Genomic DNA, 126,434 nt, shown 5'->3' on the forward strand with positions numbered 1-126,434 from the left:
ATCTCCACAGCTTGAGATATCAATATACATATCATGGATGCAATCTGTATATGCACGATTTCTCCAACCTGTAAATGTATCACCTAAAACATAATGCATTTCATTTTAATATTATCAATCTTACTAGTAAATAATCTATACAATACAGTATATGGAAAATCTGCCACGTGTGAATGTGACATTCAAGCGTCACTTATTCACGTCGTTGATGGTTCAAGGGACGTATAAAGCATCGACGGTGATGAAAAGTTCTAAATTCTAATATATATATTAGTATATGATCTGGTTAAAACTTATATTTCAATGATAGTCTTTATCATATGACATGGCGCATTCTGATTGTTTCTTTCTTATTTGATCAATTATTTATTTTTATAAATATTTTGATATAATTTTTAAAACACACGTGTATCAAGCGACTTGTAATCCGTTCATTATCACTCTATTGCATGAAATCACCTTACAAGTAGCTTAATTTTCCACATTTTGAAGGGACGTTAGTTATACAAATTAACGGTATTACTCAACCAAGCACTTAAGATTGATAGTAGTTTGATGAAAAAAAAAAAAAACCATGCACGTACGATGTTTCTTGTCAATAATATTTTGGAAATCAAGGACCCTCATTTATTATAAATTGAAGAGTGTATAATAAATTAATTTGAACTTTTAGTTGTGCACTTATATATATATACACCTCAAATTGCAAGTACATAAAATGAATAATGATCCAGGTCCAAGTACGTACATTATCGATTCACTATACTGACAATCCATATTCTCGATCGTCGTTAATTCATGGACATTCAAATGATTACCAACATCATCAACTTATAAATAGATATGTAATTCCTATACAATCTTGACAGTTTGTAGTACTACAGCATGAATAAGTATAATAAGTGAATGCATTTTAAATGCATTCTTATGAATTTATATTTTTTGGCACCTGAATGTTTACTTCACAAAAATAAATAATAATACCGTTTAATTTCAATAAACAGAAAAACGATTGAACTAATTGAAGTTGTCTTTTTATTTTTCCTTTTTTTTTATGAAGCTAAGGAAGTTGAATTTCATGATATGAACAAATTTTAGTTTTATTGCAGTTGATTAAGTTTAATTTTGAGCACTTAACTAGCTTATTTTTTATTTAAAAGAAATTAAGTTTAATTTTGATCAAATTAATCAAGCGTAAGATTTAATGTAGCTAATTAATTATAGTTATTACAATGAATAAAGTTGAATTTTGATAAAATCGACTATGTTGAATTTTAATGAAATTATTTAAGTTGAAAGTCATAATAGAAATACTAAAATAGTAAATTTATGAGAATGTTTTTCTTGGAATAAACTCGAATTTTTGCTTCCCTAAAAAAAATTACACTTCATTTCTCGTGTAGTTGCTAGCGTGTCTATGGAGCTAGCTTATGCTTATATATAGCATTGCAATTAGTAATCGGGAGCTTTAATTTCATAATTTTGGATAGCATGACGCTTATGTTGTTTTATTAGTGGTTGGTCATGATCAACATTTTGAGAGAATGTAAATAGATTTGAGTGAAATCAGTAAAGAGATTTCTACAAATAGATATTTGAGAGAGAGTAATGACAAAAGTTACCACACCAAAAATGCGTCTAATATCTTATATCTTAGATAAAAGATTAATTATATTCACCCTTATTCTAGATATATATATATATCTATATATAATATCAATATCATGATTCTGTACTTTATTCTAATTGAAGCCAAAGGTTGACAGGGTGAATCAATTTCATGCACAAAAATAAAACGTCGCAGCATCATGCATATATTTTAATATATATATATATATATATATATATATATATATTATATAATATATATAGCTATATAGACGACCTGAAAATGATTAGAAATAATTTACAGTGAATTGAGAGACAAGTCGTTTGAATGTGAAGCGTGCTCTACGGAAGGAGACACTGCACAAAAATGTTTCCTTAAACGACGTTAAATCATCACCATAATCACTCTAATTATATCCATCTAAACGAACACCCATGATCAAGCAACAATACAATTGCCCTTTTGACCTATTGTTCATATATACACACACACAATTCCCACGGAATAATTATACGGTCTTGTTTTGTTTGTTTTGTTAAGAGGAAAAATAAAATTGTTTGAACTTTAAAGAGTTGATTTATATCGACCGCATCGAATGCATGTGGGGTAAAGAACAAGGCAAGCTCAGAAAGAACAAGGCAACATGTTTGGTCTTTTATTTGTTCCGAGTCGTGGGTCCCACGCGCTGTCGTTTGATCCGTCCAACAAGAGACTGCCACGTGTCTCGATGGCGTGTATGCATTGGAGAGAAACTTTGTTTGGTGACCCTCGGGCCTACGTAACGACTTACGTGGTCCTTCCCTGCGACACATATTACATTTGGATTCATTTATAAAATAAGTGTCGTATTTCTTTATTTATTTTTGTATCTAATTATTTACTAACAAAAAAAACGTCTGACATGTTGAGATCTAATAAAAACGATAACATTGAATAAACGTTAATATATTAGGATAAGACTACGACTTTATATCGTCATTAATTTCCAAAAATTAAAAGTACCGCCCGCATATATTATATAATATATATGTATATGCATATATATAATATGTGTATCATAGGTTCATAATTACTATTTTAACGGCTTTACGTACTTCTTGCCGCTCTCAATGGGTATTTGTTTATGGCGTCAATCATTTCTTGTTCTCAGGCAAATGATAAGATCATACTAAGCACACTATTTATTTACGTAGAAAAAATAGTGAGAAATCTCCTCCTTCTATAATTTGATAGTCACAACTCACAACAAATATGTAAGTATTAGGGAAGAAATATAAAACGCGTTTAGCTAGTTTCCATCCAATTCATATTAATTAATAATTATTGAAAATCCCGGAACATCATACATATATTTCCACATTAACGTTAACGTTATATATTGCGACAGAAATCAGTGCATCTTTACAAATATATATTCCAAATAAAAGACAGGTCGTAGTCACGGGTAGAGATATCACATAACACAAGTTTTAATCAGAGACTAAAATACGTTTACTATAAGTATATATATGGGGGTCCCATAGAATTATAATATGTGTAATTATTCTCTTGTGAATTTCATGTCCTTTCTCTATTTCACATTGGGCAGTCAAAAGTGTAAGAAAGAAAGCGATCGAAAGTTGAGCTTTTTAGCAAAGCCAAAGCAACATTCCCTTTCGATTGGATTTCTGAACGTGGCTTTCATTCATTGCCTTTAAGATAGGCTCAAAAAAAAGTTAAAGTGCATGGAAATTCTCTAAAGCTTGGCCCAAAAATTGTGTACACACTAATTTAAAATATACAGGGGAGACATTTTATTTTTCCTTTTATCGACATGGGTTGAAAAGAGAGATATGAGAAACATAATAATTTATTTTGTTACATTCGTTTAATTAATATTTATTAATGGTATTAAGGGACATTTCAACTAGCACCGATAATACAATAAAAAAAGGAACACTAATCCACTTATTGTCGAATTTCGTATAATAGTCAGTGATGACTCTCAGACGGGTTTTTTCTTATTTTCGGCCAATCTACTTGACTATTTTGTATACACCAAGTACATTTTTGTTTTCTTTATATATATATATATATATATATATATATATATATATATATATATATATATATATACACATATACATATGTATATATATCTATAACATAGATAATAAAGAGGAACTCTCCCCTAACTTTCATTCTGGGGCCACCACGTGGCGTCTCCAGGAGGCGACACGTGGCGGCCTTTTAGTTTTTTTTTTTTTTTTTTTTGCCCTGTCTTTTAGTTTTTTTTTTCTTTTCTTTGTCTTTGCCGGTTGGGTTTTTTTTTTTTTTTTTCCTTTTCTTTTTTTCTTTTTGCCTTTGCCTTTTTTGGGGGGGGGGGGGTGGTTTCCAATCTATTTTGTAAAAAAAAAATTTATGTATACTGTTTTTTTTTCTCCCTCTCTCATCAATATATTTTGTATAATTTTTTTTATTTTATAATCATAATTACTGATGCTATATTATACTATATCAATAACATACATTATTTTGAGTGTATATTAGTTTTATATTTTCTTTATTAGATTATCTTTCTTTTTCTCTTTGATATTTATTTCTCTTCACCTTATATGTGTCTCCATATTTCATTAGTTCGTTTTTTTTTTTAGTTTTTTCCCAATCTATTTTGTATTTTTTTTATATATATATTGTTTTTTTCCTCTCTCTCTCATCAATATATTTTGTGTAATTTTTTATGTTATTTTATAATCATAATTACTAATGCTATATTATACTACGGCCCCGTTTGACATAGCTTTGTTTTAAAAAAAAAGTGCTTTTATAAAAAACTGTTTTTTTCAAAAAATGACAAAGTGTTTGGTAAACTGTTTATAAAACAGTTGTTTCTGGTAACAAAAACTGATTTAGCGTTTGGTAAAATAAATATATTATAGTAAAAAAAACTAAAATAGTCATGTTCTTAATAATTAAATAATAATTATTGATATGCTTATTTATATACATATATATATATATATAAATAATATTTTTTACGATGATATTACAGTAATTTATATAGCAAACTTAAAAACACTTTTTCTAAAAGTTAAGAATCCTAGCTTTTCTATCTCATGTACAAAATCTAAAAACGTTTTTGAAATCTTTTGTAAAAACAGTTTTGCCAATCACCGGATAAACAGTTTTGTTTTTTCTAAAAACAAAAACAAGGCTTTTTAATCCCAAACAAACGTAGCCTATATCAATAACATACATTATTTTGAATGTATGTTAGTTTTATATTTTCTTTATTAGTTTCTGTTTGATATTTATTTTCCTTCACCTTATATGTAGATATTTTATTGGAAAGCGAACGCAAATCTTATTTACCCATGAAAGTCTAATCAATGTACAAAATAAATTTTTTACATTTTATTATTCGTTTACGATTTTTAAGGGTTTTTTCTTGATTGCCGATTTCTTTGGTGTCCATTGTTTATAAATCTTGATAACACAAATTAACCTCTACAAATTTTACTTGTTATTATCATTATAATATGCTAAAATTATTCGCGCGCGTAGTGCGATGCTAAAAAACTAATAGATATATGTGTGTGTAGGTATTACTATTTGGTTATTTTGTTTTTAGTGGGGGTTGGGTGGAATATCTTTATGAGTGGGGTTTGATAAAAATAACAATCGGGGAACAGCACAAGAGTCTCCGTGATATGATGGAAAAGGAGAAAGGGAAAATGCAACCACACAAAACAAATACAATTTAATGGGATATATGTATATTATATTGTATTTCAATTTACAAGGCAAATACAAAATACATTAAATGCAAAACACATGCCAAAGTCAAGCTCTCCTCTCAAATTGGATCCCACACGCCAACTCATTTTACCTCATTTCATACCCTTCCCAATAATACATAATATTTATAATAGATGGATGACCATATTACATTGGAAAAATGATAGATAAAGTACCATCAATGTATTGCCTACCTTTCCCAATATTTATTTGTGTACTAATTGTTTCCTAAAATTTGTTAAATTGCCAATGAAAGATTTACAAGAGGTTGTTAACAAATCGTCAACGAAAACAAATACAAGAGGTCAATTTTTTTTTTTTTTTTTTTTTTTTCGTGGTTTGGTGGCTTGTAAGCGAAAGATAGATTTATTTGACGGGAAGAGAGGAAGAGAAGAGCAAAAACAAAGAGAGATCCTCGGACCCAACCATATCATCCATTTAAATAAATTATTAAACTATGCTAAAAATTATCATGTTGTCGTTGAAAGATAAAACTATGAGATTAATTCTCTGAAGTTTCTACAATTTTATCAAGAAAAATTAGACGGGCTAGCCAAATTCAAACGTCGAGATTGCATATTAGCCAACATTTACATTTATTTTGAGAAATAGCCAATTTCGCTGACGTGGCGTTTAAACCAATATTTTGCTTCTAGTTTTGCCCTTTTTAATTTAAAAAAAATATTAGGCCTGTACAAAACCGAACCGAAAATCGGATAAAACCGATATCCAAACCGAACCGAAACCGAAATTTGGAGCCACGTCAGCTAACCGAAATTCGGATTCGGATAACCGATCCGGTTTACAAAACTGGACCGGATATCGAATTTGATTTTGGAAAAATCTGGATATCGGATATTTAACCGATTTTTTTTAATTAAAAATAAATATATATTAAAACAAATTTATGTCACTATTATTAACACATGATGGTCAAGTTGTCATGGAAGAACAAACTTCTCATATATCAACTCATACTGCTACTATAACTTGATTATGTGATCTATAAAGGTAACATACAAATTCAATTATTGTATGGTTTATTATGATCATTAGGGTAGTAATTTTAATTTTATATTATGATATTTACATGTGCAGGTAGTTGGAGACGAGTGTCCTTTTGAATTTTATTTTTTTTTACTCAGTTTTAAATTATGTATTGTCATTTTGGAGCTTTATAAGAGTCGTTTGTACTTTTTTTTTTGAATTTTTACAAACCGGATTTGGATTTTAGAAACTGGATATCCATTTTACAAAACTGGATATTAAACTGGATCTGAAATTTTACAAACTGGATAACCGAATTTTAAAAATTGGATACTGGACTGGATACTGGATTTAAGAAACCGGATAACCGAATTTCGGTTTTAGATTAAATTGGACCGGATACTGGACCGAGTTTTTAAAAACCGAAAATTCGGATTCGGATACTAAAACTGTCAAAAACCGAACCGAACCGATCCAGTTTCACCCCTAAAAAATATAATTAAAGAAAATCAAAATTGATTGCCAACATATTTATGATTTGATTGCCAAGATATTCTATTTTGATTGCCCAATATTATTATTACTACAAAAAGAAAAGAGCCCCGTGTATGCAGTCTTGAGCCTCGCCCCGACGAACCTCTCGCGGGCCTCGAGCGGCGGCGACAACCAGACCGTGCTGACGGCGTATAGCCTGTTGTCGGAGATCGCAGTGAAGGCCCTGTTGTCGGAGATCGCAGTGAAGGCGGTGAACTCCGAGGGCAGGAAGTTCGCGGCGGGGAAGAAGTTGGATCCGGGGTCGGAGGTGGTGTACGGGTTGGCGCAGTGCACGCCGGACCTGTCGAAGAATGACTGCCGACAGTGCCTCGTGAATGCGACAAAGGGGATCGAAGGGCGGCAGAGGAAAATCCTCCTTCCCAGCTGATGTCTAATGTACGATGTGGACTTGTTCTTCCCAGCTGATTATTATTATTATTATTATTTTTACATAAAATGGCTACTGGAAGCAATTTCCACAAAAAAAAAAATTATGGCCTAGTCTGCGAGGCTTGGGCTTGTCAAATAAATTGGGCCATAGCTTATTGAAAGCCATATGGGCCGAAAACAAATCCGCTGTTCTGATAATCATTATCAGCTCGATTATTTTAGGGAAATGGCCATAACTAGTAGTGATTTGGAAAGTTTGGACCAAAATATTGTGGTACATGTTTTTGGACAATTATACTACCAATCTGAGGAGAGATAAATCTTTGTTACCCTCTTTGCCCTTTAATTTTTAATTTTGTTCATTTTAATCCAAAACTTGCTCATAAAGCCAAAAAAGCTCTCACCTCTCACAGCTCTCTCTCTCTCTCTCTCTCTCCTCTGTTTTTCTCTCTCGTTCATTTTGACATACAAAAAAAGCTTACCTTTTTATGTTGGTCGTCCTCGCTCACCACCGTCGAGCTCGAGCGCGTGAGCACATGAGGATGAACCTTGTTGAGATTCAGCACATGGCTTTGTTTCTAAATCACGACGTTGTTCATGGCGGCGATCCGGCGATCCGGCGGTGATCCGGCGACCGATCTCGAACCAAGAGCTTCAGCGATTTCAACCAATCGGAGAATCCTTCTCGAGTCTGTGTCGTTCTGGGTTTGTTGGTGCCATTACCCGCCGTCTCTGTGTTGTTTGTTGCTGGGTTTGTTTGTGTGTTGTTCTTCATGTTTTTGGACATTTGAGTTTTTTTTCGCGTTCTTGAATTGTAGATATACATGTCTACAATCTCTGAAATTGTAGATTGTCCCCGTCATACGTCGTTATTGTAATTGTAGATATACATGTCTACAATTGGTGTAATTGTAGATATACATATATACAAATAGTCTCATTGTAGATATTATAAGTCTACAGTTACTACAACTCTAGACGTCGATATCTACAATTGTTGTTAACTGTAGACTTATAAGTCTACAATTTATGACAGTTTTTATTACAATTATACATATCAATCTAAAGTTATTCTGATTTTTGAATTTTCTTATTCAGGTATGAGAATGAACATATTTTTTTGTATAAATGAGAGACAAGCCTCCGACATACAGATCACGTGTCGTCGGTAGACCGAAGAGGAGACGGATACATTCTCAAGGGGAAGAGCCTATTCTTAGGAAGTGTTCGCGATGTGGAGAAGTTGGTCACAATCGGACTACATGCAACATTCCAGTTCCTTTGTCCGAGAGGAATGGATGAATTATTATAGTTGTATGTGTTTTTGGAACTAATTTCAGTTATTATAGTTTAATGACTAATTATATGTCTTTTTAAAACTTGGAGTGTATTTCAATAATGGATGAATGACTAATTATATGTTACAATTTCAGTAATTTATGTCTTTTTTACGTCTTTAATTCCTAAACATAAATGACAATAGTTGAAATCTCATACGTCCCATACAAAAATATAACTAATAGAAACCCGAGCCCGAACGAAATATCAAATCTCGATTAAAATATCAACTCCCAAATCCATTTTCCAAATCAATCATCAAACCAAACTGAGCGATTCATCAACTAAAACACAAAGAACTCCCGAGGCTCAGATTTTCTATCACAAGACACTAAACAACAACACATTTCAGAATTCCCAGCCAAAAGAACCACACGGCCAAAACGTAAAACACGGCCAAAAACAAGCAAACCAAGCTCACGGCCAACCTTAGCTCACGGCCAAAAACACACAAGCAAACCAAGCTCACGGCCAAGACCCAATCCAAAACAACACTCGCCCAAAACCAAGAACAAACCCATAACCGTCCAAAAGAATCATCACCTAAAGCAATTCAAATCTTCAACTAAAATCATCAAAACACGTTTACAACCAAAACCCCCAAATCAAAACCTAACCCTAATCAACATGGATTCCAATCTGAAGAAATCTCATCACCTCTCTATGTTCCTAAAATCCGGCCTCCTCCACAAGCTCTCTCTCCCTCCCGGCGTTTCTCCTAGCTCGCGGCGGCGCACACTTCACGGCGGTCGAGCGCTCGAGGAGACTCGGTGGTCGCGCGCCTGGGCTCGTTCCTTGGCAGCGATCCACGCGAGAGAGCTAAGCAAGGAGAAAATGATCGGAGTGGTCGAGGTGCGCGTCCAAGCTGGGCCTCGGCGGCAGCGGCGTTCTCCCTTCTCTCGGCTGGCACGCGCGCGGTGGAGGATCGGTGGCTGTGAGTCGCGCGACGGAGGAGACTCGGTGGTGGCGCGCGGGAATAGGAAAGGAAGAAGGAAGGCGAGGAAAGGTGGTGGTGATGATTTTGGGTGGCCGGCTTGGAAGAGAGCTTGGATGATGTGGTCTGGAATTTTTTTTTTCCTTGCTCTGTTTGCTCTCCAATGTCGCGCGGGTGAGGAGAGAAGAAGAAGAAGATAACGTGAAGAATGAAGAAGGGCAAATATGTATTTGCTCACTTAAGCAACTACTAAAAGTGTCCAAAACAAGAAACTCAATATTTTGGTCCAAATCATTGAATTTAGTAGTAGATCCGGCCATTTCCCATTATTTTACGTATTGTTTTAGGTTTACCCTCTTCGTTCGTGTTCAAGGTTTATAATATCAATCCCATATAACTCGTATTGATTTTTTGACCATAATTCCTCTGTAGTTTCCGAAGGAAGCCAAAACATAATGATTTTGCTGCGTTACTTTTGGGGAAACAATATACTGGCTACCTATTCATTCTTTTATCCGTTACTTAATTTTAGAGCGTTTTAGCTTTATTCATGTAAGGGTGCGCTTTTTATTTATTTAAGTGTGTTCTAGTTTTAGTTATTTAAGGGTGTCAATAGGAAAGAGTTCTCTAAAGATAATGAAATAGCCAAATTTTACAATAAGTGAAAGTTTTAACTGCTAATAACTTTTATTTTACTCCATCATTTTTACAGAGTAAAATGCTCATATCTCGGTTTAATATGTGTCCAAAAATATGGGACAACGGCTATTTTGTTGAAAGCGTAAAAGTAAAACCCTAGTCATTTTGTTTTCAAATCACTATTTTAAATACATTTTCTTTATTTAAACTCGTTTTTTTTTACTAATTTTTTAACTGCGACATTTCCTAATTGCACTTTGTTAGTACTTGGTGATAAGAATACTATTTAATTATTATTCTCACTAATTATATTTGAATCAATTCTTGGTTAGTTATTATATTTGAGATATCTTACGACTTATTTCAAAAGGCTCGCATAAGTTTTTTTTATCTTTTTTTTTTAGCTGTTAAAAATTTATTTTCCATACAAATTAAATTATAAACAATAAACAAAGTGGAAGAAGTAAAAAAACAGCAAGTAATAGTTTATAAAAACTTATATAAATATTGAGAAAAATGATTATTTACAGTTTAAAAAGAGTAGTTTGAGATAATTAGAGGTTACGAGAGAGGAAGTGTGCCTATGTTTAATTTGAGCCCATTGAATTTTTTGGCCCAAACAAGCCCAGCCCGTAGAAAGGAGGATTATCAGCCCTTATATGTATATACAGTAGTTACGTAGTCGAATTACGAAGCCTTGAAGAACAAGAAGAGCAAGCGCAGCGAAAATTGGGAATATTCGAGACGAAAAGCGGTAACAAGGTATTCGACTTCAATTGTTCTGATAATCAGCTCGATTATTGTTTACGTATTGTTTTAGTATATTGATAACTGCTTATAGGTTTACCCTCTTTCTTCGTGTTCAATGTTCATAATATCTATCGTATTGATTTTTTTGACGTAAGTTTCCAATGAAGAGGGCTCAAGAGACAGAGGAAAAGTCTTTCAAAAAAGCAAGGTATGTAAGTTACAGGGTATAATTGATTTTGGTAATCAATTGCTTAGTAATTAGATTGTGCGTGCTTTAGGATTCAAGGATGTTCAATGAAGGATCTTGGCGTCTCTGAAGCTGTTGGTGCGATTTCCTGTCTCTAATTAATTAATTAATAATCCATTAAACCATAATCGTTTTTTTTTTTGCTTCTGTGGTTGATTTCACTTATTTATTATTTACTTGTTTGTTATGATCAATCGTGGTTAGTGGATGGGAAGGGGGAACTGTTGGCCTCTGAGATTGTGGGTATGTAATTTGAGTTGATATATTGATTCTGATTGGTCAAATTACAAATTATGGTTTTTATTTGCTTCAGATTCTGATGGCTTCATGAGCAGTGACTCGGATAGCGAGTCCCTGAGTGACATTGAAGCACCACTCAGTCCCATACAGTCTCCGAAACGCACAGAGGTTGGACGTGTCTTAGAAAAAATGACAGAAGAGTATCACAAATACAGAGAGACTAACCGTATTTCTCTCACGGATTGGTGGAAACTTCCTGTCTCGGAAGAAGGAGAGACTCAAACGAACTTAGAAAAATACAGACAAGAGCTGTACAAACACACGACTTTTCCTGCCCTGGAAACATACAACGAAGATTGGCGTAAATATGAGGTCATTTTCTTTTTATAGATTTTCTAATTCTAATTTCCACAATTCATTATTGTCTCTTATTTTGGGGTTTTTTTTTTCTTACATTAGGGTTTTTATTTAAGCCGCGAGAGTCCTGTTCATCGTCTAAAGGGCGGCACGATACGTGTTCGGCCCAACAATTTAAAATATTGTGTACCGGCCACAGAGGTTGCAGTTTCCCATTACAACAAACTAAATGTATGTGGAATGCTTTCTTTTATATCATTATTTGTTTAATTATGTTGGATTTGTTACCGAGTATATTACAATGATTTACGTAATTGTCAGAACACTGAGCTGAAGGCCACAAAGCTGTTGAGAGCAAATCAGAGCTATTCATGTTATGTTCGTTGCTATGTAACATTCGAGCTCTCGGATGGAATGGTGTACGAAGCTAAGGTCGACTATGATCACCGCAAAAGCATGGGGGGAAGTAAAGTGCTGCTTATGAGGTTGGCGCATCACTTTCCAGAAAAGAAAGAAGCCTACACTTGTCATGAGTTTAAGTGACATCTGATCAATTATGCTAAGTTAGCTTTGCTATATGACGGGTTCAATGTCCCAGATCGAGACCCAGCCAGCCTATAGAAATTTTATTTTATTTAGCAGTCAAAAACTAATTCACAATGAAATAAAGGATGAGAATAAATGAGCTCGATAATTACCTGCAAGTTACGCCACTGAGTTTTTCCCGCACAATGAACATTTTCAATATTGTTGAACTCTTGGAATCTTTTTTCTAGAAAGTACCTACTAGTTCTGGACTCCTCTAGACTGTGTGCTTATCGTCCTCTTACATGTAAGGGATTGTTTGGTAGTTAACTCAAAAAGTTTTTGTTTTTTATTTTCTAATTTTTGTAGTTGTACTGAAAAATTATTTTGCAGTTGTTTTCAAAAAGCAGTTTGGTACAGTTTTCATTTTTGTTTTTGAGAAAGTGAAAAAAGTGTTTGGTATAGTTTTCATTTTTGTTTTTGAAAGAATGAAAAGAGAAGATGAGGAGAAAGAGGAGAGAAGAAAGAAATTTCCAAAAACACCTTTTATTTGTTTTCATTTTTCTTTACTTTTTTACAAAACTTCAAATTTTTTTTTTTTTCCGAAAACACATTTTCCAATTTTGTTTCCTATTTTCACTTCTTGAAAACTCAAAAACAGTTTTTGAGTTGATAACCAAACATGCCCTAAGCTTCTTCGGTTAGATACTTCACACAAAAATGTTAGTCAATAACATATCAAATCATTAGATGTAAATACTTCAATATCATCATGTCAATTTCTCCCCTCTCTTCGTAAGAAGTGTCTTTTCCAAATGTAAGAAATTCACTACCTCCCGTAAATAAACAATTTTTTATTGTTTAATTAAAATTTTTTTTTTTATTGTTTAATTAAAAAAAAATTATTTTAAAAATACCATGCGATCGTCAATATAAATAATGTTGACCGGAAATAAAACGAGAACCACGCCCAGTTGCAATATATACTCTTATTTTCTGTGATCATATTTGTGGAAAACCAATACGTCGTGCGAGGTCGAAAACATCGTAAAAGACAATCAGTGTGCCGAGACTATCACGAGGTCCGCAGCAGAGCTTGAAAACAACTCATATAACAACAGTATTTAAAAGAACTCGGATTTAAAAAAAAATGATAACTAAAAACTCATTAACATGGTTTGTAGTAACTAATAATTGAATTGATATTTATTTCGTATAGATTATTTGAAATGATTAGGATCAGATTCTTTAATGCTGCATTGTAGGGGTCGATGTGGAAGTCCTTCTCGTAGTTGACGACGGCGAGAGCGCGATGCGCGGTGGCGACGTGGCCATAAGCCTTGGCTCACGTTGGATGGAGCTTCACCGCTTTAAGCGCTCTCAAGAAATACATGGAGGCTCTCTCCGACGCCGAGAATGTGGTAAAGCTCCACCCAATGTGGGCCAAGGCCTACAACCGCGTCGCCGCCGCGCGCCGCGCTCTCGCCGTCGTCAACTACGAGAAGGACCGTCACATCGACCCCTACAGCGCGGCATTAAAGAATCTGATCCTAATCATTTCAAATAATCTATACAAAATAAATATCAATTCAATTATTAGTTACTACAAACCATGTTAATGAGTTTTTAGTTATCATTATTTTTTTTTAAATCCGAGTTTTTTTAAATACTGTTGTTATATGAGTTATTTTCAAGCTCTGCTGCGGACCTCGTGATAGTCTCGGTACACTGATTGCCTTTTACGATGTTTTCGATCTTGCACGACAAATTGGTTTTCCGACAAGAACCAATCTAAGGATCCACTCAATCCTAGTGGTCAATGATGTTTCTAATGACAAATATGACCACAAAAAATAAGACTATATACGCGAACACGACGTGATTCTCATTTCATTTCCGATCAATATTGCTTACACCGCTCAGATTGACGGTTGCACAATATTTTAAATTTTTTTTCTTCAATTAAACATAAAATTGTTTATATACAAGATGTAATTGACTTGCTCCATTTGCAAAACACTAAGATTGAAGAGGAGAAATTGACATGATGATATAGAGGTATTTACATCTAATGATTTGATATGTATATCATCAAATGTTAATTTCTCCTCTCGTCAACATGTGCGTAAGAAGTGTCTTTTACAAATGTAGAAAGTTCATTACATCCTGTAAATACTAAATAAACAATACTTTATTTTTTAAATGAAAAAATATATATTATTTTAAAAATATCATTCGATCGTCAATCTGAGCGGCGTAGTCAATGTTGACCGTAAATAAAACGAGAATCACCCCGTGTTCACATATAACTCTTATATTCTGTGGTCATATTTGTCCTTGAAAACATCATTGACTTCTAGGATTTGGCAGATCCTTAGATTGGTTCCTGTCAGAAAACCAATTTGTCGTGTAAGGTCGAGAACATCGTAAAGGGCAATCGGTGTTCTGAGACTATCACGAGGTCTGCTACAGAGCATGAAAACAACTCATACAACAATTTTTAAAAGATTTCGGATTTTAAAACAATAATGATAAACTAGAAACTCTCTAACAAGGTTTGTAGTTCACTCATATATGAAATCAAGATTGATGTCAATTTTGTATAGATTATTTGGCATGACTGTGATCAGATTCTTTAATGCTGCATTGTAGGGGTCGATGTGGAAGTCCTTCTCGTAGTTAACGACGGCGAGAGCGCGATGCTCGGTGGCGACGTGGCCATAAGCCTTGGCTCACGTTAGATGGAGCTTCACCGCTTTAAGCGCTCTCAAGAAATACATGGAGGCTCTCTCCGACGCCGAGAATGTGGTAAAGCTCCACCCAATGAGGGCCAAGACCTACAACCGCGTCGCCGCCGCGCGCCGCGCTCTCGCCGTCGTCAACTACGAGAAGGACCGTCACATCGACCCCTACAGTGCGGCATTAAAGAATCTGATCCTAATCATTTCAAATAATCTATACAAAATAAATATCAATTCAATTATTAGTTACTACGAACCATGTTAATGAGTTTTTAGTTATCATTATTTTTTTTAAATCCGAGTTCTTTTAAATACTGTTGTTATATGAGTTATTTTCAAGCTCTGCTGCGGACCTCGTGATAGTCTCGGTACACTGATTGCCTTTTACGATGTTTTCGATCTCGCACGACAAATTGGTTTTCCGACAAGAACCAATCTAAGGATCCACTCGATCCTAGTGGTCAATGATGTTTCTAATGACAAATATGACCACAAAAAATAAGACTATATACGCGAACATGACGTGATTCTCGTTTCATTTCCGGTCAAAATATTGCTTACACCGCTCAGATTGACGGTTGCACAATATTTAAAATTGTTTATATACAAGATGTAATGGACTTGCTCCATCTGCAAAACACTAAGATTGAAGAGGAGAAATTGACATATAATGATATAGAGGTATTTACATATAATAATTTGATATGTATTTATTATTATTATTATTATATTTACTAATATTATTTTGAGTATTTTTTGTTTAGTATCTAACTGAAGAGAAGGAGAAGCGAACACTAGTACGAAAGATTCCAGAAATAAAGCGTACGTGTTTCTCTTTCTATAAAAAAGATTGGAGTTCTGCAATATTGGAAATGAACTGCATTCCTTGTGCAGGTGTATGGGAACCATCACTGGCATTATTGATCTCGATCACGTTAGATCGAATTTCATATGTCCACTTCCCTTTTTCAGATCGAAGCGCCCGAGACAACCCGAGATGCCCGATAAGACAATGTTTGAAATATTAAAAAAAACATTTACTCTGAATTTATTGCAGCTACACCTCCCGCCTTGTCAGGTATACTACAAAGAATAGCATGGATAAATAGGACATACCATTCTGGCACAACATGAGGCGGAGTGGACATCGGAGTGCACGTCTGACCGTCACTCCCATTTGACGCCGATCGCTTCTCGTAAAGCCGCCCAATCGCCTCCGTGAAGTGCTCCATCGCCGCCCGCTTCGCCCTTTGCTTTCGCTGCTGCTGCCATTGGAATCAACTTCGATTTCTCTGCAATCACGCGGCATATTTAAACGCGACCATTATATCTATTTCATCTTACAAGCACGGTGTCAAATCTGAAATCCGATCACTCGGCAACAGCCACGCAACAAGACTCGAAAAACTTCAGGATTTAACCAACAATAGCTCTGCCCATACCAAACAGACTCCAATTCATTTTCAAAAATCACAACTCCAACGTCACAACGACACCAATACGTGACCAATAACACCAATGCTTATCAACAAACCATCAATAACAAACACGGGTTTCTAAGGATCCAAACGAAGATTTTCAGAATTCAAAAATTAACCAATCCAACCAAACCATCAATCTGAAAATCATAAAAAATATCAGAAACTCTAATTTGATCAAATACCCAATTTTCATGACGAAATTTGGTCCAAAACTCAAATCAAACACAAATCCAAAAATAAACACATATCCAAGCAATTAAATACCCAATAATCATTAAGCACTCGTCAATTTGAGGAATCAAACTCTCGTTCATGAAAACCCCAAAATTTTCACTTACTCCAGCCAAAAAAAACCATCATCCTCGATTTCAAGGCCATGTAAGCACATATCCATTTTTAATTTCACAATACAACCTCGGAAAAAAAAAAAAAAAAACCACAATTTCCCCAATCCAATTCGGACCTAAAACTCAAAGTAATTAGGGTTCTTGTTTACCTTGATGTAAAGATGATATAACGAGCTTGATTCTCTTTTCTTCAAAGTTGGATCACTCCGAGACCTTGAAAAACAACCAACCCGAGAGAAATGTCAAACCCTAGAATTTGAATTTCTTTCATGGAGTTTGAAGAAGAAGAGAAATAAGAAAGAAATACGGTTCAGAGAAGAAGGAGAAAATGACGGGACTCACCCTCCGCCAATTTCTGTCTCTTTTCCGGCGAGAAAACTCCCACTCTCTCTTGCTGTCTCTCTTTCTTTCTCTCTCCTCCTGATACTTTTGGTCGCACAAAGTGGAGTAAAGAGAGTCTAGGTCTTTTATGAGCAAAGTTTTCATTCTAACTTCATGTTCCAACCATAATTTATAGAGTAATACCGAGAATTTCATCATTTTATTTTTAATTAATTTAGATATATTAAAGGTGTCTCGGAAATAATTCCCACTTTTAAGAATTTATTTATTCAATTAATTTCTGGAATACTACTTCGGAAAATAACTCTCGTTCGAGATGAACTCGAAACTTCACACTCGTTCCGAGATTTCATATAACCTTAAATATATTATATTAATTCCAATACCTTATTTAATAATATCTTAATTCAAATAATTTATTTGCGATAACAAAAGTTCGTTTATTATTTTCAAATTTACAATATGAGTGATGCAAAAGTTTGCTCTTTACAGTTTCAAATGAATTTTCATAGATTATGATAAAATCTGACATTCTCTAATGTTTTCATAAATTTTCACAAAGTTTATGGTAAACGAACCTAACAAAAAAAGTCCAAGGGTAAGTTTATGTGATTAATACATATTATTATTTAAAAAAGTAAGGCACAAAGAATCAAACTTATTTTTGTTGTAAATAAATTGTATGATCAAAGATAAAAAATATGGGGTAATTTAAAGTAAAAAATATGGGGTAAATTATTAATTACCCTACACCTAATTTTTTACTAATGTACATAAATTTTCATTATAAATACATGGGGATGATGAAGGAAAAATCCATCCCCCCAAGTTCCCACAATTTACTCTCTCATTTTACTTTCCATACTCTTCTCTTCCAAATTCTCATCTTATTAGTGTTTAAAGAGTATTCAATTCAAGTTATTCCTTTGGTTTTATAACACGTTATCAGCACGATTACTCTCGTCAAGATCAATTCGGAGGTATAATACTCTAAACACTAAAACTCGTATAACTATTATCCATTGTATAACACCAGATTACTATACACAGGAGGCTCTGCCACCTTATGGTAATATGATGTGATTTACAATATTTTAACTTCGTTAATGTATAACATCATAATACTATATGCGTGGAAGGCTCTGCCTCCTTATAGTGAAGTGATGTGAACTACATCTTACTCGTAATTAATATCGATTTTCTATATACAGGAGACTCGGCCACCTTATAGATAAAATCTTATTAATTGAAAATTTATTTTAACTGCTCTAATTAATATTTTTACTTTGATTAGCTATACCATTTCAATACTCGTACATCTACACATTGTTTACTACACAATGTTATACTTGAATACAATTATTTTCTCACAAAAATAATAAATACCCAACGGTAATATAACGGCTATAAACGGCGTCCGCTTGTGAGAGGAATTGGAGTACATTTGCCTTTATCTACACAAAGCATAGGAACCGCCTAGCGCACAAAAGATTCGAGAAGTTTGTCTTCTGCTCACACAACATGAAGTTGTAGCTCCGAGAAATAATTCGGATTCACGAGAACACGATGACCTCGATGGATCCTTTGGATATCATCGAAAGAGCTTTCAAACGTTCGGGGAATGACAATGAGAGAGACGATGAAATACTTCGCTGGATTGACTCGATTCACTTGGACGAAACCAGAACCTGGATCGAACTATAGCTTGAGAGGCCAGAGAGCGTTGATCCGGAGCAAGTGCTATCGAGGAAGTCCTTCCTCATCTTCAAGCTGTTCGTCAGAGTTCCGGACGGAGCATGCGAGGTGCATGGCATGCGCAAAGGCGCGGGAAGGCGATTTCGATTCGTGTCCGAGGCCTTTTGACGCGGACTCAGTAAACACCGGCGTCAGATATGGCGACGCCAGAAGGTACAAATGAAAAAAAAAAGATGATTGAAAGGAAGATGAAGTCAATGATGAAGACAGTCTAGAATGAGCAGAATACGGCGAAGCATGGTACTAACATCAAAATTTAAGGTTGTGGTGGAAGCTGTGACGGAGTTTGTGTGTCTGCAAACCGCATTTTGGGATGCCAATGAGAGAAAGAAGAGGAAGAAGAAGAAAAGACGATGGCAGCGGCTCTCCCTACTCAGGGGCGGAAGAGCTCCGGCAACGGCGTAGTAATAACTCAGATGACATGCTGCTGGGAACATGCCAAGTGGATTGTTTGGATAGTCTAAAAAGAGAAATTAGGTCTTGGTGATTTTTTTTTCTGAAAATAAAAAAAGTCAAAAATATATATATATATATATATATTCAGTTACTAGCACCACCTTGAGGACAGTGGTCTTTTAGGGGGATGGTATTATTAGGACCGCAAGGGCAGCATGGTATTTTCTTATTACATATTAGTTAAGCCCTTTACTTGGTATAAATAAGAGACGAAGGAAAGAGAATAGGCGTCGAAAAAGAATTGGAAAGACTTGGTTAGGAAAATAGTTTCAATTTAAAGAGCACGGACCTCTCAAATGTCCGATATCTCATTGTAATTCTTTCATTCATATTCGAATCAATATCAACGGGCGTAACAGTTTACTAATTCAAAAATGGTTTTGAGGACTCTCCTCTTTAAGTTCTCTGTTTCTTCCTGAGTTTGTCTTCAGTGCGGTACCGGTCCCGCCTTTCTTCTCTCTGCCGCTTTTTAGTGATCACCTCATCCTTTGCTTTCTGCGCTTCCGCTTCCTTTCTCTTCTTATCATCTTTCGCCTTTTTCTTCTTCATCTGCAATTCCACCAATCACATAACATAAATTTGCCTGCAATCGTGCCGATATTCGATATAGATAAATGGATATATTACCTTTTCGGATTTGATAAGGCGGAGCTGTTGAATCAGCGAACTGACTTTCTTCTCGTGGGGCTCCATAACGACAGCTCGTTTCTTCTCGTATAGGGGCTTCGACCGAGTTTGCGTATCTTTAGGCTTCGATGCAAACGGCAGAGCCGCTTGTAACGACTTGGGTATCACCAACGGGTTGAACTTCTTCGGCTTCCTCTCGATTGGCTGTTGCAACAACAGACAAGAAAGAAAAGTTGTCAAATTAAAAGGCAATCGTCAAAAGGAACAAAGCTCTCGGAATAGAGGATGGATCGATTTACCTTGTAGAGTGAGTCCTTGTTGAATGGGATTGGGATATTGTGTTCTCTTCTCAACTCTCCGACGGTCTTCATTCCTTGCCAGATTTTGTTGCGAGGCTGAAGCGCTGTCGTCAACGGGTTGTAGAACTGAGGGACTTCGACTTGAGTCCAGGAACGCAAGAAAACAATGTCGCTCATCTTTATCTTGTCCTCGAAAGAGCACCTAGCGATTCCTTCCTTTGGAGCCCCTCCTTTTTTCTTCGGCTCGTTGCCAATCTCTTCCTTTGCAGCCTGAACCACCACCGGGTTTTAAATAATAATAAATAAATAAAAACAGTGAAATGTCTGTGTCTTTAGAAATTTTTAAAGAAAATAAAAACAAAAAATTGGCTACTTAAGTCACCTAAACTATAGGAATTGTAAATTAGCCAACCTTTAGTAAATACTTTGTAAATAGCCAACTTGCATACGTGGCAGCCTATTAACTACCTTTTTTTTATATGTTTGGCTGGATTAAATAAGTCTTTTATTAATCTGTTAATAAGTTAACTTGGTTATTTACAAGAAATTAACGAAAGGTGGGCTATATCTAAATTCACTGTAACCGTGTGGCTATATAACTTAATAACCCAAAAAAAAATTTAAGCGATTTTCGGTTTCAAAAACCTTTTGCGACTATTCCTTTTAAATATAAAAAATGGAATCAGCCGTTTCGGTATATAAAAACCAATAAATTGAAAAGAAAAAAAAAAGATAAATATGTAAAATACCGAACTCATTTGTAGTTCCATCAATTATTCGTCTATAAAAAAAAATTAATAACTTCAGCAAAAAAAAACCTTATACCTTGAATTAAGAGAATTCTATAGAAATTAAAATCAATATAACCGCGATTACAAGACCAAGCATATATCACAAAAGAAAAAAGCAACCAAACAGGAAACCGATAATGATCCGACGTACCTTCTTGACCTGTCCCCGAATCCCACTGACGGTTCGAATGGCAGTGCCTTCGAAACGAGCGATTTCGAGATCCGAAGTGAACATGTCTTTGATCAGCGCCGTCTTCTTGAAGATCTTGCAAGGATGACCGACTAGCTTCAGCTTCTTCACGATCCTCGCTGCGTGATTGAACTCCAGAACGACCGCCGTTGCTGAGATCCTAAGCGACGACTAGCAAACCCAACAAGGAAGATGAAGATAAAGATAAAAGTTTGGTCCACGTGCAAATGAAATCAGTGTTTTTAGGCTTTCTTCTTTAAAAAGTGTACCTGGGTGTTTGATAGAGACTGAATCGCAACGACCCCGGTGTTGGGAGGGGCAAGCGGGCCCCAGAACATGGCGAGACAGTGCATGTGTTCGGGCGTGTATTTGAGCATTCGGTGACTTCCGTTCTGATCTTCGATCGCATAAACGGGCATCGTTTGGTATCTCCTCCACCCGATCGAAACGATTATTGGATCTCGAGTCTTCAGAACTTTCTCGTGCCACCTGTGCTGTTTCAGCCTCGTCTGAAAAAGAAAAAGAAAAAGAAAAAAGGACTTAGTATACATGCCCGAAAAGCTTTATGATGAACATCAACACAAGAATGCTAGACAAAATATTCCTGAGCGAAACCATTTTCTTCAAATACATTACAACAAATTATAAGCATATGGCTCATTAAATCAAGAGCTAATAAAGGAAGCTTAGCATATGGCTCATTTATGGTATAAATGAGGCTCTCTGTGTGGAACAAAATCACAGATGATGGGTTTTCATATCAGACACACGCACATCGAAGCAATGTAAAGGAACGATAACAAGCATAAATTAAGCGCAATAATTAAACCTGCATATATCCGACGTTCTCTTCCCCAATGCCAATACCACCAACCAAAATAGGATGGCACGGGTCGAAGTGCTCAACCATCTCAAAAGGAACGTCGTGAATCTCCAAACGGAGGTAAGTACCGGTGCGGAACCCCTCAATGTCTATCCTCGTAGCGTCATCAAGTTCATTGAGTTCAGCTATATTAATTTGTTTCCGGATCTCCATTTCCTCTTTCAACTGAAAAGAAACGCGCAAAAATCGGCTCTCATTTAGTATGCCAACTTTCGTATTCTAGCGGATAGATAGAAAGTCTCAATTCGCACACCAAAACGTTTACCTTGTCAAAATACCCAACTTCTTTAGGTTGATCCCCTGAACCCTTGTTTCCGTCTTCCTTCAATTCTTCATCCGATAATTCAGATCCATCATACGTAATAGATTGAATTAAGGTAACACATAGCAATATCATATGCCATCTAAATAGGTAGGGCATTAATAGAAAAATGCTAGTAAAAGGATATTGTTTATCAAATTTGGCACGGAGGGCAAGTTTTTTCAGTCTTCTTTCTTCAAGTGCTAACTCCTCTTCCTTGCTCTTGACAACCTCATTTGGTTGACTCGCATCATTTGTCACTCCTGTTTCTAAATCTTCAAAGTCGCCATACGCATCGTCATCGGCATCATCATTGTTAGCCTCAGAGGTTTGATTTCTTTCACCCCGTCGAGGAACAAAACGGTGGCGAATTTTCTCAATAATTTCAGGCTGTTCCCAGTCCCCTTCCCTAGAATGATTTGTAAATTTTGAACAGTCCTCAGCATTCAATTTCTCTTCGCCGGACCATTCCTGTGGTGTCTGTAAAAGAAAAGGAAAAAAATTAAAAAACGAGCTATGTTAGGAATGAAGAGGTTGTTAGACAAACGTCGACATAGAATAATACTCAAATGCTCAATAAATAGTTAAAAAAGTTAGAGAAAAAAAAATCAAGATGTTTTTTTCAAAAGAGGAATGGAGGGCGGACCTTGTTTCCTTGACCTTTGGGCCTGAAAAATTCCTCTTCATCACTATCGTCGTCATCCTCGCTGCTATCTTGTTCCTTCACTGAAGTGGTTTGAACCGATGTTGATTTTCCATACACAAGTTGCATGAGGTTGGTAGTTCTTCGGGACATGGTCCTTTCTACCAATGATTCTTTCCATCTTGAACTGTTTCCCATGTCTAAAATCATGAGCAAACATCAAGGAAAGCATTAGAGCAATTAGTTCATTTCCAAAAACCAAACCAACAATTTTTTTTTTATAGAAAGTATTGGACCTACAAAGCATCAATAATGAGGTTATTAATCATTGGCATCACTACAACAATGAGAACACTTACCGTCTATATCATTTTCTGCTTCATCTCCACTAGAAGCATCTGAGTCAGAGGGTGCCTGATCCTCATCACTATCATCTTCGTCCATATCCTATGACCACACCATGGAGAAAAGTTTGCATTAGTAACAGAAAATCCTAACCACTGTGGAATAAGTTGACCTGGAAAGATAATAGAGGGGCATAAAATTAAGTAGGCAAAGTATGAACTTGCAATGAATTACTGTGGACAAGAATGGTTAGCTTAGTGTGAGTTTGAGTTGTGAAGTCTCTATTGTAAATTAATAACATCTGTCTCATTGTGCTCACCTCATTCGCATCCATATCTGATAGATCATCTCCAAATACAACTTTCCTCCTCAGCCTTCCATTATGAAATTCAGCATGTTCTCTCAAGCGATCTTTGAGTTCCGATTGTTGTTCTGGAAGATCTCCAATTTCATCATCAGAATCGTCACTCTCACTCCCCATCGCTGCACCTTTTTCATCACCACCATCTTCATCAGAGGAACTCTCTTCACCATCACTGTCAACTGCCATTTCCAATTCTTCTTTCTTTTTCTCAGCTATGATGGAATCATTTATATCATCAACAGCCGCTGATAATGAATTAGCTTTCGGGCGGTGAAATAGAACAATTCCCTTTTCGAGCTTTTCGTCAACTCCAAATTTTGGGTTTTGAAGTTTCTTTACCATAATCTCACCGACTTCATCGTCTTTCCCTGTTAACATGTCAACTCAAATGCTTAGCATACATCTACTACTAGTAGGAAGGGGGAAAAAAAAAAAAAAAAAAAAGAAGATGACAAGAACAAGTTTTAAATCCCCCATTAGAGATGTTATGGAGGATAAAACAAAATTACGACCTATATGTGTTCTATCTCCATTCTCGTCAACATTCGAAAACCGGACAAAGTGATCGTTTATATTGATATAAACGGCGTCCTTGTCGTAGAGCAGGTCTCCTAGTCCAGACATTGGTGCATAAAACAACCTTTCCTTATCACGCAGGCCTTTCTTTTTGGCAGCCGATGGCAATGGACAAGGATCAGCTAAGCCCGAAACGCCAGCCAGACTATAATCCCCCACACCAGCAATATGAACCTTTTACACAAAATATGTGCTAGTCACTAGAAAACAGTAATTCAAACATATCTACCGTGGTTCGGGTAGATCACCCATTGGTGGATCTTGACAAATTCGGAACTGCTAAATAAATGAAGAACACGAGGGAGGAAATACTGATGTGTGGTGAATCATTAACATTGTTCGATTTGAGTAGACAAATATAGAAGCAAAAATATACTCTTCTATTAAAAAAAAAAAAAAAAAAAAAAAAAATTAAAAGAAGAAACGGAGTTGACCATGAGATGTTAATAAAATAAGGGGCTGGAACGGTTTTATCCTCTTGAGGAAAGAAAAGAAATCATTTAAAAAAAAAACTACCTTATCAGTAATAATGAGCTTGAAGTACATACCTTGGTACCCTTTTTCATGTTACAACCTCGCAAGTAACCATAAAGTATAATGTTCCTGTCACATTTCCCGTTTAGACGGACTTTCTCTGGAGGCGTTGCATCCTCAAAGCGATCGACCATGACATAAGGATGAGAAGCTCTCCAAGATAGAGGATGAAACTTCATAACCGATATAAAACGTGCAAGATTGTGAACTTCACGTTTCGGGTACCTACTCTCCATAGAGGAAAAGAAAATCACTCTATGGACGACAAAGATGCAAATGACAGACAACACAGAACATAGTAAAAAGATACTTACTTTCCACCAATAAGACCAGATAGATAGAACAATTTAGCTCCATCGTATACTTCCGTCCAAAAACGGTGTTTAAGATGCTGCTTTGTCTTCCTTAGATTCTTCGCATCCGTGAAATTATCAAGATGTGTTAGAACGCCCATAACTTTCGGAAAACCGTGAACTTGCAATATGTTGAGGAATTCAAGTGTTCCCTGCAAAGTATGCAAAAAGCTAGACTATATAACAAGCGAAAACACATAATAATAACTAAAATTCAGGCCAAAACAGTCCAGGACGCTCAATAAATCCCAATTAAAGGGTAATATATATCCAAGAACATTCAAAAGCAGAAATTATCCGGCATTGACAATCGTCTGCACTAGCCATTCTATCAAAAGAAAAAATCAACCAAGGATTTGATCGAACAGATATAGTAACAAACAAAGTATAAAACCCGTAAAGCAGAACAATATTAAAAAAAAAAAAAAATTGAAATTTCACCATTTCAAATCCATAACTTCCATCGATAAGAAGCAATGCCAAATCCGCAAACTTTGCGGCATCAATCATGCCATTGATGTCATTTGGGCACTCCACAAACTGAACCCGCCTTTGCTTACCTGGAAAAACAACCACACAGCCAAGCCAAATCATAAATAAAACCAAGTTCAAAAATCTCGCTCAAAGCTAGAGCAACCATTAGAACAGAACCTCTACAGACCTGAAACAATGGTGATCGGGCCGCGGACCTCAGGCAAGTTGTGTTTGGTGTAATGCTTAACGAGTGACTTGATGAGAAGAGACTTCCCAACCTAAAATTCATATAAGATGAAGATGAACAGCTTAAACATCATATTCATATCAATCAAATTCGCAATCGAAAAACAGTTAACACACCTGAGGAGGTCCTTGCACGACAACGACGAACGGAGGAGGTTCGCCGTAAGTCCGGTCAATAGTGGGAACGCGAAGCCTTCGCTGCTCCTTCTCGACGGCGCGTGACTGCAATCGCTTTGTCTTGTTCGTCGAAGTGAAACAGAACGCCTATACACAAAATCTCATGTTACGAAAGCCTTCAAACAAAGAGAATAAAATATATATATATATGTATATAAAGAAAAAAAAAAAAAAAAAAAAAAAAAAAGCGTACCTTGGGGTTTTTTTTCTTGTCGTTCTCGGAAGTCGGTTTCTTCTTCTTAGCGGAAGCGCCGGACTGGCTGGAGCGGTGAGACTTATGAGACTGGTCGGCGTTATCGGCCGCCATATTTGAGGCTGAATGAGAAAATACGAAGAAACCAAAATTTTTAGTTTCGTTTCAGTTCGTATTATTCGTATAAATAAGATGTTTTTCCAATAACGACGGTAAACATAAAAGCAAATCTTTCCCTATTTATATATATATATATGAAAAAAAGGCCTATTCTACTAGCTTTGGATTGGTAGAGTAATTGGGCCATATAATATTGAAAGCCCATAAAATTTATGACTAGTCCATGTTAATCGCGACTCTGTTTCAATCCTCGTCGACGATATGAACACTTGTGTCGTCCTCGCACAGAGCTTCGCTCACTTCATCCCCAAGTGCTGCCACGAGCCGAACTCGCCGCCGCTGGTGACGGCGCTGAGTCGCTCAGCCTCACAGAACGCCGCGTGTTTCCACTTCCCCGGCCACAACAGAGGCCGAGCCGCGCCGTCCTCCCTGAGCCGCCTCATCGGCTCCGAGCCGTTCTCCCACGACCTCCCCGAACTCCCGGAGCTCGACCTCCCACTCGTCCACGCGCAGGAACAAGCCGCGCGTGTCTTCGGCGCCTCCAGAACCTGGTTCCTCGTCGGAGGCTCGACCTCCGGAGTCCACGCCGCCGTGATGGCCACGTGTTCTCCCGGAGACACCCTCATCCTGCCGCGAAACTCCCACTCCTCCGCTTTCTCCGCCATGGTCTTCTCCGGCGCGGCGCCGAGGTACATCGTACCGGATTTCGATCCCCTGTGGGACATCGCCGCCGGAGTCACACCTTCCCAGGTCGAGACGGCGATCTCCGACGCGAAACTCGAAGGCCGCAGAATCGGAGCGGTTCTGGTGACGTCTCCGACGTACCACGGAATCTGCAGCGACGTCCGAGGAATCTCCGATCTCTGTCACTCCCACGGGATTCCACTGATCGTCGACGAGGCTCACGGAGCTCATTTCGGGTTCCACACCCGGTTTCCCAGCTCGGCTCTCCGCGGAGGCGCTGACGTGGCGGTCCAGTCAACGCACAAAGTCCTCTCGTCGCTCACGCAGTCCTCGATGCTCCACGTCATCACCGGAACCGGCCTCGTGGACCCCGCCAGAGTGTCGGCGTGCCTCCACGCGCTCCAGACCACGAGCCCGAGCTTCCTATTGCTCGCCTCGCTGGACGCGGCCGCGCACCAGCTCTCCCGCGACCCCGAACTCCTCTTCGATCCGACGGTCCGGATCGCTTCCGAGGCCGCAGAGAGAATCAGAGGGCTCAGCGACAGGATATCCGTGCTCGACTCCCAGACTTTCCCGGATTTCCCGACGGTGGACCCGTTACGGCTCACGCTCGGCTTCTGGGGCTTGGGAGTGCCGAGCTGGCGAGCGGACGAGATTCTGTGCGAACCGGAGCACGGTATCGTGTGCGAGCTCGTCGGAACGAGGTCGATAACGTTCGCGCTCAACCTCGGGACTTGCCGGGACCACGTCGAGAGGCTCGTCTCAGGCCTAAACAACGTCATCGAATCATCATCATCATCGTTGTTTGAAACGGCGCAGCACGGAGTGTGTATGCCGTTTGACGATTTCGAGACGAGGTTGATCCCGAGAGAGGCGTTTTTCGCGGACAAACGAAGGGTCGAGATCGAGAGTTGCGTGGGAGAGGTGAGCGGAGAGGTTTTGTGCCCGTACCCGCCGGGCATTCCGGTACTCGTTCCGGGGGAGACCATCACAGAGGCGGCTCTCGACTATCTTTTCGATGTTATAAACAAAGGAGCCACAATCACTGGCCCTTCAGACCCCAATCTCTCTTCCATTCTTGTTTGCAACAACTAAAATCATTACAAAAAACACAAACACACTTTCTTACTAAACATTGCCTAGACCTATATATGTATTTATATAAGTATGTTAGTGTTACAATAACCAAAAACCACCCCATTTTTTTTTCTCCGGCCCGGGCTCTCTCTACTATATAGTTCCGATTACACAATAATAAAAAAAATTAAAAAAAAAAATGAATATCGAAACATCCATCGCATTCTCTGGCACCATCTCGTCTCGGGTCACCTCTTCGCCGGTCGCTCATCCGGCTCTGAAATTGTCGACATTGTCGGAGGAGGAGGAGGAACAGGCGTCGCGAGCTGCAATTCTGTCAATTCATCGTCCGGACGAGCCCACGCCAAGGGTCTCACTACACCATCATAACAAAAAAAAAACACTTTTACCAAATCTCACACAAAAAATACTAATAATGAGAATTCCCAAAAGTATAATAATAATAATAATAATAATACCCAAACCGGGGAGGAGATTTGCGGTGGCAGCGTCGCAAGGTGCGAGAGGACGAGGGCGTTTTCGGACGTAGTTGTCCTGAAGCGGCTTCGGGCAGCGGAACGAGAACTGCGACATCGTCATCCCTTCCGTCCTGTACTCCGGGTGATCCGTCAAGTACCTGAAAAAAAAAAAGACACGACAACCGATTCAATTTACAATTTCCAATTGAAATCTCAATCTCAATATCTCAATTTTCAAACTAACTTGTGGATCTCGACCATCGAGCGGAGCCTCTTTCCGGAAGGGGCGACGTAGTAGACGTCGGCGAACTTGGTGCTGCCCTCGCCGCGGATTCGGAGGAGGCGCTGCCAGCCGGGGGGGGCCTGCGCGATGTTGGGCTTGTCGATGGCCCAGAGACGGCTGCCGTCCTGCGAGATGTCGGGGGCGGCCTCGCAGGTGAGGTCCGGCCGCCACGAGCGAGCCGTCTCGCAGAAGAACGGCCGCTCCAATATGCGCTCTCGGATCTCCTCGTACCTCTCTTTGCTCGGGATCAGCCGCCACTTGAAGCACTTTGCGCACTGCACCGTGAACGCCCCCACCGACGGCAACGGCCGACTCGACGCGCTCATCTGGAATCCGGGGATTCTCCGCCGCACCGGCTCGCTCGTCGTCGTCGTCGTCTTGCCCGAGGCCTCTTCGGGATTGTAAATCACCAATTGCTTCGACGAGTTTTCTTCTTCTTCATCTTCTTCTTTTCCTTTTGCTTCTTCTGAGGACGAAGAGGAAGACGAGATTTCCAAGAGCTCTTCTTCGTCTCCAAGCTTTGCGCTTCCTTCTCCGTCTCCGCCTCCGCCCAAGAAGCTCGAATCCGGGAACCCATTCTCCGGCCTCTTGAACTTGAAAGTTATTTTCCGGGGATTCGGCAACATCGCGATAACAGGAAGACAAAACCCTGTTTTTCAACATCACGGAACAAAAGGAACGATCTTCGTCTCAGTAATCAAACAACACACGAAATTTTTAATGCAAAAACCCTTTTGCCTTTTTTTTTTTTTTTTTGGTTTTGTTTTTGCTTGAGTTTTTCCTAACACACCACACGATAATAGAATATGAAAATTCACCAGTGAGCTTTTCATTCGCAGAGCAGATCTCGAATCCGTGAACAGAAACCTAAAATCTATCTACTATATTTTCCACAACAACCCAAATCTGAGAAAGGTAAAAAATGAAGCTCATTTACCAAAAAAAAAAAAAAAAAATTGGTGATATGGAGATTTGTGTGGGAAGCGAAGAGATGTTCGAGTTACCTAAATCAAGAGGAGATCGTGAAGCTTTGGCAATGGAAAGTCGTAAAGTTAGTAACTTTCAATGGGGGTTCTTCGACCTCTTCTTCTTCTCTGTCTAACGCTTGTTTTGTTTTGTTTTCTCTTCTTTTAAGAAAATGAAATTGATAGAATTTAATATTGCTTTTTATTTATTTATTTACATGTACAGAACCAACCAAACATCTTTAAGTTCAACATGTATATACTGCATTTTTTATTTTTTGTTTAAATAAAATAACACCATCAACAAGAGAACTTCATTGGCCTTTATAAATTATAAGCAACAAATATCTTATAGAATTTTTAGACAGCAATATTTATTGGGAATATATAAAACGACTAGTTATGGTTAGAAGAATTAATATCCGAGTATATAGTAAAAAATATATATTGATATCCGGATATTTCCATCAATTTAAGGAGACACTTTATTAATTAATTATATTTTTGAATTACCAGGAGATTTAATTTAGGACCTCATTTTCAGTGTCACAGTCACTAGACCAAACTAGAAATTACTGTGACATTGTTTTCCTTCCGCACTTAATTAAATTTAAAGCAGCAAAAATAATATCTATGTTTTTTAAAAGAAAAAATTGTACAAAATAACCATTTGAAATGTGAAAGAGAAAGGAGTGCGGTTAATAGCAACTTCAATTTCTCTCTCTCTTCCGAAGATATTTCTCTCTCCAGGAAAAAACCAAAGAAACTCAGATCTGGTTTTTACCACCGCTCTTCCTGGGCTCCGGACGTCCGGCGTGGCTCCGACCCGGGGGGAGTGACGCTTGTTACTGCTTCTCATCTGTTGCCTCGTTTTTTAGCGCTTTCCTTTTGGTTCGTTTTGCCCCTCTTCTCCGTTCTCCCGAGCTCGGCGCCGTCTTCTCTGGCGTATCCTTCCTCATCCTGATCGGAGCTCTCCAACGTCGAAGCCGCTTCTCAAGATAGGCACTTGGTGGTGGTGCTAGCTCTGTCAGCAGTGGAATTTTGAGCTTGGAGGGAATGGCTTTTTATGGCGTCAGTGGGTTGAGGGATGTTTTTTTATGTCTTTTTTTATTTACTTTGTTTGTGTTTTTTAGGCGTATGGATTAAACTAGTATTTTCTCTTTTAGATCTAGTTTATTGCCATAGTTTTTTGGTTTGTTTTGGACTCGGATTAGCCGTAGTCTCATCTCCCGTAGTGGATTTCCTGTTAGGTTTTTATCTATGCAGGTTGAAGAGCCACCCTATTCGTGGTTATCGGACCGAGTTTGGTTGAATTTTTCCATCGCCAATCTTTGGGTTTTTTAACGAGCCTCTTGTGTGCTCTATTGGTGCTTGTAATTCTTCCCGTTGTCGGAAGTTTGCACATATCGTACTTTTACCGGAATTTAGTGTTAGATTCACATCGACTTAGGTCTTGGTAATTCATGTACTAAGGTGTTATTCTCCTGTATTGATGGGTTTTTTTACCCAATTTTAATGGAAAATCCGTACTATTTAAAAAAATTATTGATTATCAAAATAATCAAAGTTTCAACTTTTCAACAAAATAGCCAAATTTACGTTTTCAAATTTTTTTTGACAACCAAGATTAAAATTTTTAACGATTATTATAAGCATTTCATCACTTTAAAAAATAATCTTGGGGGTTAAAAAAAAATCAAAATCAAAATACTGCACATTTTTGCTATTTCACTAAATTAAGACAAACTTTTACTATTTTGCAAATTCATAACTTTAAATTGGCTATTCAGTTACATCACCTTTTCTAAATATGGTCAAAATTCCTTTGTTGTCTTTTATATTTTTTTACTTATTATAAAATTAGTAACTAAATAATGAAAACATCACTCTATCATAGACAATTAAATCAGATTGTTCGAAATATTATTATTTAATTATGATTTTAATATCGTATGCAAAAAACGACATAAAACTGGAAGATTCTTCCGCCAAAACATCGAGACCAAATGATCCATCCGCCAAGACTCTTAAAACCGGAGGATCTCTATCCCGAAGGCCCTGAAACCAAAGGATACTTCCGCTGGCTTGTCGAAAACCAGAAGAACTCTCCACCAGGACTCACAAAACCAGATGATTCCTCCGCTAGAACCCACAAAATGAGAGGACTCATCTGTCAGGACTCCCAAAATCAGATGATCCTTTCGCCAAAAGTCCTAAACTAGAGGACCCCTCCGCTAGGACTCCCAAAACCAGAGAATCTATTTGCCAAAGATCACGAAACCAGGGGATCTCTCCACCAGGACTCTCAAAACCGGAGGACCCCCTCTGTCAAAATCCACAAAACTGAATGACCCCTCCGCCATAATCTCCAAAATCGAAGAATCCTTAAGACCAAGTCGGCCCCACATGCCCATGATTTTGCACACTCAAAATCTTATAAATACCCATCGTTTTGAAAACTCTCTTTCTCTCTCATAATCGAGACAAACTATCTCACCTCAAAACACAAAGAAGAATGATCTATCTATTTCATTTCTTTCTATAATTGAAGAAGAAATATAATCAGATAGGATCATAACAAGTATATCATATATTTTAGGATAATATAAAATATTAACTACTTATATAATATATATTAGTTTATATTATTTGCCAAATCATATTTTGCAAATATTTATCCCTAAAATTTATCAACCATCAAGGTTTAAACAAAATTACAAGCCCTAATCTGATGGACTTGGGCGTCCAACACAGTGTCATGGGCTTGATTGGATGAATTTCAACTGCTCTCTCAAACCCACTTAAATTTGAGTGATTTAATTATTACTTAACCTTTAATACTTATTAAACTTTTGTCAAAAATCTTTTTATGAATATGAAACGTGTTGTGTCCTTTTTGTGACGTGATTGTAATAATCTCATAATATTTGTTTAATTTATCGGATCCGATTAGGGGACAATTGACCTAATAACTCAAACTAATAATAAATACGAATAAGAAGCAAACGATCAATTTCTTCTTTTATTCGTTTTATTAAATCTCGTGGGGTATTTGTAATGTATAAACTTTTGTAAACGCTCGACTTGTGAATTTGAATAAAATGGACGAGTTTAATTCAAATTCTTGTTGCATATGAGACGTCCTTAAATTTTAAATATCTTGGAATATGATAATATTTAAGGTCGATGAAATTTCGGAATGAGAATATTCGAGTAATCCAATGTTATTATTCGAAACATACTCGGAGATTTAAAAATCTCGAGAGTAAAAGTAAATTTCGAGATCCCTTAAATATATTCAAGATAACGGGAAATAATAACAATTTTCTCGGTTATTTTTCAAGATTTTTTTTTAATTAATTAAGGACAGGATTGTGAGATTTTATTTTAAAAGGACTTATGTGCAACATTTTGAAGGATGAGATTGAAAGAAAAAGAGAAAAATGGGTCGTTTTAAGAGAATCGTGGCAATATTAGAGTGGGCCACGTGTGCACGTGTGGCGCGAGGAGAGGTTGCCACGTGGGTTTCTTATTCCACTCACCCCTCCCTTGCACGGCCACCTCACCATTCTATCTCTTTTCTTCTTCTCTTCTTCTTCCTGGGTCTCTCGCGCAAGAATCAGACAAAGAAAAAAAAAAGAACCTCGAGCTCAATCTTCACTCGTCACCGAGCCCATCATCACCGCCATCCTTTCTCTCACTCTTCTTCTTCCTTCCTCTTCTTCGCGCGCCACCCTGCACCGAGCCACGTCGCCGCGCGTCCACGCCGAGGAAGAACAACGTCGTCAAGGACCTCCGTGACGCCGGAGCAAGGAAAAGATGCGGGGAAGGAAATAAGAACCCTCCGAGAAAGGTAGAACCTGTGGGTTGAGGTGAGATTTCGTTTCCCTGAATTGGATTTGAAATCTAGGGTTCATAGCTAGTAATTTGGGGGTTTTTGATTTCGGGTTAAATTCAGTGAAATTGCTCGGTTTTAATCGCTGTTTGGACTCGATTGGTGATGATTATAACTTGAATTTGAGCATTGTTATGAATTTCCTTGGTTTGGCTTGGTTTTGGCCGAAAATGGGGTTCTAGGGTTCATGGATCTTGTTGTTGGGTTTTTGTGATTTCTGGAGGTTGTTTAGTGATATTGAGACGTTTATGAACCTGTTAATCGCTTGGGTTTGATCGACATGGCTGTTGGAATTTTGGACGAATTTTCAGTGTTTTTGGGTCTCTTGGCCGTGTGATTTTTCTTGAGGTTTGTTTTGAACTCGGTTTGGTATCGTTAATATGAGGTTGTGGTGATGATTAAGAATTCTGGATATTGGTTTTGAGAGTCGTCTTGATTAAATCCTGTTTTGCCGAGTGTTTTGTTGGTTGTGTGCTTGTTGTGATAATATCTGAGCCTCGGAAGTTTTGTGATCATTTTTGTTGAGTCGTTATGGTTAGTATGGTTTCGGTTGGATTGGGTTCGGGTTTTGAATTGTGATATCGGGATTTGGATTTTGAAACTGATAAGGATTCTGAATTTAAGATGTTAACTCGTCGTTGGGTTCCAGGTTTGAATTACAGATCTTGACGGACGAACGGGAACCAGACGAGTCAAGAGCGACGAGATCAGTTTCTGAAGATATCAAGTGAAAGAGTTATCGAAATAAAGCTCGATTAACTCGTGAGTTTTAAATCGCTTATAGCGTTTAAATACTCTTAGATATGTACTTTCAGTATTTAAATAAATAATTTATAATTATTTATTTAATGATGTTCTTGAATTTAATTTAATTATTCGTTTGGAATTCTCGGTTATTTTGTTTTCGGATTATTGAATTTATTTGAGACTCGTGATTAATTGTTGAATTTTATTTCGTATCCATCTCGGTACGAGAATACGCGAGACTTGAATAAATTTAACTTCCGAAGAACCGGGGAATAATAAATTAAATTCTCGAATTCCGAACCAACTCTTATCCCGACAACGAACCCTATCCTCTTTAAGTAAACTCGAATCCATGAACTAACGGATATTCTACTCCGAATGCTAGTTCTTTCGACATTTCGACAAGAGCCAAGTGCCTCGAAGAACGTGCGAAGCAAGACATCTACGGAAATCGTCGAACCATCTGTCGAACAATTCCAAGTAAGTGTGGAGACATAAGTCAACTACATACCAAGGGAATAACCCTGTTTGTTTGTGCATTTATTTGCTAGTAAACAAGAGTAGGTGAAAGCCCTAAAATGAATAAACATGAAAGTTAAGGCTTCGGCCACTCTTGCTTGAAAATTTAGTTCGGGTACGCCCGTTAGGTTCAAACGCTAACTTGAACCAGCCACGTTTTCTATGTGTATAATTAGACCTCTCTTCTAACTCTAGGAAGTAGGTTAGAATCGAGATGACGGAAGAGCGATAAGACTCTCGAATTCAATCGGGAGTAGAGAGTTCGAAAGTCACACTTCGAGCTTTCAGCTTAAAACACTTAACGAGCTTCAAAAAGAAATAATAATTTCTTTCGAGGTTTATCCCGTTACGCTCTTCCGTATATAAGTTTAACGTGTACGCTGCTAGCCGCAGAGTACCCAAACTTTAATTAAACTCGTGTCGGTGGTACCCACAAGTCAACGACTTGTGTTTGTGGCAGACCTAGGTGGTCTGTATGGCGCTGAGTACTCAAAACTGGGGAGAACCCAACGATAACGGGCAGTCGCCACGAGCGAACCCGATGATAAAAGGGAAGACGCCTCGAGCGAACCCAATGATGACGGGCAGTCGCCACGAGCGAACCCGATGGTAATGGGCAGTCGCCTAGAGTGAACCCATTCAGCAATGAGCAGTCGCCTCGAGTGAACTCATTGTCGTGCCAAGTGGGCACACATGCGCCGACGTCAGATGAAGATGGTACCACTAGTGGATCCCAGACAATCTTAAAACACCCAAGCCGCCGTAAGACTGCTGCTCGAGGTCTGAGGCTGGCTTATTGTCGTTGTGGAGATCGTAGCAGAAGATGATGTACGATCTTGCAGAACGACAAGTGAATAGATAGAGTGTGATGTCACGCGTCAGTCATACTCTAATGTTATGTTCTAGTTATATCTAGCAATCATTCTGCATTCTTGTGTGTTTGTTTGCACGTCACATGGCATTAGTCGTTTTACTTTATAGATAAACTCCCACTTACTGAGTCAATCGACTCATAGTTTTATGACCCTTGGTAATGTAGATAAGGGAAAAGCTGGTAAGCGGGAAACGAGATTGAAGACCGAGACCGAGCGCATATTGCCTTGACCTATGGGCTATGGGGTTTCTTAATCGGGGGTTAGTGTCTTCTGTTAAAACGTTCCGGAACATATTTGTATAGGAGTCGCTATAAGACTCTAAGTTATAAAAGCGAAAAATTTCCCCGAATTTTCGCAAACTATTTTAATATATAAAAGTATTATGATCTATTGTTTAATATGAAAAATATGAGAGTTGATCGGTCGCGGCTCGTGGGCGAGCTGTCGCTCGCGGGTCGTGACAGTATTCCAATATAATTTCACGATCGAACTCTTGATTTCTTGTCGTATATTTACTCGGTATTTATTCATGAAGTGTCCACTATATACCTAGTTCATGAGTATGAAGTCTTTAGGTTCCACTCGTAACAAGAATGGTATATATTACTGTTATACCTAGTTCATGAGTATGAAGTCTTTAGGTTCCACTCGTAACAAGAAGGGTATATATTACTGTTATACCCCTTCAAGCTACATGAGAGCCCTCGTACCATTGGTCATCTAACGAAAGATTATTTTTGTCAGTATCTCATTGCAAAAGTGTGCACGATCAATCAATTCTTGAATCAACTATTAGGTGAACAAACATTTACTCTCTTTCAAGAGAGCTGGATTCCGTATATGTAAACTCATTTCATCACTGATCATATTACAGACTCTCAAAATATAAGTATTTAACCATCATTTATAGGCATGAACGATCGAATAAATGAAAGAACATGGAGATATGACCTTGAAGTGTATGACCACTTCAAAATTTAAATCAACATTCATTGTCACCATCAACTGTAACTCAAACATTTGTTGTAAAGGCTACTTAAACGACGCATATCTAACTAAGATCTAGTTCAGGTCATGCACTTACCGTATGCATAGAATGCTCCCACCAAGTGAACCTACACTTGTGAACCACACATTTCATTTATGATCTAGCCACCCAAGCATAGATTAATCACTAACCAATTTAAGCATTCCGTCCAGACTTGAACATTTCATATTGCAATATAAATATACAAAGTAGTTATTGCGGAAGACTAAAGATTTATATGAACGTTGCGTTACTTGAATTCAATGGCATCAACTATCTCTCTATCCAAATGATAAAAATGTATGCTTATATTATTAATTTAAAAAACAATTATTACATCAATCTCAGTCTTACATAAACAATAAATCCCAACATAAAAAACTTACCTTAAGTCTTGTGTGGAGTGAGGTATTTATAATGATGCCTTGAGGCAAGAGGGGGTGATTGGGCCTTGAAGATACTTGGGCTAAGGAGACAAAAAGATTTGTGGCAATGGACCCCCCTCCCGTGCCTAGTTGTGGCCGTGAACCCTCGTGGATTTCTTGTACCGAAGACTAATTTCAAGGTGTGGACTCATAGTGTTGTAGGTTCCTTGTCTTTGACTCATTGCCTTGGGCTCCATGCATTTCCGAGGGATATTGGCTGTCTTGAGGCGGGCTTGGGTCAGTGTTGTCGTTTTTGCGTCTTAGATTTGACGTATTTTTTAATAGGAGTGTAATTTTCTCACGATGAAAAATGATCTTAAATTTATGAAAGACAAACCACATATAGTCATTTGGATCGAATACACAAAATTTGTCAATCTATTTGGACAAAAATTTAAACATATTAATTCCGTATGTTCCAAGTTTAAACAAGGAAAAATGATATGAAGTAGCCAATTCAAACTATGACTTTTACAAAATAGCCATAGTTTCATTAGGTATAGCAAAATAGCTAATTGAGAGTACTACGACTTTTAATCCTGTCTCGATTAATTTTAATCCAGCCTTCATAAAGCTTACATTCTGTCTTTATAGTTCGTTGAAATTAAATTTAATCCAGCCTAGATTAATCTTACTTGGGCTAGTTTACTTATAGTTGGCAAACTATGGCTATTTTGCAAAAGTTTAAAAGTTCTATTTGACTATATAGCCGCTTGACCCTTTAAACAAATGTATATGTTTTTAGTCCATTTCAATTTATCGAGGTGTTTTTGAATATCGTCGACAATTTTGATTTTTGGAGATCCAAACATATTACTCTACCCGAAAAAAATACTGGATTGCGCATTTGTCCATTCCATTTCTGCCTCAAATGTTCCATTCCGTCCATTTAATTAAATACGTCAAAAATAAGGGAAAGCAAACGATAATAAAGAGTTCGAAGGGGAGCGATCAGAAAGTAGTATAAATTCCAGGGGTGTGATAGCAATACCACCGAAAGAAATAAATAAAGCAGTGTGTCGTGTCGATAGAATCCCAAATCATTCGAGAATTAGGGTTTTAGAGTTCGAGAGCGAGAAAAAGAAAGAATGGCTTCTCGGGCGGTTGTGAGCAGCGGCGGCGGAAAGGGGAAGGGGAACAAAGGGGCAAAGTCGGCGGCGGCGACGGCGACGGGAGATTATTGGACGCCGGTGAAGGATTGGACGACTTGGGCCGTCAAGAAAGCCAAGGTCGCGACTCACTACGGTTTCATTCCTCTCGTCATCATCATCGGAATGAACTCCGATCCCAAGCCTCACCTCTCTCAGCTCCTCAGCCCCGTCTGATTCCGGCGATCTGAACGACTAGTAGTTCTACTGCTCTTTTTTTTTTTTTTTTTTGAATATTGTGTCCTTGCTTATGAATCACAGACATGCTTTCCTTATAATTTTGGAATAAGCTTTCTTGTTTCCTTATATCTCTGTCTGTCTGTCTTGTTGCTGCTGTGAAGCTATCGCATATATAATCAATCAGTGAATTGAATTACACAAAACAGTTGGGGGTTCTTTATCAAATTCGATCATCGAAGCTTTTATGTTGGAATTCTCGGCGTGCTTTTGATCGAGGCTGTTTCGTTTTTGTTAATTTGATTTTGTATGTTTTGTTGGTTATGAATTATAGAGACATCTTCTAATGGCTTTGGAATAAGCATTCCTTACTGTATTGTAATACTCTGATTCCCTAAATCCATGAATTAGTTGGTGATACTGATACATATTTATTTTGGTTATCAATATTACTAAGAGTTCCTTGTAATTTTGCTTATTATTCTCTCTATATTATTTCCTCAGCTAAAAGAGTTAATTGCAAGGATCGAAATACCGTTACCGTTCCGAGAATTAGTTACTATGTTTTTTTTGTATATTTCTTTACTGGTAACCGCCCGTACCGTAAAGGAATACCGGGGGAAGCGAGAAAAAAAAAGGAAACCGGTACCGTTGAACTTACCGTTACCGTAGAGGAATACCGTCAAATACCGGTATTTACCGAGGAGAATTCAGAAAAGAAATATACAAAAAAAACATACAAAGTACGTAGGATAAAACAAGTCACAAAATTTCTTCATAAATCAATAAACAAGTTCATCATAACCTTAATCATCACTAACTAATCACAAAATTATCAAATAATTCGGATTAAATCCAAAAAAATTACAAACATCAACACAAAATTTCTAAAATTAAAAACAAGTCACAAATTTATTCATAAATCAATAAACAAGTTCATTATAACCTTAATCATCACTAACTAATCACAAAATTATCAAATAATTCGGATTAAATCCAAAAAAATTACAAACATCAACACAAAATTTCTAAAATTAAAAACAAGTCACAAAATATCTTCATAAATCAATAAACCACTTCATCATAACCTTAATCATCACTAAATAATCAAAAAATTACCAAATAATTCGGATTAATTACAAAAAATTAGAATCATGAACACAAACCTTAAATCAACCCTACATTTAAGTTCACAACTATCAATTTATACTTAATCTTCAAAAATTATAAAGAAATTTCAAGTTTTAAACTCAAAATCATCAAAAAATAAAATTTGGCCGGGAAGTGGACCGGGAAACAGGTTACCGGCGGGATCTGGGAAGATTTGGCCTTCGTCGCGTCGGGAAATGGGCGGGACGGCGGGATCCGGTCGGAAAGCTGGCAAAAATGGTCTGGGTCGCGACGGTTTTCCCGGAACCACCGGAAAGTTCCGGTTTTGGTGGTTCCGGTGCCGGGGAGCTCCAAAAAGGGGGAACCGGACCGGTTCCCGTCCGGTTCCCCCGGTTTTTAAATCCTTGGTTAATTGGTGGTGAATGGTAATTTGCTGATCTTTCTTCTTCTGATCTGAACTACACAACACAAACAAAAAATCGTTTTAATTATATTATTTTATTTAGTAAAACCAAAATCTCCAACGCAACGCCGTGTCTTTTGCTCAAAACACAGACTCAGTGTTGTCGACAATGGGCCCATGAAAGCCCAATAGACAGCGCGTAGCAAAACAAAGCAAGCAAAGCAGCTAAACAAGTATATTGTTATTAACAAACTATATATATACTTACACATAGACATACATATATACTCTCTCTCCTCCAGGATATTTTCCATTTTCTTATTAAAAAAATAATAATGGTATTAGAGAATATATACACGCGACGACATTAAGAAGAGGAATAAGGAAGGGGTCTCTATATAAAATATATATTCCGCGAGAAAAGCCGTATTTCTTCTTCCCATTCAATTCAGTTCCAAATAAAGTCAGTTTCTTCTCTTGCTCTCTCTCTCTCTCTCTCTTCTCTGACCAGAGATTAGAGAGAGATTTGATTAGATAGCGAAAGAGGAGACGCAAGAAGCTTAGCAGGTAAGTTTTCTCATTGTCATTATCATTATCATAATCATATACTATATATATATATATATATGTATATATGAGATTCCGTGTATCCTTCGCTCTTGGAATTCTCAAAAAACTCGCACCCAAGTTGCATGGCTTCAGGTCCCCCCACAATCTCACGCACATAATTGGCAGTGTTTGGCACAGATTATTTAAGCCGGTTTTTGTTTCTAAGAAAAGTTATGTTATCAAAGATTCACATTCACTCCAAACATAAAAATAAAAACGTCTTCCCTTGAATTTCCAGGTTCGTTCGTAACTAATTGCGTAAATGTCTGATTCAGATTCCTCGAATTGAAATCGAAATCCTCCGAAAGATCTCGCCCGAGCCGTTGGCAGATCTGAAAAGCTGTTCTTTCGCGTTTCAAAACAACAACAATAATAATAATAATAATAAAAAGTGTAGATCCCGATAAGCTTCGACATTGAATTGAACAATCAATTTCATTTGATAATTTTCAGATTATATCTAATAAATGGGCGGGAACGTGGAGTACGACGGCGACAATTGGATGTGGGACGGCGTTTACAACTTCCCTCATCTGTTCGGCGGTCTGATGCTCACGGCGGCGCTGCTGGGACTGTCGACCAGCTACTTCACCAAGTTGCCGTACCTTTGGTCGGATTTGGGGATATTCCACAAGAAGAAGCGCGAGAAGAAGCGCATTAGGGTTTACATGGACGGGTGTTTCGATCTGATGCACTACGGCCACGCCAACGCTCTGAGGCAAGCCAAGGCTCTCGGAGACGAGCTCATCGTCGGAGTCGTCAGCGACGAGGAGATCGTCGCCAACAAAGGACCGCCCGTTCTCTCCATGGAAGAGAGGTCTGTTTATTGCTTCTTCATTACTGAGTGGAAAAGAGTAGTTGAGTTGTGTGTCAGATGTGGGTTTTCGAGTTATGAAAATTCTTTCTTAAAAAAGTTTAAAACTTGTGTATGGAAGAGTGGTCCATTTTCTGCTCAACCCTTCTTCATGGGCATTTATTATCGCGGATGGTCTTTGTTGATTATTCGATTAATACGCTGAAAAAGTAGGCATGGATACATGTTGAGGTAGGGTATGGATTCAATGTCAATTAGAAAGTCTCAATTAATATATATATTTTTTTCTCTTCGTTTATGATTCTTAGGCTGGCGCTAGTTAGCGGGTTGAAATGGGTGGATGAGGTGATAGCGAACGCTCCGTACGAGATAACGGAGCAGTTCATGAACAGGCTGTTCAACGAGCACAAGATTGATTATATCATCCATGGAGACGATCCGTGCTTGCTTCCCGACGGAACCGATGCCTATGCTTTGGCCAAAACGGTCGGTCGTTACAAGCAGATCAAGCGCACCGAAGGGGTCTCCAGTACAGACATTGTAGGTACTATTATTTTTCTTTCACGCCCGTTCTTAAGGAAAGTAGTTTTTTTTTCGAGGCCTTCTTCGTGTGTTTGTTTGTTTCGGGTTATGCCAATTCCTTGTATGATTAATGTGTATATTATAGGAAGAATACTTTCCTCTTCAAAGGACAAGGGTGTTTGCGAAGATCAAAACGGTGCCTCTTTAAATGGAGACCCTCCTAAAGAAAACGAATCAAAGGTTGCTCATTTATCTCAGTTCTTGCCAACATCCCGGCGGATTGTGCAATTTTCTAATGGAAAGGTGATTTTTTTTCCCTTTCCAATTCCATAGATTTTATTGTTCGATGTGACACTGATTCGAAAACACAAAACGACGAATGGATTCATCACTTTCGGGTACATTTTTGGTATGATTATTCAAAAACGAAAAATAATGATGTCTTATCTTACCGGGCTCCGTAGACGACTATTTACTTCGATAAAGACGACAAAAGATTTACTTGGATGTGTCGTTTTATTGTTACCAACAATTAGGTTATATGGCTCATAAGGTCTTTGTTCGATTTAGTTTTTCCATCTTGTTCATTTTTCGATGACTATAATTTCAGGCACCGGGACCAAATGCTCGTGTTGTGTACATCGATGGAGCGTTTGATCTATTTCATGCCGGACATGTTGAGGTAATTTCTGAATTTCAAATAAAAGCATCTATGGCACACTTTTTCTAGTGAAGTGACTTTTTTCTTTAATAGAATGCTAATTCTTTTTTTCCCTCTTCAAATCCCTCCTCTCACTCAGATCCTAAAGAATGCTAGGATGCTCGGAGACTTTTTACTAGTTGGTATCCATGATGATCACACTGTTCGGTATTTACCTCACTTACACTTGCCCTCTTAAGACTTCATTTAACCCTGAGATCCATATCCTTGAAATGTCTAACGACAATGATTATATTCGATTCAGGGAACACAGAGGAAATCATTGCCCAATAATGCATCTACACGAACGCAGCCTTAGTGTGTTGGCTTGTCGCTACGTCGATGAAGTCATTATTGGTGCACCGTGGGAAGTTTCCAAAGATGTGGTGAGTTTCTGTCTGCTTTCTGAAATCATTAGACCTTAATATGATTATTAAAAATCGTTCTCTTAAGATTTTTAGTGTTCTCTTACAGTATACATATCGTTGATCTATAAACTTGGGATGGAATATCTTACAATATCTCCTAGAGAGTATGTGCCCTGCTATTGAAACATCTGAGCTGGGTTTTTTTTTTTTTTTTTTTTTTTTTTTGTCACGATACGGTGATTAACATGGAGTTTGTATGCTCCAATTTCGTCTCTTTCTTTGCCACTCCGTTTCCAGATCACCAGAGATAAATTTATTGTATATAAGTAGCCAAGCGTTTGCATTATTTTGAGTTGCTGTTATTTATTTATTTAATATTATTTTTTATTGGGTGGCAGATAACTACTTTCAATATCTCGGTGGTTGTGCACGGGACGATTTCTGAGTACAACTCTTCGTTGACGGTAAGCTTGGAGATTTTTTTCCCACCAATGATTGTGTCTCTCCTCGTTCTTGATATCATTAAATATTCGGGGATTTACGTTGACGTGCGTGCAGAGTGAGACTGATCCGTATCGTGTTGCCAAGAGCATGGGAGTTTATCAATTGCTTGAAAGCCCAAAAAATACCACAACCACATCAGTAGCCGAGAGGATAATGGCCAACCATGAAGCGTATACGGTATTTATTCCTCTCATTGCTTTGCTTTGTGTTTAGGGTTCATAAGATAAGACCGAGTAATTCATTATGGGTTGTACTTGCAACATGAGATGCTAATGCAATATTTGATGCAGAAACGCAATGCGAAGAAGTCGGAGAGTGAAAAGAAATACTATGCGCAGAAGAAGTATGTGTCCGGAGATTAGAGCCATATAGAGAAGAGCGTTTTTGTTTTGGATTTTGATTCAAGAAGAAGAGGCAATATTATTGAAACAGCCTTGCTTTGATTGTAACTTAGTTAGGGACCCGGACGCAATTCTTAATAATATTCCCAATCTCTTGTGTGTAATTTATATAATATTATATTCTTTTTAAATCAGCCAATTCAATTTTTTGTTTTGTTTTTGTTTTTGTATTTTTTTTACGCAATCGATCTTCAACATGTCTTTTGAAAGGTTGCTGGCGATTATATTGTGCAATACAACTGGTTTTTTTTTTTTTTTTTTTTTTCTTGGTAAATGTTTGTAACTTTGTTTGTACAATGAGCATCTTCTTGCCAGTTGCAACAACCCTAGTACTAAAAAACAGCTAAATAATTCAAACCCACTACGGAATTTCCACACACTGTGATTCTGAATAACATTATTCTATTACAAAGTAGACGAAAGAGTGTAATGCAAAGTTTGTTGACATTCGAGGAATCTCTCATGAGTGAATAATTACAAAGCGCAAAAAAAGGAAAGAAAAGAAAGAAAGAATGAAAAAGGAACATATATTACACTTTGTGGTTATGATATTATGATTACGATTATGATATAAAATTGCTTGTGGCAAATTTGATAGTCATTTGTATAGCTTTATATAAATAATGAGATCAACAAACGAAGAGTAAAAGATGGAACCTTTTCTATTGGACCCAACATTGCTTTACATATATATATGCTTTGTTTTTTGTTTCTTTTTTTTTTCCTTTTTCTTTTTACACAGCACAAGAGACAGACATAGTAGCAAGTAAAAGAAAAGTGTGTATGATAATGAGAGTGAGTTGAGCTAAGCATGTTTTTGTGGGGAGAGCAATAGAATGACGGAAGAGTAACTCAACATAGGATACGTGTTGTCGTCGAGGAAGTGAGCGTACTGTTTAATAGCCGTCTCTCTCTCCGCCACGTCATCGCTCAGAAAATCGTACGGCGTGGCCTTCCCCGTATCCACAAGGGGCTCCCACCTGTGGCCGGCCCGCTCCGGCAGCCGAACAATCACCGCCACGTGGCTCGTGTTGAACGCGATGTACACCTCTCCTTTCACCGAGTCTTTCTGTTATCACGGCACTTGTTAATTTAAAAAAAAAGAAAGAATTATATGATTCGATTTACGTAACAAGTCTTTCTAAGAAGGCAAACAAACCAGAGTGAAGGCAACGAAACGGCTCTTCTGTGACCAGTCTGGTGATCCCGGGGCGTGGCCGTGCCACTGAAGCCTCTCCGCCGTCGGAAAGTCACTCAAACCAAGAGATTCGCATTCCCTGCAATTGTCACGACTTGTTTGGGAATCCAAGACTATGAAAAGCAACACCGTCGCTCCAATCACGACTTACTTGCGGAATCTGGTCACGAGGCAGCAGAATCTGAAATAGTCTGACGACGACTCTTCCTTCTTATCCCACCTGAAGTAATTTATCTGAAAAGCCACAGCGGGTATAGTCAGAGTCGAGATTTCATGGAGCATAGAGAAAATAGCAGGCACGGGATAAATAAATATATATAGAGAGAATTACATGGTTATCGTGGCAATATGTATTGTTGTTTCCTCCTTTTGTGTGGCCGTATTCATCGCCCATGTACATCATTGGTACACCCTGATCGCCAACAAATATAAAGTTACGCGTGAGTACACTTCAGGCACAGAATAATGAAGTACTTCATATTAGGTCTCCACAAGATACTGAATAAACATCTAGAAGCGGCTGATACACCCCATGATATTCGTAAGAATCAGAATAAGAACAAAAGATGATATCAGACATTCGAGAGTTTCGTGCTCTCCAAAATGAAGTTTCCCCTTCGCAAAACGCTTTCAGATTCTTCTCGATATCATTTCCATGGTCCAGAGATTATTTGAACTTACTTGGGAAATCATGAGGCAGAGGAAAAAATTCCTCATTTGTCGTCCCCTTAATCTCTTCACCGATAAGCTCGCAAACTCTCCTTCCTGTAGGTTTGAGATCCATATTAAATTCTGTTTCGATGTGATTTTAGCGCTTAGAAATGAACGCACGTCAACTTCGTTGATTTTTTTCTTTCCGACACGGATAGACGATCGCCTATTTTAGAGACACATCACATGCATGTTTACCTGTCCGCAGTTCCAACTGTTATTATGATTCTCTCCGTCATTGTTGTTTTCTCCATTTGCCGAGTTATGTTTATTGTTATATGTAACCAAATCTGCCAAAGTAAAACCATCATGTGCACAAACAAAATTGACACTACTCCATGGTTTCCTTCCTCCTTCCTGATCAAAAGAGGATAAGCTCAGAAGTAAGGACCACAATATAAAATGCCATACAGTGTAGAATGAAAGTAGTCGAGCAGGGAGTGGAATGTAAAGAAAAGATACGAAAAAGAATTACCTGGTATAAGTTAGGGCTCCCACAAAGGCATTCAGCAAAAGCCCCAGCAAAACCATCCGTACCCTTTATAAATTGGCGCACAGTGTCCCGATACTGCAAATGAATGTGAAAGTCGAATCAAGGGAATGCGAGGGGCTTTTATAGCTAAAATTTTCAGGGAAAATACAATTGTGATTATTGAACCTGTCAAGTTTATATTCTAACTGCTTCAGTTTTTCGTCCATTTTAAGCTGATGAATGCAACAATCAGGTTGTCCAAATAGTGAACCAACCTTTCCATTCCACTCTGACCAAATACCCGAATGAGGAAATGAGCCAACTTGGTATAGCCCTCCTGCGTCCCACGCCTCAGCAATGAGCTATTTGACAGAGGCAAATAGATTTGATTCAGAACTACAAGTTTAAAGTGATATTACTAGAAAGGATGACCTAATCAGGTTTCAGTTGGATCAAATTAAGCATATGTTGTTAACCTCTAAATTCTTCTTAATTTTTTAGAGAAAAAGAGCTCTCAGAGTTTGCCTCTCGCGCAAAGAGAAATACAATTCATATTCTAGGACGTCCAATATGTTATTTTTGTCATTCTAATGACCAATATATAACTCTATTAGTTTATAATAACTTATAGTAACCCAGTCGATAATTCTTATGAGACTGTCGATCATTAATTTACACAAAGAAAAGAACAAAAAAAGAAGTCACGACATTTGTTTCTAGTAATGTGTAGTATCGGGAAAATATCAAGAGAGGGTAAAACAGAAGGGCAAAGCAAGAACCTTCACTCCTCGGAGTATCGGATCATTGCTTATCATATCAACCAAAGGAGGGCTGCTGAGAGGGCTGCCTGTTGTCAGAAAGTCACCTTGAATTTGACTCCCGTAGACATTAGAAGCTTCCCAGAGGCTATATTATAATAATCAAGAAGATGGGGTAAAAAATCGGTATTCAATTCAAGATAAATGAAAATTTTGACGAAATTACCTGCTACTCCTGGTCATGATAGAAGCAAGATCAAAGCGAAACCCATCCACGTGCATTTCTGTAACCCAGTACCTTATACAAAGTTGAAATACAAAGACCTTTAACCCTATGTAACAGGGGAAAAGAATGTGTAGTGCAATTAAATTATGTGTCCAAAAATAGTTGCAGAAGGCATCAATAGAACTCTCTCGGGCAAATTCTAGACGATATATAGGCCACATACAATAAACACAAGGAATCAAGAAAATATTAAATGAGGCACAGGGAATTGCAACTTATCTACCTTAAGCAGTCCAGAATAAATTGACGCACTATGGGGTGGTTGCAGTTGAAAGTGTTACCACATCCAGAGTAGTTATAGAACTCTCCCTAAAGAAAATTTATAAAAAATCTCAAGCACTACTGGGAATAATACGTAGAAGATTCTTCATAATGGATTTAAGTAGAAGATCAAATAAAAGAATTTAACACATTTAACTCATACCTTGGGTGCAACCATGTAATAGGCACTATTGTCAGCACCCCTAAAAGATAAAATTGGACCATTTTCATTCCCTTCTGCTGTGTGATTGAAAACAACATCCATTATCACCTGCATCACCAAAATAAGATTGGAAAGTCTTGAAAGAAACCTTGACGAAAATAAAACGCAAAAAGATATCTCACTAGTTCCCACCTCGATTCCCCGCTTATGTGCTTCTCTAATGAGAAGCTTGAGCTCATTTATTGCATCATGGCCGCAATTTCGAGTACCAGCAGATGAATATCTTATCATTGGTGAAAAGAAATTGACTGTTGAATATCCCCAAAAATTGACTCTGAACATAAAATGTGGCGAAGGTTACTGCAAACTACGTTCATCATGGCCGCAATTTATTTCTTTAACATAAGGCAATTTATTCTGTATTTAGATTAGGAGAGACAAAAATTTTACGTGAGCTAATCAAGTCTTAGAATATCATACTAAAAAAAGTTTCAGCCGCAACTGATCATGAAATGCCGAAACATCATGTGAAGCAATTGTTTCTTTTCAGTTGTATCTAATATTGATAGGGTTTTCTCCACCAAAAAGATATAAGGAAATCAGTTTACTTATAATCACCCATGGCAGAGTTGTAGCTGTAGTACTCAAGCTCATTGAACTCATGACATGGCGTTAGCTCTATACAGTTGATTCCAAGCTCCTACAGAATAAAAGAAGATCTAATGAGGAGATCCTGAAAATTCCATGGAAATAATTTTTACACGAGTTCACATAAGCAATCACATTCCTGAAAGACTTCAAAGTTTGGTCTACAAGATCAGTGAGCTATACCTTTAAATGATCAAGTTTCTCCACAACACCAAGATAGGTACCGGGGAACTCAGTCTGGCTAGATTCATGTTTAGTGAACCCTCGAACATGCATTTCGTATATGATAAGATCATTTTGCAGGTATCTAAGAGGTAAATCTCCTTCCCAATCAAACTGAAAACAAGAAGAAGAAGAAGAATATAATTAATAATTATCAAGTGTTCAGGGTAAGGGTATGTATAACAGGAGAGACTAAATAATTATACAAATGCGAGAAAATTTGAAGACTTTAATCCCAAATATAAGGGGAAAAAACACATTCCAATGTAGAAGTATTACCTCATTACAAAAAGAAGGCACTGCACCAGCCATTTGAGGCCAACAACTACCATCCGATCCCAACGAACCGAACTCTCCTTTTCGTATCACTGCCTACATACCAAATTACGCAAATCACTATTTTTTTTCCTATTTCAAAATTAAGAAAACACTTAGAAACAAACCCGTCGACTAAAGGTAACCAAACTAAAGCTTAAGAAGCAGAAGCAGAAGCAGCAGAGAAATCGCAACAACCTTTGCGTACGGATCCAATACGATGCGAGACGAATCGTAGTAGAGCCCTTCTTCTGGAGAAAATTTACCGTCAAACTTGTAGCCATAAACCATATCTTTGAAATCCCCTTCAACACAAGCATGCCATACACTGCCAGTCTGGTTAGTTTTGGGATCGAGAGCTATCTCTTCGGTCACCCTATTCTGCACCACCAGGAAAATAACTGCTTCAAGCATTTTGAATTGAAAGAAATCGCGAGCAACATTTCAGCTGAGATTGCTTTCGTAATTACTCTAAACAAGTTCGACCGATGCAATATAATCAAACAAAACAAACGCCACAAAGTGAATGCACTCGAGAGAAATTATATCCGCAGAAACGACTGAGAAATCATAATCCTTACAAGAATCCAAGGCTGACCTGTGCTAAATCGGAGAGAGTGATCAGGCAAAGAGTCGCCGAGACGGCGTTGCCGGAATACACCGCAAAATTGACTCCGTCGACGAGGGGCGTAGCGCCGAGAGGCACCGGAGAGCCACGCGAGACCTGGAAAGTGAGATTTTTGGTCGGAGATGGAGCGGATTTGACGACCACGGCGTCGGACGATCCTCTGGCTCCGACGACGACGAATGAAGAGGCGTTCCGCGACGAAGGCACGGCGTTTCTCTTTCGGTGGAGCTTCGGAGGATCGTAGGGAAAGAGTGAGGTGGAAACGGAAATTGACATTGCTAGGGTTCGGTGTTGAAGACGGAGAAGAAGCTCCATAGCTTCGCCAGAATCAGATCAGCGACGATCGTCGACGATATGATACGGACTGTGACTGTGTGTCTCTGAATTAAGCACGTGACCGATATGCTCTATTTTGTTACTGCCACGTGGCTGATGACTCATTTCCACTACTAGTACTACTACTACCCAACAAAAGATAAAATAAAAAAGTACATGCGAGTGCGATATTAAATAAAGAATTGATTAGCATATAATTTTGGATGGATTAAATATAACAAATGAAATTTAGTTTCTATCCGAAGAAAAATATTACTGCGTTCGGCTATAATATCTTTCACGGCTAAAAAATTATTGAGTCTGGCCATTTGTTTATAATTGTAGTTGGACAAATAATATTCACTGTAACAACGACTATAATATGGTATTGGTTCATATTTTCTACATTTCTCTACAGAAATCAAGGGGTTGGGATTGGGAGAAAGTCTAAGACTAATTAAATATGTCCCTTATTGTTAGGTACGAAAATACGCTACGTATATTAATTGTTGTTTGTTTGGGAATGGGCAAGGGTAACAATGTCATTACAGATGCGAACAACTTGTGTGTTGTCAATTATTGAAATAATTAACAGCAATTACAATCTTTGTACGCTTAATTTTTTTTTATTATATAATAAAAAGATGGTGAAAGGATGAGGTGATGAGTCTGGTGACAACTAAGAAAGCAATAAAATAAAAGAAAAGATAAACGAAACCAATCTGTTTATAAAAAGACAATTATCATCTCTCTTTCTCTTTCCCCCAATTTTGTTCTTCTCCTTTTAGACCCTTTTGAAAACATAAGAACTATAAATAAATAAATACAATAACCACGAACGAATAGTAGTATAACATGGTTCACTTTCTCTCTTATAATTGCTCAAAACAAGGGCACTTTTGGGTCATTATTTCCCCTAATGATAAGGGTTTATGACTCTCCCTAAAACACCGAGTTTAGATTTCGTAAATAATTCCAATCGTATTAGCTATTTAATACCATTCATTATGGATGTCCCACATCAACAAGTTTCCTTTCCTCATAAGCACCATTCATTTTTTTTCGTTACGATTAAAATACTCTCAACAATTGAAGATATCTCATCTAATCAAAGCAAAACGTAGGCCTTGCTAAAATTATGAATAAGAAGGTTGAGTGAATTTCAATTCAAGGTTCAATTTTAATTAACGGTGATTATCATATTTTTAATCATTTTTTATCATTTAAAAAATATTATTATTAACTTTGTTTTAATCAAACTTTTACATTTTAATCATTTTATTAATTTCAACAGAAAAAAAAAGAATCACTGACTACAATCACACCTTCATTCACAAGAAAAAGGTGTTTTCTCAAGTCGGCCAAGTTGGAAAAAGTATATACTGTACAACTACGCAAGTAATTACGAACATATATAAATGGTTAAATGCTTATAAGTTACGGCATTGTTTGTACTTTGTAGCAGCGATTAATTATATATGTGTAGGCTTTTCATTCATCAAAAGGTCATAAACCCCCAAATAGGCCCGCACTCATAGAGCTACGATTAACAACCGTCGGATCAAAACCATGTCGTATGGTATACGAAAAAAAAAAAATTTGTCTTCGATCAAAAAAAAAAAAAAAAAAATGTCGTATGGTATATCATCATATAACCAATTATGACACGCAAATGTTCCCTTGAATTCGAACCCACTTTACAGCTTTATTTGGTTGTGTTGCGTTGTACTAGTCTGTCTAATCTATTGCTTTTATTTAATTTTATACCACACACATACTCATGCACATGCCTAGTAGCCATTGGATCATTATTTCTATACATAATTTAATAAAGTAACTTCTCGCGAGATTTTGTCTCGTTCAACGCACTCGGACCATTTACCACTTATTTCCCGCGAGAAACTGATTGGGTCCACATCTGTCATGTCATACTTCCAACCGAATTTTCCAGTTGCCTTGCCAAAGACGCTAACACCCCAACACTTCATCCAAACTACGTGTTTTGCCATTCAACAGGAAAAAAAAAAAAGAAATGAAAAAAAAAAAGATGAGAGGCTCACCTCAAACAGCTTGAGATCGTCAAATCTCTCCATCGTAAAACCACAATAAATTTCATTTTTTAACAAGGAAAAAAAGAGGGTGACAAACAACACGAAACGAAACAAATGAAATTTGAAAAGAAAAATTATAAGATAAATATCAGAGAGGATTTGATATCAGAAGAACAACTGTAATTCGTTCTGTTTTCTCTAAAACGCTCGCTTAAACGCTAATGGAAATCTCTAATCAATCTCCGAGGACAAGAGACATGGAGAGAGAGGGAGATCTCTCCAGGATCTAATCACGATCCTGATGAATCAGGCCTTCCAATCGTTTTTCCAACTCTCTTCTAGATTCCAATTTTTTTTTCTTTCTCATAACAGAGATCGTCGGTCAAACTCAAACCCTAACGATCTTCGCTGCTTTGACCACCGGGTTCTCCCTCGCGATGGTCTCGCGGCCGACGGATTTATAATCGTAGCTGCAATCGTGTCGATCGGAGTACCGGTGCTCGGCGCAGAAAAGCTCGCCGCACCGACACCTGAATCCGGTCAGACCGACCTTTCTCCGGCAGCCGGAGCACCGGTTCACCACGCGCTTCGCCGGAGACGGTTGATCCTCCTCCGATCTGGCTCCGTCGGCCGTCGTCTTCCTGATGTTGTCGACGAGAGAGACGGATCGCTCCGATGCGCGCGACGGAATCGCGATCTTCTCGGCGGAGAATTTCAAGTTGGTGGTGGTGGTTGTGGTTGTGGCGGTGGTTGCGTTGAAGCATTTTTGACACATGTTGTTTGTGGCTGGATTTCCGATGACTCCGCAATTGTTGACGCAGAGCTTTATCTTCTCTGGAACCTTGAACTCCGTCTCTTCCTTCTCCGTCCTCTGAGCCATTGCTTTGATTCCGATTCCGATTCCGATTCCGAATTTACAGAAAATAAATTATATTTTTTTATTCTTCGATGGAAAGAAAATCGAAATCGAAATCGAAATCGAAATCGTGGAGAAAAAGAGAGAGCGGACGAGAGAGAGAAAAGAGAAACGTTTGAGGTTGGGTTTTTTGGTTTGAGAGAGAGAAATGGGGATTTGAAGAGCAACGAGGTCGGTAATGGCGAATATGGGCCTCATAGAGACGCGTATGAGTAAAATACGAAACTACCCTTCGAGAGCTTTCTTTATTTACTTTGCCTTTACTTTATCTGACGTGGTAATGGGTCATTATTGCTGAACAATAATGATAAATGAGAAAGAAATGAATAAAGAATACGGACGAGCTTGTTGAAAAGGTCTCATCTCAGCACGCGACCAAACCAAAACTCAGCCGTCCAACTAATTAAATTCCTTTATTTTGTTATTTTGTTATTTTTTTATTTTTCGGACAATTGCGTTAAAGTCAAAGATCGTGAGGCTTAGTTTTGTTTTCTATACTCTATCCCCCAATTAAATTACCAAAGCTTTAAAAAAAAAAAAAAAGCGAACGAAGAACTATTTATTTTTAAATGGAAATGAAATATAAAAATTGCGAATCAATATTCCAATAACCTAACAAATCAAAAGATGCTTTGGCCATCAACCTTTTATTGGTGGAATCTTATAATCTTTCGGCATATGAAAATATATATATGTAATTTCTGTTTGCGATAGAAATAATTTATTAATGTAAGAAGGGCAAAATGGGAATAGAATTGAAAGTGACAAAATGGGCAGCGCCGCCCAGTCTGACCATGATCGTAGTTGAGGAAGAGGAACACAACCCCACGCGTACCTAAGCGCGTGAGTAAAAGAAGAGAAAGCTCTTCATAACTAGTGGTGAAATTGCTTGTTATTTTCGCGGTTACAGTTTTATATAGGAAATAATAATAATAATAATAATGATTTACACACGTGCACACGCGATTCCCTAAAAGAAAGTCAAACTCCGTGAAGTGGACGATCGGACGATGGATGATGCCTGTTTTTTTCCCCTGTGGGACCCACTTCAACCACTTGTATTCGTAAAATGTTATTCTGTGAAGTGTGAACAACTAATATTTTTGAAGAAAAAAAACTATATAATAATATTCTTTTTTTTTTTTTTTTTTGAGAAACGTGGGCGGTGCCACGGAGATATCATATAAAGCCCTCACGTATGGCGGAGGAAAACCGTGGTTACAAGAAAAAAGATCAAAACACAACCCCGCAACCAACACAGCAAACCAGACACACCTATCCCGACATGCGGGATTGAATCTCTCTGTCATCGGCTCTAATAGCCTCTTCCGAGCATGGAGGGACAAGCCCCATCCATCTCGAGTTCGAACTTTGAGTAACAGCAAAACGGGCTAAATTGTGAGCCGCAACATTACAAATACGAGGAATATGCATAATTTTAAACTCAATCAAATTATTTACCTCCCTCTTGATGTGGTGCAAGATCGTCCCGAGCTCAGTCGTTGGGATCTCTCCCCCGGCCACCGCCTTGACCACCTCCGAGCAATCCGAATGAAGCTCCAATCTCGACCCGCCGATGCTACTAGCCAAAACTACGCCCTGGAGAACCGCAAACGCCTCCGCAAGCTGGGGGGAAAACCCTCTAGCTTGGGAAAACGTTTGCGAGGCTATCACCCTTCCGGTGTGGTCGCGAGCAATGCACCCCACGCCGAATCCTCCCTGGTCCCGATCTAGCGCAGCATCCACAGTCACCGAGATTGTTCCTTGCGTCGGAGGGATCCACCTAGGCTTGGTCGTCCTCTTCTCCTCTTCTCGTGCTGTCGTCTTGTTCGCGTCTCTGAACTCTTCGAGGAAACTCCCACTCCACTGAACAAGCTCTGACTGATTCCAAGCTTTCCTCCCCGAGACGACATTGTTCCTGTGATTCCACAGTTCCCAGATGATAGTGATATAGAATTCAAAATTACTCACCTCGAGAGAGTCCGCCGCTCTGAGAATGTTGGCAAAAGCCTCGCCCTCCCCATGCGTCGGGAGAATCCCGCCGAAACCCGCCTCCTTCCAAACCTTCCTACTCCACTTGCACCCCCAGAGCGCATGGTGAACCGTCTCAGCCATGCCAGTGCAGATAGGGCAGCGGTCGTCAGTGATAACCTTCCTCCTAGCCAAGACGGTGCGAGTCGGGATCCGACCCTTGCAGACTCTCCAAGCAAAGAGCTTCACTTTAGGAGGAACTCTCAGTTTCCAGAATTTCCTCCACCATTCCTCTATCAGTGACTGGTCGGACGAGCTAGCTCCATGGATGGGTTCCATAGCCACCCGATACCCGCTCTTCACCGTATACTCCCCGTCCTCCGTGTAGTGCCAGCGACGACGGTCAGGGATCCCTTCTCCACCGCACGGGATACTCAAAATAGCCCTGGCGTCTTCCTCTCCAAACATAGCCCGAATAAGCGGGTCGTCCCAGTCTCCGTCCAGCCTCATCAGCTCCGCAACTCGCATATCCGGGGGGATCAGAGGGGGGTCAACCCACGAGAAAGATCTCGGTCTCGGAATCCACTTATCGCCCATAACCATGACCGACTCTCCATCCCCAATGTTCCATCTCGTGCCGGCAAGGATGATCTCCCTACCCCAAACAAGGCTGCGCCACATAAAGGAGCTGTTCGACCCACAATGACCACTCAAGATGTCCCCGTGTGGGTAGTAGCTCTCGCTGAAGACCTTGCCTACTAAACTGTCAGGCCGTCTGAGGAATCTCCACACGTTCTTAGCGATCAGAGCTTGATTGAACTTTTCCAAGTCCCTAAAGCCCATGCCACCCTCCAGCTTGTTCCGCACGAGGACCTCCCAAGCAACCCAGTGCGTCTTATTGGCCCCGTTGCAATTCCCCCACCAGAACTTTGCAATGGCCGAATGGATCTCCGAGATCAGTGTCTTCGGAAGCTTGAGGCAAGAGGCCACGTAGCACGGAATAGCCTGAAGGATGGACTTAATAAGCACTTCTCTGCCGGCCTGCGAGAAGAAGAGGCCTTTCCAACCCTTAATCTTCTCCCAGATGCGTTCTCTCACATATTCGAAGAGCTCTTTCTTTTTCCGTCCTGTGAACGCAGGGAGGCCTAAGTAGCGTTTATGACAATCCGTCCTCCGAACTCCAAGGGTCTGGGCAAGGAGTTCCTCATCCTCCTCCGTCCCGACGTCTCTACCAAAACAGACATCAGACTTCTGAAAATTAACCAGCTGGCCCGAGGCCTTAGAATAGACCCTGATGATCTCCGCCACAGCCTCACACTCCTCAGGGCACGCCTTAAAGAACATCAAGCTATCATCCGCAAACAGGAGGTGGGACACTCGAAGGTTTCCGAAGCGGACCCCACTAATAGCTCCCACTCGCTCTCCCTCACAGAAAAGACTCGACAGGCCCTCAGAGCAAAAAAGGAAGAGAAAAGGAGATAGCGGATCACCTTGTCGGAGACCTCTCTGGGGAACCACGTGGCCCCGAGTAGTCCCATTAATGTTGAAGGCAAACCGAACCGAGGAGACACATCTCATCACTTTTTCCACCCACTGGACCGAGTACCCGAGCCTCAGCATCACCGCCTCCAGGTAGGACCACTCAACCCGGTCGTAAGCCTTCGCCATATCAAGCTTAAGGGACGCCCATCTCCCGTTCCCAAACCTACCTCTCTTCATCGTGTGAAGCGCTTCAAAACCCACCATAACGTTGTCAAAGATGAGCCGACCACCCACGAACGCGCTCTGATTCTCTGAAATGGCCACGTGCATAGTGCCTTTTAGACGATTCACAAGGCACTTAGCAACTATCTTATAGACGACGTTACACAAGCTGATGGGCCGAAACTCACTCACTCTCCTAGGTTCCTCAATCTTAGGGATCAGAGTAATGATGGTTTCATTGATGCTCCCCACCTCCCTCCCTTCGTTGAGGATACCAAGACAGGTCTCCGTAACCGACCCCCCAACCACGTCCCAATACTTCTGGAAGAAGATCGCCGGGAATCCATCTTTTCCCGGGGCTTTGATGGGGTCCATCGAGTAGAGCGCACTCCTCACCTCCGCAACATCAAAAGGGCGCTCAAGCTCATGGTTCATCTCTTCCGAGATCCTGGGTTGGATACCCTCAACCACTGCCTCAATATCACGTAGAGACGGACCGGCAGAGGTGAAAATATCCTCGAAGTATCTGGAGATCACTCTCTCAACCTCTGCCCCGCTGCTACGCCAGATCTCACTCTCATCGAACAGGCCCCTAATCGTGTTCCTCTTCCTCCTCGTTGTAGCCTTGCGTCCGATCGTCCATCGTCAATATATGTATGATAGAGATTGGAAATAATATTCAATATATGTATATTTTTCAATCACATTTAATATATGTAGATGATACGCAACACAGCAGCATGATAGAGATTGGAAATTTACATTCTTTCCACCTTTCGAAGAGATGGCAAAAGTTAATTTTGCCTCATGCATATTATAATTTAAAGCCTATATAAAACCCCATTACTATTGATATAAAATTCCTAAGCAACAACTTGTAGTATTCATTCTATGAATCGAGCACTAATAAACACCTTTGATCAACTGTTGTTGAACACGTTGCGTGTGACATAAGGAACCGAAACTGGCTACTGGCTTCGCTATCTTTGTATATTACGTATATATTTCCATGTCTCTTTGTATATTTTTTTCGTATTACATACCTTGATATTACATATAATTTAGCACTAAAAATGAGCATTCATTTAGATGCAACTGCGTCCAAATCTCGCGCTTGGTACTAGTTAAACAACATTCGATCGATACATTAACGAGGCTAACAACTTACTATGTTAGAGGATGTTTAATGACTTGCCTCGATATTGTAACGGTTAATCTAAAATTTATTTAACGATTTTTGTTAGTCAAATACTTGGATGTATAAATTTATGTGATTATTTATTCGACATGTTTCTCTTTTCGTTATATGTATTGCTCTTCACCCTTATAATTTTTTTTTTTTTTTTTTTTTTGTAAATCTTGTGGCTTGTTATCAATTTATATTTATTGAGCATTTTGAGGAAGAGGCTCACGTGTGTTAGCCTTTCTTTGTTCGATAATCTAGTCGGGAATCCACGTCATTCATTAGTATGGTAGATGTTATTATTGAAAAGTCACTATCATGCTTGAAGTTCTGTCTTTTGATGTTCGTATTGTTCGATTCCTATACACAATGGTTTTATTGATTTAAAATACCATAAAAAATGATCAAACATAAAAATATCAAATATAAAAAATTTAATTATTCTTTAATAAATTTTTCGAACGTTTTATATTTTGTTATAATATTAGCCCCAAATGGCTAAAAATGGAAATATAAAGAACTGAAGACTTTTAACAAATTTTTTTTTTTAATAAATATCCAAAATTTGCAGAATACTAACTAATTAGCCAATAACCATTATATTCTTTCATATTTACCCTTATATTGTGTTCATCCATATTATGTAAACATCGTCAATTTCTTATTTAGGTCTTCTTGTTCTCGATTTTTTTTTGTTGATAAATCTTACATTTTAAATCTGTATATATTTGTTGTTTAGTTCAAAGTGTATTCATCATATCAATTTTATATTTACATTGCCGTTTTTAAATTGTATTCGTCTGTGTTAGAGTTTTTTTATTTTATTTTTGCGACTGTTTTTCATTCATACATTCACATACAGTGTCTAGTTTATTACATGAAATATTTAAGCTCAAATAATAATAATAATAAAAAAACTTTAAACTTCAAACTTTTTTTTTTAATAAAACTTTAAACTTCAAACTTTTTTTTTTAATAAAACTTTAAACTTCAAACTTCAAATAATGAAGATTGAACTTATGCACTCACGCATGAGAAGCCATCTAAACAAAAAATGATAATGTCACTCAAATAAAAAGATTGAAATCTATTAATCAATATGTTAAAAGTTGTAGATTCAAGAATATCATATCTATCGTCGTTCCAATGGAGGAACAATTGGAGAATGACTTTTTCTTGCAATTTTTTTTTTATATCAGTGGATTACGAGTGTTATAAATCGTGGATAATTTTTAGTTTTGGTTGGAAAATTATAATTCATTTTAAAGTTATTATATTCCAATGTTATTATGGCAATATATGAGTTTTATATATTATTAGTTTAATTTAGAATAATTTTTTAAACATGGACTATTTTATTTAAGACATTAATTTAGAGTGGCTAGTTAGATAGAGGACCCTAAAAAACATGAAATTTTTGAAGATGTCATGTTTTTGTGTACCATTAAAATGAAATATTTTAAATGGTGGGTGTTAAATATTTTAAGAACTAATTTAAAAAAAAAAAATTCAAATGGTAAATATTTTTTTTTGCTATAAATAATTTTTTTTATTTTTTTTTGTATCGCCAGAGATGACGTAGAAATAAAAATAAATTTTGTCAGTAAACGATTTAATTTTGAATTTTGCAAATTGTGAAAAAGCTACAATTTTTTTTAATATATATATTTATTTTGAAGAGATTACTTTACGGCAGAGTCTATTGTTAGAAGCCCCTTTCTCCTCGCGATTCTTCTTCTTCTTCTCTTCGTCGCGCCTCACTTGTCTCGCCGGAATCCCACGCCAGGTTCGCCTCTCTCTCTCTCTCTCTCTCTCTCTCTCTCTCTCTCTCTCTCTCTCTCTTTGTAGGGAAACTGGGTAACACTAAACAAACACACGAAAAAAACGAAGCAAAATAAAATACAAGGATTATCACTTATGGGAGCCAGGTTTCAGGCGTGAAATCCGATGAGGACGGTTTCGGGGACTGTGATATCGACGAAGCCGATAACTCTGTCTCAAGCCACAGCCTCTCTCTCCAAATTCGTCTCCGCTCACAACGGCGCTTCTCAGGCTATGCAGGCCTATCTCTGCCGAACCCTAGCCTCCTTCAAAGACCTCCAAAAATCCTCGGCCTCCTCTCACAAGAGGAAGCACCGGAGCTCAGAGTTTTCCGACTCCGAGCCGAGCCGAAAGAAGCACCGCCGGTGAAAATGTAAGAGCCTCTCTGACCTAACTACCGATTGGCTTGCCTCTCTATACTTTATTATATTAGTTTTGTGTGTGTGTGTGAGAATCTTTCATATCTTTTGATCATCATGTTTGGAGGAGATTCAATTTCTTTGTTGTCGAGAAGATTTATGAGAATTTTGGTTGACTGAGTAATGTTCAGTTTATATGTTTTGAGGTTGAATTTGTTGTCAAATGGATTATAGTGAACTGAGAAGTCTAAGAACAGTTGTAGTTATGTGTCAGATCAAATCAGATACACGAGAATCTTCTTTTTAAAACATTTGGATCATCCTGTTAGAGAGTCCATTTCTTTATTGTCAAGAAGATTTATGAGAAATTTGGTTAAGAGAGTGTGGTTTAGCTTAGCTTAGTGATGCTCAAATGATGTGTTGAAGTTTAATTTTGTTGTTTTGAGCTTCCATTTGCACTGGGGCAGATTTTGTGAAATAATAACATTTAAGATTGATGTTAATGCTACACTACTAAACAGTGATATGTGATTAATTTGACCTCAATTGGAATTTGGAATGCTGAACTAGTGTTGTTTTTATAGAGATTGGAAATTGAATGCTTTCTTTTCAAAGAGGTGTTAAATCAAAAGGGCATATAGATACTCTTTATTCGTGTATTATTTCCGATTATGGATTTCATATTCCTCTGCAACTATGAACACTATGCAGTGAGTGAATACAAGTTCTTTGATAACACATTACGTGTTGTAGAAGTAACCGAGAGAAAGGCAGTGTGTCCTCTGTAATGAGTTCAGATTGGAAGCAAACCAAGTCTTGAAGCAAAGCATAAATGAAATCTCATAATTGCTGTTGAATTTTGATCAGGCACAGCTGATACGTGGGCTGGGCTCGGAAGTGATGAAGAGTTGGAACAGTCAAAGGTCCAATTGAGGAATCATTTAACCAAAGTTAGTTTAAGGGTTTTTTTTTTTTTTTTATATATTTTTTATTTTATTTTTAATTCTGCTCGTGTAATGTGAGGTATAATATAAATACCTGGAAGAATTTATCAAAATTTGAGCAAAAGAATATATTGATTTCATTTTTGGGAGCTTGGTTCGACTAGAAGAGTACACTATTATGCATCAACAAGATTATCTAATTGGTTCCTAAAAATAAAATTGCACATGCCCAATCAATATCATCTAAAATACACTTACACATCTGGACTCAGATGAGAGTGGCTTCAGAGACTTTCTTGTTCTTTAAGTTGTTCCTGAAATTTAACACGCACACAATTAAAGAGGGACATTTTTTTCATGGAAGAAAATTATTGTCAGTGAGTTCTGACCTCTGTCACAAAGAGGGCATGGAAACCCGGCGGAACTCTCTGCGGAAGATCAACAACCGCGACTGGTTCCGATGACATTGTTTTTGCATCGATCACGTGCACAGCTGATTTTCTACATATCACGGAGAATCTCGTATTTCAGCCCCAAAGATCGAACCTTTTTTTTACTGTTTATGTTATGTGAAATGGCGCTAATGTGAGTCGTACCCGGAATTCTCATCGTGTACAAAGAATATCAGATAGCCATCGTCTTCTTCGGGAGCAAAACCGGGCAGTTTGGGGACAAACACGGCCTCGGAACCATATCTCCCGGGTCCTAGCTCATATACCCCTTCCACATTTCCTCCGGCCTCGATACAGGTTTTTCCGCTCTCTGCTTCGGCGCAAAGATCGAACTTTGCGATCCCCGTGATTTTCCCGATACCCCCCAGAACGGTTCCGTAAACGTAGCGCTGTTTCCTGATTCCCGATTTCAATGATTAAAAAACAATCAATCGCAAGATGACATGAAAAAAGAGTAGGCTGGTTCGAGGTTTGAACCTGCCCGTGTAACTCTCATTCACTCTCGGAAAATCCACGGCCGATTCCGACAGTTTCTTCTGCGTCGCTGATCCGGTTTTCATGTCGAATCTCATTTCGTACCTGATCAACGATGATCCCAAAAGAAACTCTTACCATAGAGATAGAGAAAACGTTAGTCCGAGTAATAGTGTCCCTTACAGCTCAGTTATGAAATGTTCGAGCTTTTCATCGACAACTCCGCTGACTGCGTTCAGGTCGAGATTGTCAACGCGGCAAGTGATAAGGACTATTTCGTCCCCCTCCTCCCACGCGTTGGCTGAGGATAAGAAGCTCACGGAAACAGGGTCATAATCGGAATATGGACAGACTCAGTAAGTTAAGTCAAGTCAACTTAAGTCAACTCACCGTTGTGAAAGATGAAGCAATTCGGAAGCTCGAACCACTTGATGAGAAGCTCGTCCTTTGCGTACCTCGGAAGCACACCAAACCGAGCTTTTTTGGACTCGTCGAAAAAGTATACAAGCTTCTTCTTCATCACCATTTCCTGATATAAAAAAAGAGAGTGTTTATCATGCCAAACCTTATTATTAGATCCAAACAAGCTTTTTTACCTTTGGATTGAAAATCAAAGGAAGGTCCATGAAAACAGCGTAATTCTCGGTGATAGCAAAGTCGTGCATCATAATGGGGTCGGGTATTGTAATAGGCACCGGATCGTTCATGAAACCGTCCTTAGAAACGACTCTGTATGTCAAATACGGAGGCGTTTGTGCATAACCGAACGTGAACATTTCGCCTGCAAAACATCATTACTCAGAAATATCCCTAAAAAAAGCAAAATAAAAACATTACGCTCTCGATTCGCTCACCGGTGATCGGATCAACCTTCGGATGAGCTGTGAAAGCATGTTTCAGTCTCTTGTCGTAATCGAGCAATCCGAGCGTTTGCAAATCTCCATCTTCCAACACTTCGAGTACATCTAAAAGATATAATTGAGCCATTAAATAACCATTCGAGTGTTGAATAATAATCCAACATAGAAAAAAGAAAAAAGAGCGTACAAGGTTTGTCTCCCTCATGAAGTGCTAGCAATTTTCGATCATGATACACAAGTGCTGTATTAGCTGAAAGAGATCAAGTATAACTTTAGATTAAAGAAAAAGATTTAAAAATTAAGAGCTCTTCGTCTAAAGAATTAAGAGTATATATATATAATATACCCGTCCCAAATCCGTAGGAAAGATCCAATATTTTGAGTTTTCCTCTCAAAATGTGCAAGCCGAACATGAGAGCTCCGAACAGTCCTACAAGGTCTCCAATCTGAAAAAATCAAGACTCGAAAGTTCAAATAATCTTTTTCCTTCTGTCTTGGGCTACAAGGTATCACTGAGAGTGGTCGAATTGCGAAACCGTTAAACATGTTCTAGTCCTTTCCCACACAATCTCCGAAAGCAAATAAATAAAATGAAAACAGATTAGAAAAACAAAAACAATGGGAATCGAACCTTGGCGAATTTAGATCCTCCGAAAAACTCTTCCTGTTTAAGATGCGACGTTCTTACGAATCGAGACACATACTTAGCTTTTCCATCTTTGATCTGTACACCATGAACCATACTGCGAAATCCGAATTCACAAGCTCTATAATCAGCTTCAAATATTGCTTGCCATTAAATATATATATAAATATATATATATATATATATATATATATATATATATATATATATATCTGTATACAAATATGAATTAAAGAGTGAATGTTGGAGATCAATAATAGCTCACCCGTCACCATCAAACCTACACAGAAAGAAAATCAAGTATTGAATCAATAACTTGAGATATGTTCCGATCAAACCTAAATCTCTTGAAAAATCGATGAAATAATCCAAAAGAGCAAAAAAAAAAAAAAAAAAAAAAAACACACACCAATGATATCCAGCTCTCGGAGCGAACTTCGGATTCGGCCCAACGCGAACGAATTCTCCGTTTAAGCATCCCTATCAAATCAACAAACTGGTTTTAAACAAAATAAAAAAAAAAAAAGAAAAACAATCGATTCTAATTTTTTTTTTTTTGTAAAATTTTGGACTGACTGACCGGAAGAGATCCGAAGGTGACGTGGACGTCGGAGGTGGGTGGAGTTTCGTCGGAGAGCGGAGAGAAGATTCCAGAGAGGTAGTGTTGGGGCCGAGAAGAGTCGTACATGAGGTTGACGATGGTTGACTCGAGCCAGTCAACGATCTTGGAAGTCATACCTTTGTGTGGCTCAGGATTCACCTCCACTATTCCTTTCCCTGCTCCGCCGCTGCACCTGAGTTTCTCCGCCTCCATTCTCCGCTTTTACCACTTCTTCGCTTATTTTCACTCACTATTTATGAAATGAAGTATATGAAGACACAAATACATACAAATACACGCACTGGAATGGAATATTTGCTTGTTATATTAATAATTGTATTAATACTTGCATGCGACAGAGTCTTTGTATTACAATAATCATATTTTATTAACCAATCCTGATTTGCGTTGACTTTTTGCGGTTATTTTTAAACGATTTTCCGGTTTAATTTTTGGGAAAATATCAACCATATCCTCGTGTTTAATCGAAATGCGAGATTTATCCTCTCTATTTCTAAAAATATCAGACATATCCCTTCAGTTTAATATAAATGACATATACATCCCCTAAAAAATGTTATATTACAAATATTACCATTTTTCGTTGATTTTTTACAAAAAAATAATTTGAACTTCCCAAAATACCCTTAATGAAATAATTTTTTATTTTCTATTCTATATACAAAAAGTTTAAATTAAAAAATTTCTTTATAAAAAAGTTAAGGATTTTTTTTATAAAGAGAGATTTTGATTTTTTTTTAATAAAATAGTAAATAAATATTTATTCTATTAAGGGTATTTTGGGGAGTTCAAATTATTTTTGTGTAAAAAATAAACGAAAAATGTGATATTTGTAATATAACATTTTTTAGGGAAAGTATATGTCATTTATATTAAACTAAAGGGATATGTATGATATTTCTAGAAATAGAGGGGATAAATCTCGCATTTCAATTAAACACGAGAGATAGTCTTGATATTTTCCCTTAATTTTTAATAAGTTTTTTTCCCAATTTTAAATGGAAAGAAAAAAAAAACAAAAAAAGAACAGGAAAAAGACTCTTTTCCTCAAAAAGGACATTTTTTTTACAAGTCATTTCAATAAAAACTATTTTCAATTGTCAATCAAACTCTTGAGTGATTGAAAAAGAAAATTAAAAACAAAATGAATTTAAATGAAATAAAACAGGTTGGAGAAAAAAAAAGAGATTGTTATATTAATAAAGTCCAAATAATATTAAAGGCAGTAACTAAAGTATTAAACAGATTGACAATAGCAAATTAGTATATGGAACCCACCAAATTAGTATATGGAACCTAATGACTGTGAATGTATAGACATATATTGTATATAGCTGATGTGGCAATAGACTATATAAGCCCATCTAATCATGTATCATCGTCAAGTAATCACAATCATTCTAATAACAGAATTCTGTTACAGATATTTTCTCTCTCTCTCTCTCTCTCTCTCTCTCTCTATATATATATTCTCTTCAATGACCATTTATAGCTACACTTTGACGAAGAGTTATTATTTTGAAACAAAAATAGCCTCAGAAACCGAAATATATAAATTTATTTGTATAAAAATAGCTTCGAAACCGAAATAAAAATATATAAATAATACATTATTTTTTTCAACATTCATGGGAACCCTCTCATTTAATATTATTATTATTATTATTATTATTAATATTAATATATTCCATAGTTCATCGTAGGGGAATAAGAGGCGACACTAGAAATGTTGAAATTAACTATTTTTATTTGATATTTTTCTTCCCTTATGTTGTCTTTAGGAAAAAACCCTCTCATTTGGTCTTGATCGGCAGCGAGATTAACAATCCCAAACTTCTTCTTCGCCTCACTTGAGCAAAACTCGACGGAGGAGCGCGGGGGTGTTGTGGCTGCGAAGAAAAAAAAAGAGAAGTTACATAAACATTAGACATTTCCCCTTATGTCTTTACAATGTACATAGTTTTTGAAAATTAGATCTTCGGTCAAAGATTTGTCTTGAGAGACAGAGAGAGTAAGACCACAAACAGATACATAAACATCACAGGCACATCGAACTTCAAACAAGATATCAAGTTTTCCCAAATTGACTCACATTCGGTATTGTTTTCTTTCAAACCCGAACCCTCGAACCCTCGACCGGGATAGAAATGTTAACGATCGGAATCAGGTCAACACTGAAGAGCCGTCGGCGGTTCAGCCCATGGCAGGACCCTGAGGCTGGTCGGCGAGCATGGCAAAGAGCGGTCGGAGACCACTGCGAAGATGTGGGCGGCGGCCGCTGCGAAGACGTGGTCGGCGAGCACGGCAAAGAGCGGTCGGAGACCACCGCGAAGATGTGGTCGGCGGCCGCTGCGAAGACGTGGTCGGCGAGCACGGCAAAGAGCGGTCGGAGACCACCGCGAAGACGTGGTCGGTGAGCACGGCAAAGAGCGGTCGGAGACCACCGCGAAGACGTGGTCGGCGAGCACAGTGAAGACGTGGTCGGAGACCACCGCAAAGACGTGGTCGGCGAGCACCGCGAAGGCCGATCCGGAAAACCGAGCGAAGATCCGTGCCGGCGAGCACCGCGAAGAGGTGATCGGAGACCACTGCGAAGACCGGTCTGGAGAGTCGAGCGAAGACCCGTGTCGGTGAGCATCGAGAAGACGTGGTCGGAGAGCCGAGCGAAGACTCGTGTCGGCGAGCACCGCAAGCCCCTTCGAAGCTTGAGACCGACGAGCTATTGCGAGTTCAAAGCCAACGAGCCTCCTCGAAGCACAAAACCGGGAGTTCGAAGTCGACGAGCCCCGAGCAACGAGCCACGAGATGACGCCCCCGACGGACCACTCGGCGAGGCGACGAGGCATGAGATAGCGTCCTCGACGAACCACTCGGCGAGGCGACGAGGCACGAGATAGCGTCCCCGACGGACCACTCGGCGAGGCGACAAGGCTCGAGCCATGAGATGGCGCCCCCGACGGATCACTCGGCGAGACGAAGAGCCACGAGGTAGCGTCCCCGACGGACCACTCGGCGAGGCGACAAGGCCTGAGCCATGAGATGGCGCCCCGACGGATCACTCGGCGAGATGAAGAGCCACGAGGTAGCGTCCCCGACGGACCACTCGAAACAGACCACTCGACAAGGCGACAAGCCACGAGATAGCGTCCTCGATGGACCACTCGGCGAGGCGACGAGCCACGAGGTAGCGTCCCCGACGGACCACTCGACGAAGAGCCACGAGATATCATCCTCAATAGACCACTCGACGAGGCGACAAGCCACGAGATAGCGTCCTTGACGGACCACTCGGCGAGGCGACGAGCCACGAGGTAGCGTCCCCGACAGACCACTCGAAACAGACCACTCGACAAGGCGACAAGCCACGAGATAGCGTCCTCGACGGACCACTCGGCGAGGCGACGAGCCACGAGGTAGCGTCCCCGACGGACCACTCGACGAAGAGCCACGAGATAGCATCCTCAACAGACCACTCGACGAGGCGACAAGCCACGAGATAGCGTCCTCGACGGACCACTCGGCGAGGCGACGAGCCACGAGGTAGCGTCCCCGACGGACCACTCGGCGAGGCGACGAGCCACGAGGTAGCGTCCCCGACGGACCACTCGGCGAGGCGACAAGCCACGAGATGGCGCCCCGATGGACCACTCGGCGAGACGAAGAGCCACGAGATAGCGTCTCCGACGAACCACTCAGCGAGGCGAAGGGCCACGAGATAGCGCCCCCGACGGACCACTCGGCGATGCGACGTATCACGAGACCGCGTCCCCGACGGACCCATTAACGAGACGAAGAGGCCGACAAGGCATAACGATTCCCTGATGGATCTGCCAGAGACATTGGGAAAATCCACACAACCATATTGATGACCTCATGAGACAAGTCGATCTCGAAAAGCGAATGATCCGAAGACACGCCACCGCGATCAAAACTAGGCCAAATTCTCTAGTTATTTTCTCTCACAAAAACACGTTTGAGACCAAACAAAGAGAAACAAAACAAGGCTACCAAGATCATATAATATCACCAAAAAAGAGAAACTGAGAAAGTCAAACACAAAAGAGGAACAATCTACTTTCATTCTCTGTAGAATGAGAGAAGAAATATTCAGTCTCTTAAATACATTCTCTCAAAAACTAAGGCTAACCAAGCCAAATTAAATATACCTCTCTAAAAGTGTCAAGAGCTTGAGAAATCAATTCTCATGTTCTTCACTTAATATGAGGAATATTTCAGCACCACACTCGATTTCAACTCGAGTCCTCATCCCGAATCACGACTCAAAGATTCTTCTGAAGCTCCGGAACGCTTTGGGTCTTGTCCTAAACTTCCTGGAGCCCTTTGGGATCTGAAGAGTGATTTTTGGGCCCATCCAATACTAGGCACGTGACTATTCCAGGCACACCACGTGTCCTCAAATGTTAAATCCAAAAAACGGCTTAACAAAAGTCATGGTTACTCATTTTATTGTGAATTAACTATGGTACGATACGTCACGGACATAGTTGCCTCCATTTCAAAACTCGTATAAAATAAACACGTTTTTAAAAAAAAAAAATTATTATCTTACACACAAGAAAGATATATATACATATGTAAAGATATACAAGGTATCCTTCATTGACTTCAATCAAGTTTCATATGGAAGATCTTGCTGTATATGTTCTTGAAATAAAATAGTCATGTAATATCATATGGCCACATGTGTGTAAGCAGGGCCGGCCCAACATATAATAAGGCCTTAAGCGAAAGAAAAAAATTAGGCTTTAAAAAAACAAAAAATTAGCTATGTAGCCAACATTAAGGCTTGCAATTTGGTTTTAACCAACATTTCGTTAATGTTCTCTAAATAGCCACCTTACTTACGTGGCAGCTTATTAATTGATTTTTTTTTACATGTTTACCCTTATTAATTAAGCTGACTAATTAAAGATTTTTTTTAAAAAATTTGAAACTTTCCGATTTGGAAAGAGTATTTAACGAGTATTTCAGGATTTTATGGACGTGTGATTTGCGTTGACTTTAGTTAAGTTTGTTTCTATTTTAGTGGCTATTAATTATGGACTAAAATCAGTAAATATATTCTTTTATTTACTGAATATTAGGTGATTCAAATCAGCGAATCATCTTCGATTTTTTGTCCACCAAAACAGTTTGATTTTCAGCGTGTATTTGCATTCAAAAATTCTGAAAAATTATTTTTCATTTTCGCTCATTGAATCTGGTAAGGATATTGTTAGGAATATTGCCCACTTGAAGATAGTGAATAAATGATTACTAAATTCGATAATAAGATTACTTTATTAACATTATATGATTAGTGGGTTGAGTTCTAAACATTTAGAATCAATAACAACTATCTTCCATAGCCTCTGTATTAAACTGAGTCACGTGCTGGGCACCTGAGTTCGGGCGGTGTGCTAAAACATGGTCGATGACTGATATACGCCTGGAAAACTATATCCAAAGTCATATATGTGGAACACATGGGTGAAGGCTGATCACTATGTGGGAGCATTCTACACTTGTGGTAAGTGTACGACCTGGACAGGTCTTGGTGTAGATGTGTCGTTTAAGGACCGTTACGACACACTAGCCGAAGCCACTATGATGGTCACAGTGAGACTTGATCTAAATCCTGAAGTGATCATGGACACTGAGTTATGTTACTGAGCTCTTTGACTCATTCGCTAAAAGGCTATTCATGCTAATCACAGCTTATGTCTTGGGAGTTTTCTCAGAGCATAATTCGAGTGGGAAGTGATTTACAGATACGGAATCCAGCCTTCCTGAAAGAAGGTTAAAGTTCACTCACCTAAGGGTTGATTCCAGAACCGATAGATTGCTACCACTTTCGAAGTAAGTAACGTTCGAAAGAATCTTTCGCTGGGGAAACAACAATGCTTAGGGCTGATATGTATCAAAAGAAGTATAACGGAAAAATTGACTTCTCTTGACACGGGTTGAACCTGGAGGATCTTGATCACGAACTGACTATATCAGTGGACACTCGTCACGATGAGTAAATATAATTCTAGTATAAAGAAGAGTTCAGTCTTGGCTTACAAGGTGGAGTATTTGACCAAGATTAGACGAATCGATGGAAAAAAGAGAAAGGACTATTTCGTCTTTTTCATCGGATTTGTTAACCTCCTATTACTAGGTCCATAGTCCCCGATTCGGCTCTGATAAAGGCGGATAAGAACTTTCGTATAATAATGTTTAACATTATTAATCTCACTTGCTGTAATTGTGATTGACAGCATTAATTCTGGAAAACGGGTATTCGTAGAATTAAATAAATATTTATGGTAGAATTGTTTATTTATTGTTTGATCAAGTAAATAAACAATTATTAATTATTTGTTTATTGTTGGACCAAGTAAATAAATAATTAATTGGGTTTTAAGCAATTGGGCCTTGCACAAAATATGAAAATCGGATTTAGGGTTTTGGCACTATGGTTTGCGCAAATCCCCTTGGCCGTGTGCCTAAAAATTCGAATTTTATAATATTGGTATTTACCAATATTTTCTCTTTAGTTCCTTAAATAAAGGAGAGAGAATAATATAAGATATTGTCCTATATTTTCTCATTATTTATAGGAAAGTATTTAGGAGAATATATTTAAAGGGAAATAATATATTCCCCTTTATTCTCTCACTAAATAAAATATTCTCTATTTAAATAGAGAATAATATCCCATAGATATTGATCTGATGGATGAGAGAAAAAGTAGGATTCACTTGTTGAGATCCAATGGCCTAGATTTAATCCATCAGTGTGAACACAATAAAAGGAAATAATATATTATGGAAGATTCCATGAATATCTCCTTTTTACTACTATAAATAGGGGTTCATGAGAAGACAAAATGAAGTAATTCTTTGTGAAAATTTCGTGCATCCTAGCCTTCTTGGCCGTGCACTTCTGCCTCTCTCTCCCTCGGAAATTCGTTTCCATTCTTAGTAAAATAAGAGCGAGATCTCGAAACACCTAGTTTCGTGATCTAGTGAGATAAAGACTGTGCCCACTCATCTTTCTTATTCGTCTCGGAGATTACGTCTCGGAAGACTAAGGTGTCATCACATCGAGTCCTTGAAGGGGGAATTCCTTATTTGATCGTGTGGAATCTTGTACGTTCAAGACGAAGACGGATTGTGAAAGCTTTCAGTTCGTGAACCAAAAACCAATGTAAGTACTCGTTTACTCTTATATCGGTTGCTCGACTTATATGCTCTCGTGCATTAAATTAATTAAACATAACTAGATCTTGTTAATTATAACCATAATTTAATTAGCTTATGATCAGCGTAATTAATTATTTTTCCGCATTAATATGGTTATATGGTGGAATCATCTCAAAAGAGGCGCATCGGAGCGATCGTTCGTGTCCGATGCGCGCTCGACCACCGAAAAATGGTATTAGAGCGATTGTTCGTGTCTGATACCCACTTAATTCCCCAACAAGTGGTATCAGAGCTAGATGTTATGATTAATTAATCGATTCGTTCTTGCAATTAATTTAAATATGGTTTGAATGAAATTATATGTGGATGTGAATTTCATGCAATTCAATATATGATATGTGGATTGTGATTCGTGGTTTGATCGTAGAATATTTGATTCTCGCTTTTGTAGATTTTTTGTAAACCCGAAATTCAAAGGGTATAGGTTTTATGTAATTATTATTATTATTGTTGTAATCCGATGGTGCGACATTCTTGATCACGACGATCGGCGAGAGACGGACACACAACGAAGAAGCATGACGGACGAAGAAAGCCTCCACGACTACGCCACAAGAAAACTTGTCACAAAATTTTGTGACAAGTTTCGGCCGTCCTCTTTGTGCCGGGCCGCGCCCTCGTGACGGCGGCGGTCCGGTGCAGCTTCAAGTCTAATCTTGACCTAGGTCAAGATTAGAGGATTCGTCCGGGCCTCAGCCCGGAAACCCTAGTGGGCCCACGGGCCCACTCAATATAAAAAATTTTTTTACCGAAAAAAAAATTAGGTTTTTAAATGTTTTATTTAATTAATTGTATGGGCTGAGCCCTAATGATTTTTATTTAAAACATTACAAAATAAATGATTATGATATCGATTTATTTTAAATGGGACATTAGAATGGGCCCTTACTTAATTAATTTTTTCGATAAAAAATTAGAAAAATTAAATAATTTGATATTGATTTATTTTTCTAAGGGACAAAAGAATGGGCCCAATTGAATCAATGGGCCAATATGATTGGGCTCATCTTGATTTACTTTATAGAATCAAATAGGAAACGATCAATCCGAATCAAACCATTCTTGCATGGTCTTGCTTGTTTATTTAATTACTATGCCATGCTTGTATGCTATAACTTAGATCATGTAAATAGCGTGTATTGGTTGTCATGGGATTTCATTCATTAAAATTGTCTAATTGGATTAGAATAGTTAATTAATGAATGAGTTGAACGGATCGGAGAGCTCTGTCACCAAGCCGATAAAAGGCTAAGCTGAGAGGTACTTAAGAAGACCTAGTGTCTCACCTTCTCTACTGGGAGCTTTTCCGTGATGGAATACTTTTAGGATAATCAAGACTAGATATCACGAATTCCTAATCACTAAGCTATATCGAAACATTTGTTTTTAAGGGTAGCTTAGAAACACTCGAGTTTTTAATATGACTTAGTTAACTCGAGTTGATCACCTAGATTAAAGTTAATGCTAGGAAAATTAAAATACTGAAAGTATATTGAGTCGTAGGTCTCCAACATTGACACAACACCGTGAGGATGAAAGATCCCCTCGTGACCAGCGGTTTTCTAAACATGGTGGTCAGTTCCATTCGGAAGGGCTTTTCTGATTCCAATACCAAGGTTGTGTCTCTGACGATAGGTGGGAGGGTTGATCTCTGCGTATACTAGTTACGCTAGTGCGTATGAGCTAGATTTCTTTCACTGAAATGTTGGGTTGACTCATGCATGAACCAACCGGTGGTTGCTCATGTGGCCAAAGATTCCTATAAAATTGGTAGTTAGTGAGCATAGTTATGAAGGTGCATGTACTATGATTGCTCACTAATCTGAGATGGTTCTCATTTTCACTAGGTGCACTCCGTTACGTCACCAGAGTGAAACGGACTGTGGCTATTAGTCGAATTACCTTGGAATATAAAAACTGGGTTCTTTTAATTAGTATTTTATCCCGTGCATGTTTGCATTATAGTTTTTGTTGAAATCGAGCTCGTCAGCTCGCCCTTCCGCGTCAAACTCGTCAGCTCGCCCTTCCGTCAGGTCATCAGCTCGCCGACATTCTCACCAAAGCCCTTCCGCGAGCAACCTTTTCCGAGCTATGTAGCAAGCTTGACCTCCTCAACATATACAGTCAAGCTTGAGGGGGAGTGTTGAAATCGAGCTCGTCAGCTCGCCATTCCGCGTCAAACTCGTCAGCTCGCCCTTCCGCGTCGAGCTCGTCAGCTCGCCCTTCCGCGTCGAGCTTGCCTCGGAAGTCCTCTCGTTGGAACTCATTCCTCATGGGAAATTGTCGCATCTATTTCTCATGTTATTTCCGATGTCTTGCTCTCTGTGTATATTTATTATTCTCTTTTTCCTAGAAGTAGTTTTTACACATGTATTTATTACACTCTCTCTTGTACCCACCAGATGTATAAATAGGTGATACAAATTAATATTAAATACAAGAAATATTCAAAGTCTCGGAACACTCTCTCTCTTCTCCGATTCTCTCTTTCTTTATCTTCTCTCTCTAAACTTCAACATGGTATCAGAGCAGGGAAAATCAACCATCATGAACACCACTCAAACCACGCCCACTCAGTCACAATCTGAATCCTTCTCCCAACATATCACGAGCCACAAACTCAATGGCCACAACTTCCTACAGTGGTCCCAATCTGTGCTCATGTTCATATCGGGACGAGGTAAAGATGACTACCTCACAGGCGTGGCCACATCTCCTATGATCGAAGATCCGACGTTCAAGAGTTGGAAGGCCGAAAACAGCATGGTGATGTCCTGGCTCATAAACTCTATGATCCCCGAAATCGGAGAAACCTTCCTCCTTTTCCGAACGGCAGCAGAAATCTGGCAAGCAGCTAGAGAAATCTTCTCCAACTCAGAAGATATGTCCGAGCTGTTTGAAACTGAGAACACTCTCCACGACCTACGTCAAGGAGAGATGTCTGTTACTCAGTTCTTCAGCTCGCTCACACATCTATGGCAGAAGATCGACCTCTACGAACAGCACCAGTGGACCAGCTCCGAAGACTCAAAAATCTACCGCAGGATAGTGGAGACCAAACATGTGTTTAAACTACTATCCGGCCTCAACCAAGACCTTGATGAGGTCAGAGGTCGGATCCTTAGTACAAAACCACTACCATATCTCCGTGAAGCCTTCTCCGCGGTCAGACACGAGGAAAGCAGGAGGAAACTCATGCTGGGAGTTATCAAATCGAGCCCACTTCCGGGCTCATCCTCAGACTCGTCCGCCCTCACCACGCATGGAGACGAAGTTCTTGCAGCCCGCGTCTCAACAGAGAAACCTCGCAAACCTCGCCCCTACTGCGATCATTGCAGACGACCTGGACACCTCCGAGAAACCTGCTGGAAACTGCATGGGAAACCACCGAGCTCGAAGTCTACCCAAGATACTAAGGATCCTAACTCAGTCGGAAACTTAGTATCCACCTCGTCCGCTGCCTCGACCTCGACCTCAGACTCCTCTCCCTTCAGCAATGACCATCTCACTATTCTCCAGAAGCTTCTTCAACAAGTCCAACTCAGTGGAGAACACTCGGGCATTGGCCCTCTAGGTAACTCTCCTAGAGCCCTCAATGTAAGCTCAGAGAATCCCACAACATGGATTGTCGACTCTGGTGCCACCGATCACATGACTGGTAATCGAAATCTATTCACAACTTACTCCGCTTGCAATAAAAGCATATCAGTCACCATCGCCAACGGAGCCAAAACTCAAGTCACTGGTATTGGCACCGTTGTCTTGATGAAGTCCATGAGGCTAGACTCGGTATTCTTTGTGCCTCAACTACAATGCAATCTCTTATCTGTGCATAAGATCAACCAAGACTCTAGGTGCCGAACTATTTTTGATGGAAGTTCATGTGTGTTTTAGGAACAGGTCACGGGGAGACAGATTGGTAATGCCGAGCTGAGTACCGGACTCTCACTAGTACAATTAATAGCATCAGGTGCGACAAAAGTCGCACGGGAAAGCATCAGTGTCGCACATGAAAGTATCATCAGGTGCGACTTTAGATGCGACAAAGTCGCATCTAAAAGTGCGCACCTGATGATTTTAGGTGCGACTTGTCGCACCTGAAAGTCATCACTATCAGGTGCGACATTTTAGGTGCGACTAGTCGCACCTAAATATGCTCCAAAATAAGTTATTAAAGCGGGAGTTATAGTATCAGATGCGACTAGTCGCATCTGATACCTTCGCGGGAAAAGTATCAGATGTGACTAGTCGCATCTGATAGTAATTCCCCGCGAAATATTTGGCGGGTTACAGTACAATCAGATGCGACTAGTCACATCTGATACTTTTCCCGCGAACAAGGGGTTTACCTTTTTTATTGTTTTTCTTACGTCCTGGTAGAAAGTTTGGTTGATTGGGTCATACCTAACAACTTTCGCACCGGGTACCCCAAGCGCTGCTTTTGCCGAAGTAGAGCCGGTGGTTGGTCCCCTTGTTTTCTTAGGACCTTGGGAACCCGGTGTCTCTAGCAGAGACTCATCTCCACCTGCTCCTGAACGGTGTAGCGGAGACTCATCTCCACCTGCATCTGACATCCTGTAAGATGTGAACATTAATATTAGTAAATAAATATTAGTTTTCTGTTTAAAAAAAACGTGGACGGCACCACGGATTTTATTATTAACAAACCTCACATATGGCCGAGGAAAACCGTGGTTACATTATATAGTAAATAAACATACAAAAAAGATATTAATCATTCATCATCATCTATGCCTATAATGTTAACATCATCTTCTATATCGACATCAACATCTTCTCCCTAAAAAACGACATGTCTCTCATTTTCATCATCGTCTTCTTCATCATCGTCAACGACAGTCACTAACTCAACTTCATCGATTTCGTGTCGATGATTCAAACGCTCGATGATACCATTTTGTGTAGCCTGGGGTAAACCCCTTGTTCAGCAAATGATTCCTGACAACCCCGATGTCGTGCCATCTCACGTTGTTGCAAGGTTTGCAAGGACACCGATATTTGCCATTTTCATTAGGGAATCTTCTTGCAGCGCAAATAAACTCGTTAACACCGGTTTTGTACTGCAATGTCACCCAATTATTCTCCGTGATCCAATCTCTACTTGGATTGGACATTTCGGTGAATGAGAGCGAGAAATGAAAGTTTGGAAGAGTTATTGATAAAGGACGACGGAGAACAAAATGAAAGAGAGATTATGAATTCTATGTTATTTTGAGCTCGGATTGAATAAGTTGGGAGTTTTTAAACTAATTAATTCGAAACTCTACCAAAATTTCGGCAGAGTTTCCCCTATTATACTGACAAACCAAAAACCTGCAAAATTATTTAAAAACATACACAAACCATCCAGAACTATCCTATAAATTATCTCAGCCCTAAACCGAACCTCCGTGGTTCGATCACAACATTTATAAATGAAAAATCGAAATAAACAAAATATCACAAACTATCAAAACATGTCACAAACTATTTTTCTTATTTAAACTTACAATTTCATTTCACGTTAAATCAAATGAAACTAATCACAAATTCATTAACTTATAATTAAAACTAAACATGTGACATTATCAATTACAATTACTAATCAACTTCAAAGTAGCATGTTACAATTAAAATTTTAATTTCATTAAATAATTTTAAACTAAACAACCTATTCATGTAATTATTCGACTAATTACAATTCCTAATTGATAAATTACAATAAATCAAAACTAATTAAAACAAAACAAATTTAAACTAAACACTAACCTAAACACATTACTAAACATTGTAATTAATTACAATTTCTTTACAATCACAATTAACATACTAATCAAAATTAAATTAAAGAACCTAAACATATTACTAACTATGTAATTAAAATTTACAATGATTAACTACAATTATATTAACTAACATTTATATTTACATACTAACACTTAACATTCTAAATAATTAGTTACTAACATATCTATTTAATTAACTAACATTTACATACTAATTAACTAACTAACATTTTATATCAACTAACCTAATTAACTAAACTAACTAAACTAACAGCCATCTTATATAACAAACAAAATTTTTTTAAAAAAAAAAAAGCTAGACTTACTTGGACAGCTCGGGACAACAGGGGACGGCTCGGTGAAACGGCGGAGGAGGGATCGAGGCAGCAACGGTTCGGTGCAGCGGGGAGAGAGACTCGTCGAGGACAGGGGACGAGGCAGGGACTCGTCGAGGACAGGGGACGACAGCTGCCCTGCTCTCGGTTCTCAGTTCAGTCAGAGAGAGAGAGATAGAGAGAGAGAGAGAGGCGGTGAGAGAGAGCTTACCAGGATTGCAGCGACGCCAAGGCTGAGCACACTGTCGAGGCAGAGACGCCGAGGTGTCGAGGCTGAGCGCGCGGCGGTCGGAAGCTCGGCCGGAAGAGCTAACGATGACCTGACGGAGAGAGTGAGAGTGAGGCAGAGAGAGAGCTGGAGAGTGAGAGTGAGCCGGAGACGCCGAGGTGTGAGAGTGAGCCGGAGACGCCGAGGTGTGAGAGTGAGCCGGAGACGCCGAGAGTGAGGCAGAGAGAGAGCTGGAGAGTGAGAGTGGTCGGAGGGGCTCGAGGCCAAGAGAGAGAGAGAGAGAAATACCGGTGCTGAGCCGGAGCTGTGGTCGGAGGACGAAACTCGACAGCAGGGCCGGGGCTGAGCGCAGGACGACGGCTGTGAGTTTAAACAGAGTGAGAGAGAGCGAGGCAGAGAGGGAGCGAGGCAGAGAAGGAGTGAGAGAGAGAAATACCGAGTGAGAGAGAGAGGCAGTGGTGACTGGCGAGGTCCGGTGGCCGGATGAGGCGGAGGTCCGGTGGCCGGGTACGAGGCGGAGGACCAGAGACGCACGGAGGACCGGTGGCCGGGTACGGGTACGTGGCGTGGTGGTCGGCGAAGGAAGAGGCCGAGAAGAGAGGGACGGAGGAGAGCTGGGTGGACGGAGGAGAGGGTGGTCGGAGAATGGATTTGCAGAGAGGAAAGGATTTGCAGAGAGTGAAAAAATATGTTTGAGCGGCTGGAGAAGAAAGGTTCGCAACCTGGGTTTATAAACAAACCCTAACAATCAGGTGCGACTTAGTCGCACCTGATACCTCTTCAGGTGCGACTAGTCGCACCTGATTGTAATTAAAAAAAAATTAAAATTTCATTCGCCACGTCAGATTAATGAAATAAAAGAGGGGGAGATGAGGCCCGCTCAAAAATTTAAAACTATCTGATGCGACATAGTCGCACCTGAAAGTTTCAACATATTTTCAGGTGCGACTAGTCGCATCGGATTGTCAAAATCAAAAGACAATTTGAGCGAATTTTTTCGGCTTCTGATTGACTATCCGATGCGACTAGTCGCATCTAAAAGTTATTTAGATGCGACTTTTAGATGCGACTAGTCGCATCTGATAGTCTTGCGCATCAGAAAATCAATTTTGTAGTAGTGTCTATGTCATCAAGCCAGATCAGCCCGCCATGTGTCAGCTCGCCCAACATTCACCCCAGTACAAAGAGATCATGCTCAATCACCTTAGACTAGGGCATCCAAATTTCATGTATCTCAAAAGAATGTTTCCTTCTTTGTTTATCAATAAAAATATCAATTCCATTCAGTGTGACATGTGTGAGTTCGCCAAACATTCTCGAAGCTCGTATCACCCCACCTCGTACAAACCATCTCGTCCTTTTGCCACAATTCACAGTGATATATGGGGGCCCTCAAAAGTTTCCAATATCACTGGAGTTCGATGGTTCCTTCTCTTTGTTGACGACCACACTAGACTCAGTTGGATATACATGATGAAACAAAAATCTGAAACATCCAATCTATTCAAAACCTTTCACAAAATGATCCAAACACAGTTCGACACATCCATTCAAATTATCCACACTGACAACGCTCGAGATTACTTTAATTCTGAGCTCGGCGATTTCTTCAAAACACATGGCATAATTCACTCCAGCTCGTGCGTTCATACCCCGCAACAAAATGGGGTAGCCGAGCGGAAAAATCGACACATTCTCGAGGTCGCCCGAGCCATCATGTTCTCCTCAAACGTCCCATCTCATTTTTGGGGAGAAGCTGTCCTCACAGCCACCTACCTCATAAACAGAATGCCATCTCGTGTACTTGGCTATAAAAACCCATCTCAAGTCCTTCTAGAGACATACCCTCACTGTCGACTCATCTCAACCCTACCTGCGAAAGTGTTCGGCTGTTCAGTCTTCACCCATTCTTATGGCCAAGGTAAACTTGAACCAAAATCGCTCAAATGCATCTTCCTTGGCTATTCAGCAACCCAGAAAGGCTACAAATGCTATGAACCCCGATCACAAAAATTCATAGTCTCAATGGATGTATCTTTTCATGAGTTCAGTCCTTACTTCGCCAATTCAGCTCGTCAGGGGGAGAATGACGAAAATGACTTCCCAAATTGGCTCATCATAAACCCAGAATTCAGCTCGCCTCAAAATCCGACCTCACCTGTTCCAGAAATTCCCAGCTCGCCTCAAAATCCGACCTCACATGTTCCAGAAATTCCTAGCTCGCCGACCTCACCTGTTCAAGAAATTCCCAGCTCGCAATCCTCTGAACCCTCTCCATGCGAACTGAATATCACCCAGAGTCCGGTACAAGCTCGCGACCAAGATGTCTCTCCGAACCTGAACCACGACACTATTGAACAAGGTAACATCGAATCTCCAGACTTACCCATTGCATTGAGAAAACCTCCTCGGTCGTGTGCTCAATACAGGATGGCAGATTACGTGTACTATGGGAATTTATCTACGAGCTACCAAGCCTATGTGGCGAAGTTAGATGAAGGAAAAGTGCCGAACTCCATCGAGTTGCAAAGTTCAATACCATCAGAATCCTTCTTTCACTAGCAGCCAACTTAGATTGGCCTCTCATCCAGCTCGATGTAAAGAATGCTTTTCTAAACGGCGAACTGGAAGAGGAAGTCTACATGCAACTCCCACCAGGATTTGACAAAGATCAAAGAGCCAATAAAGTTTGCAAACTCAAGAAGTCACTATATGGACTAAAACAGTCCCCTCGAGCATGGTTAGGAAAATTCACCAACGTGCTCAAACGTTGTGACTACGAGCAGAGTCAAGCTGATCCAACACTCTTCTCAAAAATCTCCACACAAGGCAAGCACACCATTCTTAGTGTGTATGTGGACGATATAGTCATCACCGGAGACGACCTGGAAGAGATCAAGAGGCTGAAGCAAACTTTGTCATCTGAGTTCGAAGTCAAGGACCTCGGCAGCCTACGATACTTCCTCGGGATGGAGGTAGCTCGATCAGAAAAGGGCATCTCTGTTTCCCAGCGCAAGTACACGTTGGATCTCCTCAAAGAAACTGGCATGCTTGGCTGCAAACCAGTTGATACTCCGATGGATGCCAATATGAAACTTCTAGCTCGCACCAACGAGGCCGCCACCGACAAAGAAAGATTTCAGCAGCTCGTAGGAAAACTTATCTACTTAACTCACACGAGACCAGATATTGGATTCGCAGTGAGTATGGTAAGTCGATTCATGAGTAATCCCTCAGTAACTCACATGGACGCAGTCATGAGGATTCTCCAATACCTCAAAGCTGCCCCAGGGACTGGTCTCTCCTTCAAGAAAAGACGAAGTCGAGGTGTCGAAGTATTCACAGATGCAGACTGGGCCGGATATGTTCCAGACAGACGATCAACATCAGGCATGTGCACATACGTCTGGGGAAATCTTGTTACCTGGAGAAGCAAGAAGCAGTCCGTTGTCTCAAGAAGTAGTGCTGAAGCCGAGCTCAGGTCCTTAGCAAGTGGAGTATGTGAAGGCATCTGGCTGAAGAGAGTTCTCGACGACCTCAAGATCATCACCGAAGGTCCAATCAAGGTCTTTTGCGATAATCAAGCTGCTCTCAGCATAGCCCCATTCCATCATGACAGAACAAAACATATCGAGATCGACCGATACTTCATCAGTGAAAAGATTGAAGAAAAAATAATCGATATAGAATACATTCCGTCAGGTCATCAGCTCGCCGACATTCTCACCAAAGCCCTTCCGCGAGCAACCTTTTCCGAGCTATGTAGCAAGCTTGACCTCCTCAACATATACAGTCAAGCTTGAGGGGGAGTGTTGAAATCGAGCTCGTCAGCTCGCCATTCCGCGTCAAACTCGTCAGCTCGCCCTTCCGCGTCGAGCTCGTCAGCTCGCCCTTCCGCGTCGAGCTTGCCTCGGAAGTCCTCTCGTTGGAACTCATTCCTCATGGGAAATTGTCGCATCTATTTCTCATGTTATTTCCGATGTCTTGCTCTCTGTGTATATTTATTATTCTCTTTTTCCTAGAAGTAGTTTTTACACATGTATTTATTACACTCTCTCTTGTACCCACCTGATGTATAAATAGGTGATACAAATTAATATTAAATACAAGAAATATTCAAAGTCTCGGAACACTCTCTCTCTTCTCCGATTCTCTCTTTCTTTATCTTCTCTCTCTAAACTTCAACAGTTTTTATTTCCTAAATTATATTGATGGTTGTTTCTTTTCATATTGTTAATAAATGTACTTTTATGTTTTTAGTAATCATGTCGAACCCTGTTATGGCCCTGTTGTCGAAAGACGTCCTGACTAGAGATAACTTCCCTAAGTGGAAATCGAATCTCAACATTGTGCTTGTGAGTGAAAGCATTCGCTTTATCCTAACTGAAGACAGACCTCTTCTTCCTGCTCATGGTGCCTCCAAGAACTTGAGGGAGGACTATGACAAGTGGACTACTGCCAATAACAAGGCGGTGACCTACATGCTCGCAAGCATATCTGATGCGTTGCGAACTAAGATGGAAGGGAAGGAGACCGCTGTGGAGATCCTTGACTCGTTGCAACAAATGTTTGGGATGCAAAGCGAGCAAGCCCGCATTGAGCTCACCCGTAAGTGCACTAGCACTAGGATGATTGCTGGAACTCCGGTGAGGGATCATGTCATGAAGATGACTAACTACTTCACCAAAGCTGAACTCCATGGGGCACAGATGGATGAGGTTACTCAGGTGGGAATAATCCTGAATTCCCTTTCGAGTGACTTCATACAGTTTAAGTCCAACTACATCATGAACAAGTTGACGTATGGACTGTCTCAGCTGTTGAATGAACTACAGACTTTCGAGTCTATCACTCGACATGGGAAGAACAAAGGGTCAGCTCTCTATGCTGACAAGAGTTCTTCGCCTAAAACCAAGAAGATGTTGACTTCTGGTGTTGAGTCATCTAAGGCACGTCCGAATACTTCAAAGGGGAGAGGTCCCGCTAAGAAGGAAAGGAAGAACTTCAAGAGAAGTGGAAAAGGAAAAGAAAAGAAGCGAGAAAGCATTGGTAAATGTCACCACTGCAACACTGAAGGCCATTGGAAGAGACATTGTCCTTTGTACTTGGCTGAGCTTGAGAAAAACAAGAAGAATGCTGGTATGGTACCTCAAAATTCATGATTAAAGATATCCTAAAAATGTTTTGAGGATAATTATTCATGAGCATACTTCTTTTCTTGTTGCAGAGCAGATCTGATGGAGCACACATGTGTAGACGAGCTTGCTGAGCAATGTCGGATTCAAGCCCGAATTGTAGAGAAGCTCATGCTCCGTTTGAAGATCTAATTTCCCGCTAGTTTTATTACTTTCATTTTTGGATTTATTTTTGAACATGGGATGTGTCATTTAATAATCCGAGGTTTTCTGGATTGTAGCCTTTATGGCTATTCCAGAAAAGATGAATCTTTCTTTCTTTATGTTTTATTACATTATTTATGAACACAAGGTTGCGTCTTTAAATATTTCCTTCTATTGAATGCCTTGATTGCTTTTATGATATTTGAATATGCATGAATGCTTATGTCCTTATGAAAAAGATATAGAATATGAAGGTCACGTTTTTCAGTTCATATGCTATATAGAAGCAGAATAAATAAATATAAATATTTTCTAAGTTATTATCTCTGTTATAATTTAATTAGCTTTTATTGCTTCATTAAATTCTTATGTTGAATATGTTTTATTGTTTAAGAACTATTTAGAGCTTTGAAAGCGTCTAAATAATTATTACCATTATTCGACAATGACTTGTGCGAATAATAAGTAATAAAGGAGACACAACTAAGAGTTAGTGTTGATGATGAATTAAATTAGTGAGAGCTTCCTTAATTGGAACCTAGTCACTAATATTCGTATTGATTGAGTGGGAGCATCCTTGAATGGAACCTAGTCACTCTAGATTTATTGATTGAGTGGGAGCATCCTTAATTGGAACCTAGCCAGTCTAAAATTCAATAATCGAGTAGGAGCATCCTTAGCTGGAACCTAGCTACTCTTATTCATTGACATAGTGGGAGCATCCATAAATGGAACCTAGCCACTAAATAACCAATATTATTGAGTGGGAGCATCTTTAATTGGATTCTAGTCACTATTGTTCAATAAAAGAGTGGGAGCTTTCTTTAATGAAATCTAGCCACTTGTTGTTCAATAAATAGCAACATCCTTCACAGGATTAAACCCATCATTGAAGATGGCATCCTTAACCGGAATGTATATGCTAGTATTCAATAATTAAAGTGAAAGAGTAATCAATGATTACCTTGCCACATAAATCAATGAATTGAAAGGAAGGATAATTTTGAATTATCTTGTCGTTAAAATCAATAACCTAGTGGGAGCATCCTAGAATAGATCCTTGTCACTCTCATCAGCAATAAACTTTCCTTAAATGGAAAGACATGATCTTGAGATATCACTCTCGATCATACTAACTTGTCTGAAAGTTATTAGCCCATATTTAATAGATCTATCTGTTAAGCTATTAGCTTAAAGGTAGAGAGATCTATAAAAGGATTAATGAAATGATTTAAGCTTTAATAAGCTATAAGGCAAGGGATTGAGCCCTTAAGGAGAGACATTATCATCAATGATACTCTTCTTTCTGATACCACGAACCACTTCATTAGGGATATTCAAAATTGAAGATGAACTGTCCTTTGAGGATGAAGTTCCAATAACATAAAGACATGGATCGAAGTAGTTATACTACTAAACCTTTTGAAATATGAAAGGTAGATCCTAAGTACTTAACAAACTAATCATGATTGTACATGGATGTTTGTTATAATCGATATTTTGAAAATGATCGATAAGTGTAGCTCCTAAACAAGTGTCATGAATAAAGTCATTACTATTATAGTTCTAGACCTCAGTATGACACAAGTAAATTGACTGAGCTAACTGTTTCTAAAATTAAATTTAGAAACGGCATGCTCATTCCATTATGTCTCAAACATACTTATTGATATAAGGTATGAGCTCAATGTTGAGGCTATTGACATTGTCTTTAAAAGGACTAATGATTAGACCTTAGACAATGTCGTATTTCCGAGAATAACTACATGTGTTGTAAACACTGTAATTTCTGGAAATAGTGAGATACTTAGTTATTTAAATATAGTAAATCCTTAAAGTCCTGTGTATATATTGAATATGAACACGACAAACAAGGATGAACTATAAATAACCAAGTAATGGAAATAGGTCAATAAAGTTCTTATTTAAACACGTTCTATAAATCACACTATAGTAAGTGGTGATAAGATCAAACCATGCAATGGCGCAACCTGTTTTGACACCAATGAGATGTACACCTTGATAGGGAGACTTGTTATCTTTAGATATAAAGTTTGGTGTATAATCTAAAGGTATGCGAAGTGTTAATTTGTTCTAAAGTAAATTTATTTACTATGGACAATTTGACTTGACCTTAAATGGTAAGTCAAAGATCACTTGCAAAAATGCATGAACTAGAATAATGAGACATATGTCAGATCGACATAAATGATAGAGTATAGATAAAAGTGGGAATCCATATGATGGGAATCTCAATCCTGGGTCAAAGTCTAAACCGTCTATAATGATGGCAAAGAATTAAATTGGCTGAAGGAAACTTATCTTCTCTGGTCAAAGTGGGAGATTGTTAGGAATATTTCCCACTTGAAGATAGTGAATAAATGATTACTAAATTCGATAATAAGATTACTTTATTAACATTATATGATTAGTGGGTTGAGTTCTAAACATTTAGAATCAATAACAACTATCTTCCATAGCCTCTGTATTAAACTGAGTCACGTGCTGGGCACCTGAGTTCGGGCGGTGTGCTAAAACATGGTCGATGACTGATATACGCCTGGAAAACTATATCCAAAGTCATATATGTGGAACACATGGGTGAAGGCTGATCACTATGTGGGAGCATTCTACACTTGTGGTAAGTGTACGACCAGGACAGGTCTTGGTGTAGATGTGTCGTTTAAGGACCGTTACGACACACTAGCCGAGGCCACTATGATGGTCACAGTGAGACTTGATCTAAATCCTGAAGTGATCATGGACACTGAGTTATGTTACTGAGCTCTTTGACTCATTCGCTAAAAGGCTATTCATGCTAATCACAGCTTATGTCTTGGGAGTTTTCTCAGAGCATAATTCGAGTGGGAAGTGATTTACAGATACGGAATCCAGCCTTCCTGAAAGAAGGTTAAAGTTCACTCACCTAAGGGTTGATTCCAGAACCGATAGATTGCTACCACTTTCGAAGTAAGTAACGTTCGAAAGAATCTTTCGCTGGGGAAACAACAATGCTTAGGGCTGATATGTATCAAAAGAAGTATAACGGAAAAATTGACTTCTCTTGACACGGGTTGAACCTGGAGGATCTTGATCACGAACTGACTATATCAGTGGACACTCGTCACGATGAGTAAATATAATTCTAGTATAAAGAAGAGTTCAGTCTTGGCTTACAAGGTGGAGTATTTGACCAAGATTAGACGAATCGATGGAAAAAAGAGAAAGGACTATTTCGTCTTTTTCATCGGATTTGTTAACCTCCTATTACTAGGTCCATAGTCCCCGATTCGGCTCTGATAAAGGCGGATAAGAACTTTCGTATAATAATGTTTAACATTATTAATCTCACTTGCTGTAATTGTGATTGAAAGCATTAATTCTGGAAAACGGGTATTCGTAGAATTAAATAAATATTTATGGTAGAATTGTTTATTTATTGTTTGATCAAGTAAATAAACAATTATTAATTATTTGTTTATTGTTGGACCAAGTAAATAAATAATTAATTGGGTTTTAAGCAATTGGGCCTTGCACAAAATATGAAAATCGGATTTAGGGTTTTGGCACTATGGTTTGCGCAAATCCCCTTGGCCGTGTGCCTAAAAATTCGAATTTTATAATATTGGTATTTACCAATATTTTCTCTTTAGTTCCTTAAATAAAGGAGAGAGAATAATATAAGATATTGTCCTATATTTTCTCCTTATTTATAGGAAAGTATTTAGGAGAATATATTTAAAGGGAAATAATATATTCCCCTTTATTCTCTCACTAAATAAAATATTCTCTATTTAAATAGAGAATAATATCCCATAGATATTGATCTGATGGATGAGAGAAAAAGTAGGATTCACTTGTTGAGATCCAATGACCTAGATTTAGTCCATCAGTGTGAACACAATAAAAGGAAATAATATATTATGGAAGATTCCATGAATATCTTATTTTTACTACTATAAATAGGGGTTCATGAGAAGGCAAAAAGAAGTAATTCTTTGTGAAAATTTCGTGCATCCTAGCCTTCTTGGCCGTGCACTTCTGCCTCTCCCTCCCCTCGGAAATTCGTTTCCATTCTTAGTAAAATAAGAGCGAGATCTCAAAACACCTAGTTTCGTGATCTAGTGAGATAAAGACTGTGCCCACTCATCTTTCTTATTCGTCTCAGAGATTACGTCTCGGAAGACTAAGGAGTCATCACATCGAGTCCTTGAAGGAGGAATTCCTTATTTGATCGTGTGGAAGCTTGTACGTTCAAGACGAAGACGGATTGTGAAAGCTTTCAGTTCGTGAACCAAAAACCAATTTAAGTACTCGTTTACTCTTATATCGGTTGCTTGACTTATATGCTCTCGTGAATTAAAGTAATTAAACATAACTAGATCTTGTTAATTATAACCATAATTTAATTAGCTTATGATCAGCGTAATTAATTATTTTTCCGCATTAATATGGTTATATGGTGGAATCATATCAAAAGAGGCGCATCGGAGCGATCGTTCGTGTCCGATGCGCGCTCAATCCACCGAAAAGTGGTATTAGAGCGATTGTTCGTGTCTGATACCCACTTGATTCCCCGACAGATATCGGTTCTCATAATTTTTCACGATATCTGTTGTTAATTGATTTTGTCAGCTAATTTACAATACAAATAAACTGTAAATAAATTTTGTATTTACTGTCTATTAACAGGATTCCAGTAAATAGCGTGTATTTTACTCACAAATATGATTGTTAGAAGCAAAAACAGACTTTCTGCAGATTGTAAATGAACCAGTATATTTACCCGAATATACCCATTAACCCAGATATACCGTAAACATTTTTAAAAAAAAAACCTCCCCCAGATATACAGTAATACCAAGACATTGATGTGGATGTTTCCTTTCTTTATATAGGAAAATACCCAGAAAACGTCGATTATCTAGAAGCGGAATTCGGATTCATTAGAAGCTGCTTCTTTCGTGGGCTAGATCCGTACGAAGCAATGGTCCATTCGATTTGCACCAGAGAAATCAACGTTCGGTCCTCAGCGGCGGCGGTGGCTCCGACGATATCGATGACGTTGTCGGAGATCCAGCAAGACCGGCTGACAAAGATCGCGGGGGAGAATTGGTCGAAGTCCGACGAAGAATCGGCGGCGGGGAAGAAGAAGAAGCCGTTCCCTGCAAAGCTGGTGAGGAAATGGCCGGAGAAGTTTTCTTGTTTTGAATTTGTTTTATGGTTGTGGAGAGATAAAAGAGAGAGAATAGAGATATACATTTATGGAGTATTTTGATCTTAATTAATGATCTTAATGATGCTCCTTGATAACCGCGAGCAGTTATTATCCGAATATTTTGTTTTAAATGTTTTTATTTTCAGCATGTTAATGGGCGGGAACAATCGAGGTTATTTTGGTATTTTGATGTTGTGTAAATAAATGGGTCTGGCTATTAACCCGAAATTAACCAAATGATGGCCAAATCCAAAACCGTCTAAACTGGGAGGCTATTTAGCTATATAACCCTTAAAAAAACAGGGATATATTAAATATTTTTAAAAACTATTAAGAAAGTACATCATTTTCAAAAAGCTAAAAGAGGACGATCACAAATATTTATAAACTTATCATTTATATTCATATGGTTACTATGTAAAATCTTTATATATTTAAATTTTGCCACTAATATTTTTTTTTAAATTAAACATGATTTTTCTATGTTCTAAAATGCAAATCAACACACATAAAAATAAAAGAAGTAATCTTCTACTATAACTCAAAAAAAAAAAAAAAAGCTTCAAATAATCTAACTAGAAAGAGAAAATCTAAAAACTCAATGAAGAATGGCTGGAATCAATGAATAATTGTTTCTCTTTTACTTTTCTCATATTGGTTAAATGTGAGAAAATGTAGCGAGAGAGAGAGATATTATTAAATATGTACGTCACGTGGAGAGAGAGAGAGAGAGAGAGAGAGAGAGAGATTATTTAGAAAAATCTGAAAAGAAAAAAAGCTTAGGTGGCAGAAAAATAATTATGTGGTCTACGCCTCTACGGTATAAGACTGTTTAACGTACTGATTGATATATATTTTTTTTTTGGAAAGAATGTACTGATGGGTATTTGATGTACATAATAAATGACTTTCAACGTTAAAGTGGGTTTTCGTAATAGATCGTGACTGGTGATTAATTTTAGCTTGTGACAAGGACTCCTGATCTATGTAGGACTAGAAATGGGATTTTGTTTTTCTATAATTTCCAATGGATAGTTTGATGACGGTATTGATTATTTTTTGGCTGTTTGGGCCTTATTGTCCAACAAATGGGCCAACAACAAAGACAATAAGATGGGTCTTTGAAATAAATTGAGGCCTATTACCACCAACAGCAACAAAAGTTTGGGGCCTCGAGGCCTGTGTGTAAGATATCTTTAAATACGAGTTTTGAAAGTGGGGGTCGCGAGTTCAACCCCTATTCACAGAAAACTGCCTTAAAAAAACTCGTATGGCCACATGTGATTCATCTTCTGATTAATAACCAAAAAAAAAAAAAAAATCCCACTAAAACCTGAAAGTATATCTCTGCCAACTGTTTTTGGTGGGATATCCTAAAAATACATACATGTAAGCATGACTTGACAAAGTTCTATTTATTATTATTATTATTATTACTTCCTCTTCTCTGGTTGTGAAATGAAATCATCCTTCAATGAATATTTATTACAATTTGTCCTCATTATAGTTCTCTTCTAGATCTAAAAAGAACTCGTTTTTGTCAGTAATCAAGTCCATATCTCTCAATTCTCCAAAGAGATCTGTGGAGAGAGAGAGAGAGAGAGAGAGAGAGAGAGAGAGAGAGAGAGAGATGGAGAGTGAAATGAAGAGCTTGTTAAAGGCATGCCTTTCAATCTTTGCATCACTTCTCTATTGCCACGGTGTTGGTAAAACGGTTTCAAAAGGCATTAAAAGACTAGTTCTTATGCTTCCAATTGTGTTCCTCTTTTTGTACCTCCCTCTCAACTTCTCTTCTATAAATTGTGGGGGCATAATTGGGTTTTTCATTTCTTGGCTCGCTAACTTCAAGCTCTTGCTCTTTGCCTTTGGAAAAGGCCCTTTGTCTAGTCACCAATACGTTTCGCTCAAACGTTTCATTGCCTACGCTTGTCTTCCCATTGATACTCCAAAAAACCCATCCAAAAGACCTAAAAAGGCCCAAAGAAATGACTACTCAAAGTGGCTTGTGATCTACGCAACAAAATGTTTGCTTTTGGCCATCTTAGTCCTCCTTTTACCTCGTTACAAGCCACACGTGCATGAAAAGGTAATTTTGTTCTCTTACTCCCTATATATTTACCTCGTCCTCGACGTCTTATTAGCCGCCACGTCAACCGTGGCTCGAGCCGTCTGGGGAGCCGAGCTCGAGCCGCATTTTGTGGAGCCATATCTCGCCACGTCACTCCAAGACTTTTGGGGCCGGAGATGGAACCTCGCGGTCCACCGTGTTCTACACCCCACAATATACGAGCCCTCCCTCTGGGCCTGGGCCCACATTGTGGGCCGGAGATGGGCCGTGGTCCCGTCCATCATGTCGAGTTTCGTCGTGTCGGGGCTCATGCACGAGCTCATTTACTACTATTGGGCCCGGGTTTGGCCCACGTGGGAGGTCACGACGTTCTTTTTGATACACGGAGCGTGTTTGACGGTCGAGATTGTTTTGAAGAAACTATTATCATCATCTCGCGGTGGCGGTGTTTACACGTGGCGGTTGCCGAGGGTGTTGACCGGGCCGTTGACCGTCGTGTTTGTGATGTATACTTGCTTTTGTTTCATGTTCCCTCAAATAATTAGGTGTGAAGGTGATACTAGGTTGCTTCGAGAATATGCCGCCATTGGTGGTTTCTTTAAGAACGTTATTGACAAGTTACCGTTAAATATTACTGCTTGATTGAGCATTGTAACAGTTGTGAGGGTAGGGTTATATATGTATTATTTGTTCCACTAGATGTCTTGTCTGTGTTCTCTTTTCGTTCCCGTGTTACTTTGGTCGGGGCTGATAATAAATCGACAGTAAAAGTAGAAAACGACAATTATAATCATATATATATATATATATATATATATGTAACACGACTTTGAGCTTTGACACGAATGTCTAATTTTCAAGTAGACACGAGTAAGGGTCATATATGTACTATTATTATTATTATTATTATTATTATTATTATTATTATTTGTTCCAATAGATGTCGTCTTTGTTGGATATGGTCCCTAAATCAACACATTAAAACACCAATAGAAAAGAGAGAATATTCGGAAGAAAAAAAAGAAGAAGAATGGACAAGCTTTTTGGAAATCATTAATTCATACTCTGATACTCATCGTTTAAAACACAACAGTGGGTACATATTTATAGCAAAATAATTAACTAACTCCATACAAACTCCCACTAACGCACAATTCCACTAACACCCACTAATTCAACATCTATCCCATTTTAATGTGACATAACCCACGTACATTATTCAGTAGTAAACAAAAACTCATGAAATTCCTTCAACGGTACAATTAAAAACCTAATATAGTTTGTTGACTAAGTCTAGATTAATAACTAACAGTCTTCGTTCTCTTTTTGTTCTCGTATTACCAAAGGAGAGCTGATTAAAACGACAGTAAAAGTATAAAACGACAATGAAAGTATATAACGACAACTATAATATAAGACAACATCTGTAACAAGACTTTGAGCTTTGACAACATCTTTGGCTGAGATACACACAGTCGGGACGGATTCGTGGAGAACACTCGACGGAGCTCTTCACTGGATCATCTGTTTTTTTTTTTTTTTTTTTTTTTTTTTTTTTTTTTTCCGTTATATCACTTTAGAGCTAGTTCGTATTCGTAAGTATTTATAGCTTAGGTTAAGACTTGAGACAAGTTTAAGTTCAATTATATACTTATTTGGTGACTTATATATTATAAGAAACTCGATTAATAAAAAAGAAAGCTTAGCTGATGCCAAAGCAAGATTCAATTTAATGGGAACGCATGTTTGGCGAGAAGAGCAGAGAGGAATTTCAACTTTGGATATTTTATCAGCCGTGTTTAGATTTTTGGAGGTCAAAAGCCAGCCATACATTATGGTTTATTGATGGAAATACACAAATTTTTCATGGGCTGCAAAGGCACTGTTCCGCAGTGAATAGCTATGGAAAACCCCAAAATCAGCGTTACATTTGCATAGGTTTTATATTCCAAGGATTGTATATGTTACTGCCTAAACCGAATGATTTCCCACTTTTTTGCCAACTAGACATGCTGTATTTACTATGACGGGCTACAAGGTCTGAAATTCAAAGCGGTCAGGTTTCAAGATGTTAAATTACTTTCACTCCAAGCTTCACTACAAGGGCTACTCATTAATGAAGAATCCAGTATTTCCAGATTTTCATTCCTCGTTTTCTCTTACATTTCAGGTTCTAATCTTGTCATGTTGACATTCCTTTTTTTTTTTTTTTTTTTGGGGGGTGTGTTTTGTACTGATTCAGCGAGTTTGTTAGTGAATCAGTACGCGAGGGGATATTATGAAACTATTTTATAATGCAGATAATCATCAGGAATTTCTTTGCACTCTGCGTTAATATTTTACTCCTTGTATTGGTTTTTTTTAAGTTGTTACTTGCACTCCAAGCTTCATCTCCCTCGATTTTTGCTTCAAATATGATGTTACTCCAGGGGTAGGTATAATATCGGTTATAAATTTGCCAAAATCGGAGTTATAATGAATGAGAAATTGATGATTAAAGTGTGCTTAAAGAAACACATTAGTTGTTTGTAGGAAGTGAACTGCAAGAGTACCACTCCAAATGAGTAAGCTTATATATGTAATTTGTGCCAAAAAGTTTGGGTTCCCAAAGGTGACCCAGTTTTGTAGAGGGACAAAGACTTAGGGAAGCCCAAGCCCACCACACGTGCGCCCCGCCGTCTGGTCGATCGTGCCGAGCCAGGCCAGGCCGGGCTTGTTTGTGGTAATCCTTATATTGCAAATTTCAATTCTTAAAGTTTTAATTCATCCAATAACTTTTTTGTTATGTTGGAAATTAGTTCATAGAGTTGCATAACTGTACATTTATGCCAGCGATTTTGTGTATTATGTAGTAAAACATTCCTAAACGGTTTTGCATGGTTAATATCAGCCATTTAACGAGCATTAATATGATTAAAGGCCATAAAGGCTGACGTTTTTTATGTTCAAGTTCTTGTAACCTCTTAGACTTGGTGGACTGTAAATAAATGCCTTCACCTCTCATTCGAACACACTTCCAGAAATCTTTTTTCTCTACTTTCCTCTCCGAAATTGTCTTGTGTTGTTCTTGTAGTCGGTGGTTGGTTATGCTCCTGTCTTGGTTCGCCGAAGAAGTTCTGTTGGTGCATAGCTCTTCTCTTTCTGCCGTTGTATCCTAGGAGATAAATTGTTCATTGATTTATAGCACCCGTGGAAGAGCAATATTACTTTAAGGAAACCGTCGAACGGTCCTCGGTGCTCTTTTGTTTTTTCTTTTCTTTACGTACTTATTATTTTATTATTATTGTTGTTCATATTTTATTTTAATCTCTAGCCTTCGTAGTATTTTATTTATTTATTTTACTAAGCTTGTCTTATTTTCTCGTACAATAAATATTATTTCCGTAATATTTCTAACAATCTTAAGGTGATATTGTGTTTAGACAGCTTGCTCGCAGAAGGAGTTTTTTGAAATAATTCGTATTATTTTGTGTTAATTATTTTTCAACTTGATTATAATTTTGGTTGATTTCTTATGTGGTAATGGAATTCAACAACAACAACATGAACAACAATGGTGTGGATGAGTCGGGGATTCTGATCAATCCTTTGGCTTCCAACGTGGAGGTGTTGACTACCAACGCAGTGAATCCGAACATCGTGGTGCAACCACAAAGCTCGACGGAGGCTTCAGCCGGTAACGAACCTGCGGGTCTTGTTCACTCGATGGCGACTATGACCATGAACGGACCCGCGAGTCATGTTCCAAATGCGAGCGCGGCTCAAGGGCCTCCCGTAATGATGCCGGCCGAGAAGCTGCGGCAGTTCGATGACTTGAATTTCAAGAGATGGCAACAAAAGATGCTATCCTATTATACCACCATTGGTCTTGTGCGGTTTTTGACCGACGTTCCTCCGATTCTCCAAGAAAACGGGACCGATCCGAAAGTGAGAATGACGTTTCTCGCACGGAAGGATTCTGACTATTTGTGTCGGAATTATTCAATAAATTGTCTAGCGGACTACCTATACAATGTGTATAGTTCCAAGGCCTAAAGAGTTTTGAGAATCACAGGATCGGAGATACAAGACTGAAGACGCATGCTCGAAAAAATATTACTTTAAAGAAACCGTCAATCGGTTCTCGACATTTTTTTTTGTTTTTACCTTTCTTTACGTACGTATTTTTGTTGTTGTTCATATTTTATTTTAATTCTAGTATTTTATTTATTTATTTCTTCTACTTGTCTTATTTTCCGTAAAATAAATATTATTTCCGTATTATTTCTAACATTTATTTTATGTTTTATAAGAATTCGTATTAACGTCCTCGCATTGTTTAATACTCACTTTGACTTTGACTTGCCAATATTTTCAACCACTGTGTATATCTATCTATTCTATACAGAACCCATTGTCTTCCCGTAAGTTTTTGTTTTTATTTTTTTGTTTTTATATATTTTTTATAGTTCTATAATTTAGTATTCATTGCTATGCTAGGTTGTTGTTATGCCGTTATTACTACATGGTGTAAATAACACCCCGAGAGCAAAAAAACGAAACATCAAGCCCATACACAAGGCCCAAGCCTACAAGCAAATTCACGCACCAAGCTCCGAGTCAACTCTCATGAAATGTCTTTCAAAAGACTCTCAAAGAATGTTTTCAAGCTAGACTTCTTGACAAATCTTCAAGACAAAACCACAAAAATGACCACCCGGTCGGCCAAATAAAATGACCACCCGACCGGCCAAAAAAGAAGACCATCCGGCCATCTTCACTCGGCCAAGATCACCCGGTCATCTTTACTCGGCCAAAATCACCCGGTTGTCTTCACTCGGTCAAGATCACCCGGTCGTCTTCACTCGGCCAAGATCACCCGGTCATCTTCACTCGGCCAAGACCACCCGATCATCTTCACTCGGCCAAGACCACTCGGTCATCTTCACTCGGCCGAAATCACCCGGTCATCTTCATTCGGCCAAGATCACCCGGTCGTCTTCACTCGGCCAAGACCACCCGGCCATCTCCACCAAACCAAATACTTCTCACCAAACCCCTTGGCTCCTATATAAATACCTCATTCATTCACAACACAAAGTAGGTTTCTCTCAACTTGACAAAACTCTACAAAAATTACACTACAACTCTCTCTCTCTCTAGAAAACATAGAGATGAGTACAAATTGTTCACCAAGAACATAATACAACACGACTAATGTTGAGCGTCGGAGCGCGCGCTGAGGGAAAACCCTCCGCGTCCCTCTAGATTCACATTTTCTTATGGTTAGGTGAAGGTGCAAAGATCCAAAGACTCGGCGACTCAAAGATCCGAAGACCCGGACACTTGAAGATCCGAAGAACACGATGAACACGAAGAACACAAACACGTGAAAAACACGGAGAACGTGGAAGATTCAAAGTGTTGAAGACTCAAAGAAACAAAGACTCAAGAACTCAACAAAGAACGCGAAGAACACGATGAATGCGGAAGATCCAAAGACCCGGAAACTCAAGGACCCCGAGACCCAAAGATCCGAAGAACAAGAACACGACGAGAAGAGAAGAACTTCACCAAACCCAACCTACGTGCGGTCATAGGGTCCGGCCCTAGATCGAACCACGGACGGTTCTTAGTGCTAATCCAAAAACGCGATTAACAGTTGTTAAAAAGGCAACTTTGGAATAAAAATTAGTTACTTTGATTCAGAGACTAAACTAAAGTAAATAATTTTTATAGATGATGTGCAATAATAAAGTAATAATTTTTCAATCCATAACATATTTTTTTAATTTCATGTGTGAATGAACACTAGTACAAAAAACATCATTGGGTGCGACTTTTTTCGCACCTAAAAGTTCAAAGTCGCACCCAATGATACCTTTAGGTGCGACTTTGTCGCACCCGAAAGTTCGCACCTAAAGGTGTTGGGTGCGAAAAGTCGCACCCGAATTTGACTTTTCCGCGCACCCAAATTCGCACCCATAAGTCAGAAAAGATGTGCGAAAAAGTCCGCGGGAAGGCTATGAGAAATTTCATTTTCTAGACGTAAAAGTTATGGAAATATCTCAATTAGACCCGTTAATTAAAAAATATCCAAAATTGGACTTTTGTACCAATTTTGGACAAAAATACCCTCAATTAAAAATAAACCTCATCTTCATCTCTTTCATTCTCACTCTCTCACTTTCTCTCACTTTCTTAATGGTTTTAATGGTTTTGTCATGGTTTGAATAGTGTAGGATTGATAGGATATAAGATTAGAGTGGTTTTTAGTTATTTAGTGTTGATTTGAATCATGGAAGATAGGTGATTTTTTTTTTTAAATCTGGGTATTTTGTGTCGGATCCCGTCGGATTTCATCGGATTCGGTCGGATCCGACCGAATCCGATGGAATCCGACGGGATCCGACACAATCCGATGATCTTCAAAGAGAGGGGATTAAATTTTTTTTTTAAATCTGGGATGGGATCCGACGGGGTCCAATTTTTTTTTTTTTTTTTTTTTTTTAACTGGGTATTTTTCCCGACCGGATCCGATGGGATCCGACGGGATCCGATGGATTCCGACACGTTCCGATGAGATTCATGGATTTTTCCAAGTTTTTGAAAAAAACTCACTATGGAATTTTTTCCAAAAACGATGCGAAACCCTCAAAATCGAAGCTGAACGTATACCCAAATTCTAGCGCAACCAATTCGAAGGTGACAAGAATTGTGATGAAGATGATTTGAAAATGAGAGAAAAATATGAGTAATTTGAATTTCAAGGGTATTTTCGTCCAAAATTGGTACAAAAGTCCAATTTTGGATATTTTTTAACTAACGGGTCTAATTGAGATATTTCCATAACTTTTGGGTCTAGAAAATGAAATTTCTCGAGGCTATTGGGTGCGACTTTTCGCACCCAAAGACCTACCCGCCAAACCTTTGGGTGCTATTAGTCGCACCCTTGGCCTACCCGCCAAATCTTTGGGTGCGACAAGTCGCACCCAATGGCTTTCCCGCGAAACAATTGGGTGCGACAAGTCGCACCCAATAGCCTTCCTGCCACCTTTGGGTGCGACTATTCGCACTCAAAGGTCTACCTGCCAAATTTACGGGTGCGGATAGTCGCACCCGATAGTTGTTTTTTTCATTTTTTTTTGGTTTATTATGCTTATAAATTCTATGATTATAATCAAATAATACTTACTAAATAGTTTATTAATTAGAAAATTTATTAATTAATATTCATAATAATAATAAAAACTAAACATTTGTTGTTCGATTACAATAATTATTATAATGTACGACAAATAATTAAAAAAAATGTTCAATCTTTTCCCTTTCCTTTTCCTCGGTTTGTAAACCACTCCTTGAATGTTTTACTCCCTCTTCCGCCAAATCTTCCTCCGGAACTGCTGCTACCTCCTCGTGCACTACCGCTCGTACGCTCTCGCTGGAATTCTGCTGAAGCTGGCGGCGTCGTCTGAGCATCTGCCATTGAAACTGATGGCGGCGTTGTCTGAGGCGACGGGTGCATTTGAGGCGACGCCGTCGTCTGAGGCATCCGTGGCAACATGCCGGGCGACATCTGAGGCATCTGTGGCATCGTGTTGGACGACATCTGAGGCAAGGGCGAAAACTGCTGCGTGAACGCGAACAGTTGTCGTTGCATCTCCTCCATCTGCTGTTGTTGGGCTCGCCTCATCTCATCCATAGCGAGTTGTTGTGCCGCCACCTGAGCTTGGAGCTCGCCAACCACTGAATCTGGAACGCGGTGCCGCGACGAGCCTGAGCCTGACGACGAGCTTTCGTCCTGAGCTTGAGCAATAGCCCAAGATGATCTCGGGACCGCTGGACCTATTCCAACGTACCAATCTTGACGGTTCCCGAGAATTTCTAGCATCGCGTGCTCCTCTGCGTCGTCCTGGTTAAAGACTACGCCTTGCTCTTCTGCTTGTCGCTGAAGATCCGCCAGTAGAGTAACTATCCGCGCCTTTACACATTAGAAAAATTATTAAAAATTAATTATTATGTAAGTAACGTAATCGTAATTATCACATATGACTTACATGTGCTCGTCTCGCCCAATCTGTCGTGCATTCACCTTTTATATTATGGTGTTTTTGCTCCCACGTCATTAACGCGGAGCCCAAAGTCCCATCATCCTTACTCTGCAATTGTTATGAAAATATAAGTATTGAATTTATTTCAAATTAAGTATTTCAAAATTAGAATAACTTACGTTCAAATGACGATGAGCTAAGAAAGAAAGAGATCCTTGAGTCGACCTCGTCTTCTTCTTCTTCGAATTCTCCTTGTTGCGATTAGACTTTTTCTGCAAATAATTAATTTTGTCATTATTCAATCTGATAAAGATATTGTGATTTATTACAATAATACATTACGTACCTTCCAATCGTCAGTTGCGAACTCGTCTACCACTGCCTCCCAATCCTCTTTCTTATATCCCGGTGGTGTTTCCGCCTTAGCGTTTTCTTTGCTCCCATAAAACTCCAACCTGAACTTCTCTGATAGCTTGGACTTCTGGTTGCGTCGCCTGATCTTGGCATTCCGAATGATAGCCTGATCAATCGTATTCTGATAGCAATCCGCAGGCAGATCCTCGCCGGTGTCAGGATCCGTGTACACAAATCTGAACTCGGAATGAAGTGAGCTCAAAATAGCAGCCAACGTCTGGGGCGTCACTTCACTCCAATCACGAGTCGTAGGCACGATATGTGCTTTCACCAAAGCACCGAGGCGGTTGTTAAATAGTCCAACCTTTTTATTTTCTTTCCTTATCTCTTGATAGAATGTTTGGTTTATTGGGTCCCACTTGACCCTCTTCGCACCCGGTACACCCTGTGTTGCTCGCGCCGACGTCGAGCCGGTTGTTGGTCCCCTTGATTTCTTAGGACCTTGGGAATCAGGTTCCTGTGGCGGACCTTGAGAATCCGGTCTCTGTGGCGAATCTCCACCAGAACCTGAAGCGGTCGACATCCTATAAAATGAAAACAACATTTGTAAATTGACATCGTATAAAATAAAACAACATTTGTGAACATACATCACAAAACAAAAAGGAACAACATCATACAAAAACAAAAAACCGAAATTTCGGCAGAATTTCCCTTATAATTCTAACAAACTAAAAACCTGCAAACTCATTTCAAAAGCATATATAAATCATCAAAAACTATCTTCATAATCAACTAAACCCTAAATCGAACCTCCGTGACTCGATTACAACAAAAATTCAATAATATCAACTCATTTATCAAAAATATGTAAACTAAAACTAAATTATACAATAACTCAACTAAATTCAATTTCACGATTAACAATTAAACAAATAACTTAAATTATATTATATTAACTTAAAAAATTACTAACTAAATTAATTTCAACTACATAAAACATTTTACCAATTTTACTAATTATATCAAATTAATTTCAATTACATGATTAACAATTTTAATAAGGGATTATATCAAATTAATTTAAATTACATTAACAATTTTACTAATTATATCAAATTAATTTCAATTACATAATTAACAATTTTTATAATTATATCAAATTAATTTCAATTACATAATTATCAATTTTATCAAACTAACTACATTATTAATACATATAAAAAACTATTTAATTACCTAACTAATACACAATTAGACTAATTATACTAATTACAATTAATCAAAATTAATTAAAAACACAATTAAAAAGGCTTCGAGAGGCTAACCTGTAGGCGGGACTTGAGCATGGCGAGGCTGCGAGAGGCACGACGGTGCTGCGATGGGGAGTTCGTGGGCGTCGCTGCCTGGGTTTCGCCAAACCAACTGAAACAAAAAGAAAAAAACATACGTACACACTGAGTAACCCTGCAGACTAACAAAAACCAACAGAAAAAAAAACATTTCAAAATCATCCAATAATTCTGGGAATCAAAAAGCCCCCAATCAAACATCCAAAACCCTAAATTTTCCAATTTCGGCCAAAATCAAGAAATTTCCAAATAAAAGACTTCAAATTCACAAATCCAGGTAATAATCAAAATCAACCGAGCTCAATCAATATCGAAAGCAAATCAATTTCACGCAATTATCAAGGAAATAAAAAATCCTAAATTTTCCAATCTCAAACCCTAATTTTTCAATTTTCATTTCGGGTAAGAGATTCTCACCTTGTTTTCGTGAGATTGGTGTTGTCTCCGGTGCTCACTTTCTCTTTCTCTGGCGCTGATTCTCGGTCCGGTGTCCTCGGTGAGCTCGCGGCAGTCGTTTTTCTTGGTCGGAGCGCGCGGCGATGGCTGGGTCTCGAAGCTTGATGGCGCGCAAGGAAATGAAGAAGCGGCCGGGCCCGAGCACAGACAGCCGTCACGCGGTGGTGGTCGCTCGCCCAAAAGTCTACCGCACCGGAAAACTATATTTGTAGTAGTGGAAGAAAAATGGAACATCGAACATCTTTAATGGTTGTCCAAAAAACATTTTAGTAAATAAGATAAAATTGAAGCAATTAGGTTCATCGTTGTTTCAATTTTTAGTTATTTGTTTCATGAAGCAAATTAGCTCTAGCAAGTTAGCAAAATCAATGAGATTCACTGTTTTTCAATTTATAAGAATTGAATAAAAAGTAAAAAAAAAAAGATTGTTATGTGGGATAAACTCGAGCTATAAAAATTTAGCTAACCATTGAGGATGATTGTTGTTTAAATAGGTTGTAGCTTGGTAAATTTATGTGACAGTTAACATATTAAAGATGCTCATTCTCTACCACTGCCAACGTATGACAGTGACAGCACTGCCCAATGAATTATTGTTTCCGCGTGAAAGAAAAAGACCAAAAAGCAAAAGTAAGAATCAATGCTCATTCAATTGCTATAATAATTTTCAATAGCCTTCGTTATTGACTACATCCATTGCCATACTTTGGTCACAATTTCACTACTCTGATACTTTTTGTGTGTTTGGAGAATTCAACAAATCATCTTCTGCAGAACAAGAACAACGTCATCCTCCTGTAAGTTTTTTTATTTTATTTTTATTTTATATATATATATATATTTTTTTTTTATATTTCTATAATTTCGTATTTATTGCTATGCTAGGTTGTTAAAAAGGCAACTTTGGAATTAGTTACTTTGATTCAGAGACTAAACTAAAAGAAATAATTTTTTTTTATAGATGATGCACAATAATAAAGTAATAATTATCCTTTTTTTTATCACGAAATTAGGATTGATAATCAAACCTTCTCTCATGTGTATGATGTCCTGATGCATTTAATTAAATGTGGATGAATATAATTGGAATCTCATCTTTCATTCTCTACCACTAGCTGCAAATGACAGCCCATGAATGATTGTTTCTGCGTGAAAGGTAAAGATAAACAGCAAAAATAAGAACGCTCATTCAATTGCTATACTTTGCTCACTATTTACAACTCTAGTGTTTTTTTTTTATAATTTTTTTATATTGCATATAGTTCTATAATTCTATTTTTTTTATTGTTATGGTAGTTTGCTAATTAAAGACAACTTTGGACTAAAATTAATCAGTCTATAATTACGATCTTACCTTTTTTTTTAGGAAAGTATTGTCTTACTTTGATACTATACCTTTTGTAAAATAGTAAAACCTTGACCTGTGTGAGTAATAGACATGGCTGAATTGGTTGGAGGAGCTCTGCTTTCTTCTTTTCTTCAAGTCTTGTTTGAGAGGTTGGCTCCAAAAGACATCCCCAAGCTGTTCCGTGGAAAGCAACCAATTGAGGATGTTTTGCGTGAGGTGAGGAGTGTGGTCAAATCGGCGACGAGGCTGGTCAACGACGCGGAGGAGAAGCAGATCTCGGACAATGATGTCAGGGAGTGGCTCGAAGACCTCAATGACGTGGTGTACCGCGCTGATGATTTGCTCGATGCCATCAACGCCGAAGCTCTGAGGCTAGAGATGGAACCTCATCAACCTTCGAGTTCCAATATCATAAATGATTTTTTCACCACTGGATTTGATGACATGGTCAAGAAAGAAGCCACAGAGATACTTCGTAGTTTCAAGAGTGTTTTAGAGCAAAAGGATGATCTTGGTCTGAGAGAAAGTTCTGGCGAAATACCACCCTTTCAAAGGCCACCCACTCCTTTGGTTGAAGAATCCGGCGTTTATGGCAGGGAAGGTGACAAGGATGTCATTTTAGAGTTGTTGCTCTCCAGCGAGGAAAAATTATCTGTCATTCCGATTGTCGGGATGGGTGGTATGGGCAAAACCACGCTTTCTCAGCTCGTTTATAACAATGATAAGGTCAAGGATCATTTTGATCTTAGAGCGTGGGTGACAATATCAGATGATTTTGACGTCGATAAGATTACAAAGCTAATCTTGGAAAAGGTCACATCGCAAAAGTGTCAATCTGAAGAGCTGTTTGAGATTCAACAGAAGTTGAAAGATTCCTTGAGAGGGAAGACATTTCTCTTGGTTCTCGATGACGTTTGGAATGATGACTATCAACTTTGGAATAGTTTGATGACCGCTTTCCGATATGGATCAGAAGTTACTAAGATCATGGTGACTACACGAAGCACGGTTGTTGCCTCTATTACGGCTGTGGGAAAAACTAAGACTCATCAGTTGGCTGATTTGTCACCTGAAGATTGTTGGCTGTTGTTTTCACATCATGCTTTTGGAGGCAGAGAAGACGCTCCTGAACATCAAGATTTGCGTGCAATTGGAAGAGAGATCGTAAATAAGTGCAAAGGTCTTCCTTTAGCTATCAAATCTCTTGGCGGTCTATTACGTTCCGAACGGAATCCAAAGAAATGGGAAACCATACTCAAAAGCGACGCGTGGAATGAGTTGTATAGTCAAGAAAAAAACATTCTTCCCGCTTTATGGCTGAGTTATCGCCGCATGCCTACACATCTAAAACGATGTTTCTCTTATTGCTCCATCTTTCCGAAGGACTACGAGTTTAAGAGAGAAAGGATAATCTTGTTGTGGATGGCTGAAGGATTTTTGCAGAGTGATAAGAAATCTATGACGATGGAGGAAGTTGGAGAAGACTACTTTGAAGATCTTGTATCGAGGTCGTTGTTTCAGAAGTCAAGTAGTCTAGATGACTCGATTTTCCTCATGCACGACCTTGTTCACGATTTGGCCATGTTCGTTTCCCGTGGATTTTGTTTTAGGCTGGACGAGAGCAATGACTTGCATAGCATTCCAAGGCATACTCGTCATTTATCATATAGCGGGGAGTTTAAAGATTTTGAGCGTATATGTGATGCCAAGTATTGGCGCACGTTTATTAGATCAGGAAAATTATTTTACGGTTTTCGCTTGCCTCCCGAATCCTCCTTTTGGACATCAGGAAGATGCTTAAGAGTTTTTGGTTTACATAAATTATGCATCAGTTCAATCTCTTGTTCAATTAATGATTTGATACATTTGAGGTACTTGGACTTATCCTTCACCGAGATTACAGAATTACCTGCTTCAATATGTAGTTTGTACAACTTGCAAACCTTATTGTTGTTGGAGTGTCGTTATCTTACAGCGTTGCCCAAAAACATGGAAAGGCTTGTCAATTTGCGGCATCTGGATATTTTTAGAACACCTCTAAAAGAAATGAACTTCCAAGTAAAAAATATGAAGTCTTTGCTGACGTTGAGTAAAATAGTTGTTGGCGATGGAGAAGATACAGGGGTTAATATGAAAGAAGTGAAACAACTTCAACCTTTCGGGGGAAGACTTGAAATTTTGGGTATTGAAAATGTGGGTGATGCAAATGAGGCTTTGGAGGCTGATTTGAAGAATAAGAAGCGCATTACAGATCTACGTTTGCAATGGAGTGAAGAATCTGCCGGCGATGCAGATAGTTCGGAGAGAGAGAGAGAAATATTGGAATCACTTCGGCCTCATACAAATGTGAGATCTCTCCAAATAAAGTATTACAGAGGCACGATATTTCCAGATTGGGTGGGACATCATTCATTTTCTAACATCGTACAGATCAAGCTAGAGAATTGTAAAAGCTGTTTCATTTTGCCTCCGCTGGGACAATTGCCATGCCTCAAAGTCCTTAGAATTCGGAGGTTTGATAGCGTGGTGAGTGTGGGTGATGAGTTGTACGGTGGCAGCAGTACTAGTGGCACCTCTTTGAGATCCTTAGAATACTTATCTATATGGTATATGCCAGAGTGGAAGGAGTGGTCATTTGGTGGAGATGGCACACTAGTTTTCCCCAGGCTGAGGGATCTATCCTTACGTGGATGTCCGGAGTTGAAGATGAGCTTACCAAACACGCCGGATGCTTGTCGTGTACACCCCGACTCTCTCTCTAAACTAGAAGAGCTTAGCATAGAGGGTTGCGAAAAGCTTTTGGAGAGTGATCTACACAGACTCCCATCATTGAAACAATTAGATATCTGGGGTTGGAAAGGGGATTCGTTTCCTGGTGATGGAATATTGCTCCCCACCACTCTGGCTAAGATTGAGATCCAGCGTAGTTGGAATCTGTTGGCCCTAAACGGCGAGGCCTTTCAACAACTCACCAACCTTAAGGAGTTGTGCATTTATGGGTGCTGTCAGCTTCAGTGTTTGCCCGAACAAGGCTTGCCCGCTTCTCTCTCTGTTTTAAGAATCCACAGATGCCATCCATTGTTGAAGCAACGGTGTGAGAAAGATAAAGGCCAAGATTGGCATAAGATTGCCCACATCCCTCAAATCAATTTCATTTCATGAGAATCCGAATCTGATTAAAGGTAAATTATTCATTTATTGTTTTTTTTTTAATTCTTATCAATTATGTACCTGCTACTACTACATGGTATTTATTTTTTTAATTTAACATTTAATTTTTTTTATTTATTAAACACTAATGACTAACGATAAGATATTCGCAGTATATGGAGAACCCTCGTGCCCTTGATTCTCATGACTAAAGATAAGGTTTGTGGAATCGATTTGAATTGTGATTCTCGAATTTGGAGTGTTTTCTCTAGGAATTGAAGGACTGCGATAGTAAAACGTTAGGTTTAAGAGCTTAGAAACTGGGTTTACTCTGTTACGACCATTGTACTTTTACCTGGGTTTCTTTTGTAAAGACTGATTTTTAAATTGGACTTGGCAATTGAAATTTTCGAAATTGTTTCTCTTGCGGAATTCATTGATTTTGGTTTTCTGAAGTTCAGGTTCTGTAGTTGCTGAGAAACTAGCATAGTGTTTTAGGTTGTGAAGTGGCGGATCAAAATTTGAAAATCATTTGAGTAAAGTGAATTATTAAGACAGAAGAAAAGAAACTTATGGTGTTTTGTATGGTTTTCTATTGGTTAGAAATCATTAAAGGGAAGTGCTGATTTTGTTTTCTTTGTGAACAAGCAGTTTTGCGAGAAAGGGTATGCTTTCCCACCATTGTTGCAAAAAATAAGGTCTTTTGTATCGTAATATCTGGCTCATCTTCAACATGTGCTTAGTTTCACTGATTGCGATCGCTTTTCTGACAGGTTTAAGTACTAATCAAAGGTGAGGAAAATCATTCAAATATCTCATCTTGAATGATGTGTTCTAAATGGAAAATATATTTTCTCCTTTTTAATTCCATTGTCCACTCTTTATCTTTGGCGATCAGGTAGTTGGATCCAAAACTTGTTGATTGAAGAAAGCTGTTGAGATTGAAACTTTTCAAGCAAATATTGCAAGAACATAATTGTGTACGTGGACTACCCTCGTGGATTTGTAGTCATCAACTTAATTCTGAAGCAGGTCATTTACCGAGCTCTATCAGGTATGTAGGCATTTGTGGAAATATATGTCATCAAGGTTTTATGGTCATTACTAATCAGCTACAGGTAAAATACACGCCTTATTCAGAACAAGTTTATGCAAAGGCTCAAGATGGTGGTTCCAATAAAAGACAATCTTTATGATGGGTATGCTGACGTGGAAATAATGGAATCATAGTTCTAATCATTCTCTCGGGCCCGGAAATATATTGCTTCAAACCGTCATTTTTCTTTGAAGGTGAAATGACATTTTATTTTCTTTTCATTTTTCTGATAAAAATATGTACATGGTATTATTACTACATATATTACATTGATTTTACTATAATGCTGTGGTCCTTGACTCACCGTGTCCTTTTTATTCATTGTTGCGATCTCCTCTCAACTTACTGTGTCTTATTTTTAAAGAATCGTCTTTTTTGCTGGTTAGCTATTTTGTAGGAACAGACATGGTAATGATTGTGTACGGCTTCATTATGGTCAGAGACTGTCATCAATTTGACGCTCAGCACTGTCGTTTTATATGGTCTATTCTGTGAACATTTACATACCATAGCCTTTGCTCTTTTGGATCACAGGTAAAGTACATTGGCTTATTTAAAACAAGTTGCAACTCGAGACTCTGAGCATACTAAAGGAGGGAAAAACAGTTAACGGTTAAGCCTGTTAACAGCGGGTTTTTAATTTTTTTTTTCTTCTTTTTTTATTTTTTATCTTTTTTATAAAGCATCACGGTTAACTCAGAAGAAGTAGAAAAAAGAAAGCTGTCGAGATTGAAAGTTTCATGCCCGGCGTTGCTGCAATGGCACCAAGATGATTGTGTATGCCTTCTTCTTCTTTTTTTAGTTTTAATTTTAATTTTTTTTTTCATGGCCTATGAACATATATACATGACTCTGAACACATAGCGTATTAAACTTATTTTTATTGTTAGGTGCCTCAAGAATCCCTGCTCACATCAAGAACTTACTTGAGAATGTTTTTTCTTATATTTATATACATAAATATGTTTATTTCAAGGAAGCTCATATTCAGCTGAGATTTTCATATGTGTGTGGTATTTGAACTCTTTATCTTTCTCTTGGATGAAATATGAGCTTGAATTTGTACAACTTACAGATCCTGTTATTGTCCTTGTGTTATAATTTCTCTTTTGGGCTTCTCATCATTCTGTATTTTATGCAAAAGATCTCTCCAAAATCCATCTGTGCTTCACACTCCTCTCATTGGCTCACAAAATCCACTCTCCAAAGGTGCATATATATCAATTTAAGTAACTCATTCGTATCATATCTAGCATGTCCTAGAGATCTTCATTTCGGCTTTGTGTTTAAACGGGTGATTTGCAGAGGATTTGTGAGATTTGTCAACAAACCAGAAGTGGTTGAGAGGTTTTGGACACAAGAGAATGAAGATATGTGCCGATTGAGGTTTGGAAAAATGGTAATGAGGTTCAACATTGTGAAGGTACTGTGTGTTAAATGTCTTAAATGGTAATAAACAGATCTAGTTGATATTTCAGCTTCAACTAAAGAAACAAATCCTGTCAAGATTGCCACGTGGATGTTGTCATCAGTGGTTACGATATGACAGAGCTCTATCGGGTATGTAGGCTTTGTGTATTCTTGCTGATTTAGATAATTCCATTCACTCTTACATATCTCTGGTCATGATCAGTAACGTCACTCAGTTGGAGCCAGAAGTGGATCGGAACGGAACTGATGGACGAACGCTGTCGAGATTCAAACTTCTGGATCTCTTGGAATCCTCGGCAGAAATGGAATCCGGAGAACCCGAAGTGCCAATCGCAGAAATTGATGCAAAGGTAGAAGATGACAACAATATTATCTCGATCAGGACCCGAAAAGATTAAAATATTTAATGAATGACGAGACGATTGTCTACGCCTTAATACTGCGATGGTGAGTGTTTTGCGCATTCTTGCTGATATAGTTTATTAGAATACATTATAATCTCACATTCAACTTGCATTTTCTGCTCCTTTTAAACCCATGCACTCTTATGTATCTTTGGTCATGATCAGCAACATCATTCAGTTGGAGCCAAAAGTGGATGGGAACGGAACCGATGAATACGTTCTCTGTCTAATCTATGGCCGCAGATCTTTCCAAATCTTCAGCTCGGATGCCCTGATTCTGTCGATGCGCTGTTATTACAGACTCACATTCATCTGAGTTTTCACGGCAAGGTTTGGAGTATGAGCGGGATGGTCGATAATATCAATCATTGTGTTGCTTTATGGTTATTGTTATTTTTGTTGCTTTATGGTTTAGAGTACTTTGTAATCCCTTTTTACCAGTGTGAGGGTGTTTTTGGCTGTCGAGTGTTTGGTTTGGGGTTTTGGGGTGGCGTGTCCGTTTAGCGTTTGCTCCGTTCCCTTTTTGCCTACCTCGCAGTCTGGTTTCTTAATTCTTTACTTGCCTCGAGAATTATTTCACATCAAGAAGATACTTGAGAATGTTTTTTTTAAGGATATCTTTTATAAAAAAAAAAAAAAAAAAAAAAATCTCAAGCTCAGCTGAAATTTTGATATATCTGAGGTAGTTGAATTGGTTATCATACTCTTTAGAAGGTTTGTGGTTGCAATTGTGGACGACTTGTTCGAAAAATGCCCTCTCTCTTCATCCCACTTTCGAGCTTCTGATTTTATTTGTCTGCAAAGCTGATATAAAACTGAATTTGTTGAGCAAGATTGATATACCATAATGTGTGGATTTAATGGGTTACAAAAGTGACTGTTTTTTTGTTATTCTGAGATAGAGGCAAATAGAGCGGAGGACAAAATCAGCAATACGCATTGACTCTATTATCATTATAAAGGAAAATTGTCTCATCTCCAATTATTGGTGATTGCTCTCGATGCATTCATATTAACGATGCAGGCAGATATTTAAGTCAAACTGATTTGTTTTCTATTCATTTTTCTGATAAAAATATGTACAGGGTATAATTATGTATGTTACATTAATTTCACTCCTTGTTTCATTGTGTCATTTTTTTGTGTACACAATACTGAATAGACAGAGAAGATGATAGCGATGCTGATCCAACAACTTCATGGTATCACAGTTCTGATTTCTCAGGAAAATAACATAGAAACCCGGAGATGCTTCTGTATATGCGAATAATCTCACATTCAGCCTACATATTCTCTCCTCTTTCATTCCACTCTTATATATCAGTAACATCATTCAGCCAAAAAAAAAAATGGAATCGTAATTCTAATCATTCTCTCGGGCCTGGCCGGAAATATATTGCTGCAACGGCACCAAGAGCAAAATTGATATACCATAATGTGTGGATTTATTGGGTTATAAAAGTGACTGTTTTTCTGTAATTCTGAGATAGAGGCAAATAGAGCATAGGACAAAATCAGCAATACACATTGACTCTATTATCATTGTAAAGGAAAATTATCTCATTTTAATATTTGGCTCATCTCCAATTATTGGTGATTGCTCTCGACGCTTTCATATTAACGATGCAAAAAGATATTTAAGCAGCCAGTTATTTGTTTTATTTATTTATATATTTGTATGTTTCAGGATATTTTGTTAGATCACTCGAAGCAAAACTATTTGATCGTCCCTGATATCAAGTTTCATCATCATTTCTTCAAAGGTAAACTGATTTGTTTTCTATTCATTTTTCTGATAAAAATATGTAGATGGTATTATTATGTATATTACATTAATTTCACTCCTTCTGTGTCATCTTTTTTGTGTACACAATACTGAATAGACATAGAAGATGATAGCGATGCTGATCCAACAACTTCATAGTATCTCACATTCAAAGTTGGAAAGTCGCCTTCAAAGGCTTCTACTCTGTATTTTTATATTAGGCTATGCATCCTGTTTTATATTTATTTAATCTTGTTTTTGAAAGAAAGAGAGAATCTCGTGTTTGTGTAATCATCTTGCTCATATAGTTACATAATCTCACATTTAATTCCATTCACTCTTTATATATCTCTCGTTCATGAACAGTAATATCCTTTAGTTGATGCGACGATGACAGTCCTGAGTGGAGAAAAAGAGTTCATTCAGCAGTACTTGTTGAAGGCCTTGTTGCTGGTCAAGTGCCTTTTGAGTTGTTCCAGTTTGGTTTTTATTTTTTTTTCTTCTGGTAATTTTGGTCCCTAAATTCTTATTTTAGACAAATTTAGACTGAATGCAAAATTTCATTTCCCAGCAAATACGGACAATCCTTTTGATAATTTCGGAAAAAATATTTTATGTACATAGAGGAAAAAAAAAAACTATGATATCTCTGTTGAAAATATGAAATTGATATAAAAAAAATTAGTCAAATAAGCCACCGAAAGTACAAGGATTGCTAAATAGCTAACTTTTTTTGTAAATTTTTGTAAATAGCAACTTCAAATTATTTACGGCACTCAAAAAGAAAAAAAATACCCAAAAACATTCCCGCCTATATTTTGAGTTTTTTTTTTTTTTTTTTTTTTGTCTTTTTTAGTGCCATAAATAAATTGAGGTGACTATTCACAGAAAATATACAAAAAGTTGGCTATTATATAAAACGCTATAAGTCAAATGACTATATAGTTAAAAGACCCCATTAATATTTCAAGTTAGATGCCAATATTTCCGTGATGGAAATTAAACTATCTAAATTCTGTCGGAATCAACATTTCAAACTATAGTCCAAGTATTTAATTTTTTTTCCATAATTTTAATAATATTTGTTTTATGTTAGGATAAGGGAACCACCTTGATCTAGAAGTAATTTCATAAATATCTCGTCTGATAGGTAATTGGTTCAAACTTCAAACTGAAGATTTATCTTAAATTATATATATCTCGGGCTATAAAAATGCATGCCCCTTTAAGATTTATCTTAAATTACATATATCATGTAATCTTGATCTATAGTGCCGCTTCTAAAAATAAAATAAAAAAGTGAACCTTATAACCAATTTATTATAAATATTCACACGTGTACTTACTAGAAACTAGTTGTGTGCTTAGATTTTTTTATATAGGACATGGTTATCGGTGGGAGCGACACGTCCGAGATACTAAACTGTCCGGATTTGACGAAGAAAGTCACAACACAAGGGCTGAAAGTGGATCGGTTCGGTTCGGTTTCTTGTATTTTTTATATCCTAATCCGAATATTCGGTTTTTAAAAATTCGGTCCAATATCCGGTCCAGTTTAGTCTAAAACCGAAATTCGGTTATCCGGTTTCTTAAATCCAATATCCGGTCCAATATCCGTTTTTCAAAATTCGGTTATCCGATTCTTTAAATTTCGGATCCAGTTTTATATCCGGTTTAAACAAACCGGCTATCCAGTTTTTAAAATACATATCTAGTTCTAAAATTATTACAATGATTTAAATACGAGTACAAAACGAGTCATATAAAGCTTTAAAATAATAATTCATAGTCTAAAAATAAAAAATAAAAGTTAGGTAAAAAATGTTGTGGAGTTTTTTTTTTCTTCAAAATTACAGTCTAGGTGGTTGTGAAAGACTTATGTTTAATTATTTTTAATTTAATTTTTTAAATAAAAAAAATTCGGTTATATAACCGATATCCAAATTTGTCTAAAATCAAATCCGATATCCGGTCCAGTTTTTGAAACCGGATCGGTTATCCGAATCCGAATTTCGGTTATCTGACGTGGCTCCAGATTTCGGTTTCGGTTCGGTTTGGATATCGGTTTTATCCGATTTTCGGTTCGGTTTTGTACAGCCCTAACACAAGCTCGTCGGAAAAGACTACATATTGTGCTCGTGCGAGTTGTGCTATGGAAACAGAGCTGCTTGCTGTGTATATGGGAATGTTACTTGCGAAATTCAGAGGCCACCGGCTTTAATGCTTAGTCTTAATCAGTCCTTCCAGTGCCCAGATCGGAGGCTTTTATTCCTTATTCTCTTCTGTGTTAGAGTTGAGGCTTAATTTTGATTGTATTTCATTTAAATGGATTAATAGGAATCGGAATCGCGAGGCCTATGAGTTGTTCAAATTGGCTTTGCAATCTCAGATTTCAGGTTTTACTTTAGTTTGCGAAGTCCAACACCTTGTGCGGGACACTTTTCCGGCTAATGCCGTGTTTAAATGAGTTTTCCAGACACTCTTTTTCCTCTTCGTCGCACCGGTTGGGGGGCGGAGGAGTTTTAATGAGGCCCGTTTTCCCTTAAAAAAATTATATATACATATATCATTTTTTAATTGTTATGAATTTTTTGTAAGAATATTTCTATAAAATATTCATTAATGAGGAAATATTCTTTCCTTATTGTGGTCCATATATATTAAGATTGACCAAGTAATTAATGGCCAAATTCGAGCTCAAATAAATGCCCAAGAATCAAGTAATTGCCCATAATAGTGGGATTGTGATTTTCTCATTGATGGCAATGAGACTATAAATAAAACGTTTTGGGGTCCCTAAACTCACTCACACATTCGGAATACCAACGCCATCTAAGGGTGAGAGCGAGAGCTTAGAAGATCCTCAAAGCAACTCGCCGGAATCGGAGTCCGGAGCTCGCCGGAAAAACACAACAATGGCCGGAGGTAAACCGATCATTTTCGCTTCCGCTTTAATGTGTTCATGTTGCTAGAACACCTTTAGTATGTGTATAAATATCTTACATTTGGTATCAGAGCACCACACAACCTCTACCTTGTTTTTGAAAATTTCCATATTCTTGTGTGTTTATGTTTTGCGTTTTTTGACGTCAAAATGTTAATATTATTATGGAAATCTTTGAGAAAATTGTTTTGTGATTCTTTTGGCTTTTGAATCACTCAATTCGGTGTTAAAATGAGGGAAAACGAGTTGGATCTCGAAACGGGTCACAACCGGGTCGTAATAACCCATCTAGAGGTTGAAGACGGTGAAAAATGACATGTAGTTTATTTTGGCGTCGTTTTCAGTTTTTTGTCGTTTTTCTTCCCTTATGTCGTTTTTGTGCATGCTGTCTTTTTTTTTTTCAGCATGTCTTGGGCTGATTCCTTAACAGGCCTGCTCTTATTTATTTTGGCCCATTAACTTAAAACCTCTTCATTACATGTTTTCAAATATGAGGTCAACTCCAGACTTGGTTTTTATTACATGTTGTATATATATAATATTATATACGTACCAAACTTGGAATCTAAAAAACCACCAGACTTGGTATATGTCTTTAATATTGTGCACTTTATGTGATGTGGCTGATGTTTTCAATTGTTTTACATATACCATTTAGTTATTTACACGGTAAAATTGTTTAAGATCTTTATTAAGAATATGATTCATTGTCATATTGTACAGAAAATAAAATATTTTGATGCATGTTATTAATTTTATTTGCATTATTTAGAATCTATATGCAAATATTTAGTTTTAAATTATATTGTGTTAGAATAATTAAGAAGTTATATGACGGTTCATTATTATTATTTTGTAATATGCGTATAACATTTAGTAATGACTAGAACAATATTATTTATTTTAGACTTTATTTTATTGTTTGTGATTTATATGGTCTTAATAAATTAAAGAATAGCCACAGCATCTTTAATTAATTTAGATTGCATATTTAGAATTAATGTCACATAAAACAATAGTTGTGGTTAATCATATACTATATTATGAAATCTACCCACATGAATTTTGTAATATTTGTATGATTAATTAGGATAAAATATCAAATTATATTTCCTAATTAACCCACAGGTATTAGGAAAGGGAACATAGTTTGACAGTTTTATCATAATCGTGTGAATCTAATTGAATTAGAACTTTAGCCCACATGCAAGTTTTATGTCTCTAGATTCATTGAGTAAAAACATGTTTTACATTGGTAAAACATGATATAGTAATTTTATTGAAAACAAAATTTTTTAATAAGCATGTCTAATTTATGTAAATTGCAGCTCGTCAACCTGTTAGTTACTCTGATGTGGATAGTGACAATAAGGGGCTTATCCTTCATTTAGGATGGATGGATATGCTAAATGAAGTTATGAAGCTAAAGCCACCCACAATTACTCACGTGAGTACCCCAGATCAGGTTATTCTTTATGAAAAGTGGGAGCGTTTTAATCGCCTCTGCATCAGGCTCATAAGGAACAAAATATCTGCTGGGATTGGGGCTTCCCTTGAGCAATATGAAGCAATTGGTCTTTTGTTGAAGGCAATAGACCAAATTTCTGTCACTTCACACAAAGATTTTACGAATGCCCTTATCGCGCGCATGACAAATATTGCATCTCTAAAAGCCTTGGAAGTTGACATGCCAGAAACCCTTAAAGATCAAAAGGTCAATAAGAACATTAAGAAAAAGGCAAAGTGTTTCTTTTGCAATCAGAAGGGACACATAAAGAAAGAGTGCCCTATGTTCAAAAGGTATGACTGATAAAAGGGTGTTTAACTTTTGTTCGTATGTCATAAATTAAATCTAACAAATGTTGGTCATAATACTTGGTGGATTGACTATGGTTCTACAATCCATGTTTCAATTACCTTGCAGAGTTTCAAAACCAATGGAAGCCAGTAAGAAGTGAGCAATACATCCTTTCAAGGAGCAGGATGAGCTCACATGTGGAGGCTATTGGTTCTTGCAATTTGGTGTTAAGCAGTGATTTTGTTTTGCATTTGGAAAAGACTTTTTACGTTCCTAGTTTTTCAAGGAATTTAATTTCAGTTTCAAGACTTGTGCCTCTTGGTTTTGACTTTAACTTTTCGGATAGTGGTTTTACATTATTAAATAAATCCAAAATTGTTGGTTATGGTACACTGTCTGGTGGTCTTTATTCAATTACACTGCAAAATGATGTTGCTAATAGCTCTTTGAACGTTAATGCTGGGTTGAAGCGTTGTATTATGAATGAAAATTCTTCTCTATTGTGGCACCGGAGATTGGGACATATCTCCATTTTGAGAATTAAAAGGTTAGTAAATGAGGGAGTACTTAGTGCTCTTGATTTTACCGACTTTGAGACCTGTGTGGATTGCATTAAGGGAAAGCAAACCAACAAGTCTAAAAAGGGTGCAAAGAGAAGTACTGAATTGTTAGAAATCGTACATACAGACATTTGTTGTCCTGACATGGATGCAAGTAGTACAAAATACTTTATCACTTTCATAGATGATTTCTCACGATATATGTATCTCTATTTACTTTGTTCTACGGATGAAGCTTTAGACGCCTTTAAAGTTTTCAAGGCTGAAGTAGAGAAACAATGTGGTAAACAAATTAAGATTATGAGATCAGATAGAGGTGGTGAGTATTATGGTAGATACACTGAGAATGGACAAGCACCTGGGCCATTTGCGAAGCTTCTTCAAGAACATGGGATCGTTGCCCAATACTATGCCTGGTACTCCGGACTAGAATGGTGTTTCAGAAAGAAGAAACCGAACTTTAATGGACATGGTGAGAAGTATGAGGAGTAAAACAAAACTTCCTCAATTCTTGTGGACTGAAGCACTAAAGACGGCTGTGTATATATTAAACCGAGTTCCAACCAAGGCTGCTTTAAAAACGCCATTTGAGTTATTCAAAGGTTGAAAACCCAGTTTGCAACATATACGCGTTTGGGGATGCCCGTCTGAAGTGAGAATTTATAATCCACAAGAAAAGAAACTAGACCCTAGGACTATAAGTGGGTATTTCATTGGATATGCCGAGAAGTCCAAAGGTTATAGATTCTACTGTCCATCTCACAATACTAGGATTGTGGAATCAAGAAACGCAAAATTTCTTGAGAATGACTTGATTAGTGGGAGTGACCAATTGCATGACTCATTGTCTGCATTAGATCACAATGAAGCTGAACCTTCTAGTTCAAGTGATAGACTGATTATCGTACACACTCCTCAAGCTCAATCGTGTGTAAGACAACCAGCTATTGAGATTCCACAAGTTAATAATGCTGATCCTTTAGATCAAGTTGCTGATCAAGATCATGTTGAACAACCAATCGAACAACCGATTGAACAACAAGATCCTCAAGAGAATAATGAAGCAACATTAAGAAGATCTACTAGAGTTAGAAGATCAGCAATTCCTAGTGATTATGAAGTGTATCTGCAAGAGATGGACTGCAACTCTATGGCAATGCCTGAAACGTTTTCACAAGCTGTAAGTTCTAAATAATTTAACTTATGGCACAATGCCATGATTGAGGAAATGAACTCTATGGCAACTAATCAAATCTGGGATCTCGTCGAGTTGCCTAATGGTGTAAAAGCCATTGGATGCAAATGGGTCTTTAAAACAAAGAAAGACTCACAAGGCAACACCGAGACACATAAGAAAGACTTGTAGCCAAAGGGTTCACTCAAAGAGAAGGAATCGATTACACAGAGGCCTTTTCTCCTGTATCAAAGAAAGATTCTCTTCGCACGATTATGGCATTAGTAGCTCACTTTGATTTTGAGCTACATCAAATGGATGTGAAAACAGCCTTCCTTAACGGAGATCTAGAGGAATAGGTTACATGATACAACCTGAAGGATTCTCCTCTAGTGATCGTGAGCATTTAGTCTGCAAGCTTAATAAATCCATTTACGGTTTGAAACAAGCCTCCCGCCAATGGTATTTAAAGTTTCATGATGTCATCACTTCATTTGACTTTGAAGAGAACGTCATGGATCAATGTATATACCAAAAGGTTAGTGAGAGTAAAATATGTTTTCTTGTTTTATATGTGGATGATATTCTGCTAGCGACTAATGATAATGGAATGCTGCATGAGGTGAAACAATTTCTTTCAAAGAACTTTGATATGAAAGATATGGGTGAGGCATCTTATGTTATTGGCATTAAGGTCCATAGGGAAAGATCACGAGGCATTTTGAGTTTGTCTCAAGAGACCTATATCAATAAAGTTCTTGAGAGATTTCGGATGAAAGATTGTTCACCAAGTGTTGCACCCAATGTTAAGGGTGATAAATTCAGTTTGGACCAATGTCCGAAAAATGACCTTGAGAGGGAACAAATGAAGAATATTCCATACGCTTCCGCTGTAGGAAGCCTTATGTATGCTCAGGTTTGTACCAGACCTGACATTGCATATGTTGTTGGAGTATTGGGTAGATATCAGAGTAACCCAAGTCTTGACCATTGGAAAGCTGCAAAGAAGGTTATGAGATACCTTCAAGGAACAAAGGACTACATGCTTATGTTCAGACGGACCGATGAATTGGAAATGGTTGGCTACTCTGACGCTGACTACGCTGGCTGCATTGATTCAAGAAAATCCACTTCGAGATATGTTTTTATGCTAGCCGGTGGAGCCGTGTCATGGAGAAGCACTTAGCAGACATTGACTGCTACATCCAAGATGGAAGCTAAGTTCGTATCTTGTTTTGAAGCTACATCGCATGGTGTTTGGTTGAAGAGTTTAATATCTGGGCTTAGAGTTGTCGACTCTATTTCTAGGCCACTAAAGTTGTACCTTGACAATTCAGCTGTTGTTTTATGACTAGTAAAAGTGAAGTCGAAGCAAACACATCGACATTAAGTATCTAGTCATTAGAGAACGTGTTAAAGATGATAAAGTGGTCATCTAACACATTAGCACTGAGTTAATGATTACCGATCCTTGACTATAGGCATGCCACTAAAGAAATTCAAGGATCATTCAGAAAACACGGGACCTGGTTCCATGATGTAATCCTTGAATACAGGGTACATTTGTTTTGCATAAACTCTAATTCAATTAGATAATTTCTCATATAGTTGTGCACATTCATTACATTTATTGAGAAATATCGTTTAAGTGGACCTGGAATAAACATATGGTTTATTCACTAAAGAATAAGAGGGCTATTAAGTTGAGAGGCTGAATATATAGTAATACATGGAAGATAATACTCGCTCATAGAGAACCTATCGCCATGATTCATATATTTTGTTCTTTGTAAGTTTTGAGCTATATGGACCAAGTGGGAGAATGTAAGAATATTTCTATAAAATATTCATTAATGAGGAAATATTCTTTCCTTATTGTGGTCCATATATATTAAGATTGACCAAGTAATTAATGGCCAAATTCGAGCTCAAATAAATGCCCAAGAATCAAGTAATTGCCCATAATAGTGGGATTGTGATTTTCTCATTGATGGCAATGAGACTATAAATAAAACGTTTTGGGGTCCCTAAACTCACTCACACATTCGGAATACCAACGCCATCTAAGGGTGAGAGCGAGAGCTTAGAAGATCCTCAAAGCAACTTGCCGGAATCGGAGTCCGGAGCTCGCCGGAAAAACACAACAATGGCCGGAGGTAAACCGATCATTTTCGCTTCCGCTTTAACGTGTTCATGTTGCTAGAACACCTTTAGTATGTGTATAAATATCTTACATTTTTATATTTTAAACTAAATTTATATGATTGTTTTCATATATGCCTCCGATAATTTTTTTTCTTCTTTTCTTACACGCCTCTTAAAAGTATTAGACATTCATCTGAGTTTGGTGGCGAGTTTTGATAGTATGAGCGCGGTTGGTAGATAAAATCAATCATTGTATTGCCTTGTGGTTTTTGTTTTCTTGCTGTAATGAGTTCAATAAGTACACTTTAGCGGACTTTTGTCGAGACTCGTCTACTACTTTGTACTTCATTTAACCGCCCGAAACAGCCAAAAGTTTCACACTGTGGACAAAAAAAAAAAGAAACATTGGCACAATAGATGAGCAACTTCATTTGAGATTTTATTGGACATAACTAAGGAAATAGCACTGAAAAACTAAATAGTAGAGAAACTCTGCCTCGCAAAACAAAGCCGTCTATTAATTATTTTGATTATAAGCTGAGAGAATGTTTTATTATTAGGCTGTTTTATAGCCGAGGAATTAACGTTGAATATTTCCCAGCCCTATGGAGAATGATGTTAATTAGCATATCATCTGGAGCGATGTTTACACATTCTTACAAAGTCATTTCTTACTCAACAATTGTTTTAGATATAAATTTTCTAATATATTTTAAAACACGAAAATAATAGCCTTATTTCCAATCCATTAACACTAAATTCGTACAATTTTTACACCAAATTAGTAAGAGATTATTCCTATACTATGACTTCTACAATGATTTTGGACCAAAATCAAATAAGTCCAATTTAATCCAAAAATATGACTATCTATTTTCTTTAAGTACAAAAATAACCCCACTTTTATTGACATTTTGTTTTCTTTTTTATTTTAGTATTTGACTTCTATTACTTTTTAATTGGGATTATTTTTTTATTGTATTATGATTTAGTCAGACTTCTCTCTCTCTCTCTTCCTCTCTCTCTTGCGTGTTTACAACTCTTCCTCTGTTTTCATGTTCGTCTCTCTCTCTCTCTCTCTCTCAACTCGTGTCTCATCTCTTGTCTCTGTCTCTCATCTTCAACTCGTTTTTCAGTGGGTTCATGCTCGTGGAAAGAAGGTTTGTTATCATCATTTTCCTTCATCTATCACTTTGATTGTGGAAAAGCTTTGTCATGAAAAAAGTTCGTCACTTTGATTAGGGTTTAATGGTTTTCATGAAAAAAAAGTTTTTGTGGTCTTTGAAGTTAAAAAACAATGAAAGAACGATTCTTGGAAGCACGGAAAATCTGGAAATTTTTCTGAAAATTTCTGGGAATCGTTGAAGATTTATTGACATTGTTGCATTTTTATTGACATTAATGTCAATAAATCTTCAACGGTTCTGGGAAAATTCTTTGAAGATTTATTGACAACAATGTCAATAAAAATGCAATTTTATTGACATCAATGTCAATAAAACTTCACAGTTTTTTAATTTTTTTTGTTATGATTTTAAATGTTTATAAAGGAATTTTAAATGTTTATAAAGGAATTTTAAACGTTTAAAATATGAAATTAACATCCCGATTACACTATTTTTTATGCAGTAATGGGTGATATTTTAGTGTATGTCAAGCATAGTGGTACATGGGTTAAACCATGTGTATACGAGGAGGGTGCATCATTTGTACTTGTGCTTTCGGATGGTTTTGAGTACAACCATCTCATGGACGCCTTGTACGCTGAGATGGGGCTCTTACCGTCCACTCATTCCATTGTGGTCAAATATGAGACACCATTTTCGGCATTGCCAATAAAGATTACAAACGATAGCCACGTCAAAAGTTACTTGTATTTGAGGAGCCGAGACCTTTCCATGTCAAATTATCATCTTGTTATTGAGATAGTTAAGCTAACGCCCGATGAGGTAGCAAATCAGCCGTCCTCGTCTCGCCTAGAATCAAGTCCAATGAAAGGGGAGTCTAGATTTGAAGAGTTTGCATCTCGTCCACACTTGGATTGGAAGAATACACATTTGAACAGCCGCGTGCGTTCGCATCACAGCCCCCTTCCCCGCCACAGAGACCGTCACAGCCAACTCCACCGACACATAAACCATCTCCACAACCTCATTCCCTCTGAACCCACTCCCTCGACACAACGACCTCTATAGCCCCCTACCAAACCGTCCAGGATTGGCCGTGAGCACATTGGGGAGAATGAAGTGATGGATTTGAACTCGCCTATCAGAGTCGAGCTAGGAGCTCTATACGCTACCAAACAGGCCTTGAAGAAGCGTTTGAACATGTATGCGATAAGTAAACACTTTGCATTCACGACAAAGAGTTCTTGTAAGAAGTATCTCCACGTCGTTTGCCCGGGTGAAAATTGTGCGTGGGCAATTCGTGCGGTTAGATTAAGGGAGACCGAGGTTTTTCAGATCAGGAGGTATGTGTTTCTCCCCACCTTTCTCTTATTTACGTCATTATTTAGTTATATTCACGAAATGCATAGTATTTATTGACATTAAATTCAACAAACACTGTGATTTATTGACTTTGATATCAATAAAAACTGTGATTTATTGACTTCAATGTCAATAAAGACTATGATTTATTGACTATAATGTCAATAACAACCTCAGTTTTATTGACTTTAATGTAAATAAATATTGTGATTTATTAACAATCTTATTTTATAGGTTTGTGATCTATTAACTGACATTCATTTATTCTTAATATAGGTTTGATTCTGAGCATACATGTTCCGTAGAGTCTAGAAATAATCCAAAAGCCACGGCGCTATTCACAGGAGATGTTGTGAAACATAAGTTTGTGGATCCTCGACAAATGAATTGTAAACCGAAAGAAATCCTTGGTTACATGGAGACAGATTATGGAGTTCGTATGACGTATAAGAAGGCTTAGAGAGCAAAAGAAAAGGCCCTTGGGTTGTTATACGGAACTGACACTGAGTCGTACGCAATTCTGCCGACCTTAAAGTATATGATTGAGACAAAAAATCAAGGGTCTGTTCTGGAGCTTACTGCTGACCGTGAACACAGATTTATAAATTTTTTTATGTCTCTTAGTCCCTTCATAAGAGGATGGAAGTTTTGTCGGCCTATCATCATTATCGACGCTACGTTCTTGAAGAACTATCATCGTGGAACTTTGTTTACAGCGGTAGCGATGGATGGAAATGAACAATGTTTTCCTCTCGCCTTCGGTGTTGGAGACTCTTAATCGAACGAGTCATGGTTAAATTTTTTGAGCACGTTAAAGGCAATGATAGGGGAGAGGCCACGTCAAGTCATTGTATCTGACAGGAACAATGGAATATGTAATGCTGTGGCAAAGGTTTTTCCAAATTCGGCACATGGGTATTGCGCGCATCATCTTCTTGGAAACGTGAAGAACAATTTCAAGGGTCTCACCAAGAGTTTCAACTGGAAGTTTTATGGTGCAGCAAAGGCATATTCTCGTATGGAATTTGAAAAGTATATGCGCATGATCCACCGGGAAAATATTGAAATTCGACAATACCTTGAGAATGAAGTGGGACATGAAAAATGGGCTCATTGCTACATGACCAATACAAGGTACTCAATCATGACCTCAAACAATGCCGAGTCTATGAATGCAATGGACTCCAAAGCTAGAGATTTTCCAATTTCGAAGTTGATTGATTGGTTGAGAGAGAGAATGCAAAAGTGGTTCTACGACCGAAGAGAATTAGCAACGGCTTCAACGAAGGTGCTCACTCCAAAATTTCAAAAGCGAATGGATGACTCTCATGCTCTTTCTACTTTAATGCTGGTAAGATCTATACTAATGTAATATGCTCTTTCTAAAAAAAAAAATTCAGTAACTCACTGTGACTTTTTATTGACATTAATACAAATAAGTTCCAATGTTTATTGACATTAATATAAATAAAAAAAGAATAGGAATTAATTATTTTTCAATAACTCACTGTGACTTTCCACATGTGGACTTTTGTTCTGCCTATTACATCACCGCGTACTGGAAATGGTGTTATTTAGGTGTCATCCACCCCCATGACAGTGCTAAAGCATCGGACATTCATGTTGAAGTTAAACAAATAAAATTACTTCCTCCTCACTTCAACAGCCGTCCGGAAGGTAGACCTAAAAAGAGAATGATACTATCCCAAGGTGAAGTGCCTAGTGGGCGTAAATGTAGCAGGTGCGGCAAAGAAGGACACAATAGAAAGACATGTGACGATCCTGTTCCTTTGTCTCAGAGAAGCAGTCGTTGAATAAGTTTTAATTTAATTTTGTAACCATTTTGTAATTCTGAATATGATCTAATACTTTATAATTATGGATGTCGACTTTTGTGAATATGAAATTCTTCTACTTCTCTTAAAACCTCAGTTTTATTGACAATGATGTCAATAAAACCTCAGTTTTATTGACAATGATGTCAATAAAACCTCATTTTTATCGACAATGATGTCAATAAAACCTCATTTTTATCGACAATGATGTCAATAAATCCTCAGTTTTATCGACAATGATGTCAATAAAACCTCAGTTTTATCGACAATGATGTCAATAAAACCTTAGTTTTATTGACAATGATGTCAATAAATCCTCAGTTTTATTGACAATGATATCAATAAAACCTCAGTTTTATTAAATACCATACCTGAACACATCAGTAAATATGATCTCAATAAATCCTCAGTACATTTCAAAATAACATACCCTAAAGACATTAAATAGTGTACCTGAACACATCTCATAATACCACACACAAAAGATTACCATATCCTGAACACATCAGTAAATATGATCTCAATAAATCCTCAGTACATTTCAAAAATAACATACCCTAAAGACATTAAATAGTGTACCTGAACACATCTCATAATACCACACACAAAAGATTACCCACGTGTAACTACCATACATGTTCAGTCAAATCCTACCTAATATCATAGTTATGAGATAGCAAAATAAAAACATACATATCAATGTCGCTAATACCACATTACACATCAATTTCGGACATGCATCTATTCTCTTGCTTCAAACTGCCGTGCCTATAAAGATCGATCACTAGCTTTTGGCGGTACATGGCCATGTTGTCTTGCTTCAAATCCGTCAATGGAAGCCCGTGCATCAAGAACTCTGCGGTTTTAATGACAAACATACCGCAGTCTCCGCTGTCAATATAATACACAATATTAAATTTAAAAATATATTTACTATCTAAAAGTAGACATTTATAATGACAAACACCCATACCCGTTATGTTGTTGAGGCATATCATCGGCGAATATAATTTTGAATGGCTCAAAAGTCTGATCCTCAATTTTCAAGCTTCCAAATGCACCAATTGAGCCTAGCAAGATGGGAAGGAATTCAGCCAAACCGACTATACTGTCTCTAGTTCCCTTTCGATAGCTCAATGAGTCATAAACAGTGATTGACTTAGCGGGGAGGGAGATAACCAAAAGAATCCAATGATCCTTTGAGTGAAACGGGACGTAAATAATACCCACGTCTACCCATGGACAGACGCAATTCTCTGCTGATTTCATCCCTAAAACGATCTTCTGCGCAGTTGATTGCTTGGACCAGTCAAACTTGTCGGGATTCTCACAAGATTTCCATTCGTTGTATAGTTCTTCCACATATTTCGTGAAATGCATGTTGGTGGTCATGTATGCATGGCTGACTTCCGTGTACTTCCTCTTCTTCCTAAGGTAGTAGAATAGTACACTCATGTGCTACAAACAAATAGAATTCGGATGATTTCTTGAAATGAATAGATATAAATCAGATTATTTATTGACATGAATGTCAATAAACACTTCTGTTTATTGACATGAATGTCAAAAAATGATACCTCATCGGTTAGCCATTCCTCTGCTGTCCACAATGTGTAAAACCATGTCTTCGAGCTAATGCATACGTCCCGGAAGTCCCAAGATGGAGACAACGACTTTTCAAAGTCATTGTATTTAATCTTGACATTTGTCTTCTTGTATCCGAGTTTTAGACCAACTTCCAACCACTTTTTCATCAGATCAAACATCATCAACGGAAGGCGGTGCCGTTGGATCCGAGAGTGGATAAGGAGAGGGCATTTTCTTCGGGCCGGTGGTGAAAAGAACATATGGCCGCGACTTCGGTGTAGGAGTGTATGTTGCCGGGGGCCTCCGGGTCCGATGTTTTTCCGGCGAATCGGAAATGATGATAGCTTGCTCTTTGACCCGGTCTACAATATCCTGGGTAACAACTACATCGTCATCGTACATGCCGGCCTCTTCTTCCACTTCAATATCTCTCAGTTCTTGTAAAGTATGGTTCAAAAAACCTCATTCTCCATAAACAACTACCTGGAATTGAATAAACAAATATAAATAAATTAATAAATAAATAAATTTGGAATGTTTGAGTAAAAATGACTACCTGAGATTGAGTAAAAATGTCGTTCTCTCCGTATACCCGCTTCTCTGTGTTCTCCATGTCTCCCTCGCTGGCTTGAGTGTCATCATCTTCTTGCTCTCTTTCTTTTTCTTCTTCACGTGTCTCTCCTTTCTCATCATCATGTGTCGTTGGTCCTCTCTTGTCATAATCTCGTGGGTCTTTATTCTTCGGAAAGATCAATTGGATCTTCTCGTCAAGGCCATTGACATGTTGGCTTAACTCGTCAATTTTGCCATATATGTCCTTGAGATCAGACTTTACAGTAGCCATTTGATTCTCCAAAGCTTGCAACCGCTCCTCCTAATAGAATGAAAAAACATTTCAATATACATCAGTTTTTAATATTAATGTCAATAAAGACATGTTTTTATTGAAATTCATGTCAGTAAAAACCTGTGTTTATTGACATGAATGTCAATATTCATGTCAATTATGTCAATAAAAACTTGTGTTTATTGACATGAGTGTCAATAATTACAGGTTTTTATTGACATTCATGTCAATATTCATGTCAATTATGTCAATAAAAACATGTGTTTATTAACATGAATGTCAATAATTACAGGTTTTTATTGACATGCATGTCAATAAACACAGGTTTTTATTGACATGAATGTCAATAAACACTTCTGTTTATTGACATGAATGTCAATAGGAACCTGTAATTATCGACATTTATGTCAATAAACACCTGTAATTATTGAATGTCAATAAAAACCGGTAATTATTGAATGTCAATAAACATCTGTAAGTATTGACATGAATATAATAAAAAGACGTGTGTATTTACTTGGGAATGCTTGTCATTACTCGTCGGAGACACCTTCGAGGCTTCTTTCGCTGCCACAGTGGATTTCATTGACTTTTTTCACGACTTTAGACAACTCTTGCTTTCGCCGCCACAGTGGATGAGCGAAGTGGAGTGTAAACAATCTGGTACATTAATTCAAGAAGATGATGAGTAAACAATGGTGATACATTAATCAAAGGACATGTTACTAGATTTACCTGCGAGCTTGAGAAATCGATTTCTCGCATCTTTAGCGCAGAAACCTTAAACGTAGATTTCCATCGGAGCAGGAGAGGAATGACCGTGTCGGAGACTTTGTGGCAGATTTTTTGCTCCGAGAGGATGGGAAAAGACTCGAATGCCCAAATTTGAAGAGGCAAAAAGAAACCTGGCAGTCTCACTTTACTTGTGTCCCTCGACCTTGACTTCTCAATGAAGGTTGTAATCTTTTCATGGAGGAAATTCCAAGCCACATTTCCCCACGGGTATCGGTTGAACTCGTCCAAGTTATCCACCAACTTGACATAGTTCATGTTCGGTACCTAAACAAAACACTATCAAGTTAGACATACAAAAAGGTTTATCGAAATGCAATACTCATAATTACTATCATTACCAAACAATTCGAGTTGTCGGGGATGAGCACGTTC

General features: G+C 38.2%; 9 protein-coding genes, 1 long non-coding RNA gene and 1 pseudogene across 23 annotated transcripts; 5 read left to right on the forward strand and 6 right to left on the reverse strand.

The window, feature by feature from the left end:
• Nucleotides 1-7,894: 7,894 nt before the first annotated feature.
• LOC149382769 (uncharacterized) lies at nucleotides 7,895-12,575 on the forward strand. Its single transcript, XM_089628814.1, has 9 exons — nucleotides 7,895-8,002; nucleotides 8,116-8,171; nucleotides 10,880-10,970; nucleotides 11,114-11,166; nucleotides 11,237-11,283; nucleotides 11,410-11,448; nucleotides 11,519-11,817; nucleotides 11,905-12,033; nucleotides 12,124-12,575. Exons 1-9 carry the CDS (start codon nucleotides 7,895-7,897, stop codon nucleotides 12,343-12,345), a joined length of 1,044 nt encoding a protein of 347 aa, XP_089484940.1. The 3' UTR covers nucleotides 12,346-12,575.
• Nucleotides 12,576-15,875: 3,300 nt separating this feature from the next.
• Nucleotides 15,876-17,393, reverse strand: LOC149382770 (uncharacterized). Its single transcript, XR_016301768.1, has 3 exons — nucleotides 17,239-17,393; nucleotides 17,046-17,109; nucleotides 15,876-16,360 (listed from the first exon to the last, which is right to left on the reverse strand). It is a non-coding gene; the product is annotated as an uncharacterized LOC149382770 (long non-coding RNA).
• A 2,311-nt stretch (nucleotides 17,394-19,704) lies between these two features.
• LOC149382771 (uncharacterized) lies at nucleotides 19,705-26,659 on the reverse strand. The gene is made up of 18 exons (XM_089629651.1): nucleotides 26,446-26,659; nucleotides 26,193-26,339; nucleotides 26,017-26,107; nucleotides 25,797-25,915; nucleotides 25,317-25,507; nucleotides 25,017-25,227; nucleotides 24,405-24,642; nucleotides 23,848-24,260; nucleotides 23,543-23,630; nucleotides 23,187-23,383; nucleotides 22,689-23,020; nucleotides 22,505-22,598; nucleotides 22,186-22,404; nucleotides 21,626-21,865; nucleotides 21,318-21,527; nucleotides 20,376-20,645; nucleotides 20,077-20,280; nucleotides 19,705-19,998 (listed from the first exon to the last, which is right to left on the reverse strand). Exons 1-18 carry the CDS (start codon nucleotides 26,557-26,559, stop codon nucleotides 19,846-19,848), a joined length of 3,531 nt encoding a protein of 1,176 aa, XP_089485777.1. The 5' UTR covers nucleotides 26,560-26,659; the 3' UTR covers nucleotides 19,705-19,845.
• A 1,695-nt stretch (nucleotides 26,660-28,354) lies between these two features.
• On the reverse strand, nucleotides 28,355-30,288 carry MBD02 (methyl-CPG-binding domain protein 02). The gene is made up of 4 exons (XM_089629652.1): nucleotides 30,093-30,288; nucleotides 29,050-29,737; nucleotides 28,806-28,963; nucleotides 28,355-28,702 (listed from the first exon to the last, which is right to left on the reverse strand). Exons 2-4 carry the CDS (start codon nucleotides 29,712-29,714, stop codon nucleotides 28,575-28,577), a joined length of 951 nt encoding a protein of 316 aa, XP_089485778.1. The 5' UTR covers nucleotides 29,715-29,737; nucleotides 30,093-30,288; the 3' UTR covers nucleotides 28,355-28,574.
• Nucleotides 30,289-38,535: 8,247 nt separating this feature from the next.
• LOC149382773 (mitochondrial import receptor subunit TOM7-1-like) lies at nucleotides 38,536-39,335 on the forward strand. The gene has a single exon (XM_089628173.1). The coding sequence runs from the start codon at nucleotides 38,630-38,632 to the stop codon at nucleotides 38,864-38,866; it is 237 nt and encodes a 78-aa protein (XP_089484299.1). The 5' UTR covers nucleotides 38,536-38,629; the 3' UTR covers nucleotides 38,867-39,335.
• A 2,120-nt stretch (nucleotides 39,336-41,455) lies between these two features.
• On the forward strand, nucleotides 41,456-44,428 carry LOC149382774 (ethanolamine-phosphate cytidylyltransferase-like). The gene is made up of 9 exons (XM_089628817.1): nucleotides 41,456-41,805; nucleotides 42,111-42,346; nucleotides 42,470-42,627; nucleotides 42,935-43,006; nucleotides 43,125-43,192; nucleotides 43,290-43,410; nucleotides 43,791-43,856; nucleotides 43,951-44,073; nucleotides 44,187-44,428. The coding sequence occupies exons 1-9, from the start codon at nucleotides 41,456-41,458 to the stop codon at nucleotides 44,256-44,258; spliced, it is 1,266 nt and encodes a 421-aa protein (XP_089484943.1). The 3' UTR covers nucleotides 44,259-44,428.
• A 513-nt stretch (nucleotides 44,429-44,941) lies between these two features.
• Nucleotides 44,942-50,408, reverse strand: ISA1 (isoamylase 1). 2 transcript variants are annotated; one of them, XM_089628326.1, is made up of 18 exons: nucleotides 49,930-50,408; nucleotides 49,530-49,712; nucleotides 49,296-49,388; nucleotides 48,978-49,130; nucleotides 48,755-48,846; nucleotides 48,339-48,480; nucleotides 48,147-48,254; nucleotides 47,946-48,031; nucleotides 47,663-47,734; nucleotides 47,458-47,584; nucleotides 46,954-47,040; nucleotides 46,682-46,774; nucleotides 46,405-46,563; nucleotides 46,177-46,260; nucleotides 45,827-45,907; nucleotides 45,647-45,729; nucleotides 45,457-45,574; nucleotides 44,942-45,366 (listed from the first exon to the last, which is right to left on the reverse strand). In XM_089628326.1, exons 1-18 carry the CDS (start codon nucleotides 50,272-50,274, stop codon nucleotides 45,103-45,105), a joined length of 2,370 nt encoding a protein of 789 aa, XP_089484452.1. In that variant the 5' UTR covers nucleotides 50,275-50,408; the 3' UTR covers nucleotides 44,942-45,102. The 2 variants fall into 2 exon arrangements, with proteins under 2 accessions (XP_089484452.1, XP_089484453.1); XM_089628327.1 differs by having other exon boundaries at nucleotides 49,530-49,707; nucleotides 49,930-50,009.
• A 1,958-nt stretch (nucleotides 50,409-52,366) lies between these two features.
• SAP5 (A20/AN1-like zinc finger family protein) lies at nucleotides 52,367-53,402 on the reverse strand. Its single transcript, XM_089628870.1, has one exon. It carries the CDS (start codon nucleotides 53,203-53,205, stop codon nucleotides 52,714-52,716), a length of 492 nt encoding a protein of 163 aa, XP_089484996.1. The 5' UTR covers nucleotides 53,206-53,402; the 3' UTR covers nucleotides 52,367-52,713.
• A 7,934-nt stretch (nucleotides 53,403-61,336) lies between these two features.
• Nucleotides 61,337-64,581, reverse strand: LOC149382777 (carotenoid 9,10(9',10')-cleavage dioxygenase 1-like). Its single transcript, XM_089628424.1, has 14 exons — nucleotides 64,236-64,581; nucleotides 64,065-64,135; nucleotides 63,921-63,935; nucleotides 63,641-63,752; nucleotides 63,356-63,455; nucleotides 63,197-63,259; nucleotides 63,004-63,114; nucleotides 62,746-62,930; nucleotides 62,540-62,678; nucleotides 62,333-62,450; nucleotides 62,153-62,254; nucleotides 61,820-62,071; nucleotides 61,613-61,724; nucleotides 61,337-61,537 (listed from the first exon to the last, which is right to left on the reverse strand). The coding sequence occupies exons 1-14, from the start codon at nucleotides 64,467-64,469 to the stop codon at nucleotides 61,508-61,510; spliced, it is 1,644 nt and encodes a 547-aa protein (XP_089484550.1). The 5' UTR covers nucleotides 64,470-64,581; the 3' UTR covers nucleotides 61,337-61,507.
• A 25,483-nt stretch (nucleotides 64,582-90,064) lies between these two features.
• LOC149382778 (acyl-CoA--sterol O-acyltransferase 1 pseudogene) lies at nucleotides 90,065-91,190 on the forward strand (annotated as a pseudogene).
• A 10,144-nt stretch (nucleotides 91,191-101,334) lies between these two features.
• Nucleotides 101,335-108,735, forward strand: LOC149382779 (putative disease resistance RPP13-like protein 1). 13 transcript variants are annotated; one of them, XM_089628244.1, is made up of 13 exons: nucleotides 101,577-105,224; nucleotides 105,366-105,411; nucleotides 105,844-105,984; nucleotides 106,091-106,246; nucleotides 106,333-106,482; nucleotides 106,675-106,822; nucleotides 106,972-107,065; nucleotides 107,179-107,301; nucleotides 107,433-107,497; nucleotides 107,594-107,711; nucleotides 107,796-107,848; nucleotides 107,922-108,166; nucleotides 108,289-108,735. In XM_089628244.1, exon 1 carries the CDS (start codon nucleotides 102,133-102,135, stop codon nucleotides 105,202-105,204), a length of 3,072 nt encoding a protein of 1,023 aa, XP_089484370.1. In that variant the 5' UTR covers nucleotides 101,577-102,132; the 3' UTR covers nucleotides 105,205-105,224; nucleotides 105,366-105,411; nucleotides 105,844-105,984; nucleotides 106,091-106,246; nucleotides 106,333-106,482; nucleotides 106,675-106,822; nucleotides 106,972-107,065; nucleotides 107,179-107,301; nucleotides 107,433-107,497; nucleotides 107,594-107,711; nucleotides 107,796-107,848; nucleotides 107,922-108,166; nucleotides 108,289-108,735. The 13 variants fall into 13 exon arrangements, 12 of the variants coding, with proteins under 12 accessions (XP_089484362.1, XP_089484364.1, XP_089484370.1 ...); XM_089628236.1 differs by lacking the exon at nucleotides 107,179-107,301 and adding an exon at nucleotides 101,335-101,491 and having other exon boundaries at nucleotides 102,131-105,224; nucleotides 106,675-107,065; XM_089628238.1 differs by lacking the exon at nucleotides 107,179-107,301 and adding an exon at nucleotides 101,336-101,491 and having other exon boundaries at nucleotides 102,104-105,224; nucleotides 106,675-107,065.
• The last annotated feature ends 17,699 nt before the right edge of the window (nucleotides 108,736-126,434 follow it).

The sequence above is a fragment of the Urtica dioica genome, chromosome 10, assembly GCF_054948205.1.
Source record: "Urtica dioica subsp. dioica isolate 48M chromosome 10, U.dioica_male_clone48M_v1_H2, whole genome shotgun sequence".
NCBI lineage: Eukaryota > Viridiplantae > Streptophyta > Magnoliopsida > Rosales > Urticaceae > Urtica > Urtica dioica.

What these genes read in the sequence shown, in the direction of transcription:
- SAP5 (XM_089628870.1), bottom strand. Translation starts at nt 53,205, where the DNA reads ATGGCTCAGAGGACGGAGAAGGAAGAGACGGAGTTCAAGGTTCCAGAG.
- LOC149382774 (XM_089628817.1), top strand. Translation starts at nt 41,456, where the DNA reads ATGGGCGGGAACGTGGAGTACGACGGCGACAATTGGATGTGGGACGGC. An exon ending in CTCCAGTACAGACATTGTAG is followed by an intron (nt 42,347 to 42,469) that starts GTACTATTATTT and finishes TGTATATTATAG; the next exon opens with GAAGAATACTTTCCTCTTCA. An exon ending in AGTACAACTCTTCGTTGACG is followed by an intron (nt 43,857 to 43,950) that starts GTAAGCTTGGAG and finishes ACGTGCGTGCAG; the next exon opens with AGTGAGACTGATCCGTATCG.
- LOC149382777 (XM_089628424.1), bottom strand. Translation starts at nt 64,469, where the DNA reads ATGGAGGCGGAGAAACTCAGGTGCAGCGGCGGAGCAGGGAAAGGAATA. An exon ending in TCACCTTCGGATCTCTTCCG is followed by an intron (nt 64,136 to 64,235) that starts GTCAGTCAGTCC and finishes TTGATTTGATAG; the next exon opens with GGATGCTTAAACGGAGAATT. An exon ending in GAACATTTCATAACTGAGCT is followed by an intron (nt 62,255 to 62,332) that starts GTAAGGGACACT and finishes ATCGTTGATCAG; the next exon opens with GTACGAAATGAGATTCGACA.
- MBD02 (XM_089629652.1), bottom strand. Translation starts at nt 29,714, where the DNA reads ATGTTGCCGAATCCCCGGAAAATAACTTTCAAGTTCAAGAGGCCGGAG. An exon ending in TCGATGGTCGAGATCCACAA is followed by an intron (nt 28,964 to 29,049) that starts GTTAGTTTGAAA and finishes TTTTTTTTTCAG; the next exon opens with GTACTTGACGGATCACCCGG. An exon ending in AAATCTCCTCCCCGGTTTGG is followed by an intron (nt 28,703 to 28,805) that starts GTATTATTATTA and finishes ATGATGGTGTAG; the next exon opens with TGAGACCCTTGGCGTGGGCT.
- LOC149382771 (XM_089629651.1), bottom strand. Translation starts at nt 26,559, where the DNA reads ATGGCGGCCGATAACGCCGACCAGTCTCATAAGTCTCACCGCTCCAGC. An exon ending in CAGATATGGATGCGAATGAG is followed by an intron (nt 23,631 to 23,847) that starts GTGAGCACAATG and finishes GTGTGGTCATAG; the next exon opens with GATATGGACGAAGATGATAG. An exon ending in AGAACGTCGGATATATGCAG is followed by an intron (nt 21,866 to 22,185) that starts GTTTAATTATTG and finishes TTTCTTTTTCAG; the next exon opens with ACGAGGCTGAAACAGCACAG.
- LOC149382773 (XM_089628173.1), top strand. Translation starts at nt 38,630, where the DNA reads ATGGCTTCTCGGGCGGTTGTGAGCAGCGGCGGCGGAAAGGGGAAGGGG.
- ISA1 (XM_089628326.1), bottom strand. Translation starts at nt 50,274, where the DNA reads ATGGAGCTTCTTCTCCGTCTTCAACACCGAACCCTAGCAATGTCAATT. An exon ending in AGAAACTTGATCATTTAAAG is followed by an intron (nt 48,847 to 48,977) that starts GTATAGCTCACT and finishes TTTATTCTGTAG; the next exon opens with GAGCTTGGAATCAACTGTAT. An exon ending in GTTTCGTTGCCTTCACTCTG is followed by an intron (nt 45,367 to 45,456) that starts GTTTGTTTGCCT and finishes CCGTGATAACAG; the next exon opens with AAAGACTCGGTGAAAGGAGA.
- LOC149382769 (XM_089628814.1), top strand. Translation starts at nt 7,895, where the DNA reads ATGGCGGCGATCCGGCGATCCGGCGGTGATCCGGCGACCGATCTCGAA. An exon ending in TGGCGTCTCTGAAGCTGTTG is followed by an intron (nt 11,284 to 11,409) that starts GTGCGATTTCCT and finishes AATCGTGGTTAG; the next exon opens with TGGATGGGAAGGGGGAACTG. An exon ending in AAGATTGGCGTAAATATGAG is followed by an intron (nt 11,818 to 11,904) that starts GTCATTTTCTTT and finishes TTCTTACATTAG; the next exon opens with GGTTTTTATTTAAGCCGCGA.
- LOC149382779 (XM_089628236.1), top strand. Translation starts at nt 102,133, where the DNA reads ATGGCTGAATTGGTTGGAGGAGCTCTGCTTTCTTCTTTTCTTCAAGTC.